The sequence below is a fragment of the Ptychodera flava genome, chromosome 22, assembly GCF_041260155.1.
Source record: "Ptychodera flava strain L36383 chromosome 22, AS_Pfla_20210202, whole genome shotgun sequence".
Taxonomy (NCBI): Eukaryota; Metazoa; Hemichordata; class Enteropneusta; family Ptychoderidae; genus Ptychodera; species Ptychodera flava.
In genome coordinates, this window is record NC_091949.1 from 34,716,888 (window position 1) to 34,829,432 (window position 112,545).

Here is a 112,545-nt window from a genome sequence, read left to right on the forward strand (position 1 = left end):
TGTGTAATTTAATAAAGCACACGTCATATCTGTATATGATGTGTTACAACGTGTTAGTTGCTAATTGTGATGAAATGCATGATAACACTAGAGCTAGAGCGGTTTGATATTTATGTTTGGATGATATAGTTCTTCATCTGCATACATTGCAACTCATTTTGTTTCAAATGTCATGATCATGTTCCTGGTATAAACCTTTTTTGCGGGACACAGTAGCTGTAACTTTTTATGATTTTTTAAAGGGAGACAGTCGTCCGAAGTGCGCCTGTGCGAGTTTCTTGTTTACAAACTCACAATGTATTTCGTGCATGATATCTAGACGCACCTTATCATCATAGCTGCAACATTTAAATTATACTATCATGACAGACATGTTTTAACTTTTATCAATCACCATTGTACCTTGGCTACATTGTGTGCATTGGTCGTATGGGTCCCATACGGTCTTTGAGCGCAGTTCCGATGACTTTATCCCTTTAAAAATATTTTTGTTTTGTATGTCAATTGTGAGCCTTTATCTGAGCATGTTGAAAGTAGTTGTAGCTTGCCAACACAGAGTATATACATGTATGTATAAAATGCACTGCTATCGTTTACACTTGAATTGTAGTCCGGACCAGAATTCACTTGTCAACAAAAACAACGCAGTCTGCACCTATATAGGCTGAGCTGACAAGTTGAATATTGTATATCTACACATGCTTTTGGGGTAGAAGAAGAAACTACAGTTTTCAAAGTTTTTGTTTTTAATGTAAACTAAAATTTAGAAGAAGAAACATTGGTTTACATTAAAAACAAAAAAGTTTGAAAAATTCATTGCAAGTTGCACCTATACTAGCCCTTTAATTCCTCTGTCAGCGGGCTTGACTGTACACAACTTTAAGATGGCCGGTCTGTATCCTTCGATACACGATGCATCTTAACCATCATATTGCCTCCTATATATAAATATTGGACCTTCATTTTGCAGAAGGTCTATGTTGGTGTTGTGATGTTGTGTCATTGTCCGCGTACCCTATCACAGTCCGTTTCGACGGGTCTTATCCGTGCTACAGACAATGCTATTCAAACCGAATACAGTGCTACAACCGTATTACTTTGTCATATAGAGTGTTTAGTCATGGCCACACTGCATAATCTATAACTGATAAAAAAGCTAGACAGAAAGAGAAAAGGAGTTATTCTTTCTCACTCCCCTCGCGTCGACCTTGTCTGACCCCGTCAGCATTTCTATACACGTTCCGTTAATTGGCGGTGTTCAACAGTCTGCAGAAAATGTCAGTGTATATTATAACTTCTATACATACTGCGGAGTTCTCGATGGTGAACTTATATCAAAATGACCGTTGCGTGTTAACTTTCCGGTCCTATTTTGTCAAAATTCGCGTTCGGTTTTCATGGCGATAGCTGATGTTGTCAACTCCAAAGTTCAAATAAGATAGGAAACTCGTCGCCGTATCATTTTTCCAAGAGATTTTAGATAAAACACAAACACATGGTTTTTATGTATAGATGACTTTTTTACGTCTTGAATTATTAAATTTATCAACATCCATCTCTCTCTTTCTCTCTCTCTCTCTCTCTCTCTCTCTCTCTCTCTCTCTCTGAAATAATTGCCGATATAGGACGGAGTCTGTTGGGTTCATACGATAGAAATGCCACCATATATACCTGTCCTAATTCACATACTAAAAACACTTACAGGAATTCAGTTGAAAAACGATAGCGGGTTTGTAATACACTTTTGTAGTTATGAACCATCTAATGATGTTTGCATTGATCAGTATATCAAATGTTCTTTTATTTCAAAGTTTAATGTTTCGAGTGTTTTTCACAGGCTAGGGGTTGGATTTAGACAATGAAACCTTCTCTGAGCATGCAAAGTATACGCAGTATCGGCAGACACGTTCGTCTGTTCTGCCGCCAAAGTGTTAACCCTAATGGCTTTGTACTGCACACGTTTTCCCGTAAAACTTTGAGTAAAATGTTAATCCCCGCCGAGCTGAAAAGACATAAGCTTCTTAACTACAATATCAACATAAATATTGCCGACAAAATGTTTTTAGAAAGTTTAACTGCTTCCAAGCTCATTTATTACGATGAATTAAAAACGTCTCATAGTTCATACCAGCATGTTGCAGTTTATCCAATAATTTGTTAGCAGCACCCATCAGACTATCTTTTTCACTTTATCCCCCTCCCCCGCCCACTCTCTCCCTAATATCTATCTACCCTTCTGTCTGTCTATCTACTTGTCTGTCTATCTATCTATCTATCTATCTATCTATCTATCTATCTATCTATCTATCTATCTATCTATCTATCAATCTATACGTCTGTCTGTCTGCCTGTGTCTAACCTATCTATAGCTGTCTATCTATCTCTCTATCTACTTGTCTGACCGCTGTCTACCTGTCAATCCATGGTATAAACATCGCTATACCTGTTGTATCTGCCTCTGTCTGTCTCTGTAAGTCTCTCTTTCTCTCTCTCTCTCTCTCTCTCTCTCTCTCTCTCTCTCTCTCTCTCTATCTATCTATCTATCTATCATTCTATCTATCTATCTCTCTGTGTGCGCGTGCGTTTTTATATTTAAGTCTGTCGAGCTGTAGTATCTCCTTTATCTGTTGTATATCTCTATCTATATGTCTACGTATTTATGTCTATCTATCAATATATACTGTATGTCTATTGCTTTCCGTCCGTCTGTTACAATATCAATCTGACTATTAGGGCGAGAATGTGTTGCGCCATTAAAGCACGTTTACGTCATTGTGTGGACGCCTGACTAGTACACGACTAATTTATGTTAGTTGGGATTTCATTCGTAACAATAAATTATGAATATAATAAGTCTGTGATTTGTATTCAAATGTTACCGTTTCCATACGTTCTTCGTACATATTTTATATTGATGCGCCCATAAATGTACTATTCTCATTTGATATTGTGTGAGATTGCACGCTTGTTGCGTTTGTCTGTCTCGATGTATGGACATGAGCAGGGCATGCATCTGATACATGTATATTTCAAACACTCACTTTATCTGTGCCAATGTACAAATTGCATAGTCAAATTGTGCTGGGGATGACGCATATAAGGTAGATATCGTATGTTTGTGATGACGTGTAAACTTGTATAGTACCGTCTTCGGCATTGTTCGGATTGAACCTTCGACATTACACGTACTTTTCATGAAGATAATAAATATGGTAGTGTGTTACCTTACCTGTACATTGTTTCTGCATGTGTATCTGGTTTCCTTCAAAGTTTATGAAACAATAGCTTATTGCCCTCAATCACCTTAACAGTCAGAATTTCCAATCTTCGTTTCTACGACGCGCGCGTCTTGTGGTTCATATGGCTTCTTTAAGACAGGGAAAAGTTTTTTTGATTCTCAGCTAGCCACTCGTCGTTGTTATCTGGCATGTATCTGTTGGACTTCGAGGTATTTGACTGCGATTTACAAAAACCCTGCTGCTTAAAAAAATGTGTCAGGTTGTCGCTGTTGGAGGCAAGTTGGCATTTGATAAATACTGTGATTTATGAAATCACGAATTAAAACCATTTCTGGCTCTCATGGTGGTACACATCTAGAGATTGAATGGATGCTTCTTTTGCTCAAACTTTCTGTAAGAAAACTTCAAATCGCCCCTTCATTCGAAATGAAGAATAAAATTTAAGGGTCACAGTGCAGAAATTTGGCAATAGAGACACAATGTTTACCGATCTTGAAACCAAAAATGGCCGCCATCCACTTGTTACGGGGGGGGGGGGTCATAAATTTTCCGTGTCACAGAAATAAGACGATAAAAGATTTAGTTACCCAATGAACATCAAAATTAGCCATAACAAGTAATATACCAAAACCATGCAGCATTGCAAAATATTTGAGGTCCGCTTATCTGTTCCCGAGACGCATTATTCCCTATTAGTGACTCACAGTCTACCTGGCAAAGGTAAAGGGACAAAGTCGGCCATTTTTCATGAATTTTGTTTGATGCAAGATACTACTTAAATTGTTTGACGTGTTGAAAGATACTGAATAAATGGGTAACCATGCATATATTCGACCCCAGGTTAAGACACAATACATGAAACCATCGCGAAAATGAATTAATGGTCATGACCGTTAATTCATTTTCGCTATGGTTTCATTTAATTTGTCTAAAACCGGGGTCGATTTTATGCATGGTTACCCATTAATTCAGTATCTTTCAACATGTCAAACAATTTAAGTAGTATCTTGCATCAAACAAAGTTCATGAAAAATGGCCAACTTTGTCCATTTAATACTACATCTGAAGATCTATTTTGGTCACAGTGTTTGCTTATTAAGGCTAGAAATTTCAAATGATGACAAGTCAATCCTGATAACCACGATAATTCAGGATTACGAGATGCTGCGTAGCACAACCCCTGCACTATCTACTTTACTCATAAAATAATAGAAACCAATAAATAGTCACAAAACTATCACTTAATCGATTAACAGAATATGATCAGATTAGTTCAGATTATAAATGATAAACGGATTGACATTTTCGGTTCACCTGAGTTCAGACACATTCACATAAGCCCTATTCCTTTTAGGGTCTTTCGTAATATTAATTTAGAGGGTGTAAGATTAAAGCACTGCTATTTTGTTTTCATAAAAATCCAGACAAAAGCATTTCCCAACGCGCCAGTAGCTAAACTATCTATCACATAAAAATTCGTATACGTCCCTAAAGTTAACGTTGATAAACTTTTGCCAGTATTTTACATGTAATCGATGGAATTTTACAATATTATCTGTACTAATAACAAATAAAAATCAGCGGTTATCGTTCACAATTTGGATCAGAGGATTAGTCACCTCAAATTTACCTTTACCGAATTCAAAATGACAATCATTGTCTCTGTTATTCTTTTGATCCCTTGGATGGGTAGTCGGCGTAGCTGAGTTGTCAGAAACCACCACCGGCCACACAGGAAACTTTAAGGTTCCTCAAATAAAAACCCACTTTTACTCAGAATATTGGCGACTGTTCTTAACCTAACCACAAGCAAACACCAAAATCAAAAAGGCAGACAATCACCTCTTGTTAATTTGTCAGGCGGTGAACAAACAAACAAACAGCCGACATTCTTCAAAAGCAACTGTTTCTTCCAGTTGTCTCTAACAACGGTCTTCGAGGTAGGTTTGTATCTCAGTAGGCAACACAATCGACCGGATATGATATCATGCCGGCTATGTCCACGACAACCAATCTATTACTCAGTCTACGGAAAACCGAAATTGCAAAAATGACCGTGACGTCGACGTTTCCCGGCGCGTCCTGGACAGTTTCTTCACACTGTTCCCTTTTGAGGTATAGGCGCGCGCCTCGAAAGACTTTTGCTTAAATATTCCGCAATGAAATTTTCGACCATATCACGGGCTCATATCAAACCAAGAATAAAAATCGGGGATCACTGTGCAAATTTTGGTGCTAAGAAAACAAATTAGCGACATGTCAAATTCAAAATGGCCGTCATCCATGCATGTGTAAACTCTGCGAGGAAAAATAAAATTTTCGAAATTAGGAAAACTACTGACGTTTTTCTTACTCCAAGAGCTTCAAAATTAGTGCCCATAAGTGGTAGATCAGAAATGTCTGTCCCCGAGGCGCATTCTACCTTAATAATGAACAAATAATTTCTCATTTTTATAAAGTTTTTTTTCTAAAGCAGTAGGCCTACTAGTGTTTCCTATACTCATTGACAGAAATTGCCCCTGCGTCGCATTTTAATCAAATCAACGGTTTTGTGAAGTTAGATAACATTTGAACCGGAAGGAGAGTCTGGAGACACATATTCTAGTTGTACTATGTAGAATATTTTTTTCCAGTTTACCATGCTGTAACCAAATCGAACTGTCAAACTTAGAAGTGCGCAATACTATCCAAACATTCGCAGGTAGCATGATGCACACAAATTAGCATACATGTGAATGGGGACGATACACATCTTGTTATACAAATGCTCTGGACAAGGTTTCAGAAAAGCTAGCATAATTACAGAATCGAATTTTGTGGCAGTTTCAATACAAGTATATTTAGCTTAAAGTCAAATACTTAACACAAAAACATATTGACAAACGTGTTGCCATGTGAGTGTTGACGAATCTTTGACGTCCTCTGGAAGGCCTAACACTATAGTTTAGCGGTATGAGATCAGCCGCGACCACAGTATGAGTTGTTTAGACTTTTATCTTCCTGTGGCAGGACGTCGACAAATGATGTAAGACTCTGTAATTGTAATGATAAACATAACAGGACATCAATTAACAAGCATTTGTTAGGGCCCGATTCTTTCATTGGATGTAATTTATCATATACTTGCAATACTGTAACTGTCACCAATTTAATGAGGTGGTTGTACACTGTACCAAGCATCGCCGAAAGTAAACGTGGACTATCTTTTCACCAAAGGCTCCTACGATGTGCTCGTGTCATACAGCAACTGAGGCGCCCATGTTCGCAATGTCTACGTCAACAAAGACTTTTTAACGCGGTCATTGAACCCATTGCTTAATATAATTTGTCGACTGCCTGGCGGGCCGCTCGTAAAGTTTACACCGGTTTCTATGGTGATTGCCGTGGGTCGACATGTCGTTCATTCGCCACGCATAGCGGTGACGATCGCGACAACCTCTTCTGTCGCTTTGCATCGTTTGCACGGCATCAGATAACTGTTATTGAAACTGAATTGCAGGTTGTCAGCTGGACGTTACATGCGCTATTTTCTATATCAGCCACTTTTACGTCGGCCGTTAAAGAGTATGAATGTGTTCAGTGAGAGATTTACGAAGCTCCCAATGACACTGCAAACGGAGTTCGCCAATTGGTGAACCCGGAAGTGAGAAATAATAACAAATTAGCATAATAAATGTAAGTGAGTAATGTCAGGCACGTGTGCGGAGCAATCGATCTCCATATATGGTAATATAAAGGGTTTTTGCCGCTGAGGTTGCAACATCAAAGGCGCCGACTGCTCCACCTCCAAACAGGCCCCACCTCCCAGCACTTCGAAAGTCGTGTATTTCAGGTCTCGCCAGGGTCCAGTGCATTGATACTTTGCGAATGAAACGCTTTGAAAATATGCGCAAGACACCGAAGCATTCTGGTATCCACTTCTGCCGACAAAACAGACAGCCCTGAAGAACGTTAAGTGACATGGAAAGCTCATGCCAACGAACAGAATAAATCTAATAAACAACGGCGGCGAGATCAAAGGCAGTGAATGTAAACAAGAAAACAATAGTCGTTCTGTGTTTCACTGACGAAGCCATTCAAAATTGGGACAACCCGAATCGTTTAGGTATGGCTACATCTTAACCGTGAGCTTTAGCACACTTTCTGATGACAAGAGTGCGAATTTTAACACTTTTAATCATCGCGATCAAACGATAGGAAAAGATGAGAAAACGAATGGGCCGAAGGCGGGGCTGGCATTCAGCGAATTCTTTAAGACTTGACACTTTTCAATAACGGTTCGAAATTTGAATGGTGTAGTTTCCCTCTGGGACTGACGGCTTCTCGGTAAACTTGCAGTCTCCTTCAATGTGCAACCACGCTTCTCCAGTCGTAATGATTTGTCGAAAATCTGTAGCTCCCATGACCACGAAATGTCGGGCACGCAGATGTCTTGCTTTGCGCCCTTAACACAGTCGGAAGGTTGTGCCGGTATAAAGGAGCTTACCTTCTAAGCTCTAAACAAATTTGTCGGAACGGCATTTGACGATCGGAGGGTCCTGAAAACATGTTCGGCACTGTTTCAGCGCGTCTGGCGCAAAGCCAAATGACACTGACATTTTGGGTAGCAGTGACACTTGAACACTCTGAGGTTCCGAGGGGGCGGAAACATCTTCCAAAAGCGTTTTCCGAAGCGGTAGTCCGCCAATTTATTTTTTTTCTTAACCGGCTTTGGATAATGAGAGGTACGGTCGCATGATGTACAGCAACGGGAATGTTGACTGGCTGGACTTTGTAGTGAGTGCGGGAAAGCTTGATGCACTGAGCGCAGATAAACTGAGTGATCGGTTCGGTTGGTTTGAGAGAAGAAAATACGAACTTTCCGGAAAAAAGCAAAACACGAGAGAGAGAGAGAGAGAGAGAGAGAGAGAGAGAGAGAGAGAGAGGTGATGATGATGATGATGATGATGATGAACCTTTGACAGTGAAGGAAAATAGCGCTCAAATTTCATAGTATAATTTGTCAACTAATGTGATGACAACTGGAAGCGGTAGAAAGATTTCAGGGGACAAGAGTTGTTATCTGTGTTCCAATGCATTTATATCATAAATTTACGATGGATCAATCTCCCAAACTTTCTCGGTCTTCCTGTTTGTGAATGTACCGTGACACAAACCAGGTGGGTTAGACTATACATGCATTCAAACGCCAAGACAAAGTAAACTTTTGCTTATATTTGAGACATAAAACGTCTTGCCAAACATATTCAGCTTCTCAGATACCCTTCATTTTCGATATATATATTATACATAATAAAGATGACAAAACATCACGTATGTTTGGATGTGTTCTTATCGATATTATAACATTGTATGTATATATATATAATATATATATAGTCAATGTCCAATGTCTGGCAAGTCCTACAAGACTTGTGAATCGTACTTGTACACATCTAAAATCCCAGCTGACGGAGAAATTGAGATGAAATTTATACTTGTTACAGTACATTATCCCGGGTAACATCATTCCCACTATGCCCTTTCGCACATTGCACCCTCGGGACACAAACAATAATTTTCACCGCGACAATTTTTATCCCGAAAGTATAGAGACTTGTGTCAGTGAAACCAATACAATAGTATAATTTATGGGTTTAGGATCTTGCTAGCTCCTCCTCAAGTGAAAAATTCATATTTAACGAGTTTTACAGACTTTCTTCTTCGCTTTCTGCACGTATACGTCACACATGTATTTGTTATATTGAACGTTTGTACTGCACTGTGACGTATACATATACAGCAAGTATACATTACAAATGTATTCACTGAAGCCGCGATGACGAGTATCAGTCAAGATTGCTTGCGCCACTGCACCAGTAGCATCCCCAACTTATCGATGAGTCACAATATGGCTGAACGGTTGCCACGAAAAAAGGAGTAAACTTTTGAGTAACATACCTGTCATGAGGCATCAACAAACGCTTCAAAATCGTAACATACATCTGCCTGTTTAACATAATGAAGTACAGAGCAAGGAGTTATGCAGTTTACCATACGTTTACCGTAGGCCAGTACATAAGGCCATGATGTTGCCATATGTCTGTACATTCGAACAAATATGTATACCGTCTACAGTTTGAAAGTAATCATGTGTTTATTTGTTTTTTTGAAGACAACCATCCAAACTCGTGATCTGTTTATTTATGGTGCATGGTACATTCATCATTTGGCGGGGGTACCATTATGGCTATGCAATATGAGTATATAGTATTGATATATCTAATTGAAATTGTTCCATCCGGGGTGGGGTGTTGGTTTAACTATTTCTAATTCCACGACAAAACACAAAGAAAAATAATCACAGGCGAAACTGATGCAAATGCTGAAAGTAACCTTTAAACGAAGATGTAAAGAAAATGCAAAGGAAAGAGCATATTGGCAGTGTGGTCCTGCCAACTGATTAATATGATAGTACTTGTCTGTGTTTTGTAAAACGAAAATTTGTGGAAACCAGTAAACGTGCCTTTGTGGTTTGCTTGGAGTAAATTGTTGTCACAGTTGGTATTGTTGATATGTATGGGAGAGAGAGAGAGGGAGACAGAGAGACAGAGAGAGACAGAGAGAAAGGGGGGCGGTCAGTGTAGCATAACCATATGACATTCCACATAAAGTACTATTGCTGTGAACAATGGAAGTACCGATTTTTATATTTTCTGTTACTGTTTTAGATTTTCACTTTATGCGGTGTTGAGAGAGTTGTAATACACCATCTGGTTTACTGCAAATAGCACATGATGATATTGCCCGTTCACCTTCATAAACTTACTGTGGTGACAGTTCAAAATTGCCTGTGTTCACCCGATGCGAGTCCTCGTACAGTGCCCGTACCACTCGTGTTGAAATTCTTGGTATTTCAGAGACGTTACACAACATCTCATCTGCACAAGAAAGTTTATGAAACATTGCTTTCTACAAGTCTGCTGATGTAAAAAATGTTCCATTGAAGAAAGGAAAAACGATAGCAAAAGGTCACCAGTAGTTTGAAAGTAGAATATTTCTGTCCAATTTTCGACATCCAACGTCAGAGGAAGCGAACGACTTGGAGACGGCCACTTTGAGTGGGCTTGTCAAACTTTAAAATCTCGAACCACACGACACCTCGCTGTTCATCGAGAATGACAAAATACTCAACGATAAGCTTTGATTTTTGTAGAGATACATGTAAATCAGACGACCTTGAGACGGACACGCATTATTCGACCATTTTCGGTCCGTCTTCTTAGGTTAATCCCGTCTAAAGTGCACTCATTTAACAATGTCGGTAGGAAGAAAATTCGATATGTGAACCAAAGGCCTTATCACGTGCATACTATTATTACAAGGGTCAATGGTATACAGATATGTCGCGAAATAAAGACGAAAGAACAAACAAACAAACACACCGTCTCTTCGGTCTCTTGACGTTCAATATACCTGTCGTTCATTATCAAAGATACGACAGACCTCACTACATTTAAAAACAAACAAACAAACAAACAAACAAATAAATAAACGGCTAAAATAGTCTTTCAGCAAAGACCCAGAGAATTTTTCTTTTGCATCATTTTAAACGTTCTATATTTGTTGATCGACAGACATAAATAAATGAAATTGTATTTTGTGGGTAAAATTTTCCTGTAAAGATTCATAAGTTTGAGAAAGTACATGTCATGTGTTTATAAAAATGTATTTATTGTCGACATTTTTGTATATCAAATCATAAGTCATAATGAACATATTCGAACTCATGGCTAACATAGTACCAACTCATGGTAACACATGATCTGGTTAGTAAGGAATAGATTTTCACGTCGATTCGGATGACAACAACCGTGGTCGCGAAACATTTACCCGTTCCCAGATATTTGATGCACGTACTCAAATTTGTATGGCTCATTTGACAATACGAGGGAGTCTTAGAAGAATAATAAAGTTCTTACACTGATTCTGCTGACCAGGACCATTCCGGCCAACGCACAAGATACCAACCTATACTTGGTTTTCTAAAACCAAGCTACAAATTGTACTATCAAGGCGCTTTATAATCGAGATGTTTACATTCAGTCTGAGAGCCTTGCTAAAGCAATTTATCAGAGCTAATGTCGACTTCCGGGCCCCAGTGTGGTATTTGAATATTTTCACAAGTTCTCATTATCTCCAGCAAAAAAACATTGTTGAACAAAGCAGAGCCTTCCTGGTAAGCTGACGACAAACTTACCACGTCTTTATTAGTTATGATCAGTATCTGAGAATAATGTGAAAATTATTGCGATGGTAAATCAGCAACCTGCTACAGCTTCATCAAAAACTTGCATAGATTACACAGATAATATTGTACGGTTCGATTGATATTGGTTTACTCTTTGTTTGTGGCATGTTTTTTAAAAACTTAAAATGATAAAATTTAAAATAAAGAGGCAGCCCATCAACAGAAACAAGATAACTTGGTATACACGTTTATTTGGAGAATCGCATCATAAAATGCGTAAGAGAACTTTTCATGGTTTACTTTTACCAAATTACAATGATATTTTACACCTCATGCAGTGATATACCTCTAATTAGACCAATTACAAGTTCCGTTCATGATACCATAGTTCCTATTAATTACAGGTACTATGACGTTTTTGTTTCTATAGGGGCACAACAGTTCCGCAACTTTGATTTGACCGAACATAATCATGCCCATTATAGCCCGGGCTATTTGGCGTAGATCCAAACAACAGAACAGTGAGCAAATTAAAGCAGTGTGACGTCATTCTCATTAAATATTCATGGTATTGCTCATGAGTGAGGCTTTTCGGTAAAGGTACACAATCGACATCCGTATCTTTTTCTCAATATTTCTGTATCAAGTACGCTGTCGTTATTCATTTCTGAAACATTTTGAAGTAGCTATATCCTTGCCTGACGCAATGAAATTCTTAATGAACATTACATCTTAAACCGAATTAGGGCGCCCACATCCCCTGATTATCTTTATAATTGATGTTACGAGTCCGGATGTCTGTTGTCTGAACTGTGTGATTCGTCGTGAGCGTTCAAGGTTATGTGCATTTCCAGAAAGATCTATAGAACCGCGGTAATTTCACCTTTTAAAACTAAGATGTTTATTGAGACCTTTAAGCTGTCATAAATTGGTTAAAAAATAAAGGTAAAATAAACAAATCAGTTTATCTTATATCCCATTTGGTTATTTGTTGTCTCCACGTGTCTGTGTTTCTGTATGAAAGTTTACAGCATTTGTTAGTTTCAACGAGTCCACAATATTTTGAATTTATGTTGATTATTATTGAAAGTTTCTTCGAACTTTATTATAAGGGTCGCTATTTTATTTTCAATGTTTCTGGGGTGTTGGAGAATTTCTTCAGCATCCCCGAGAATAACATTCTGAACAGATGTATTTTCGATGTCATCTTCCTATGTTTAACTCTGACCCAAAAGAAGTTATGACACGTGCACTCTACAGAATTTAAATTATCGTCAAAGTTTTGTAACTTTCGGTTTCATCTAATTCTATTATAACTCCAACACGAACTATTAAACTATATGATAGTCATTTCTTCAAGTTCATTATCATGGTCCCAGGTCTGTGTGGGACCAGATTAACAAATTATATGCTGTCCGTGCTTCCTGGACCGAAAGTCTATCGCTGTCAATCCTCTTGAGTCTTTGTTTAAAGTATATATTATGTGGTGATAATCTTCTGTAGAAAGCTGATACGTAAATACCCCTGTATACTGCGCAATAATAAATTTATCATTGATTGCTTATGATACTTTTGTCTTTTCTGAGCTGTTTATTTTTTAACAGAATCAAAACAAAACAAAACAAAATAACAAATAACAAAGATGACAAGTGCATATGCAAAGCGTGTAAAAACATATGTACCATTCGCTGTTTACAAGTCAAATCTATCTGCCAAAGTAATTGGACCAAAAACACTTCTCTGCATCGCCAAAGACACCAGACTATGATAGTCCATTCTAACAATGTTCGTGGGTACTGTTATATACCAAGATTCCCTTCAACAATATTCATTATTGTATGCTAAAGCTCTAGAGCTTTTCAGTCACAGGATTGCAAACGATTACTGCATTTTAACGCACACATCATCTACAACAGCCTGGAAACCGAGTTAAATATTTTATCCAACACTTTTAACGTGTAACAACTTACGCACTAAGGTACTTTGATTCCAGAAAAAATCTCTTTTCCCCCAAAGTCAATGTCAATTTTAATTAGTAAATTAGCACTCTGACAGTTTAAACAGATCTTGCATTCGTAAAGTAACTGCACCGTAGCATTTATGTAGAAGGAAAATCGAGGCCTGTACCTAACTTTGGTGAGCCCTGTAAGCTGTATATAACTGTGTTAGCTAAAGATAACGATTACAGCGAAAAACAACGTCCCACTGGAGTTCCGATATCGAAAGTATTCCTACAGATTGATATTCGCGATTATAACAAGAATCAAAAGTATGTGATATCGACGTTTGGTAATCATTAGAATACTGGCCTAAAATGCCTCAAACATCGGATATATATATATATATATATATATATATATATATATATATATATATATATATATATATATATGATATATACACATATATGTGTCTGTGTCTGTGTCTGTGTGTGTGTGTGTGTCTGTGACATAGCCAATATCAGTATACTATTTCGATTATTTCCTTTTTGTGTGTAACTTATACCCGTTGTCCTGTTATTGTTTCGACTATGATATATATATATATATATATATATATATATATATATATATATATAATATATATATATATATATATATATATATATATATATATATATATATTATATATATATATATATATATATATATATATATATATATATATATATATATATATATATATGGCTCGAAATTAACTTTTTTTCCCTGGTAGTCCACTTAGGCTACCATTATCTGAAATTGGTAGCCCAGTAACAATGGCTGGTAGCCCATGCATATTTTAATTTAGGATTATTGTTTTTCATTACCAAGACAAGAAAAAGCATTTTGTCAAGATTCTGCCCATGAAGTGGATTTGTCAGACATTTATTGTAATTCTTCCACACCTTTGTTCCCAAAAGGAAACTGGTATAATTGACGACAGTGACACTAAAAAGTTTGGTGACCTATCATTGTATTGACAACCCTTTCCATTCTCAGAGTTGCGTGCCAATTCTGATAGTCTTCATGGCAATGACCACCACCTTCTCAGCAAGGCTAAAACAGACCATGGGCTTTCTGTAGCAGGGACGAGTTTCTGATTGATAACTTTTGATCAAAATGCAATGAGAATACGTTTTCATTGGCTATCATTTTCTGTGCCTGTCATCCAAGTACATCGCATCGATTGAGATATTGAAACTTTCTTGCAAAGTTCCATCGCAAGGTCGTCTTTGTAATTTGCAAAACACAGTGTCATGGTCTGGCTTTACTGTGTCCAGCTGGGTTCTACTGCATTTAGCTCTTCCAAAAGTGAAAGACCGCGGACATGGCACGCCAAGTACTGACTGAATTTCATGTCCCAGACTCTGGTAGTCCATGTGGGCTACCATTTCATGGACTTGGTAGCCCCAGGGAAAAGTTGGTAGTCTGTGGACGCGGGACTACCGCTTATTTCGAGCCCTGAACATATGTGTATATATATATATATATATATATATATATATATATATATATATATATATATATATATATATATATATATATATACACCACTGGGCCTAGCCAATAATAACTGACTCAGGCAATGGCATCGATAAAAATTAACATAATATAAATATAACATTGTCTATTTAGCACTCCAACAGGCTCTTTTGTGGCGGATCTATGTTATTTCAAATAAGGAGACAGTAATGTTACGATTTTTATCCCCTCTTTCTCATCTTCAGAGGGAATATATATATATATATATATATATATATATATATATATATATATATATATATATATATATATACACACACACCTTGGTCTGTGCTGATATGTGATGTCCTGGAGGCAATATTCCGGCTGTGCATTGGCAATATACGGTCATATGTAGCTCGAACATCGACAACTAGATTCTTAAAAACCTGGCGCACAGACACAGTGATGTCGTGGCCGTAGACGTATAGGCCCATAAAGTGTCGATAGTGCAATCAGAAAGTACATATAGGCCTATATGTATACGCACTCGAACCACTGTATAGGTAGACCGCTACCTGAAGCAATATAGACCTGTATTAGACAACAGCAGTACAGCGTGGCTCATAACCAACTTGATCATGGCCGGGATCAAGTTGCGGAAAGTTATTTCGTATAACTTTTTATCACATCAGGTCGGTTAAGCAAATTGAAGGCGAGAGAGACGGGATGGGTGGAGTAACCCGGTAATCCTCGGGGAATTCTGTGGTTCTTTAGCCGGCACCTTTCTCTTCCCACAGATCGCTATTTTGAGGGGTTTTTTTTTTGGTCTCGGGCGTTGTTTTCAATAAACCGGCGTGTGATCAATGCATGACGGCGCCTTCACACTATAGCTGACACGGTAATGAATGTCAGACTGGTTAAATGAAACTCGTAAATTTGACAGAACTGTTACGTAAATGTACATGCTGGTGTAATTCTGTCTTTGATTACGTTCACAGAGCGAGGGTAACTTAACTGACAGCGGAACGGCTGCGAAACAGACAGACAGATATATTGACAGATAGACAGACACTGAATAGATCGCTTGCTCAAGGTCGCGTAGGCGAAAGATAGAACAGTAAGATAGACACTATAGACCCAGTGATGTTATCAAACCTATGCTTTCTAACTTTGCGTTTGGTATGAAATCACGGTCCCTCAACGGACCGTGATTGAACTGAAGGGTCCTAGACTGTCATGCCCACATCTGACGTCGACTTGGGCATGACTGATTCTGATCCGAGTCCCCATGGCGTTCGATTAAATAAATGTAATAAGTGTCATTGTTAACGGATACCGCCCGCACTTTAGTATTAGCACTTCCATAATTACATTTTTCTCAAGAAAGAAAACACTCTCTTAATCCTCTCGTTTTCTTGTCTTCTAGGGTAACTGAAATCATACAATTGCTGGATGGCACAATCGTCCATCTTCAATGGCTGGCACCCCGTCGCACTCTCATTTACCAAGTAGGTGTGAATCGCCCGCACGCGTCACAGGTTGCAAATCTCGCAGTGAAAAAAACGCGTCCCTGTATGGTCGTACCTGAGCCTTGGCGTATACGCACGTATAGTTGCGAAACTCTCACAGAAGGAAAAAAATCCACCTGCTGTATGGAAAGATACTATGCCATTATAATTTATATAGAGGAAACATCGAACCCAAAAACACATGTAAAACGGAGGTCAGACGACACAGATCTGACATAGCATTAAAAATTTTTCATCAAAATAGGGATGGATGCCCCTTTCTCAGGCCTAGGCTTTCTGTGCGTCAGTGTGTCCAGGTGAATGAGGTATATACGGTAGCGATTTCGAGAGACAGTCGTGAACACGGCTTTTCTAATTTATGATAGTTGTGAAGTCGTTTCAATCCCGTTTTTTTTTTTGCAATGTCAAAAAGGGTATCCGATATTACAGTAAAGTAGTTTAGTATTACTAGACACCGGCGTTTGCATGCCACACTGCTCTCGCGGCAGCCCGGGAAATGTACGCTGAACACCCGATAAGGCCTTTTGCGTCGGCTTCGACTTCAAAGCGGAAATATCGCCATAGCCGTTGCCATGGCGATTTGACACATCTGTGGGAATGAACTACCGTCGTTACTTGTAGGACTCTTGTCTTTCCAGTATACCAGTCAATCGTGGTCTGTAACATGTCTTTCCCCTGTGTCCGTTGGTAGTTCACTCTCGACAAAAAGTACATTCAGTGCCTAAAACAAAGTCTAGGCCCACAAACAAACAATATATTTTAATGGTCATTTAACTCCCATAGTTTTCGCCATGCCTATAATATTCCAACAATATTGTTCTGTACAGTATATTTTATGATTTCATGAAGACCATTTCACATTTTGTAAGATCAATTACATGTTGCAAAATAAGTACACCTTTTATTATCATCACACGGTCTTGCGCGGGATATATAAGCTTACCCAACAAGAGGCATATTAGAATAACTTATGACGGTCCATAGCCTCATAGGTATCGATTTTGATCTTCTTCTACACCGTGACAACACATCTGATAATTTACTTACAAATACCTTATCAAAGTATCGTACGAAACCTTGAACTTCCAGATTTTTTGAACACAAGTGCACAGACCGTCGGCTCTCAGTAGAGTGACGCGGTGTTCTGCGTATCCTAAATGCACTGTCCCTCAACACGCAGTATTCGCAGAACCTTATACAAACCCCTCTCCCGCATTAACGTACAGGGGGCCAGGCTTCATGACACGTCATCTAAGGCGTCATAACAATGCGGACCCCTATGACGAAAGGAAATAGTGGCGTACAGTTGTGATAGACAAAAGCGCCAAAAAAAACTGATAATGCACAATCAGATAACGATAACTTCCGTTACGATTTCAAAAATATTGAGGTCGCCGGTGATTGGACAGCTCACCTGGTAGTCTGCAAATTTAAAAATGACAATAATAATTGATGCGAATGAATCGCTTTCCCTCTCAGTTGACGATAGATAGTGACCATCGTAGTAGTCTGGCATGTCTCTGAAATCTATAGCTCAAAAAGTCGCAAAATATTATTATGTTGGTATTTGTATGGTTTCTGAGTCATTCACGTTGCAATGTCATAATATGTGAAAAACCATACTATTAAAACGGTGTGTTTTAGTAGGCATATTGCGCATTCTGAATATCCTTAAATAACGGAAAATATACTTCACACAGTCATATTTTCGTGACAAAATACAGTGGACCACGGTCCCCCATAGTTGTCCGGATGGGCACACAGTGGCATACTTCAACTTGAGCATTTGTCCTTATTTTGGTTTTGCTCACGTAAAGGTATATGTGTTTAAAGTCGTGATATTTTTCGTAATCGTAAGATATCAGGATTCTTATTTTTCTTATTTATCTTAATTAAATCATTTGCATTACTGAAAACTTTTGGTATGTTCTTATAAGTCGCGCTCACATAATGCAATATGTTCATTTTCCACCCCGGGAATATCGAATTTGCCTTCGCCTAAATTGACTGTGTCGATTTATCGGTAATTAAATAACGTTGTGATGACGACATATTCTCACTTCTAAACCCAGCTTAATTCTGTTTTATACTTCTGTGTATTTGCTTTCAAAATTGTGATATTTGTTGTTGACGAGAATGCCGTGAATGTACACAATTAAATAAAATGAATACTTAATTATTACATCACTGCCCATTTCTTAACGCTGATTGGCTAAGCGGTTGATACGTTGTCGTTTGAGCTGTCAATCAAGGGCGCGGTGTAGGCTTTGATGTCATCCAGTCGCCGCCGAGTCTGTACACAAGTTATGCTAGAACTGAAGTCGGTTTCAACGTGCTGAAGTAGTCACTGGAAATATATACCGAGTTTTTGCCGGATAACGGAGGCCCAACCACGGCTAGATCGCACGGTGTGACAATGCCTCAGCAGCCCAGCGATGGCGGGGATGATCTAGGGGCAAACGATGAAATAATACCGTTCAAAGACGAGGGAGAGCAGGAAGAGAAGTCAAGTGAGAGCGTATCGGGCTCAGCCGACCAACTAAATGACATCAAGTCAAGTCTCGTGAATGAAGGGGAAAGTTCCCAGTCAAACACTAATTCCGAGGTTCGTGATATTCATGCTGACATCGCCATTTGGTCTTTTTCGAGCTTACCAGAGGCTGATTTTTGTGTGTTCTTTCATCTATATAGGGAAATAAACAGCTTGTACCGGGACAGAACTATGGAGGTTCATCGAAGGACCGTGGCTCGAAGAAAGTTTCGTCGACGGTAGCAGGTAACGTAATAATAGTTTGTTAGGTTTTCAAACTTTCCTCAAGGATTTCACCCAAACAGTGCATTCGCATGGGAAGCTTTGCTCCAGTCTGATACTGAAGGTCACAGCAATACTGGGAATTTTGGCGTGATCCCCCATTTACACACAAATATGGCGTTTACAAGTACGACCGCGGAGCTGACCCGAATTTTTCACTTCAAAATGCAGGCAGCAAGAGCAACCACCACACCACAAAGGCCGCGGGCTTTGGTCCGATACCTCTACTGCACGGAGATTTGCACGTTCCGTACCCTCCAAATGGCTCCATGGTGCCGTCAAGTATGGTAGGTGAACGTACTAGATTGTGGCTGCTTCGATTATTGTAGTATTATCGCCCAATTTGCCGGTAACTTTGGTGTTTTTGTGTTGTGTTTTCACTGACGTTGCCCCCATTGTACACAGCATGTACGTTACAAGTGTGGGTCTGTACATTCAAAACCAGCCCCGAGCACCGATCGTTGGGAAATTTTCCCCGGGTAGGCTTTCTGAGGAAACGTTTACCACCGGTTCTTGTTTCAGTGGGTCATGAAAGGGTTAAATCTACTATCTATGGAAACAGTGAACGTCATGCTTTGGTCTCAGACCCGACTATAAGCCACCACGGAACAGCAATGGAAACTGAACTTGACCTGTGTATGAAGCCAACTGTGTTCAAATTTTTTGTTTGTTCAGTGAATCGGTCCGTTGCAGTCTAACATATCTCTCCCGGACCTCAGAATACTCAGCAATAGTGTCATTAATGCTGGACCCTTGCTGTTTATTTCTGTTCGTTTATACTGGATATAGAGCAAGAACAAAAATGGTGTGTAATCTGAGAGTGGAGTAAAAATTGTGAGGCCGTAAAATGGGGGTATCCCCGGCGATTGTCACAACCAATGGAGGTCATTGTTATATTTTTACCGCCGTTCCTACAATCGCTCCTAGCTCAGGCTCCTAGAGATCTCCGTCAGTCGAGCCGCGAAATTTGTTTTGGAAACATTAGCCGTCGTCGGTTGTTTTCACGCCACGGCCTGTATTTGCAAACGTCGCAGCGTAAGCAAGAGGTTTGTCAAGTTTGCGGGTCAGGGCGTTTCAAAATCGGCCGACAGGAAGCAAAGACTCGTTGCGCCGATGCTGAGTAAAAGAACGCGTCTGAGCTGAGTAGTAGCTCGCTATTTGGATTTTATGTTCATCCTGTATATCACGTCATTGTGTGAGGTGCATATAATACATCGCATTCGCGTTCAGCTTGAGTAAAGGACGTTTTCCTGTCAAAATTATTGTCTTTATGGAGCAAGTAAATAATTGTCAGTAGTGTTTATATCTCAACTGAAGGACCATAAGATCTGGAGTACTGATGTCTGTTGTAAACCCAAGGAATAGAATAGAATAGAATTGATCTTTATTGAACTGTATGCCACTCTGGCATATTAGCACATACAAGGAAATACCAAGGAAATAAAACGTCCTACCCACTAGCTCGTTTGGGTTGTGTCTGCCCAGTCACTAGTAAATTAAAGATGTACCAGGGTTTTTCGATAGCTTCAAAACATTGCCCATATAATCCCTCCGTTAAGTAATTAAAAATACTCTGATTTTTTGGGCCTGTTCATTTGATTATAAACTGAAATATGATGACTATATCACTGTCTGATAACCGTGAATTTGTGAAATAGCAGTATCTTTCATATAGCTTGTGAATTAAATGCATAGCTAGTTAGAGTAAAACGTGTTTTATTTTTCAAGCAAGGAGTTTCATTTATCACTTTATTAATGGAGACAATTATTCAGATAATGTCAACCAGTTAGATGTCTATATTTATGCATGATATGTATTTGCAGAAATACTGAACAGTTGGTCAAGGATATTTCAAGCAGTTCTATTTGCCTAGAATGTTTTTCTGTTTGTACACGTAAAAAGCATTAGTAGAATGTATGCTATACTTGCCTCCATGTAGTGTCCTTGACTGGAAATGTGTCACTGCCCTCACAAATTTTCAAACAGGAAACACTCTTTTTATCTTTCCAGTGATTTATTATCAGTGCAAATTTTCCCCAACCACTGATGGATTTAAAAAAATGGCATTTTTCACAAATTTAACAGACTCGTTGAGTTTTTGGCTCTCTCATAAGCATTCCAAATTAAAATGTTGTGCTTAAAAAATTGGAACTTTGTTCATCAGCATTACGGGGAATGTCCTAAAATTCACTGTAAGAACACTTAATATTAAAATTTATCAAATTTTTGCGTAAATATGATTGGTTTATCCCTGTAGGTGTAACAGAATCACTTCCATTGATTAGATAAATGAATTACCTGCAGCTCCAATTAGTAAACCGTGTACTTTTGATGTCCATATACTTGACACTTTCTTAAATTGAGTTGTTTTTCAGAACATGAAGCTAAACCCATCTCAAATATATCAGTGTTGCTTTAGACAAACTTAGGTAGTATTCTGCAACTATGATATTATATCAATGATGGTGATATATATAATATATATATATATATATATATATATATATATATATATATATATATATCATATATTAAGTACATGTATAAATGCACACACAGGCTTACACACACACACACACACACACACACACACACACACACACACACATTATAAATATATGTTATACACATGCACTGCCATATAAGTTGAATTATGTGTACTTAAAATTTTCAGTTAATAATTCCATAATATTTGTCTCTTTGTAGGAAGTTAAATTGTGTACTTTTACTTATTTTTAACCATATGTTCTCTTTGGATCAAAGGGCCAAGATTGGCCGAGTAGTTGATTTATGTAGCTGTCATACATTTAAAAAAAAATATGTGTAAAAAGTTGGTACACAGTGTTGTAAATCAGAATATTGCAAAATAATTTAGTTGCTCCCAATGCCAAATATTTTGTTTCATTTTTAGTTCCAGAAACCTTCATCAGACTTTAGATATGATTGTAATTTTTCTTGAACCAACAAATAATAGGGAGTTGTGTTGGACTCACAGTTGTTATCTATACCTGATCATTACTCTTTGCCATTTATTTATAATATGTCAGGGATGTAAAATAATTTTGTGAATGGCTAATTGTCAGCGCAAAGTTCTGACATGCTTTTAAAAGTTTAATAATCTTCTATTAAAATCTGATCGCATTGGATGCCAAAAATTTTGTAAATTTCTGATCGTTTCTATTCTGACAGACTTGTAACAGGTGATATTATAGTGTGTCTTATTATGGCATCAGGTAGGTGTCAGACACATGTGTCAGACGGATGGAACATTTAAGCAGTTTGGCATTACATTCAGATATTTGATGATTGACTCCCCAGCAGTGAAGGTACGATGACAAGGCTTACATGATACAGACATTGTTTGTAAATCTTGTGGTATGAGCTCACAAGACAAATCAGACATCTCACCCTGTTCAACATTTTAGTATTTTATGCAAAAACAAAAGTATCAACACTCAAATACCATCTTTAATACCAGTCAACCTCTTTTTCGGTCCGAACATCATTGATGAAACATTGCAGAAATTAAAAAAAAAAAATTAAAAAAGAAGGAAATTGAAGATACAAAAGTGAAAGGCAAAAACAATCAGGTGTGATGTTGTGGGAAAAGTGTCAACATTAGTATAGAGATATCTGTTCCATAACAGACAAAATTTATGTTTTTTAATTTTAGAGTTTTTCCAGTATATTAATGAAATGGATTGTGAGCTGTGGTAAATAAGTGAAATATGTGTTGTATTTTTTCATTAACATGTACAACGAATTATGTTCAAAAGGGTTTGATTGAGCTTCACTGGAATATTTGATTCTTGTTTGATCAGCTTTCTGTCATAGTACTTGTGTTAGTCAAATAGAAGTACATGTATATATGGTTTGGAAAAGTTATTGAAATCAAAATTTTTCTGTGAAAAGCTGTTTCATTCTTTGTGTACCAAGCATCAACCAAGCATTTGATACAGTTGTAACGGATCAGTATTCAGTTTTTAGGTTTTCTTTTTTCCACAAATCAGATTTTCCTACCCAGCAGCTGTGGTGGTGTCTCAAAGAAATTAAACTTCAGAGAATGTGTATGTAGTTCACCGTAACTGTTGAAACATTTTTAATGGGGCGAAATGACGAGTCAAATGGCACAATTATTCGAATCTTTCCAAGCTTCGTACTAGGTTGCTATATCCTTTGTGTAATCTTGGCACCTGCCCAGATAGCCACGAGAAACCTCATTCTATAATTTGTAAAAAGAAATAATGAGAGTGGGACAAGTGCCCTGTAAACTGTAATTCTATCTCGGATTATGTCATAATCACTGATGTTATTTCTGTTGGTTTTTCCCCCAGTGTTTTATAAAACATTCAAACTGATTTTAAATTTCAAGAAATCAGTTTTTTTTTAGTTCAATTAGAGGGTAGTCTCATTTCATTCTCTAGATGAAGTGTTCATATCGCTCATAACGTCAAGAAGACAGTGATGTTATTGTAGTATGTAAATATGACATTGTGCTTGATTGTCAGGGTGAAGGTATTTGATGCTTTTACTCAATATCGCTAGCATGATATTTAAATAAAAACACCCAACTATTTTTGTAACCCCTTAAATGGTGGAAACTAAAACCCTAATTGTTCTTTCTCGTAGCACTGTATTGTCCACACTACCTCTAAACAGGGTTATTGTCTTTCCAAACAATGCAGAAGACACCACACTCATTGTTTCAAGCTCATTTGAAGGAATTATGATGGTTTTCAGTAAATGTGGATATGTTGATGTAACTAACAGAGGCATTGTCAGTGACTTGAGTTTAAATCTGGGTTAATGCTTCTCTGTTGTGCAGGTGATAATTACCTGTCTCTTCTGAAAAAAGTTCGCAGTACCCTGGCCAGTGAAGTATTGTCATCAGTGTCCGAAACGTGCGCCGCGAAGGTCGGCACATGTTTGATGCTGCCAAAGCAGGGCATAATGAACGAGGTGTCCCTTCCGTTGACCTTGACACAGCTGCAACTGTACGAAGAGTCATCCGTGTAGGCCTGTCTCGCTATATTGCACAGGAAGCGGCCTTCAGTGGGAAAATCTCCCAACATAGTACCCTGATTTATGAATGTTGTTTTAAAACTCAAGGACATGTTGTGATATTTCAGAATATCATAGCGAGGGGAACTGGCTGCCCAGTGTAAGGGAACATGTATGAAAGGTTATTCCAGGTCAGATGTGTCAGCCCTTTTCAGACTGTAAGGCTCAGAGTAAACATTAGACATTTTATGGCCACGAGAACTAAAGGAAGGTATTTTATACCTCCTTGCTGATCTATACATGGCTTTACAAGCCACAATTGTCCAATTATTCAATTTGATCTTTAAAAAGACAAAAAAGCAGACTTTGGTTCTGTTCTGCTTTGGCACTATGACTCAGAAATTTAGGAGCCATGGTTTACTGTGTGTGAAATTGACCACCAAAGAACACTTATAAATTTCAGTGTGTACATAAATATTTTGAATTTCTCTCCAATACACAGTGCATCAGAATGTTACTTAAAGATACTGTTTATCCGTTACAAAAACACTGAGTCAGTTTGGCTTTCATGCTGGTTTGTATCTGTGGAGTAATTTTCCTAAACCCCCAAAGAATTGAATTTATATTGCTTGAACATATTAGGAATGTTGTACTTAGAATTGGCAATGTTTGTGATCCTGGTAAGAATTTAAAGAGTTTATGATGATAATATCACTCTAAACTGTCATATTTTGTGTAGGGTGGTGCTTTAAAGAATAAACTTTCGTCTTTTTTTAGCATTTCTGATTCGTGAACAAGGAATAAAAAACACACCATCATCTTGTTTACTCGCTTGTTTACAATCTGTTGTTTTGAAAAGTAACATGAGACAATAGCCAGAAGAATGATGTGGCCAGACTTGGTGTTTTATGCAGTAGTTACGTAAGTTTTGGCAGACTTGGCGTTTTACCAAGGTGAACAGGCCATAAAAAATTTGGTTGCCATGGATTCCCATGATTTATACATGACATTTTATGAGCTGTGGTAAAGCACGGTCATTAAATCCACCACAGATGTATTGTTATTGCTGGCAGCCACAGTGCTGTGAAAATGTATGTCACTTTCAGTTATGGTGGGGAGCCCGTTCAGTTGCTGACCTATTTGCTTGAAATGTTTGTGTTTTGGACTGAAATTTGAGGATATCGGTTTACTCAGTCCATAACCCCTGTAGCTTTTTTTGTGCCCGTAGGACTGCATCACCAGTTAAGCAGAAGCCTGCTTGAAAGTGTTTTTGCCTTGTTTATGGCTACAAATACAGCAATACAGCCTCTCTTGGCCACTATTTCCAAATCTCCGAAGTCTAAAGACTTTGATATGTCATATTCTGAAATTAGCCTTGGGGTTTGAATGGCACTGCAGTAGTGAAGTATGAACTCTCGCTGTACGCTCAGGTAATCACTTTGCCACATGACCCTCGTATCTGCCCATTCATTTGCAAGACTTTGATGGAACCATTATGAAAGATGAGGGGGGGGGGGGAGACCCAGTCTGCAAAACTTTTATTTTCATGGGTCTGCGAAACTTTTATTTTCAGTACCTGTTGTCAGTATTTGATCACCATCTCTGTCTAGTGTTCCATTCCTGACACGCCTTAATATGATGCACACAGTACGGTTTGTTTGTTTTTGTCAAAGAATCTTCCAGAATGACCTTCTTAGATCACAAATTACACACATCATATTTTTCTCATGGAAAAGGCCGTTTTCAAGCTGTTAGGTTTGTAGTGTCTTTAGATTGCTATATACTGTTGATCTGTATCATGTGCAGATGAAGCTTAACGTCACACAGTGACATCAGGTCAAGACAAACTGTGACTGGAATGGAAAGTATTATTTACAAATGAACACATCGGCGCAATCTGTAAACTCCTCTCGAAGGAAAACCCATGTGCATCAGATACTACATATTCTCAGCATCCTACTGTAAATATAGGTTTGCCCGATCATGGCATATCCAAACCACTTTCAGGGAAGTTTGATCTTGGTTGTCCAGATACTGGAGATGTCTGACTGACCAAAGCCCATGAAACCCTCTACCTTTATAAGCTGTTCAATATTTTTAAAAATCAAAGTGCTCTCTTAAAAATGGTAGAGATGGTCAACTTTAAATTACTAAACAGGCTGTTTTGTAGAAGTCTGTTTTTGTAGTCCATGTATCATTGTAACAAAGAGCCTGGAAATACATCTTATCTTTTCGTCCTGCATGCTGCAGACAATAACAAGATACAGTATGTGACACTTTCTCAAATCAGGCAATACTTGGAAACAAGTAGACATTTTTCCAGCATGTCCACAACATGATGACCTCTGACCCTGATTCAGTACAACTACATCAGATAAGCCCAGGTAAACCTGTCCATTCCTATTTGCATATACACTGGTCCTAATTTCCCTCTAAACCCTGAATTTTACCAAATATTGTTTTGCAATGATTCTACAAATAATCTGAAAAACATCTGATATTGCAATTTGTTGCCCATAATTTGCACAAGAATGTTTTTATCCATTCTTTTAAAAGATACCATTTATCTTCCGAATTTTGTAGACATGAAAGATAGCAAGTATTTGACTTTCAATATGGCTGCCTAACTATACAAACTATTGTCAGTTCAGGTATCCATGAGAAATATTTAACAGTGGTAATGTTTGTTCTCAGTTTTGTGCAGGATTGTTCTTGAAAAATATCAAGCAATACAATTGTCCGTCCTTGTTTGATTGACTGTACTGCATGTGACTTCAGTCCATAGAGGCTTGTGTTTCCTATTAAAAACAGTTGTGAGGTATCAAAGCAGTGTGGTGAAAGAGTAACAAATAATTTAACATGGTAACAACTTGGCCCTTCACCTTATTTCCGGACATCAAGACCAGACTGTACAGACAACAATGGGGGTTAGACAAATCTCAAGTATTTAGGTTAGAGGGAACTGACGATGGCTGTTGCCAGAGCATTATACCCTTTAGGTTTGTCGTTTGTTATGAAAAAAATGTCTGAAAATTAGGCATAGCGAACAAGAGGGTTTGTGGTTCTCCACTTATGCTTGGTTTGTGTCTCCTTCATCTTGCCTCTTGGTCTCAGGCTGTAGTTTGCTAGCTTCAGAATACAGAGTAACCAGCGTTGTGTAGCTTCATTGATGATACCTTCCTCTCTGCTGCCACCAGAGTTATCAAATCGCACACATCTCTCTTCCACTCATCAATGCATTAGAAGTGCTGCATTGCAAACTGTTCTATCTTTGTATCTGTCGCTGCCGCAACTTTTTCATGATAAATCAGTCAGCTTGAGCAAGTTGACCCACATACCATTGTCATAATCCCTGTTCAGTGTTGGTGTTGTTACAGAATCCAAAATTAGCACTCACAGGAAATGATCTCTTCATTGCATTTCAAGTAAGATATTGATCAGTTGTGCGATTCTTTTGAAATCCCAGATGTCAACTCATCACTTTCAAAAAACTTATATCATTGAGGGAATCAGTATGTTCGGTATTTAACTGATAGAAATGGAATTTTCGTGTGTTTACCCATTTCCATAGTGATAGGATTAATATTTGCAGTGGACTAGAAGCATCTTAATTTAATATGTATTTTAGAACAAACTTCATATTCTTCAAATCTGCGGTGTTCTTATTAATTTCAAAATTGTAAGAAAAATAGATTTATTATTTATGTCAGAGTGATGTGATGTGATATTACCTGTCTCCATTTTGTACCAGAATCAATGGCCTCTGTCTATTTAACGTTTGACGCCAGTGGCAAATAAATCACATATTTCAATTTCACGCTGTGTCTATTACCCATCATTCCTCAAGATTCGTGCAAGGACAGATGGTTGACCTGTGACAATTTCATTGCGGAATGGGTATCGGGAGGAATTTTTCTTCTGAATCAAATTGGTGAATTTGTTACTAGTTACTTGTTTCAAACAGGGAGGCAAAACTCATCATGAATTTCATTCATTGCTGGTTCATTTGTGTGACAGAACAAGCGTGATGACAGTGTACGAACAAGAAAACCAGGCTATATCTGTACACATTTCAAGTCCTCTGTCCATGGGTCTCGCGTTAGTCATCATTGACACTCAGTATTGACTTTCCACATAGTGTTTGTAGTCCTGTGATTTCCTTTTCAAAATTTCATCAAGTCATTCCCTGTTCCTAGATAACAGCAGATAAACAACCCATTATACTGAAGATTGGCACTGTAAAATTTAATGTGTTTTAGTAACACTGTTATCTGTTGAGTTTTTTCAGTTTTCTGTCAATTCTGTAAAAAAAAAACAACTGCAGATTTCTGTCTGTTGTTGGGCTGTGTCCTATTTTCCAATGGAAAACAACTACATATTGTTAGAAGAATTAAATACACTGTTGTGGACAAAGTTTATACTCAGGCTGAAAAAAGGTAAATGGTGCAGAAATATGAAAAAAAATTCTGGTTGGTACCGTTTACAATAATTTTAATGGCCCTTTTGCTGTAACTTTTTAGAATTTTTTAATGTTCACCAAAATTTCTTGTTTTGCTCCGCAAGGCATTACTTTCTACCAGTGTTGAGCTTGTCAACTCGGCCTGTTCACATGTAAACTGCATTGTTATGGTTGACAAGATAATTCTGGTCAAGACTAGAATTCACGTGTGAAAAATGACAGTGCATTTTACACATATATAGGATATGTCAATGACGAGCTAAATAGTTAGTGTTTTAACATGCTTTTGGGGGCAGGAAAAGAAATTGCAATCAATATATAAATAGTATTTGGTGATAATGATACATAAAACAAAAAATGTGAAAAAATCAAAAGTTCCTGGCCGTTTAAGATAGGGTAGCGCATATAAATTCATAGTAATGCCTGTCTTATAATGCATATAGTCATTATTATAAAATACATATTGAACTTAAAGATATTTTTTAATGTTGACAGAAGGGTTGTATTTTTAGAATTTAACAGCACAATTATGACGATGATACTGTGTAACGAGCAAATGTTGCTGATGTTCTTAGCAACTTTCAGGGTTTTAGCTTTAATGTCCCTTTCGAAAAAACACCTGGATTGGGTGTAAAACACAAGTGTTGCATCATGGGTAATCAGTGGCCATTCCGATGATCATGAGAAATGGCCGCAGTTAGTTGGGATTCACAGTGTAGGCGTTTATATCCAATGCTTTATTGTGTAGTCATGTATCTGCCCCGACACCCAAGAGCCTACCTTATGGCAAACAATGTGTGGCGTATTGTCTGCTTCTCTTTGAGAAGGCTGGAGGATGACTTAATTTATGGCCTAATTTACTGAAATAAGGTGTTGGTAATCAGTACCTTTGTTAGGTTCGTCATGAAGTGCTGAACTTTTGCAACAAGAATCTGTGCTTTGCTTGTTTTTTCCCCTGAAGCGCAGAAACTCTTTCGAACGTAATTGTTTCACTTTTAAGATAGCCCCTGTCAAAAATCTGTCACTTTAAATTAAACGTTTTTTGGACCAAAGGTTTAAGTTTGTGAACATTTTGTCCAATTTGCGATTTCCTGTTCTTTGTTTAACAAGCTCATTTGTTCTTCCTTTATTGTACGGATGTCATAAACAATTCAGATCTGAGATGCAATGTATGATGTCAATATTCCAAGCAGTAAAAGAGCCGCTAGCTGTAACTTTTGATTTTTTTTTTGGAACTATTTTTGTTTTTAGTGTCAAATACAGTTTCTTGTTTTTAATCCCCAAAGCATTTTGAGATACACAGTATTCAGCTTGTCAACTCAGCCTGTACATGTGTAGACTGTATTGTTATTATTTACAAATGAATTCTGGTCCTGAGTAGAATTCAAATGTAAACAGCATGCATTTTACACATGCAGATGCTGAGTTTACAAGCTGAAGAATGTTTATGTCAACCTGCTTTGTGGAGTAGAACAAGAAACCGCAGCTGACAGCACTGAAGTCTATTTTTGTCCCCTTTATTAAATAAACCGCTTTCAATTTTTCTCAGATTTTTGCCAAAATTTTGAGAAAAAACTGTAGCCAATGGAATGTGATGACCTTTTGGTCCTTAATTATAAAAAAAATTACAGAAAAATTCATAAAAATTGGTAAAATGTTGCGCTGAAATTTTGGCGGGAAAAAATTACAGCGCTCAATGGATTAAAAAACAAATATAGTGAAAAAAATCATCAAAAGTTACAACTAGTGGCTCTTTATAATGCACACATATTCAATATTCCAAGTGGATTGAAGCAAAATGGCCAGATGGATATCAGATATCTTTGACCGATGGAATTTTTCTTTCACGAGGGAGTGCATTCATCATCATTAAGTTACATTACAGAGCTTTGGCGTCGAATCAATGATTTATCTTGGCAATCGATGTAAATTGTTGGTCAGGATTTCTTGTTCCAGGTGAGAATGATGAGTATCGGTGAAAAATGATTTGTAAAGGTTATAGATAACAATCCCAAAGTCACATCTGTGTATCTCACGTGAGCCGTCTTTCACAGGAATTGGACAGAAAGCTGACCATCATACTTCCATGTAAACTTACCCTGTAATTCCCTGTCATTGTGAGACTATAAATTGGATGTCTTTTCCGGATAAATGAGGGAAAAATGTCAAGGCAGGTAGCGAAGAAAATTTCAGACTAGAAATTTGAGAATGAGTCTCGTTCTTGAAAGAGTGCATTGAATGAGCTAGATGTGTGTCATTTGACTGAAATGTGATCTACAGATCAGAGTATACTGTCATATCACCACTTTTTACACGGGAATGTACAGAAAATCTGTTTTGAGTATCTGAAATTCTCACACAGTTGAAAGCGAAACCTGTCATGTTATATGCAGACAGGGCATTCACCTTGACATGTTTTCTTACCTTCTACCCCTGTAATATTTCAAATGGTGTAACTTTGAAATGGAAAATCTGTGGAGGGGTCAGACCAAAACCCAGTCGTGGTGGGGGAGTACTGCTGAACACAGTCAGTTCCTTGATTTGATATGAGTAGATTAGACAGGTCTTCTCTGTCAGAAAGTTAATGCCTACAACCAAAGAAATGACAAACTGGTGAATCTTCAATGAGATATCTTCTTCAACTAGTCAGGTATAAATTGTTTCTTATCTAAACGCTATCTCATGATTGATACTAACCTATCTGGGAAGCTATCATATGAAATGTACTTCTGTATATACAGTGCAAACGTGCAATAGATGAATATTCCACATATACCCTTAGAGTGCCAAAGTCAATTTTTGTTGTCTGTACAAAATGTAACCCGTATTATTTTTTTCAGATCCATTCATTCTTTTCCAGATTTTACCCAAAATTTTGATCAAAAACTGTAGCCAATAAAACTTTGAGTCCATTTGGTCTGAAAGTATAAAGAAATGACAGAAAAATCCATAAAGATCAGTAAATGTTAAACTTTTGGTGGGGAAAATTACAGAACTCAAAGGGTTAAGAATTATTTGCATAAAATTTGAGTACCAATACAAAGCTCATTAACATAGTTTGGTTAACTGAATATTCATCTACCTTGCACCTTGCACCAATTTGCAACAGTAAATTGTAGATCTGAAATAGTTAAAATGTCATAAGGTCTGCTTTGGTGTTTCTGATGTGAAAAAAGGAATGCTTGAGTGTATATAAAGTCATGGCTACAGGAACACAGGCCTTGGTGAATCCAGACTCTACATCAGTGTCTCCTGTTTTCTCACTCCAGTTCATTGAACATAACAGTTGTCGTAAAAGTAAAAGAAATGGGAGTTTTTGAAAGTAGCACAGTGGTGTCCCCTTCCCCTGCATGAAGACTGGATTAAAAGATTGAAACAAAAAATTTGAATCGAGTTTTCTGAAACAGGAGGGAGAAGTCCGGTAAACTCAATTTGAATAGATGCAGGCGAGGATGAGAGCTACAACTGCCAGTTTTAGCCTGTAAGACGAGTGGATAAAAACAAACTTGGAGATCTTCTTTCAGATGATGTAATTGTATGCCAGATATTGAAACCGGAGACATTGTCGCAAATTCCCCAGGAAATCTGTTATGAAGCATCTCTGTACCTTTGTTATGACTAGCAATTTTGGCAACGTGCCAATGATAAATCTCTTATCAGACAACTTCTCTCTATAGAAACAAGTATATAAAAAAAGCAAGAATCCTCATTTTTGAAAGTGGAAAGGGCTATCAAAACTGGCTTTTGAACTCTCCATGATCGTCTGCCATTTATCTCATAAATAAAAATTGATAGGGGTGAGATTTGGTGAAGTATTTCAACACCATGGATGTTTACTGCCTGCAATAAGTATTGCCTGCACATGATCAAATCTGTCGGTTTATCGGTGAAGTGTGCCAGAGACCATTTTCTTCTCCACTTCCTGTTTGACTTTTTCAAAAATCCAGCAGTATGTAGTTTGAACAGTGTAGGCTAAACCAGATTAGAATTGGCTTGGGTCTCAGACACTCAACGTATAGTCAGAAAAACTGTCTTACTAAGCCTTTGTGTCTGTGCATGTATTTCTCAAAGTGATGGATTCAAACCCGTCGACAGATAATCGGACAGTGAGTTAGTGTTTTGAGTTTGATTGTGTACTTGCATTTTTAAATACCACTTCTTTGAGTTATCTGTATATCAACAAATATCGCCATGAAAATTGTCTTATCATGCTGTCTCTTGTGAAGTTTTCAGCGATTTGGCTGTGAATCTCCACCTTGCAGCACCTGATCGTCAAGTTGACATATTTTACATTACCATGCTAGACTTTTTGGACAGATTGGCTAATTGCACAGTCTTGTAGAGTACGTGGGAATGTCTGTAAAGTTACATTGCAGTAAATTAGCACAAACTTGAAGAAACAAGTTGAAACTGCTCACAAACAGCTTGTCTATGACATTCAGTGAGAAATCCTTTTTCAAAATATGTGTACACACATATGTCAGCGCCAAATTAGTAGTGTACATGTACACCAGCAAGTTACATGTTTTGTTATGGTGTAATGATCAGGTGAATTGGCACGTGGAAAGTAATTTTAATTATGACCATTTTTCGCAAATGTGTGAGATTTCAGAAATATGAACATTTGGCAGCTAGAGGAGGAAGTGCTGTGCGTTCAGCCCTTTATTGTGTGTCAATCTAGTCAAGGTACATCCACATAAGTTGCTGAGGTACACAGAAAAAAAAGGTAGTTTCTGGCGGCATTTACTGTTTTTTTTTAGAAAAGTCTGAACAGCTTTTTCACCAGTAGTGCAGACACATGTCAATATGATTACATAAATTCATACGTGAATGTCTTTCATGTGGTCCTTTTTAGTCTGGTATGATTTTCCTCTGTTTGTTGAATGTTTCCTCCAGGGCTGGTCCTGCCATTTTATTTTTTGCACTATATTATCACAGAAGATTTGTTTTAAATATGTTGCGTGAGGCTGGCAGAGCTCGTGTCGTAAAAATTTTGAAGATGACTGTCGGATGATTTATGGGACCTGCTAGATCGTGTCGTTATAGCGACCAATTCAATGGATTGTACCCTCACATAAACTTTTGGTAACCTATCTTTTAATGGTTTCAACAGTAAATGTGTTGCTAGGTTGTGTTCCTAAAGCATATGTAGATACTTCAATGGTCGGAAAAGGTCAGAACTCATTCCCTGTGCCACACACAATTCAATTATCTTTTCTCTACCCCGAGTGAGGAACAGGTGAATGACCCCTCTCAAAGGATTTCTTTGTTATTTCGTTATCGTTTTCATCTCAGGAAAAATCTACCATGAAGGTATTTTGCTGAAATTTCTGAAGTACCGTTGCTTGATTGATGCTGGTTTAGGTTCTCTGTGAAGATTTTTTTTAGAACATCATCTATCATGTGGGTTTCATTGGATCATTTGAGTCCCATTTTTTGTTTTCAAAATTGTTTGATTTTTTTTAAGATTCCAATTGTAAGGTCACTTTTGGGATCTTAATTTTGGTCTGAAAAGAAAGTCCTCACACAATATTGTCTGCATTGTACTACTTGTGTGGAATCATGCTTTAAAAAATTGCAAAAATAGGATGTCAACCTTAAATTGTCAGCTAATTTGAACAGTTCAATGTTTTACATTACTGTATATTGTCAGATTATTTAATCACAGTTATTGGCAAAATTAAGATAATCTGTTTGGTAATCAGAATATTGGGGGGTGTGGAGAGAGAGAGAGAGAGAGAGAGAGAGAGAGAGAGAGAGAGAGAGAGAGAGAGAGAGAGACAGACAGACAGACAGACAGACAGACAGACAGACAAAGTGATTGAAAATTCAGACAGACTGACAGACAGACAAAGTGATGGAAAATTCTTATAAGCATTTCTTCTTAATGAAGTCCAATCAATCTATCACTTCCTGACCAGTTTCTCCGTTCATTTCCTGAATAATTACTGATCAATTGTAAAACGATTGACAGTGAAGACAAATTTTCATTTGAATCAAGTTTCATCAGCACAAAATCTGACGAAGCTACTCAAAAGGGGTTGATAGAGGTCCTTGCAATATCCATTTGCAATGAAAAATTTGTGAAGAAATATTAAGTAGATTGAATGAAAGGTGGTAGTTTGGTGTGATTGGAATTATAATCTGTGTCAAAATTTGGTTTTCAAGTAAACTGCATAATTTTAGTGACTCGATGACTGGCCTGATGTGAAGTTTGAAAGCAAGCAACCTTGCTTTTGTTTCATTCAGCTTCTTCTGTCGTCTTGTGTAGAATTCGTATTTGTGTCTTGATTGTACATCCTCAATGATATCTGTTGGAAATTTTACAAGATGAAGATAAACTGTCTTCCTGCCCAGTCAGTGTTTCGCCATATGTGCCAGGCTTCAACATGTAGTGCCATCTTCTACAACATGGTTGTACATTTTGTTGAATATCCCAGTATTTTTCAGATTTTCATATGTCATGTAATATTCACTCTGCCTTGGGTATTAAAATCTACAACGGTATATTCAAAGTAAACAAACCTATTTCCCTTGCTTACTAATCAGTGTGCAATAGTGTAAACGTCAAACTCTAAGAAGAATAAGATTTAGTGTGGAGATCAAGGATAGTTTACTTGAAAAGCTGAAAAAGATCAAAACTAAAATTTATAACGCTAAGTTTTGTCTACTTGAAAAAAAATATGTATAGAGGAATTTTTTGTGCAGTCTGTACTTCCATACTGTAGATGGGTATTCGACTTTCACTTTCCTGTCAGATTTTTGTTCTGAGGAGGAGAGGCAGACAGTGATACAGTGATCAAGGATCTTTTGTATGGTGTGGGGTTCTCCATCCGAACAGCTATGATGGGTTAGACAGTACTGATCAAATGGATCATGTCTGGGTTATGGGAGGGTGAAAGGGGGTTATTTGAGGGTGGACACGGGGGAGTTATGGGAGGGTGGACAGTGGAGAGTAGGAAGGTTTGAGTCAGTGTTCATCCTGCCAGTTGTCATATGCGTGGGGCTTCTGACTTGTAGCTGGTATGCAGTCGAGTTGTCCATACCACTCAGCTCTGTCATCTGTGCACTTAGTCTGTATGTGCAGAGGGGGCTTTGTGATACCCACTTCTCTGAAATCAAGTGTCTCTCTGCCTCTCCAGAGAGACTTTCCAGTTTAAATAGTGACCCCAGCAATGTAGAGTGTCTCTCAGAGTACCAAAGAGCCTCTTTTTCAACTCTGTAGTCTTGATGAAAGAGGCTACGATAACAGACTCCTCTTATGAGAGATGCATCATGTCAGAGTAATTAATCCGGAGAGGTTGGTCTGACCTAGTAGATGAAAATCAAAGTATTGTCATTATGTTAAAAAAATATGATCCACATTTGTTTTGGCATGTCTCAGTGAATATCTAGTGATGTTTTATTGGTGTGATAAGTTGATCCTCATTTGAAAATCAATGATAACTGAAGTTTGAGTTTCTTGATTTTATTTTAAAATATGACAGCGTGTACTATCAATGTGAGATGAAATTTTGCTTCGAGCCAAAAATTTTACATACCTCACTTGATTGTGGGTACTCTTTCTTAAAATATGAGGAAGTTACTGCAAATAGTGCCGGCTTGTGGCAAAGACATGAATAGCAAATACATATGTGGTATTGTGTACTTATTGTATCTGTCAAAATGACCATAACCCCTGAAAGATTTCAGAAATAAGACTATGCACATACAACTGCTGTACAGGTATTTCAAGTGGTGTTGCCTTTCCAATTTTCCCTTTTTGAAGATCTGATTCCAGCAGGCAAAAATATAAGCATGTACTTGGAAAATAATGTTTAAAATTTAAATTTGTGATCGGGCAAGGTATTTATGTATTTGATTGTCAACTTTATGCACAAATTTTCTGCCGGAATATTTCCCTCTTTTAGGTTGCCTGAAGGAACAAAACAGTAACCACACACACGCAGGCATCTATTCAAATATCAAGGTGTTCATCAGTCTCACTGTCAGGCAAATTCTTATCACTTTGAAAAAAACTAATAAGCCAAAGTAAATATTGATATTGCTTTCTTGACAAAAGCATATCTGCTATTGTATCATCTTATATTTGGGAGCTTTCATTTCAGACGATTAGTTCAAGAGCAGTGCCACAGTTGTATGGCTGCGTGGTGCGAGAGCTCTGATTTGTCGACTAGATTTGATCGTTTTCATTATTATTTTGGTACATGGTTTTAGCTACAGTAGCCTCTGGATGAGATACTTGGCAGGTCTCTGTTGTGTCTTTACTCTAATGAATTTGACCCCACCCCTTCCCCCCCCAAAAAAAGTTATAAAAATGATTGGTTGAAAAAGTTATAATTGTAATTAGTCTTACACTGACAGACTGTGAAAACTTGTCATCTCATTGCAAAGTTTAATGGTCCAACTAAACCATTGAAATAGATGGGTCATACCACAGCTAATTGACAAATAGGTCAACCGTGTTATGCTGCACATCTTCCTGGTTCTCTTGTCAAGTGTTTTAGCAGGTGTCAGACAAAAATAAGTGTTCAACCAATAACTCTGAAACCTTGCCTCCCAAAAAGCACAACAAAACAAAAACAATTGAGTAGACATTGGTTAGGAACTGATGGTTCTGTGAGATTGCCAAATGTTGTAGTGGATGGTGTGAAAGAATCGCTGCGGAAATTTAAGTGCTATGGCAACCAAACGCCGGCTTTAGGTTTGCAGTGTAATGATTCAACATGCATGATTAAGAAAACAAGTGTTTAAAGTGTTTATCTGTAGAGACTTTACCAATGATGTGCATTTTAATGTATAAAACTGTGGAATTTTCGCTATATTTAGTATTTGTTCATCGGTAATGACATGTCTTTCCAGCATCTGCTGTGATTTCTGACTCCACTGTGTCATCAGTTCCGTATTTTCATTCCTCTGTTGAGATGCGATACGCCGACACTGCTGCCTGAACTGGAAGACGACAGTGTCAAGCTAGAAATTTGCTAGCAGACTTGAAACAGGATCCATCGGCAACTCTCGCGAAAAATAGGTACTCGTGTTGCGAAATGCGTATCGGTGAAAATGTATACTGTCAAATAGAGAATTTGTAACTGCCATGTCAAATTACAATTAAAGTTTCTGAGCATGACAATGTTGCTTGAAATGTAGCTGTTCTGTCCATTTTATTTATAACTGCACGGTTTCAGTGAACGCTAAGATTGGAACTAACCGAATAGATCAGTTCTGACAGATCACACATTCCATTTCAATCATCTTCTTTTCCAGTTTTTTGTTCCTCCGTGGACACATTATTTTCAATGGAAAAAAATCAACTTTCAGTTTTGAATTTGAGATTTTGAGAATCTGAGATCCCCTTTAGCAATAATGGAAGTGGTGAAAAGTCATTGTGATTTGAAAAAGAAATGTAGGATACTTAGGGTTGCAGATTTTGTAGTAGATCAGTGTTTGACTTGTTCTTTTCATTTCATATGACTAAAATTATCCATACAGTGTATTTATCGCAGAAATACATCACCAATTACGAACAAGCTTGCCGGTGATTTTAAATGGTCTTTGATAACTTATTTCAATCAATTAAAGCTGAATTTCTGGTGTCACTTACTAATAAAGAACAGAGTCAATTGAATTTTAGAATTGACTTAAAACTACCGAGCTATAAGATTCATGTAGATGGTACATTCTGTGCTACTCTCCTGGATACATAAATCATTTCTATCCTTGTTACTGGATTTTCCCATGTTCTGAGAGGAGTAAAAACACCATTTTACAGAAACCCTGCATTATTGGCAGAGAATTAGGTCACTAGTCTCATTAAATGCTGCGTGTTAAATTGTCCATCACTGTACAGGATGATGAAATATGCGCGAAAGTATTGTTGTGGTGATTAGGAAAAAACCTGTCAAAGCTGCGATACTTACGTCCAAGGTGTTATTTTCTACATCAGTAATAGATGTTGCCAGATCAGCTGGTAAATTATGGTTCCAATTTTCAATTTCTCTGTAACATGTTCTTGCTGTTCGGCAATATGTCAGCGGTTGACTGGTATTGATACAATGTAGTAGAATGCAAAGCGGCAAATACATGTACAAGGCATGTCACCTTCCCGCTACTGCGGTTAGGGTTGGGGTTATTTTTACACTTTTTTGTCTGTGGGAATTTAAATGGTGTATCTGTGAGAAGACGACAGACCCGGCGGTCCAAATCTCCACAGTTCTAAAAAAAAATTGAATTTCTATGTTCAAACCCAGTCTAATTAATTCTACCATTTTGTTTTCCTTTTAGTTGACTGCACCATATTTTTTTCAAGTAAAGTGGGAGCTTCTTGTCACTAACTAAATGTCATTGTGTAACCTGATTTGAAAATACGCATTCGCCAAATATGAGAGTATGATAGAGCTCAAACTTACAAATTTTGATGCGGTAAATTTTCGACCGTAATTGTTTTCATCCAGACGGATGCATTTTCAATCTGTTGGGACAAAACGCAGACAGTTTTGTGCTCTTCGAGTTATATTTGTGTAACCCTGTTAACCCATGTCTGTGTTTGGGAGTCCATTGTTTTCAGTGGTGAGGCAGGGATCCGTTTGTAGGAAATTAGGTTGGCAGGGTTAACTAGTTTCCACTGCACTGTTTTTTTAACCTGAAGTCTGACTGTGTCCGAGTGAGAAAAAAAAATTGAAATTTGCTGCAAACGTTGTAGAGTGTGTTACTGGGCAGGTATTATGATTACACTTAAAGGGGAAGTTCACCAAGGATGATTTTTACATATGTTGTAGCTCTGTTGTCATTTACCCAGGAAAAACTATTTTCACCATTTATAACTCGCAAGATTTTTCACAAAAACCGATAGAAATAGTACAGGAAGTTACCCATGTAATTTGAATCATGGGGAAAAAAGCTCCAAACTTGGAGCTTGCATAATGTGATATGGAAGGGACCATCTTGGGACGGGTATGGCCCCCACATTGTCCACTCACAGTAACACAGTAGTAAACAGCAACACAAAATCTGACAGTGGACAGTTTATTATGAGTGAATCATCGTTTATGCAAGGATACTCAGTATAAACAAAAGTTACGTAAATACGCACAGCCTGGTTTAAGCATGGGTGAGTGGACAATGCTATACCCATGAGAAAATGGTCCCTTCCATATCACATTATGCAAGCTCAAAGCTTGGCGCTTTTTTCCCATGATTCAAATTACATGGGCAACTTCCTGTACTATTTCTATCGGTTTTTGTAAAAAATCTTGCGAGTTATAAATGGCGAAAATAGCTTTTCCGGGGTAAGTGACCACAAAGCTAGCACATATGTAAAAATCATCCTTGGTGAACTTCCCCTTTAACCTCCCTCTTTCAAGATGCAGTTGCATGAAGGATAATTTTGCTCATGGATTATATAATTTCCACAAATCATGGATGGATATGATATGGATTGGGATAGAACAAACTAGGGAATATTATCCGCAGATTGAAAGCCTGAACTGTCTTCCCAAGGCAGTTTTAAATTAGTTAGGTCTTTTCCTAGTCTGTTTGTGAATGGAATAATCATTCAATGTCAGGTTTCAGATGTAGTGATAACTAGTAGGTGTGTACATTGCAGCATACGAGTTATTTTAGCCAAAAGTTGTAAATATCTAAACATATTGAAGAGGTGTTCAATACTGGATAGCCGGAAATGGTCAGTGATTTTGTCATTGATCCATGCTCAATCGTAAGAGTGGAGGTTTCATCTTTGTCGTTCTCAAAGCTCTGTAAAATTTCTGAAACCGAATCTGAAGATAATTACCCCGTAATGTATCAGTGGCAGATGCTCTGCTCTTTCCTGCTCTTTTTGTTTGAATTCAAGAAGTTCAAGAGTGGTGCATTCAGCTTGTTCATTGCTTGGAGGGCATTTGAATTCATCAGACGCTCTTTATGTTAGATGTTCCATATGGTGCGACATTACAGCCTTATGAATCGATAGTCTCCGTAAGATGTAATACAGTGTGAGGAATCTGGATGAAAATAAGAGAAAAAGACAATCATATGCTGTAGTTGGCATTTCTTGGCAGACTAAGTGTGATGGATGTCATGGCGAGAACGGCCAAGCTTTCTGAGTTTAGTTGTTCTTTTCTTTTCGTTTTAAGAGAGACATAGTTTATTGCTGAAAGTCAGAGTGATTGACGTCTGCTCTTAAGACAGTGAGCTTCGAAATCCTATTTGAAATCCCAGACCACCGGTCTGTTTTGTGCTACAATGTGTTTGTATTGTGTTGTTTGAAGAGGGACGTGGAGCCACTGAGCATGCTCAGTTTCCATCCCAGAATACTTTTCCTCGTAACGAGAGTTCATTACTGAGCTGTGTGTGAAGTGTAGCTGTAATGCCCCTCAACAGGAGAGTGCTAAATTATCCTGGACTGGTTCACGGTAATAAAAATGACAACCTGAATTGTATTTCATCCCTAATTATTATGCAAGCAAGTGACACGGTCAAATCTCTTTGGGTTCTGTTTTATGGCTAAATAGCAATTGTAAAAATTGAACTGTAGCCAGTCAGTCATTCCGGGTTCTGCTATGGCTTCAGGGGCTTCCAGGGAGCTGTTAACCTTTTCACCATCTTGTCAACTTTTTTCCAATTTTCAGGGAATATGTTTTGTCATTTCTTATAGTGTCATTCGAGCGAACAAAGAATGTATTTTAGTGGTGAACTTGAAGGTTGTAAAAGGATACAGAGACGTACTTGTTAATATTATTCAATAAAAAAAAATTTGTCATAAAATTCTAGCTCCAGAAAAGTTGCCTTCAGTTTATTATTGAAAAAGTCTTTTATTTTATACAGAAAATCTGTCTTTATATATTGCCATGATTTGCAATTTAACTTTTCTTGCGATAAGTTTCATTTGATATGAGGCTGGATGGTTTCCAATTGAAGATTAGAAATCTATGATGAAATTTGACATGAAAATGTTCTTTCAAAGGTTTGGTTCTAGTGTATTTTTAGGAAAGCTAGTTGCATTTCCAAATAAAGATTTAGCTAATGTGGATGGAATTACAGACAAATATTTAGTTTCCAACACGTCCACTGAAGCATTAATGAGGACGATTCGCACTTCAGAATGGCGCCTCAGTTCAAAGTTGGATTGACCATACACACAACACTGCATGGAAGGTGTCATCCAGATGACATTTAAAAAAAACTCTCACTTCAAGATGATAGAAGAAGCAGTAGGAGAAAGAAAAAAAAAATACCCGGACAGTGTATTAGTGAGAAATGGCAAATTGATGATAAATCCAGATTAAACTGGCAAGTGTAACCAACATGATATATTGTGTTGTCATACTATGTGTTAAATCCGAATAAATACAGTGAATAGCAGTGGAGGAATATATGAGAAAAAAACACATTTATTGGGAGATATTGGCAGACATCCTTGTCAAAAATTGAGCAGAATTTACTCGCGAAGCAAATTAATGTTGTTAATTTTGTGATTTACGATTTTGTTGTATTTAAATAACAAAGTGAGACATATCCAAGATTTGCTGTTACAAGTTTGCTTGAACTTTTTGTGAATATATTGTTGATATCATTTCGGAATATATCAGCTCAGCTTTTGAGAAAGAAAGTTTTTTGTAGAACTAAGGTTGAAAATACAAACCTGAAAAGTTTGGACAGTGTCCCATGGATGACCGTGTCAGTAGATGTTCTAGATAACAGGAGCAGAATAAATATTTTATGTGGCGCTGTTTTTTTGTTTGGAAAATATACAGTTTAGGCTGCAGAAATTCCATTTATTGAAAAACAGACTGACTGATATGGTTGTATTATGGCTGCAAAATTGGAAAAACATGTGTTCGGCCGTGATATGTGTAGACTTCAGAACTAAAACGGCAGCATGATCATGAACGTAGATATTATTCTGTAGATATTGTTCAAAGAATAGTTAGAGGTAAAAACTTACAAGAAAAATATAACTTGGTTTGAACTGCTATTGCAATAAGCTTGTGTGGCACTAAGATGCAGTGTGAATGTTTCGGGGTCTTACGTTGTGTTTGCCCTCAAATATGTTGTTAGTTGTTTTTTTCAGCACAATAGATGACAAAAACTGAATAAAAAAACATGCACATCGTTATGATATTTTATGATCATAAAGATGTGAGTAATATCACACAGATTTTGTGGTTGACGGATTTCAATCCATGCCTGGGCACGAAAGGTGTCTCCCTGCGTCATACTCCAAGTCAGTGTTGTGTTTAACAAGTTGAAGTAGTGCCTGAGGGGAGTTTGTTTGACCAACAAACACTGTTTTGTGGAATATACTAAATGTTCATTGAAATCTGATAGAAAATGTAAACAGGTTGTGTTTTTGCCGCTTACCACTTTGGAACGTTTGAGTAGCAAAAGACGCCATTGAAGTTTGGTATTTTTCAGCAGTTCCTGTGTTTCAGTCCACTTGCAGGTGAAATTCAGAAGAAAAGGATTTTAAAATAATCCATTACATGTACGTACAAAGTCCTGTCTTTGTTGCAATAGGGCTGTTAGCAAATAATGTCATTGTTCTCTCATTAGTATGCAAAAATAAATATTTGTCTGCAAAGTTAAATTATATTTTTTTCGAAAATTATTCAAAAAGGAAGAAAATAAGTTCATAAGTGACTGCCGATGTTACAATGAACACTAGAAGGACATTTAAACGGCTCAGACTACAAAGCTCCAACTAAGCAATGCATGCAACACAGATAAAATTTGTCCTAATTTCTGGCAGCAGTATCCCATGTGGCATACGTGTATATGTAGCTGAATTTAGTAACACACCTACTACCATGAACAGCGCTATTTAGTTTTGCATAATGTTACTCTGTTTCTAGACAAGATGTTTGTAAAGTTTTACTTGCCCTGTTAAAAATCCTTGGAAAAACATTTCAGGACGTTTAAACGCATAAAATAATATCAATGAAAAAGATATCAAATTGATTGATTGTTAATGTTTGATGAAACTGTTCACTTTAATTCAGTTTAGTTTTTCTCATATTTCATATTTCTTCATTAACCCTTTATTCTGCCCAAGTTCATACATCATCGTCGGGTCAAGTTGGTTAAAACCAGTGAGGTATAACATGTCCAATATGTTGCAATTTACAAAGACTTGAACATATGAAGACAGCTGAAAACAGAGATCCTATGATTTAAATGACTAAACCTTCCATAGGTACATGTATAACATACCATGCCAAATAATAGTAGGTAGAAATATGTACAGGTTTCGGCTCAATACTGCTAGTCTTTTGTAATAACTTGGTAGATAGGGCATTGATAAGCCTGGCAGGATAAGACATGAGTATGTAAATTTTTCCTCTAGAATTTGAAAAAAATATAAACTTTTGCCCGATGTTTGACATGTGCTGAAAGTTCAATGACCTTCATCCCTGGTAAAGTTTTCACTTACATTGATGTATTCGAATTAATAACAAAGGATGGATACAAAGTATCAAATTACAACTCTACTATACCATGATGTTATGAAACTTTCCGGTTTGTTTGGCTGTTTTGTCTTTCCGTATAATCCGCATCAATAATTTATCACAGCGTGAAAGTTTTCTGTAAGAAGTAACAGATCGTGTGAAATTATTCTTTGATATATCATTTCAGCAGTGCATATATTTTCAAAGCTCTTATTATTCATCTATGCTTTGTCTGAATAGAGCACTGTTGAGAAGATCCCGGTGAATATTTTGGTTGGAGGTCAATCATATCCGTTATACTTTCCCCCTGCTGTTACTGTTGAAGGTTAACTACATCAAGATCAGATGCAACTGTGTTTTGTACATGCTGGTTTTTGAAATCCCAATCCAACTTGGCTTGCATACTTGTACCAAAATTTTAGGAAATATTTTTGTGATTACAAGCCTTATTGAAAGGACTAGGTAATTTCTTTACACATGGTTTTGACATCAATGTAATTACCATATGCACAAAATTTTGGTAAATTTAGTTGTGTTGGAGCCAAAAGCCAAAGTTCATAGAAATTGCTGATTCGTGAAAAGGCTCCAAATTTAAGCTGAAAAAGTATGCCACTTTGGTTGCACTCTATGTCTTCACCATCTATAAAAGCTGTTACATGATTTTGTAGGCAAGCATTGAAAATTTATGAAGTCAACGCTTCCAGAAAAACAGACAGAAAAATGTTTGTAAAACCTGAAATCTGAGTTAAACAGAAAACTGATCACGAGCCATTTTATTTCTGATCACGGCAGAAGAAAAACAATCGTCAACACTGGTGGTAGAGGGTCACTGAAATGTTTTTTTAGAGAAATCGTAAAAATGTTTCATAGTGTTGCTGAGAGGGGAGTTTTTTTCGGGCAAATGGATGTTGAAATATGATGATTCTAGTGAAGGGTTTGCTTTTGAAATGGCCAGGGGGGGTGCGTGGAGTAGTCTGGTGTAGTGTTACAGAGACAATGTCGCTGGAGACACGGACTGAACAAGGCGATGAAAAGAGGGCTGTTGACACTGTTGTCCTGTTCTATGTTGTTGGCCAAGCAGAGGTCAGAGCACTTGAGACCCAGGGGAGACTGTTTTGATTTGGTCCTGCTAGGAAAGCTGTCAATCTTGACTGCGAGCAAGTGGTTAATGTATGATAGTCCAGAGCCTACGGATAAAAAAAAACTGTTACTTCTATTCAGTGGCAGGGGGCACTGTGCGAGTCTAAAGAATGAAGTGTATAGTGGTGGCCGTACTTTGTTAGCGGCCATGTTGCCTAATTACTCTGCTCGTTGGACTGTGAGAATGTATGGCTAGTACGTCTTTTCTTTGGCAGAGTGTTTTATGTACATTACTAAAAAGCATGGCAAGTTTTTCTTTAAAATGTCCCCAGTGAGTGAATACCGTGAATTTTTCTAAGGCTCTACCCTGTCAAACATTGGTAATCATTCCAGCTGGACCTCTTGTCTGTAGTTTTTTGACCATCATGTGATGGCAGGATTCAGTGTCTGAGTCGACAAAATACTGTTTTCATGTCTCTTTAGTGTGTATTACAAAGGAAGTTTAAATGTTCATTTATGTGCTTGTCATTGCCAGAAAGGCTGGCAATTACAGAACAGCAAGCACAATGATTTTATTGAAAGATCATACATATAAGTAGTTTGACACCATTTACCCAGGGACTGTCAATGGATAATTAAAACACACACATGGCAAATGAAATTGCTTGTGTTTTATATCAAAATCCCTCCCCTGGATGAAGATTATGAAGTACCAAAATCCAATAACGAAATTATGATGTTATATTCCCCAAAGCAGCTAAATTATGAGTTAAGGTTGTCGATGATTTAAACTGCAAATCATTGAAACAAAAATTGGGAACAGTGATGTACAGTTAGGATTGAGTTACCGTGGCATCATGTAGTTAGTGTGAATTTGCACATGACAATCAAAATCCTGTCGCTTTAGGTACAGCGTGTCTCGTTAAATGTTATGTGCGTGTTTTAAAATTATCCACAACCCCTACATCAATGAGACTTGTCATATTTCAGTCCTTATTACACTGGTTTTAATAGATAAAAAAGGCAGAATGTGTCCAATCGTCAAAGTCAGTCCCAAGAATTCATTTATAGAGGGTCAGGAATAGAAAGACTTTCTTCATCAGAGTGCACCAGACAAGCTTTATTTTTGCCAAAAAGAGAGAAGTTTGCTCACATGCTTTGAAGACATAAGTATAGTGTTCAGTGTTAAAACGTCAGACACCATTGAGCTGAGCAATTAGGGTTAGGGATCTCCATGACCTGTGAAACACTTGGCACCATTCTTGAACTTTATTTACAAGCGAAAGAGAATCAGCATATTCTTTCACACGTATTATCGTAAACACTGAAGAAAAACTACTGGAATGTTCTGATGTATTTTAAAATGACAATTCATAGGAAGAGCTTTTTTGGCCGATGCACGGGATTAATAGTATTAATATTAGAATGTTCAATTTTGTTGTTATCATTGTTCTAGAGCAAGATTACCGAAGGAAAAAACCTGCTTGGATTGATGTCTCAGAGAGACACAAAAGGCATAATGAATGGTACAATGTACACTGTGATAATAATCACCATGTTAGTCGGCACTCTGTCTCGTCCTTCTGATCTTCCACTACAGATGAGCTATTCAGCTACCTATCTACTGAATAGCAAAACTATTATACTCAATTTCCAGACATATCTGTCAAACAAAACAGCTCGCCGACAAAAGCTCTAAATGACTGAATGTATTAAAGGCCAAAATTGAAATTTTAATTTTGGTCTTGAGATAACATTCTCTCAGTGGAATATATATGGCATTGTGCATCGTAGTCATTTACTTAGAAACAAAAAGTTATTGCCGATACACAAATTACGACATCATATATTTTCATTTTAAAATGACCTGCATTTAGTGGTATCAATGCCAGACACCAATGGTTGGTGATCTAGGTATTGTACATTTTCCTAGTTGTTTGATTGGATATCTTCCTCAATCATTGTCAAAAGTTCATCCCATTTGCATCGTCCACATATTTGTTTATACTATAAACTGTGATGTAAATTTATCATGGCTTACATGTCAAATAAAGATGTGCATTCCATGACGTTTTCCCCCAACCATATTTTCATACAATTTTTTTTAATCGACTGTTATAAATGAGATTGACCTTTTTGATGATATGTTTTTGCATGATTTTTATACATTAATCAAAAAATCTGGGCATTATCATGCTATTTCCTGCCAACCCCGTATTTGTGTCACAGTAACCTCTTGGCAGTAATATTGACACCATGAAATAAACAGTTGAATTCTTGTCAATTTCAGTGGTATGTCTTCTCATACACTGCATATCATGAACATTAGTTGTGAAATAAAAAAAAATCATCTTGCTTTGGTTGCCATTGCCAAATTTTTTCTTAACGAAGACCGCAAAATGTCAACATTTACACAAGTTAAAACCCTCTTACAACAACCCTTCACCCCCTCGGTTTCATTATACAGCCCCTATCATACAGTGTAGACAATACAGAAGATACCATATGGCCACAGTGAAAGGGGTGGGTTAGGGTGTTTGTTGAGATGGGGTGTTTCATGATTTTATGGTTAGCAGGTAGATACAGATGTATCATCCTTTGATAAAAATCAGTAATTCTGGTTGTAGTTCTGTTTTTTTGTATAACAGAATGAAGAAATTTTTTTTTATGCCAGAATCATCTGAAATTTATACCAAACCTTGCTACTCTTTGAGCATCTGAGTGTCACTCCTGCCAGTTTATACAGCAACATGCATTTCAAAGATTGCAGTCTATCATATCACAGACTTGCTCAGTCTCTCTCCCACATCATGAGTGTTTCCATACTTCAGTCACAGGAAGATGCATGGAGTACTAGCACGTGACATGTCATTCTCTTCTACCAATCTGACACCAATTTTGAACCTTCCAGCCAATTTCACACCTGCTTTTGAAACCCCTTGCCCGATCTCACACCTTTTTTCTCATCAGTGATTGTTTCAACTTCATCTGTGATGTCTCAAACAAAACCAGGTATGTTTCCTGTGAGGTGTGATTTATCTACCATCCATTGATTGTATATTGATCTGTCACTGACGCTGCTAACCTCTTATCTGTTATTAGTCTGGCCTTGCACCTGTCAAATCTACCTTGGTAACACAATTTGACCTTTGACCGCGTATTGGTGCCCTTTCTGATCATCGTACCATAGACCCAGCAAACTGTCGACTCCATGGTGGCGGTACAGGTCCGGGTGGGAAACTTTCCACATCTTGTACACTTCAGCTGTTCAGAAGTTGCATTTTGTGATTTTGCTCTGCAGATCAGCCTAGTGCCATTCCCCAAAATTTGCCTTTCTTTGCTCAAACTGTAAATGTCCGTACCAAAGAGAGCTGTAGTGTTGGTGTGCAAATTGAGTAAGAAAAAACGTTCAGGATGACCGCGCTGCTTTTGTAATTCAGAAATGTATCATAGGGAGTGAAGTTAAATCTTTCTGAGGACACAGATTTGCCGGAGATATTGCAGAAATTTTCTTATGTTTTGTTCCGTTAGAGTCAGTCAAATAATTCTGTTTCCCAGTTTTGTTTGGAGTAGAAAACGACTTTGCAGAATTAAGTACTTGTTTTGGATATGTCTATGGTTAAGATATCAAAAAGATGTTAAAATTCACTTTCAAGCAATTTCTCAAAGTTTTACTGCAATGTTGATGATTCAAAATGAACTTACACATTTGTACTACTGTACTTACATTGTAACTAAACTAAACTTACCTTAGAGGATGAGTGAAATCTTTTCAGTTTCTTCACTGAATCTTTGGCCAAATTCAGGTGTTTACTATGAATTAGAACTCTGGGAGAGAAAAAAGGCAAATATTTTGCATGGTTTCAAGAGGTAGGCGATTCTGCTTACTTTGGTTGAATTTATGAAATTTTCAAGAATATTTTAGTTACCGTAATTGACATTGTCCAAAATATCGCAGATGTATGTTACCCACTTATGGTTTGTTTTGGCAAGACTTGCAATTTGTGCAATGTGGTCTAGTTGGTAGGTACTTTGTTCAAGCGGTATTGTGCTATTACCATGCAGCTATCCCAGAAATGTCCTGATTTTTATGTTTTTCAGAAATTTCAAAACATTAAAATTCTCTCTTTTTCTCTAGGTTTACTTAAAAATTAAAATTCAGTACTTTTCAGTAAATTCCAGACAGTGTTCAAAACTTGAAGATGTTCTAATCCAGGAATTAGAGTGATTTTAAGTTGATGATATTCAATAAAACGAAGGAGACTAGGTTTGCACTCAGGTGTGCAAAGCGTCATCCAGAGAGAGCGAGGAAGAAATCTTAACAGCAAGTCTAGGAGAAAGTAGCGTCTGTGAATCAGCTTACAGTGATGGGATCACAGATGCCTGTATTTGGATATGCAAGACGGTATCTTATCAGAGAGCAGCATCATGTTGAGTGTGGAGCAACTTACAGCGGTTGTCATGGTGAAGTTGGGTTATAGGAGCACAAATTACAACAATGCAAATTGAGGAAATTCAACATGAAATCTGAAAATAACCATAATCGCTTTCTTTCACGGTCATTTCACTGGCTTCAACTTCAGCTACGGTTGTACTTTTCATGAAAGGTGGGATGTGAATGAAATCTTGGTGAAATTTTTTCTTGCTTAGACTGATTCCTCTGTTCCACTGTAGTGCAGTGTTTTTGAATTTGCTCACATATTTGGTGCAAGAGTTCAATACATATCTATATATCTATCCATGTATTGTAATTTTTCAAAATGATATGTGCAGTGCATTACGTGTCATGAGCATTTGTACATTTTAGAAATTTAGTTTTGTTTGGTTTTATCTGCACCTTTCAAGAATTGATGAGTGTTTAATTTCTAATGTGCAGAACATTACAACTGCTGGCGAAGAGTTTCCCATTATGTTTGAAATCAGATTGTATTTTGAATAAAAGGGGAGAATTTAAGATTCAAAATAATTAGAGGATATGAAAGAAAGACTTGGATCTTACTTTTGACAGTAAAATTGTCATGAAGACAATGAACATTAGATTGGTGGAATTTTCCAGGGGGAAGTAAAGGATATTGAAGTCCGGTGACATTTTTTATTTGCTACTTCATTACCTACATGACTTGAACTACATGGCAAGGTGTGATTGGTCGTAAATCAAGTCAAAAGTAGCAATTTGTGCAATATTGCAACAGCGCACAGGCTTTACCCATCAGCCTTTGGGTGAACTGCACTGAGCATGAGCAGTAGTTATTGATGCATAGGCAGAAATTATCTGAGCGTGCCCAAGGAAGTTGTAATGCAAATGAATATTAGAAATTTTTTCCAGGAAATTAAGCACTAAAACACAAACAGAATCATATATTAGATCTTACTGAGTTGCGAGGTGTCAGTAAAACTCTGCATTAAGTGCATTTACATGAGTTAAAAAAGATAAACTCGTATATCATCAATGCAGAAAATATTTGATCTTTGATATCATTTGAGCAAATTCCCTTATGGAAAAGGGGAAAACCTGCCTTGGTTATGACTTTGCACCAAGTAGCATTTGCATATATGTTGAAATGAAATAGAAGACAAATGAGAATGGCAAGCTGCTTGCATTTTAGGCTCTCTGAATTCTGTGCAAACATTTCGCCAAAATATGCATTGGAGAGGGCACATGAAATGCTTTTGTCGTGTAGGAAAAGCTGGTGTCATCATAAAGTTTATGGAACTTGCATTAGAGATTGAAATCATAGCAAGACCCCAATCAAGGCCGATATTCTGAGTTTAACCTTTTCGTTGAAAATGTCATTTCGGTTAGTTTGAGACCTGCCAATCAAGGTCTGTGTAGACCTGACAGGTTTATTGGCTTCCGCTGTAATATCCTTGCATTTCTAGAGTCTACCGTGACATATCCATCGCATCAGTATTTTATTATATGATTCACTTTATGGAGAATTTGTCATATTTCAGCGATTGGAAATGAGGTAATTACCCTGTTATTATTGTTCAGAAAACGCGCGAAAAAAAAAATTTCTCAGAAACCTCCAATCCATTACATGGATAACAATACAGTAACCTGGGTAAAGAAAACTAAACTGTTGTCATTATCATTGAAATATCAGTAGGTAAGTGACACCTTGCTCAGAATTTTGAGATACTTAAGTAAAAGGCCAATGACATCATCACGAAAAGATAGCTAACTTGATAATGGTGATGGTTTCATTTCATATCAATTTCATCAGGTGCATTATAGAAGAATCGTTGGCGGTTCAAATCTATAGATTTTACTCAACCCAGCGACTTTGACTATGTTTGAACATTAAATGTTGCACTGAACGTTAGGTTTTATAGGAGCATTATTGCAGAGCACTCGTCACATCTCTGTTGCCAAGGGCAACCACTTTGTGCACAGCATCTCTTGAGTTGTGAAATTTAGATAGGCAGTTCCACCCGGCAATAAATCACGATTTAGGATTTTAATGATAATGTCTCGCCAGTTAGTTTTTGCGAGTTGATGATCAGCGTCATCTTAGGCGTTATCTTGGCTACCCTCCAGTCCACATTCCGATTAGCCTTTATAAAGTCCTTTAACGAGCTGATCACGTCTCGGCTCCGATAAGCATTATCAGTATGTGTGCCTCTGTCAACAGTTTGATTATACACGTCTTGAAAACTGATTGTGGATTCTTGGATCTGTGTTTCCACAGATGGTACAGGTGTTCTCGTTTTTTCTACAAATTTTGGATGCTTTTTTCCCTGTCTGAATGAGATGTCAGATCCATAGAAAGCAATTATATGAACATGCAGTCAAGAGTATTCAGTTTCAGGTATTATGTTTCTGGCAAAAGTCAAATGACAGCGAAAAAAATGATATTTCACTGGAATGTAATTCTTGTTGTCTGGAAATGACGTTATCTTTGATAAAATATAAAGTTTCCCTTTTTGTGTCAAATATTCGTATAAATTTTTGGCTTTAAAGCTTTTCTGTCTGAATGTGAAATCTTTTTTTGTGTATGCTCTTCTGTCTTGAGGGCAAATAACTGTATTTTTTAATGATTTTTCTTCAAGATTCTTGTTTGCCTTCCCAGAGTATGTTTGGATGCTCTGGGTGGTTTGTCAAGTCAGGCTGTACATGTGCAGATTGCATTGTTTTATTGTTGACAAGTGAATCTATACTAGCTTTCAAATGTAAACAATAACAGTGCTTTTCACAATCATTCACAGTGTGTTGACAAGCTATATTTGGTGTTTCTGTATGCTTTTGGAAGTAGAACAAGAACTTGCAAATTGTCTTACAAAAAAATTAGAAAAAACTCATCAAAATATTACAGCTTACTGTCTGTTTAAAATGTGTATGTATTTTGACTTCTTTCATGCAAATAATGTTTTATAGGAATACAAGTACACCATGTATAAACAAAATTACTTCCGCAGTACAGATGTAATGGCAATAGACCTTTACAACAATTGAAGATTGCTGATCAAGTAACTGCCAAATAAACCAACCAACCAACCTACCTACCTACAGATAACCAGGCATGTTGCGCAGCCAATCAAGCAGTTGAACCAACTAAATGGGCTATGAAAATTGACCTTATAAACAGTACTACATGCACTGTAAAACAAAGTTACAATACTTTGCTGGATCTTAACTTGCCAGACACACTATGATGACAAAAACTCCTCAATTGTTGAGGGACAGGTACCGACATTGAAAGGGCAAGTATGGAAATCAGTAGATTTTCGATCGGATTCAAATCCACAATGTACGACAGCCCATCACCTAGTGAAAACATCACAGTCAAAACCCCTCGGCCAAATCCATACCCTTACAAAGAGTGGTTGAATAAAGTGAAAGTACAGAATTACTGATTATCAGATTTTTTTTTGTCATAACGTCATACCTAAAGTTTTTCTCAAAATCTTGTGCGCAATACCTTTGAACTGTGAAAATGACGGTTAGTGTTAACATTAAATGTGCCATTTCTCTGAACTGTGCAGAGGTTTGATATTTTATTCGAATATAAACTTTTTGCACTCTGTTCAGAGGCAAATCTCCCGTCGTTATGTCATGGGTTACCTGGGGTTCAGAGGTTAAAGAGTTAAAGAGTTTATGGAAATTCAGAGTTGTTGATGTCTGAGTGAGGAATATGACAGGTTAAGTCACATCGGAGGTTAACTAAGTAGGCCTAGAGATCAGATTACTATAAATGCAAATCTTGTCACCAGAGAGGGCTGTTGATTTTACTTAACTTTGTCATTACTCTATTCTGAACTCAACAGGCATGTCATCAATGGATGCAAAACAGCAACAGAATGAAAATTCCAGAGAGAGGGAATTCAAAAAAAATTGGGGGAGCAATAAAATAAGGGTTTGAAGTTGGTTTCAAGTAAAAGGTCCCATGATCTGTGTTCGTAAAGATTGTTTTCGTCATTGTCACCTGTTTTGACAAGTTGCCAGTTTTGAAGTCTGAAGGGTTTATAAAGAACTAAGCTTTGTACAGAGCTGGAAAATGATGAGATGACTGAATAACAGAATTTGGTGGCTTGTTCTGCGATTGATCAGAAATTGACAGTGTATTACTGCACAGGGTATCTGACAGTCGTTGTTCCAATGCTAAAGCATGTTGAATAGGCCTTCAAGCCTGATAGCACAGCTTCTTGGTCCAAAAGCCAAACATTCTCAGCTACAGTTGATTGTTGGCTAGAAAAGTAGTCGTGTATTTATGAAAGAAAAAATAAACTGCACACGTGGACAAGCCCTCTGAAATCCATAGCCATCTAAATTCTCAAATTTGAGAAAACTTGGTGGGTAATAATGCAAAGAATATCAGAAGAAACTTTTAACAAGTTTTTAATATCAGTTGTGTCCTTCTTACATTTTTGTAATTGTCCCTTACCCTAACAGATATCATAATAGTCATTTGATAGAAATCTTGCCCTTTCTTCCAAGACAATGGCAGGATTGTCTGGAATCCTAAAGACCATACCTTCTGATTGATCACTCAAAACTAGGTTAAGCTGGAAAAAAAAATTATTTGGTGATTTCACACAGCCCTTGTCAAACAGGTACAACTCAAATTGCAATGTTTATCATGGGGAGAGAGTGGTTTAAATGGAGAGTTGAATATCGGAAAGTTAACCCGATGGATATTCAGACTTGGTACATTCCTAGCAGTTACTATGGTAATATCAAAGTCGTAGTTATATTTATTTTCCCTCTTCCCTTCCCTCTCCAATAACTGTTACAGTACCTTTATAGTGGGAGTCGTTTGTCAATGCACTTGCTCAAAACAATTTGAACACTCAAGATAACTGTCTGTGTCTGAGCTGAGGTCGAAGGTCAAAACATGTTATTGGCATGCTTCCTTGTGAGAGTCCATGATGAACATTGACCAACTATGTGATCTCAGAATATCAAAAGTGAATTTTTTTTACAGAAATGTGATTGAGCTCAAGGTACATAACAAAGATCTTGCACAGCTGGTAACCTCTGTCTTCTCTAAGTCTTTCAGAGAATCCTGTTGTTTTCTGTGACAATTGATTATTTTCAAACAAACCCAGAGGAGGAGTTATGTATGAACAATTCACTTTTTTGTGTTGCAAATTTCAACAGAGCTCAAGATTCTTGTTTCATTGTCTCTTGAAAACAGTTTTGCAGAATAAACATGCAATATTCAGCTTATGCTAATTGTTTGATATTTTCACCATAGGATAGACAAAGAAAGGTTTTGTTCAAATCCACATCAAGTGATTCTTAAGGATGTACTTTGATAGTTATTATGAATTATTTATGAAAGCACATGATTTGATGAAAAACATTACTGTATATAATTAAATTATTATGCAAAAGTCAAGCATTAATGACAAATTCTCGAAATGAGTGTGATCTTCTTGATGTTCCTCTTCAGAAAACATGCAACAGTGTACTCCACAGCTTGGAAAAAACAGAGGGGTGGCAAATTTACATAACAATATATAATTTGCCTATTCTTTTGTTGTGAAAATGACTTCTTTTGTGTGGCTATTAACATATGAATAGATTGCTCCAAAAACATATATTTTGTTGGTTTTAAGGACAGTAGCTATAACTTTTGATAACATTTTCTGTATTTTTTCCCTAAAAACAAGTATATTTTCTTCTTTCTATGAGTTCAATCATACTTTGTGCATTGTTGCAGTTGAAAATAGAAATCTCTTCCAGACTAAAATTCATTTTTCTGCGATAACAATGAAGTTATACACATACAGGCTGTGTCAACATAGTACACACAAGGTATTTTGACATTTCAGCCACAAAGAAGAAACTGTTCGACAAACAGAATTATAAAATCCTGAAAAATATGTGAAGAGCCCGAGCTTTGATTATTTTGAAATGCAAAGGTCCAGAAGCTGTTATTATTGATTTTTTCACAACTTTTGTTTTGTATGTCAATCACAAGTTTTTCATCAACTGCCCAAAGCATGTTGAAACATTCACTATTTAGCTTGGATTTAAAGTGCACCGTTATTTTGTGTATTTGAAGTACATTTGTATGGTCTTGACCAGAATTCATATGTCAATAATAACAATACCAATGCAATTATCACAAGTACAGTCGAGTTAACAAGCCTGAATGTGCTATATCACAACACGTTCCGCAGAATAGAACAAAAAACTGTTTTTGACATTAAAAACAAAAATTGTGATAAAAATCATCAAAGGCTGCAGGTACTGGTTCTTTTGAAAGACAGAGTGCCAGGATTAATGTTCAAATGAGCAAGTGATCCACTGCGTAGCAATGATTTGAAGCATGGAAAGGTGCTTTTTTTTCACTCTTTGATATCCTGAAGCAAGTTCCATCTTGGATATCAGGAATTCACATATGAGTAGACACCCTTACAACACAAGCGATACTCTTCTTGCCCCGGGAAGTGTTTAAAAGCGAAAAGGTGCTCTTCATTAGTGACAAGGATTTACCAATCCTGTGAGTCAGAGACGATTTTTTTTCTCGGGGTCGATCAGTCACGTTTGCAAGCGCTAGATATCATGCGCTGCTGTGCTGAGATGACTTTCTATGAGAATGCTTGTTAGCAATGTTGCGCTGAAACTGATCGCTCGACACATAAGTGGCAACGATTGCCAGCCATCACTGCCCACGTTTGCTTGTTCCTGCGGAAGAAACACCAAATTAAAATTGTGTTTTGGTGACGTCTGAGGTGTCAGGAATGATTTGCAGTCGAATAAGATAGCGGAAGACAGCGTTTTGATATGTCGTAAATTTCAGGCAAGAAACCAGCAGGGTGGAAGCATTTCCTCTGTATCATATAGTCAAGCCTTATTGCTAAAACTTTATCATTTTGTTGGAGGACAAAAGCTAACATCATTGTATTGCAGTTTTATAAATCTCCTAAGTCATGCAATTATGTGAACTCTCGCTTGGGAAATGCGGTAAATCAAACAATGACGTGTTTGAAGTTTGGTGCTTCATTCCAAGATTGTGGATTTATATGGTAGTTACGGGTGTGATTTGTACACATCATCATGCAGCGAGTTATTTTTATTTGTATTAGTTACGAAAACACAAATTGTTGTGCTGGTTTTAATGTACTGGAAGAAGACTGCAGCGCATTCTTTTCACATGAAATTATTATTTGCCAGGGCTCGTTGCAGTCATGTAAAAGGGACCACCTAATGTCACTATGATCACTGACAAAAGATAAGTAGTTGATTTGGTTAATACATCCTGGTTTATGACGTCATTGTGATTGACAGTTCGAAAGAAAGAAGATCCGCTGTCGGGATGTACTCGAGACTGAAGTATCAAGCCACTTTGTTGGACACACACACTTGACGATTGCAGAACACTTCTTCGGAAAGGGAGATGAGAAATGCCCGGTTTACATCGGGCGATCTCAATGTAGAGATCGGTTTCCGTGTGAAATGAACGCATTGAGTGATAAGCGAGGCATTGCAACTGTAGCATTCAGTGCCAATGCCTTGCTGCTTCCGGATAGGTGAAGCGTTGTCTGATTACGCCTAGATGAATACGAAAAAAGGGGACTCTGTCAAGATTATTTAAGAATTTATTTCTTATTCATTCTCGGGGTGTTGGCTCGTGTGGGAAAAGTGATGGTAATACGCCAGTGTGGCTGTGTGCCATAAGACTCTATTGTTCCCCCAATTGCAGTTAATACTTGGGAGAATAGCGTTGACTTTAGCCAGTGTATCCGTCATAATAACTGCGTAGATAAGTCGCCCGGCTCTTGACAGTGACAAGCAAACTGTCAGGGTGATGGTTTTGACTTGTGCTCCACGTGTGCTGACCCTCCCATTCAAATGATAATAAGCAGGGAAATCACATAATTTGTTGCCAGTCAAAGACGAAGTCCATTATCTCGGGGTATTAGGTAATATCAATGTGTCTTTTGCATCAATAGGAGCTTGTGTCAGTCCTCTGTTTCCCTAAGATTTCAGTTTTGACTTCCACAAAGGAGGAATTACCTACTAGAACAATCCTGCAATTGTCATCTTCGTGTAAGCTGAGAAAATTACCCGAGTTTCCCAAGCATGCGATATCAGTCACCGCCCACTAAAGTATTGTTACGTATTCATTGCCACAAACATTTTTGAAGTCACTGTAGACTGAAAATCGTTGAAATCAGTAGATCCTTGATGGTAGCATGTTACCACAATTTGTTCCAGTTTCAACCAAGTGCCATGTGTGTGCTTATGAAATTTGAAGAAAGATCCAGCTGCAAAATATGTATTTTCTACATGATGGTGGGGATTCAGTGAGGGGTGGGGGATTACAATACGCAAGTACAGGAGGGCAGAGGAAAAGATTGAATATTTTCCTAAAAGCAATTTATAATTCACCATGTATCATTCATTGCCAGTCACGGACAAACATGCCTGAACATGTATTCTGGACATGGCTTCTGATAAGCAAACCCAGTGAGATATCTTACGAGATATGTCATTGACTTCTATAAGGAGACCAACAGATTACTTTCCTCGGTGTTTAAATATTTACAACTCGTCAGTGAATGAGTTCAACTTCTTAATGAACAAATATTTGGAGAGCGTCTATTAAGGTATCCGTCAGTACAAGAAACAGGGAAAGTAAACGTACGGTAGTACCCATGGAATTTTCCAATGATAATATTCCATGTTGACTGTGTACAATGTCCCTTATCAGAGGATATGTCTGATGTACCTAGGTACTTCAGGCTTATATTCAGTTAAGGTAGTATGGGCCTCAAAAGTGAAAGATTTAACTTTTGCTCAAACTTTCCTGAATGAAACTTTCAAACATTCTCTTACCAAATTAAAAAAGAAAATCGGAAGTCTCCTTTTAGAACCAACGAAACAAATTACCCAATATTTTGTGATATTTGAAGTTCAAATTGGCTGCCATTCCTGTTTTAACCCTTTGAGGGAAAAATTAAATTTTAGATTTTTGAAAAACAAAGAGGGCGAAAGTTTTTCTTTCTGCAAGAGCTTTAGAATGAGCCCCCCAGAAAAGATCAGAAAAGAATTTTAGAAATTTGAAGACCCGAATGTCCGTCCCCAAGGCGCGTTTTACCTTAATAGTCATCAAAATTTCTGTAACTTTTTCAAATTACCATACTTTTGCTTTACCCCATGATCATATCATTGTCCTGAGAATACTTCACTGGCAGGTATGACTTCTTCAACTCAGATGAGCTAACAAGACACATTGTACTGGCTATTTGGTTGACCTTTGACCTCCCATCCACCAAGGTTGTGCCCCTAATCAGTCGGCAGTGGAGGTATCATGATAAGGGATACACCATCATGTTTTGAGTGGAAGTGATCAAAATGACGACTGGACCTGCTAATATTTTTAGCCTGCCTTAATGTGGGCATTGTTTAGATTGTTGTTTTGGATTTGAATTTCACATTTCATGCAGTTTCTGAAATTGGAAATCACTTTTGTAAAAAGTAACAAGGCTATTTTCACACCTTTAGGATATTTTTAGTTTGGTCTAGACATACCCCCTCTCTCAATATAATTGTCCATCCTTCGAGAAACCTGTACAACAAGTAGTAAAACCATAAGTGATTGGTGGGAAAGGGGTGTTGAGTCATTGGCAGTGATTTTTGCAAATGTGGCCATCTTTTTTGGAGTGACACAAAAAAGCATGTGAACAGACGAAAAAGCAAACAGGAAAAAAAGCAACACCATAAGAAGACACGATTGAGACACACATGCTATGGCATGATCTAGATTATGTCTTTGATATGTGTGGTTTGTGGTATCACAGATTCAAAGCTTTGTAGAGGCCACGGTTTTTAATGTAGAACAATATATACCCTTCATTTAAAATTAAAAAAACCCAAAAAACTATTTCTTATTGAAACTGAAATTTCATATCCAGGGAGCTTGTTCATTGTTATGCTATAGAAAACAAGTGTGTTTATGTCATCAGAGTTGAGCCATTGATATTAGTTGGAGGGAAAACATTTTCACAGGAAATTTATCATAGGAAAATAAGAACTTAATCTTCGATATGTTGTAGAGTAAGCAATAAGCCTGTGAATTATCTCTGTTTTGATTCATTAGCTGTTTGAGTGTATCTCTGTGAGAAGTGGATTAAAGCTGGGGTTGCTTTGTCAGTGAGAGCTTTATTGATAGACTGAGGTCGGAGGTCAAAGAACCACTTCAGGTTAAGCTACAGATAGGAATGCCGTCTCACACCACAAGGTTGTTATACTGTATCTCTATTCCCAAAACCAATTGTAGCCAGACACATTAGCAAGTAGGTGTCACAGTCAGAGAAGGGTTTCATGGCCGGCGGTGATGTGATGACTTGAGAAAAAGCAAGGGGATGTAGGTTCATTGTATAACATCGTGTTGTTTATGTCATGGCCTGCAGTTAAAAGATGACATTAAAAGCAAAAAAGGTCTTAAGGCATGCGAAATGCATATGGGCGATAATGACATTCAAAATAGATATGAGCATTTATTGTTTGGCATAGCTTTGGTACTTTACGATGAGCGGTTACAAAATTACCCCACCAAAACAAAAGATCTGTTTTCACCTTGTTAGCAAGCAGGTACAATATATCATTCAATCAAGAAACCTATTGACAGTCAAAAATAGAAGATCTTTGTTCACTTTTTGACCCCTCAGTTATATTTTGCAAACAACACTTGTGAAATGTCACGAAAAACAAAGATATATAAATAATAAATAATAATAATTCATAACTATATACATTCACTTAAAATATGCATATCTGTTATGCATCATCGTTAGCAGTTATGGCATGACAAAAAGTCCAATGTAGTACATGTTTAGTATATTTCTGGCCTGTGAGTTTTCCTTGACAGTGATGCTAATCTGGTTTAGTATTTACTGGACACATCTCATTCTCAAGATCTGTGCATAAAATCAAGCAGAACTTTAAATTTTGCTTACCCAGAGCACCAGTACCTCCTGTACCCTATGACAGCTGTCTTCAATATATATTTTTGTTTCTTGTATCGACTTGTATTTTTTTGGTCCGTCGCCCGCAGCATGTGGCAACACCTAGGTCGTCTAGTGTGTCAATAATGGCCTGTAGATGTACAGCCAACGTAGCTATTGTTGATAATTTCATGTGTGTCTGGACACAAATTCAACAATAACAATGCATTTTAAGCACATGTAGACAATGCTGTGCTGTGTTTATCAGCCAGTATAGGGCTGTTTCAATTTTCAAAAGAGAAAAGACCAAGAAACTACTATAAAACATCATTTTTTGCTAAATCTGTTATTTTGCTATACTGTGATCTGGCTAATTTAAAATTATTCATATACTTACCCTGGCTATGATATCTTTTTAGCTAAATTAAAAACATGCTGATTGCAATGAAAATATGAAAACGCTGAAAAATCATGCAGCTTACTCAAAGTATTTGCAGTATTGTTGACAAACTATGGAACAAAAATACTGAGAAAAATTAGTAGTTCAAAGTCATGATAGATTTGATTACGCAGACAAGTGCTCCGTCCTGTTAGTGTTTTGAGTTAAATTTCAGGGTCATTATTGTCTTTGTGCAACTTCATTGGAAATAACAGGGATGACGTGTCCTGTCAGGCTTTATGCCATTCCTTGTCACATAATTTTCAGCAACACTAATTTCAATACTGCCTGTGTGCACGCTCATGTCGCGTCACCTCTGACCTTAACCTTTGACCTCAACAGCTTTTGGTCTTTAAAGTTTTGGAAAGAGCCATACACAAAACACATGCGGACATTGTAGAGTCTTTTCATAACTCCTCCCTAGTTGTGACTCAGTGTAGACACAGAGAGAAATAAATTTGAAGAGTGTGTGTACAAAACATATTTTTAACAGCAGACGTGTGTACTGTAATTTGAATCTGTTTGCGGGCAAGTGTGAGGCATTGAAGGTATCGGCTGAGCTGTCAAGTGGAAAATAAAAATGAAATAATACAAGTTTTAAAATCATAATTTAGGCATCTGTGACCTGACTGTTTCTCTCAGCTATTGCTTATTCCAGATCAGCTGATAATTTAACAACCCTGAATTCACGGAGCATTCTCTGAAGACCTGTGAACTTATCAAGCAGAGTGAATCATCGCAAAGTGTAAGGTCTCCCTCAGAGCTTCTCCAGTTTAAAAGAAGGGTTCTTCACAAATGCAATTGTCAAGAAGTACATTTCACACCTCAGGTACAGAAAAAAAATCAGTTTTGGAAAGGTAAAACAGTTTGTCATTCATGATATGTGGTAATGGACAGTAAAAAGTATATGACGACTAACTGCTGAGAGGGAAATAATAGAGTCACCATCCGTCCAGGATAGGACAAGTTTCAGCTTTCAGGTGAAATTTTACAGTAACCTGCCTGATGGAAAAGTTGAAATAATTTCCTACTTTTTATTTCGAGATCTGAAGTGAGCTACATGTATACTGGCTTACAATATCCACATTACAAAATAATTATCAGGGCAGGTACTTTTTACATAAGGCCAGGCACATTTTGAAGTTTAACTGCTTGGATGTTTGGTGGTTCTATTCTCCAAATTTCCCACAGTGCAAATTATATGTTTTCGCCGCTGTGACTAGTACCATACAAGGTGTAGCACATTATATCTCACCATGCTACATGTTTGCCGTCCAATCTAATACACTAATCAATGGATGCTACATGTATGCAGATCCACTGATACTGAAAGATGTTTTGCAATTTTACTCTGAAAATTTAGAGATAAAATTTTTTTGATATTGAAGTCTCATGTATAAACCTTGATGATGCACATTATGAGTGGTTTAGAAGCATTTGTCTGAAAGACATGGACACTTTAGGACTATTTTTTGAAAAAAATCATCAATTTTGTCATAATCTTATGGCAATCTGAATCACTGTTTATGTCTTTGCGATGCATGAAAATTGTAATATTTACTGATTTTGATGACTGTCTCTTGTAATATACTTTGCAGCTATTCTGTATTTGATTAGTTAGGGGGACCTATAAATCGGGCTCTGTGCGTGCGTGCGTGCTTGCATGCATGCATGCATGCATGCAGATATCTCACACATGCCAGGGTCAATATCTTTAAAACTTGGTATGAGGATAATCCACACTGGCATACATATGCAGGTCAATGATAAATATGTAACATAAACATAGCTGTTAGTCACTCATTTACGTCTGATCAGCCAACAAACACACAATTTGACTATATGGGGACTGTGCCGTCAACGATGACTTGTTCATTTAAGTGGAGTTTAAGTTAAGTAGAAGTAATTGTTGCGGGAGCATTTACTTCGTGACCCTTCTCACATACGGAGTCTTCCTAGAATTTAATATTAATTGATGTGTCCTCTCTATGGAACAATTAAGTCTAAAAATGAGTACAAATAAACAAGTATTAACGAGCCTGTAAGACATAAATGACTTGCAAAGGAGAAGAAAATTCTGGTAAGTTTTTGCAGTGTATTCATAAAAACTTGCAGTCATTTGGAGTATTAAAGGTGAAATTTTACCCAATTCATTATGTTCGTCACTGCAGAGTGCTGTGTAAAAGAACTGATGGTACATGTAGAACGTGGACTTGTCGAGACAGGAAGGCTGCCATCTTGGATTGCATGATAGACCCTGATCTAACAAGTGTTACCCTTCTGATGTGAAGGCATATACTAGTACTTGGATGTTGATTGATTATCTTTCGTTGTCACGGATGAGCAGAAGAAAACTTGACGTGCGATGCTTTATTTTCAAGTTCAACTGCAAAAAAGAGAGAGACAAAAAAAATTTCAATATCTGAATCACGGAATCTTTCAGAACCCTGATAGATCTGTATGGAAGATTTTATCAATTTTTTTCCTTCTGAAATGCTTAGTTCTGTACATTAAGACATAAAAGGGCATAGTATCATAATGGATATTGAGTGGAGGGGAGACTCGCTGTCTGGAATCTCATTTGGAATGAAATTTCCTATGAGTTTTTGTAGGGTCTTTCTGATGCCACAACGCTGTTAAAATAGATTAAGCAAATCTCAGAAAAGTCTGACTTCTTCCTGATCCCGTCAGAGGTGAATTGATCCGGAGCAACCGAAATTCCCAGGACACCGTCTCAAATACTGTAATATCTGTAATTTGATTCCAAAATTTATCATGTGTATCATTGCTCATATATCAGCTGCGACATCTCATTGATATTTGGTGAGGAAAACAACGCCAGAAAAATCAAGCTCGGTATCATGGTGCTGGATTCTTGATCGGGGAAAAAAGTATGAAATTTGATATCGGAAATCCGTAATAATACCCACGTTTGTAAGATCTTATAATCCTTAACAAAAAAATGTATATTCTCACTACCTTGTCAGAAATGTGAATCTTACCTTTCACAACGAGTCATAAATTGTGAAAAGTTTTGTACACTTGTGTTCTGAAATTTTTGAAATTAAGATTTTCAAATTTTGTCCACTTTTTCGTGAGTGATAATGTTCAAAAAGTTGGTACAAGATACCTTATGCTTGAAGTTAACGTGTGTTGTCTATGTTTGTTCGGGATCGACTCAAACTGTTATCTCATTTGCAGTGAGTTCAATTTACTCCACAAAACAAAGGTTGTTCAGATCTTGTCATGCAAATCGTTCTGTGGATATATACAATGTATCTCTAATGCTTCTGCTTATCACGAATGTACTTAGACGTGCCTGAAAATCCCCTCCCTGGTTCACATAATGGTTTGGCCCCTTACCGCTGTGATCTTTTGATCTGTATTGGGTCTGATGACTTGTTAGAGGATCAAGTGAGATTAAATTTAGCACTGATATTAGAATCTGATTAATCCGGGAGTTCAGTTGTTAGCCAGTTAGTCAATGTCTTATTAAGTTTATTAGTGGGCTGATTTGATTTGTAATTTGCCATTTGATATCGTGGTGTTGAAAATTGAGTTTTTTTGAAAAAGCAGGAAGTCAGACCAGCAATAAAATGGTTAATTTTTTTTAGATTTTCCTGATTTAAAAAAAATTTCTGCTGTTTTTTCATTTTTTTATAATGAGAATGGGAAGAGGTTGTTGAAACATTGTTAAAGTTGTTGCAAAAGAACTTTGAAATGACAGGAAGGGAAATTGTGAATATCATCCAATGTGGTCAAACTGATCTTTCCAAGTTTGCTGTTGTAGGTAGACTTTCAAAAAAATTTGTGCGCAAGACATTTCAGGCATTCTTATCGAGCGTTTATCAATAAACTTATTGTTAATTTTATTCAGTTGAAATCATGATTATAGAAAATATCAGGATCACTGAAGTAGATTTTGGTTAATGTAACTGGAGTTTGATAAATTTAGCTGTGTTTCAAATTCATAGTTGGAAATTTTTAAAGCCTTTTTTGGGAAGTTTTTGTTGTTTCTAAAATGAGTCTATGCTGGTCACTTCTGTGTCTTTCTTGTGTCCGTCTTTATTTTGTTTTCTGTCCTGTTTTAGCTTAGAGCATATGTTAGTGTTTCCTAACATTTCTCTGAGCATTTCCTAACGTTTCTGTGCAACGCTGTACAGCATTATCATTCAGAGAGCATAGACAATCCTGCCAGATGGGTTTGCAACAATCACCTGTTTCTTACCTTGTGAATCACAGTGGAATTGTATCGCGACATGACACTGTTTCTCCACAGCAACATTCTGAACTCCATCCCATCCACATTTACGCTTGTAATGGCAGCAAATCAGACCAATTTATCTGTCATATTGGTAATGCTAGACACATCCATGACAAATCGTGAAGTTCCTGCCAAATGGTGCTCTCAATATAATTTTGTAGTTTCAAATTTAAAACCAGGGCTGGATCTTTGACAATATTTGACATTCTCAAGACATTCACGTTCTGCGATCTTTTTTCCGGGTGTCCTGAACATTTGCAATTTCAAATGGATCTAGGACGCCATTGTATATTGCTTTTGTAACCTACATTGATGCCGAGTGATGTCCAGATTATAAACAAATGTCAAAGGGATGTTTTACGAGGATTGTGCTGTATGTCTGTCATGTGGATCTGTGTAAAGTTGTGAGTCCCAAACAGAGGTTGAAATCATCTGTGCCGCTATCTACATAAAACAATGTCGGTATGGAGTAAATGTTTTCACATATATGTCAGTTTGAGCCAGGCCAGTCTGGTAATGTACAGTCTGTTTACATGTAGACCCACAATTCAGACTTTTAGGCAGGATGCAGTGTTACAGTTATGATCAAACTTAGAAAACTACTGGTCACAGATCTAGCCCTGGTTTTAAATTTAAAATTACAGAAATGAGGGCCAGATCTTGCTTTGAAAAAAATACTACTTAGCCCATAAACAATGGCTTCATCAAAGGACATATTGACAGCCTACAGATAGATGTAAAATTTTATTATAACCAGTTGGTAAACTGATCCAGAAATGGGAACTTGTTATTTTTGTCTTTATTATTGCAATATTTTATCACTATGCCAGTTGCTAGGCGCAGGAAAACTGACCGTTTAGAAAACTGATTTTCTGAGCTGATTCAAGGCTTGCGCATGATAGAGTTGCAAGAACTTGTGATAGTGTAGCTGACTTTGGTAGCTTTTTAGCAGCCCAGGTAGACGCTGGCGATAGTTCAGATGATTTGTAAATATTTGAAGGTTTGATTGAGAAGATCCGGTGTCGACTTTTATCCACAGCTGGTCAACAGCTCATCACAATTTATTCTGTTGGAATCGCAATAGTTTTAACAAGTGTTGATGTATTGATGTGAGTATAAACACAGGCATGTGGAAATAGACAGACTTTTTATGCTCATGAACCAGCTGATGACTGTACAACAAAAAACCTGATTCTTTAAGTCACCTGTCTCATGGCAGAAGTGACGTCAACTGCATTCAACAACCACCATGAAGCAAACCTTGGGGCAGTATGCACCTCGAAAGTGAAACACTTAAATTTTTGCTCAAACTTGCCAAAATGAAACTTTCAACCATTCTCTTACCAAATTCAACAATAAAAATCAGGGGTCACGGTGCAAAGTTTGGAACTAGAAAAAAGAAATTACTCAACATTTTGTGATATTTGAAATTCAAAATGGCCGCCATCCCTGTGTTTATAACTCTATGGGGTTAAAATGAAGTTTTGGAGTTTCAAAAAACTAAGACAGTGAAAGTTTTTATTTGTCCAAGAGCTTTAAAATGAGCCTCCACAAGTGGTAGATCAGAAAAGAATTGTAGAAATTTGAGAGTTGGAATATCTGTCCCCAAGGCGCACTCTACCTTAAGCAGTTTGTTCAGATTGGAGAAGTACTAAGATGGACGTATGTTGCCACAGTCCATGTGCTGCTCTTGGATTAAAGCTATTTGTTTCTGTTTGATTGGTAAATGAGATGGTTTAATAGACCTGGTAGACATGTCGTTTGGTGGTCGGGTCACACAATTTGGATGTCTCCATCAATTGATATACAATCGGCTGCATCAAAGGGGTAACAGATGCCGTGGTCCTCTGCGGCTCAATTGACATTTAACACAGCGGTCATGATTCAAGGTTTCATGGTGGAAAATTGGCAGCCTTCAAAGGATGGCAGGCCAGTCCATTGAAAGGCCCATGCAAGGGAATGCTTTGTTATAGTCAGCGTTTGTGGAATTAGGGGGTCGTCCGAAAGATTAACATTAATTAAGGTGTCGTCTTCTATTCTTCTAGAAAATCTTTCCTTGAAGTGGAATCGTGCATTTCTTCCGTTTGGCATAAATAGCTATCTATTTTACAAACAAATAGATACCATAAAAGCTTGGTTGCTGTGTTCACAAGCATGTGGCCACGGGACGTCTGATGTTGTACGTATATATCTGGTGCCTAGCATCCTGTATAGGGATATGTATACTGTTGTTCATTGAATCTCGGGATATTATCATTCCAGTATCTTTTCTGTGATATTGATAAATTACTGTCGTTGGTAACACGTCTAGGATATATATGTGCCTTTGTGGTTAAATCAAAGACATACTTGTACAACGACATGCTACCTATGTTAGACGACAACCCACATACATGCAGTCTCTCCACAGTGGATGGATACCACCAGTATAAAGTGGGTCTGCCCCCGCTTGATCATAGAAGAAATGAAGATGAGACTAAATCTTGGCAATAGCTAGATAATCTGTCCATTCCAAACTGCAATCTCAGACCTTAATTTTAACCTGTCCACCCCTGACTGTGTGTATACAGGTCCACACTCACCATTGATAACAATAGGGGTGGGCCAAACCATGGTGATGAAAGGGCTTATATACAAACCTCATTGACAAACACATGTATCATAATTTAAAATAATGTCTCAAGTGAGTGTTGCGTTCTGTAAATAGCCAATCACAGCATTTCTTACAGGAATGTGGTCAAATGACTCCTCCACATGCCGCGTGATTGGGTCACTTATGTGGGAGCTGCACAGGTTGCTTCAGAAATCACTTAGAAAAGTGTATAGATAAACGATAATAATAGTTTCATGAATTTGGAATGGGAAAGGCCCAGAAGGGACCAATAATGTTTATGTTAAATAATACAATGATTATGTGGTAAAAATGACTTTTTTTGTTGGACGGGGAAGGGACAAACATTGTTTACAATAATGATAAAATATATGAAAATGATATTCAATAATGCTTTTGGTTGATTTAAACATCTTGAAATGGAACAGATATTGCAGCATCAGTGAATCCGTTTTGCAAAATCGTCTGTAACGTTGAAATTTACGAGGATTGATTTGCACGGATGTAGAGAGAAATGATTGCAGTGGAACTATGTTGTCTTTTATGTTTCAATTCCTGGCCGCGTATGGATTGCAATCTGGTAGACCCTATCTTACATATAGGTTTTTTTATGAATACAAAAACAAACATTGAAGTTGATTCAGTGTGTACTTTCATAGCAGTAAATACCAGCGTACCTGTTTTTGGACTGTGCCTTCTGCATTTCACATTTTTGCCGTTTTCCATCGTGTGTATCCCATGAGATTTTGGCAGATGCAATAATGAAGTGTGCATTGATGTCGACAGATTTCCGATCAATTTCCCTCGCATTCGACTGTCACTGCTCGGTAATTACGGCTTGACCTCAAACTCCGCTGGATCGGATACTTGTAACTGAAACTGCGTCTCTCTGTAAATGTTGACGGATTATGAAAGTATGGATCCAAAACATTGCTATTTTCATAGTCGTAGATAAATACAGAGTAACAAAGGGAAAGATGATTTCAAATTTATCAAATTCGTAGTTTTCTTTCACATTATTTATTGAAGAACACTTACTGTACAGTATAAAAATTCATGACAGGAATGTATGCATCAGCATGATTGAGGTCGTAGGTCAGAGAGCTGAAGGTAGCAAGGTCCCAAAACTTTGGCTTTATTGGAATACTTTTCTGTACAGGGAAAGTGTAAAAGCTTTACCAAATGGATGGAGATAGTGATAGAGTTGTATCCATCTTCACAAATTAGAAATATTTTAGGCAAAGTAGGAGTTCACTGAGAGTGGAGGATAGCTCATTAAAAAAAAAAAATAAAAAAAAATAAATTTAAAAAAAGAAATACGTAGTGCTCTGCTATTGAACATGATGATCACTGTGTTTTAAGATTTTGAGAATATGAAAAAAAAATTGTTCGTAGCTGTTCAGTTCTTGTGATATGGCCTTCATCAGCCTGTTTCAGGCCCTAGCCGTGTAGTTGTTTGGTTGTTTTACATTTATTTCCTCCATTGGTTCATCAGTAGGTCATGTATTGTTGCATCTTGGTCAGAGACTAGTGTCTTGTTTTTGGAGATGAACATAAACGAACATTCAAATACAAGAACAGAGAAATAAATTGAAAAATGCAACGAAGTGAAAGATAGAAGAATGCTATTTAGGATTTGACAAGTAGCATTTAGGTAAAAGTTTACCAGATTGCCACAACCAATCATGTGTTTGCTACATTTTGAAATTTGCAACACAGATCTACCCACTCAGAAGCTGTATCAACTTTCATCCATCTCCCCCAGAGAGATTCCATCATTGAAATGAATGCCATTTGGTACTTTTAATTAAATAGCATTTGCTGTTATCCTCCTGCCTTTCCGAGCCTCCGGAGGAGGAGGGAAAGTCCCCGGAGTGGGAGGACATGCATGAGGCATGATGTTGCTGGTTGAACCAGGGGGGGGTTAAGAATTGAATTAATCCTGAAAACTTAGTCTGCTGTTCTAAATAGCCGACAAAGTCTCGGCAGAAGAGTGTAATAGCTCAGTGGCAGAGATCAAAGACTTTGTAATGGGTGTGCATATATGAAAACAATATCAGGCACCAGTGAGTCAGAAACATCAATTTCTTAGACTGTTCCCGTGGATTCTGAGTTCTGATATTTTTGCTGGGGGGCTTTGAGAACTGTGCCAAGAGAGTGGAAACTAGCTTGTGTAGGAAGGTAAACGGGGAGAGAACTCCAGGCCGGAGGCAGGAGAGGGGACAGCCATCAATGTGTTAAAAGTTTATAGAGGTTGACTGAACAATCTACATGAGGGATGAGCAACTTTATTGAATTATCCTGAAGGAAAGAATCTCCGTTGAAAAAAACCGTCTCTGCAGACCCTTGCGTTGGACTGGAAAAGGGTTCCAGCGTCTGACATGAATTGGTCAGATGTGGTGATGGTAGTATTCAAGGCTAGTGGTGTTCCCAGCAAAGAACAGTCCTGAGTCAATATAGTGACACTTGTTTGAGAATCAACACAGAAGCTGACTTTTGCAGACTGCTACTTTCTACTTACATTATTGATTGACTTTGCAATTTATCAAAGGTGGGTATCGGGTCCTTGTCTCTCTTACAGTTTCTTTGTGATGGCATTGAATATATCTTGAAGTAAGAAATTGCCATAAAACTGTTTAGTCAGAGTGATCTTTCTGATTCACACCGCCTGTGCGACAGAAGTTTTGTTCAGAACAAAAGTGAATCCAGATTTACAGGAAAAAATGAAACTTTAATGTCTGTTTTGCTCATATATTTGAAAAGTACAAGATTTTAATTTTAAAAAAAATTATGGGATATCATGACTGAATTTTTCTCAGAAGCAAACTAGAATATGTCATCCATCCTTTGTTGCGTTCTTTTATTGTTCTTGACTCATCAGTTTTATAATAGGATAATGTGATTTGAATTAAAAACAGAGGCAGTGGGACAGGAAGTGTCAGGTATTGTCGTCTGACAATTTATATTCTCTGCAGATCCTTGCCATTGTCATTCAGAGTGGTTCAGCTATGTCTCGGGAGATAAGATAAGCGTCAGTGATTCCATGCAAAGTATCTTGAAGTTTATGTCAGTTAATGTTACTCATGGTGCAACTGTATTACCTATCTAAGTGTTTTACAGGTTTTATGCCGTTAGAAGGAGAGTTCTGACATCTTTTGTCACGTATTCTGAAATCAATGTTTGATATCTCATCATATACTACTATAAATCTTTGCAAGTGAGACATCCATGGGTTTTTCTTGGAAAATGAAACCCCTTCGGCGTGTTTTCTTGAACACTGTGACCAATTCGTAAATAACTGAACTTTCAGTAATGTGTCTCTCCCTTATTTGTGCTGGCACGGAATATTGCCGCCTGTAATTGCGGCAAATACAGTCCAGTAATTTGAAAATCAACTTTTTTCATAAAGTCACTCACTTTATCGCAAAAAGGCTCAGTCTGAAAAATTTTAACTCATGGTCGCAAATTTTCTGATACATTTGTTCATCTTTCTCAAATTTATCCGGGAATAAGTGACATTCAAGATTCAGTGCTCTGCACTTTCATGGATCTCAGCACTGTAAAGATTGTCGATCCGATGTGATAGAAAAATTATGATATTTGAGTCTTGCAAAGGGATGAATTACAACCGAAGTCTTGTTATCCGCTGATGTTTCCTGGTCATTAGAATTTACCAGAATAACATCATTTCGGAACAATGTGTATCCGTGCCTTTCCTTTACATTCAGGGATCACGTTATGGATAAAATACAAATGCAATAGCTCAATTCAAGTGTGAATGTACAGCACTGTTCAGATATTTTTTCCCATTTATGTACACGTCTGATATGATTCTGTTATATGAACAGGATTTTGAACCCCGTTTCTTTATGTATTCGTTCTCTGCTCGTTTTCTCGGTGATGATTTTTCATCGGATTTTAAGTTCTTTTAGCTTTTTGAGTGAACACAAGATCACAGAACTTCAGAACATGAAAATTAGGAAGTGTAGTAACCATTGAAAGCTTTAAGGAAGGTGCTGTACGTTAGCTTTAGGGGAAAGTTTATGCTATGAATTGTTCGAAAATATATATCTCACCATAAATAGAAACTGTTTTGATTTGTGATGAATTCTTACTGTCTAGACTCTCACACAAGTATGTTTCTTTGTTTTGAGGTAATGTGGCCGTTTTCATATGATATCCGTTTCATCTCAGAAAAGCAATTTATGAGAGTCTGAATTTTCAAACAAGACACGCGACACATGATATTGCAGTTTGCATTTTCAGAAGTATGTTAAGAATGATTTCTTATAATATTTCTTCATCGAAAATGTCACTTTGAAAAGAAACATTTAGTGGTCAATAGATTAGCAATCTGTTGGTCATTGACCTGTTGTATATATATAGCGTAGGTTACACTTTCAACATTTGCAGTTTATAAGCTGTAGCAAAGTCATGAGAGTCCCATCAATTTTAGGGGAGGGAGGGAGGGAGGGAGGGAGGGAGAGAGTGAGAGAGAGGTCTTTGTAAAATTTCTTGAGAAATTTAACGGAAAGATGTGTGGAGGTTATGCATTCTGGTTTCTATAATTTTTTGCAGATGTTATTCTTAAACTTTAGTTCTGAAAACTCTGTGTTAGATTGCGGATTGTTGGGAAAGGTCTAACATCAAACCCACTGTTACAACCGATAACGTAGTAACTAACCGATAACGTAGCAAACCCGATAACGTAGTAAAAAATTACCGATAACGTAGTAAATCAACCGATAACGTAGTAACGAACCGATAACGTAGTAAATTTTTCTAACCGATAACGTAGTAAAAATTTACCGATAACGTAGTAATTTTTCTTAACCGATAACGTATCAACAAATTTACCGATAACGTATCAATGAACCAATAACGGATTAAATCAACTGATAACGTAGAAAAGTCAACAATACCGCATCAAAACAACCAATAACATATCAATTAACTGATAATATCTGATTAAGCAATTCATTAGGAGCGATAGATTGATTGATTTATAGATAAATAAGTATTAGATAGATAGATAGATAGATAGATAGATAGATAGATAGATAGATAGATAGATAGATAGATAGAGGAATACGTCGAGCAATATATCGATAAATAGATCGATCACTCGATCGATAGATCGATGGATCTATCTATTGATGTTTAATAGATGGTCGATCAATCGATCGATAGATAAATTAATCGGCAGATCGATCGATAGATCAAAGGATTCATCAATTCGATAGCAAGATAGATGAATTAATCGATAGATCGGTCGATCGGTTCGATAAATTGGTCAATAGATAGATATATCGATTTGTTATCACATTGTCTCGTACGCAATTTTCTTTACTTCTAAAAATTTTTTTACGTTTAGCATTAATGGTCACAAATTTCTGCAGCAAATTGCGTTTCGACTGTTTTCATGGTAGTACGAACGACTAAGGTGATCTAAATGTTGTTAAACTACTGGAATAGGTTCGGGAAGTTGTTTCTAGTCTTTAGTCTTTACAGTTTAGTTCTAGTTGGGTAAAATTCAAAAAGATAGTATAAGTACCGCAATCACCGACAGCCAACATCGCAAATTTCGCATACATATTGTATACGTCTACGATACAAGTAACTGCATATTAGTGATTGACTAAAGAACATTAATGAGTCATTCGTACAATCGACGATTCTTCGTGTTATTGAACATCTCCATCGGATGTATTTGAAAATGGTAACCATATCAGTGATTAATATGCAGGAATCTGCAATATAAATGTATAAGTTAACTCTGGTAAGGCCAAGAAAAATAAAAAGCTCGTTTCTCATCATCTTACTCATATTGCAAAAATGATGCGGTGACGCGGGTTTCTTTTCTCCTCAATTTTTTTATTCTTCAACCAACAAGAACGCGCAAAAAACATGAAAACGACACAGGAATGCACGCAGAAATATACGCACAGCTATGTTGCTTTAGTATTTTTGTATAGCAACAGTTCAATCTGTTGACTTTTAGTGCAGCAGTGCACAGTTTTGTCAATTTAATATAAAAGTGACGCATGTGTACAGTTCTGAATGGAATGTTATAGTGTCAGTTATTTTGTTTACAGTTCTGTTTTATACAGCACTGTGTTATGCATCGCGTATTATTGCGGGGTTTTAAAATTTTATTTCCTCATGAGCAGAAAAAAGGTTGACGTGGGGGTCTGAATTGACGCGCGCGAGGGTGAGAAACAAACTTTTTATTTTAATTGGTCTATGCGTTTTTTCTATCAGCTCTATAATATAATACTCAATAATTTTGCAATGTCTTCGTAATCCTAATTCAAATAAGATATGACTTGACGTGAATCACGACAGAAAGGATAAAAAGGAATTAAAAAGCAACATGTTGTCTACAAAATCTGTTGACTTGGCTTGCTTACATGAGTAACTTGAAAAATTAATCAATACTGATTATAAGGAATTCCATTGAACAATGAATATAGATTAACCTGTAATTCAGTCCCAGAATGAGAGTGACATTGTAAGCTAATTGTCATTTTGATATACTGACGTTGTAAATAACGAAATTTCATAATCGGTCATGTTGAAAACTTTTTTCCAAATCCTACCAACTTAGAAAGTGTGTCGATAAAGACACTCACATGTGTGTTGTATCTTGAATTCATCCTGCAGGAATATTTATTAATTAGTTCGCGTTTCCCCAATTGATGAAATTCGATTCGTCATGTCTGAGTTATATCACGATTGTAACGCTGAAGGTGTAACTGATTGACTATATATAAAAACGAAAGATACAACACTCATTAATATTCAATTATTTTCCATTTATTAATACATTATCAGTCGATTGATAATTTATTTGTTTACTTGGTGCATTTTCAGTTGATTGGAATCTTTACTCTTTGATTTGGCTAGGTTATTGGTTGGTTTGATGCATAATTGGTTGATTTAATACGTCATCAGTTGCTTTGATAAGTTATTGTTCTCTTGGGTACATTATTGGTTGATTTGATAAACTATCAATCAATCGATCTATCTATCCATCGAGATATATATATATATATATATATATATATATATATATATATATATATATATATATATATATATATATATATATATACACCAATTGTTCTATTGGTCAAGCAATCGATCAATTCATTCAATCATTCAGTCGATAGAAAGATCGATCGATTGATATATCAGTACATCGATATATCAATCAGTCGATCTATCGATTTATCAATGGATTGATCGATCGATCGAGGGTACATCTATCCCTACTAATATATTCCAATGATTCATTTCATCCAATACATTGTCAGTTGATTTGATACGTTATCGGTAAATTTGTTGATACGTTATCCGTTAGGAAAAATTACTACGTTATCGGTAAATTTTTACTACGTTATCGGTTAGAAAAAATTACTACGTTATCGGTCCGTTACTACGTTATCGGTTGATTTACTACGTTATCGGTAAATTTTTACTACGTTATCGGGTTTGCTACGTTATCGGTTAGTTACTACGTTATTGGTTGTAACACCCACTGTCACCCTTCTATCATTTGAGCTATAGGCCTTGCTATAGTGTTTTTATGCACTGCGTCACACCATTTGAAAGTACTTGATGGGAATTTCTTGATGTTACTGATGTCACAGAGGTATCTGTGAAACGTTTTTACAGTAAACTTTATTCATGCAAAAGTAGTGAAGTTAATCAAACTGATAACAGGGCCTTTTTATGTGTTTTTTGTTACTATTAATGAATTTCAGTCTCTGATAATCCCATGATGCATCAGGGTAATTTCATCAGTTGCTTGACTCTCATTGTTGTTTCATTTCCTGGGTTTTCCGGAGTTTTCTTCCACAGAGATAGGCTTTAAGCTTTCCACAGCTGGCACCACCAAATTTCCAATTTCTAGTGGGCAAGTTATTGCCCGGAGCAAAAAGTCATAGGCATTATAGTTTGCCCGTGCTATGGAGTAATCAAATTGATGCTGGTAAGATGTTACCTTTTTGACTTGATGTGCCGATCTCTCATGGGGCTCAAGTCAGTGTTCTTCTGAAGATGTAACCTCTAAAAAAATCTTATAAGATTAAGTTTCAGCTCACTGACAAGGGGTTTTAACCCGTTCACCCCCAGGGCTGTGGTTTAACCCCAGTGTGTTGATGGCAAAGGAAGGAGCCATTATTCTGTTGGGGGGGATTTGTTAAGAATAACAGAATTACTTTCAGGCGTAGTCTTCTTGTTGCCCAAACTTCATCATCAAAATTAGATGGCAAAGAACTTGACGATTTAAATGATACAGTTTCAAGGTTTTGACTGGATATAAAAACTTACAGTAGTTGGACAGCACAGAGACGCTTTGCCTGCAACTCCACTTTATACATCCACTATTTCATCCCTGAAACTTCACGTGATGCTTTTCTTTGAGGATAAGGAACACACATACCTGTGAGATTTAGAGGTTTTGACACATGCCTCCCAGATCGAACTGTCATGTACGGCTCTCTACAAATCATTGGTAAACGCTGTGGTATAAACCAAATGCAGATGAAGGTACATTATGCCTGTGGATTACTTGATGATGATGGCACCAACAAAGGATAAACTAATGAAAAAAATTATGTATTCTGATCAAGAGTAATAATCAGTCATTTAATCCGAGCTTCCCAATATTTGCTCTTTTCATGTGGGTGATAAAGATGATAAACCTCAGACTTGGCAACAACTTGCGTTTTCAGTAATCCATCAAGTCTGCTCGGTTGTCTGCGATGGTGAATAGTATTCCCTGAGTGTACAAATATTTCACAACCCAAATACGCTGAAGATGTCAAACATCAATGGCCAGGAGGCCGTCTGTTTTGAGAGTCGAACAACCTCAAGCATTGCTAAAAATAAGGGGACGTCTTACTGTGTTTCAAAACATGTGCTATAATTGGCAGATGAAATGAACTCCTCGGGATGGCTTGTCACTCAAATGAAGGAGTGTGTATGTACAGCATACTTGAATTTCAACAGGGACGTCAGACAACTGTTAAAACACAACTGTACTGCTGGGCTGGGGAAGGCAACAGTAGAATTGTCCAGTACTTATTTGAGGTTGTACAAAAATGAACTATGATAGTCAAGCATTTGATATACTGGTATCCATAATGATTGTTCACTTTAAATTTCACAGACTCTGAACACCCAACAAGGATCAAACGAAGAAAGAGCCTGACTTAAAATTAAACAAAATAATCACACCTGTCTAGATCGTTGAAACCATGACTGCTGCAAGTGTTTTGCTTTCACACATCATCACTTAGATTCATCTTTTGATGTTTTTTTTCAAGTTTTTGTCTCTTCTGTGGGTAAAATATGCTTTCTTGCACTTCTTCCAAATCCAATACATCTAGTAATTGAGTTGTCAAGGTAACCTGCATGTGTGTAATGTACGACGTTATTGTTTACAGCTGAATTTCAGTTCTGACTAGCTTTGTCACAGATAACGTTGCATATTGTACAAGTGCACTCTGTTGGCAAGGCTGCTACTGTTCATCTCACATGGTACTGTATTTCGGAATCCTGATCGGAAAAAAATTTAAGAACATTTATTCGTTTCTTAGAATAAAAATACTGCATATGTTATCAAATGCTGCAGCAATCGACCCTTTGATAAAAATTTCTCATCGCAGGCAAGCAACAATTATAAAGAAATGTACCCTTTTGGTGAAAGATTACATATGGTGTATTGATTGTTGTATTGACAGAGATGTGTGTAACAGCGAAAAGGGAAACACAACCGATCACGGAGGTGATTCATCCAATGGTTAAATAAGTTATCTTATTAGTTCAAGGCAGTTTACTCAAAATATTGTCAGCAAATACCCAAATACAGAGCATTTTTGGAAGCTTTTGAAAACTGAAGGTAGACAGTTGTGATTGGTCGTGAAACTGTCTGTGTCATGAAATTCTTCAAAGTACATGGTGAGGATTTTTATAATCATTGGGATGTATGTTGTCAGGAAATATCGTCATTAAATGCAGTTCAGGAGAAAGATTTAGTGGATCTTGAATGTAGTTGACACAAGAGCTAAATTTTCAGGGTAAGAAGATATTAGAGCAGTGTTGTATGGTTCATGGGATTGTGTCAGTAACGTTTAACTTACTGATATTATAGAAGTAAGAAATAGTAACTTGTTTCATTTCTGTAGGCAGTCTTGCTTTGAAGAAATTTATGAAAAGCTATAAATATCAATCTACTGACAAATATATTGTGTGTGAGTTTGGCTGATTAACCACTGTTTCTACTTGTTCAAACGGTTAACAGACATCGTAGTAAAACTTTTTTATTGTGTCATGAAAATTCTGGCAAACTGACATGGGTGTTTTATCACAGGTCATAAAATTGGGTGTGATACTTGCATGCACAGATATTGTCTCTCTTCTCTGTGAACTTGGTTATGAACAATGCCATTCTTGTTGTCCTTGGTGAACTTGACACGTGTGTGAACATTTGCATAGTCATCATCATTATCACTATCATTATTATCATATTCATCTTCATCATCTTCATCATCATCTTCATCTTCATCATCATTACATGTATCATCATCATCGTTATCACCACTACTATCACTATCACTGTAGTGAGCACCATTGTCACCTTAATCAATGTCAGTGTCGATATTCTGATTTCAACAACCATCAATATAATCATTTTGATATCAACATTGAAAGTACTGACCGAGTCAATAATACTGCTTGTCACTTGTGAAGTATGAAAAACTTGATCCCAACTTATCAAGGGGTACTTTGCGAAATTTTCTGTTAGAGTAATGACACCAGACTTTTGCTTTGAGCTTGATTTAAAAAGGAAAGTTTGTCCGATAAAAAACTTAAAAATGCTTCTTCAAATGCCTATTGTCAATTCAACAGCTGTTTTTTGACCCATTTTGCAAGCCTGACAGAGACAAGACTAAATTTTTGTCTGACGAGGCTACAGCTGGTAATGGATTTCTAGAAGCAGGGTTGTCTCCTCTCATTATGGAGAGCATTTGTGTAGGCCGTAACTGCTCTACTTTTAATAGGAAACAGGAAATCATATTCAGCCGGGATCGATTTCGATTGTTGTAAATTCATCTGAGCCATTTGTCGGTGCTGCCGTTGCCGTTGAGGTGGCTGTTTGCTTTTACCTGTCCAATATCACAAGCTCTGCAGCATACGGCAGAGCGCCCTCTAGAGTTAATGGTACTGTTTTACGCAGAACACAAAGAAGACAGCCATGTTTTATTGATTTGGCAGACACTCAACTGTCACGTTGTATCAGTTGAGCAGAATACTATGCTACAATAAATATTGCAAGCAACTCTTCATTTTTACACAGGAAATTATGGAAGGATATCTGCATATAAGCTTTTCAGAACGGTATTTTGTTTTTTGATAACTTTTTCTGTCATTATCGCGACTGGTTACTAAATATAAGGCTTGAATGTCATTTGTTGCTCATCAAATTTGATAAGAACAACAGATGGGTCGTTTCTAATGGTGATTCTGAAAAAAGCAGTGTTTAAAAAGTAATGCCCGAGGCTGATAGATTTCATGGGCTGTAAGATTTCCACCAAGATGTGTTGAGGCTGTACAAACTGAGTGGGTTGTACCAGTTTTTCACTTCCGAACCCCTTCAGTGCTCTCATCAAATATACAGCCCCGTAACTTCAATAACTGTGCACAGACACATCAAAACAATTTGACAGGTGAAGACGTGTGGACATTTTTGAAATCAATGTTACAAATTATCTCGGTGGCACAATGAAGTAAATATACACACACACACACCGGTATACACACACACACACACACACACACACACACACACACTCTGTAGAAACACTAAACATGAAAGAATGAATTTTTTCAAATGACATATCTTGACATCGCTGCAGATTTTTCATATTAGTGTGTTTGGTAATAGTGTCTGTTGTGACACTTTAATAAAAACATTCAAAAATGTAATTTTTGCTTCAAGATTGTTTAAGAAAAGTGTTTAGCTTTGGGCTTTAAGTTGAATAAAATAATAGTATTAAATTGAGATTATTATTTTTTTTGCTCTGTAAAAGACCAAAACTTGCTTTGATAGTTGCTTTCAATCATTGCATTGTGTTTTTTCCTTCTCAGTTGCAAAGGAACTGACATTAATATTTCAGTCATTACAGACTGTACTAGCATCGCCGCGTTCTCATCAGCAGATCCAGTAATCTATAATGCAAGTTATTTGGTTGCTAAGCAACTTACTGTTCGTTGGTTTGTGGTGACGCCATGAAGGTACTGTTATCACGTTTAGTGAACGACTACTTATAAAGGATTATGAAATGTATACACGCGAAAAACCCACAAATTTAATGGCCAGGGAAATGTTTTGTGCAAAAATGTCAAATTAATTCCTCATTATGTATACGGGTTGGTCTCTGACCAACATCGAGCAAAATCAAACATACCATCCTCAGCTTTTCTCTCCCATTTTAGCTGAGCATTTATCAGTTGCCTTCTGCAGGCCATTTCATTCTTCTTTTCCCAGACAATCTACAAATGTAGTGATTATATCAATTCTTGAGGTAAACATGCAGACTTTCAGTGGATGTTTGGAGAGCCTTGTAAGTGGAGAAATATGAGAATTCCTCATGAGCTTGCCTCACAGATGCCCTACCATTTTCATCTGTCCTTTCTGTATGTATATTTTACTTGGGAACTCCGCAATCTGCGTGACCTGTATTTTAGAATGTCGATAAAGGACGCTCAAGAAACTATAATTATGAACCAGAACAAGAACAAGAACATGAATGGTTGTCTTTGCGTGTGGACACATTTTGGAAAGGAGACAACAGAATTTCACAATGAATTCTTTGCATGGAAAGCAGGCAATAATGGACAAATTGCATGGTAAATCTACAATATTCAGAAATTATATCTGAGGAAAATAATCTTAATCTATTTTTTCATGAACGATTTTTGTTGACTTCAAGCTAAGGTTAAGGAGGTCAAGGGTCATCAAATAGGGTCAAGGGTAATGAACATGAAGGATATAAATGTAATATTTTCTTTCGCCACATATTCTGAAAATGTAATTATGACGAAAATCATGACAATAGGAGGTATTTGTGAAAGAAAAATAAAATAGCCATGTTGGTCTGATTTAACGAGGGGGATTATGGTTTTACAGGTATTTTTATTTGTCTTTAAAATATAGGCTGGCCTGCAATAAAAAATATGTGTAAAAACGGAACTTGGAGAAATCAAAAAAAAAATTGATGTCAAAAATTTGCTATAGTCTGCTCCCTGAAATTTGTAAATTTCTGTGGAAGAATGTGTGCATGTGACGGAATAGTAATTAGCAACTGGAATACAGGGTGTTGTCATGGCGAAGTTGATTTAACCTAATCTGTCTGCGGATCCTAAGCTTAATTTATTGTGCGCGGGTTGGATTTGCTTTCCAGCCACAGTCGTAAATCATGGCAGAATGTTCAGAGGGAAACTAGGGGGTCAGCTGCCCAGGGGGAGGATAATGCCCAGCGAGTTAAGCAGGTCAGTGTGACAATATGTCAGTTTGTGTCATCTCACTACTGGTTTCAGAAAGTGATAACCAACTTTCCTATGTCATGCTGATGGCTCCATGACTTTGCTGGATCTGAGCAGATGGCTGTTGTGTCTTCAACTTTCCCAATGATCGATTTTCCGGCAAATACTGTTGATTGAAGCTCTGGAAGGCAACATTTAATATTACATGGCTACAAAACTGAAATGCGGAATGGAGAGATTTGTATGGATGGACATACAGGAGAGTACATAGTGTTTCAATGTGGGGAGAGATTTAGAGACTGGTGTAGCTGAGCACACGGTGTGTTACTGTTAGTATCAGCTAGAAATGTGAAGTGTTGATGGGGCTCGGAAAGGGTACAGACATGACCGACAAGATGGGTGACTCTGGCGTTCCGGTGTGCAGTTGTGAATGCTTGGTGCAAGAAGATGGAGTCTCAGAGATGAAAGAAGTGTTACGCTTCAGTGTGGCATGGAGGTGTTTCATTAAACGCAATGTGAGTTAACGCTGTTTGTTTGAACCCACCTCACCCCCGTGCTCAATGGTTTCAACCCCATTACTTTCAGCTGTCGGATATGAACCATTAACAGAGCGAGAGGGGTACAAGGTTTCACCCTCTGATGAAAATTGAAAGAAATCTTCTCTTTAGCTGATAAACTGATGTGCTCTTTTATGGAGATTTCTCTGCCATGTGTTAACAGAGTAAGTGAATCCATATCCATGGCAACCATGAGATGCAGGGAGATGGGTAATACAGTGTAATTAAAAAAAATACGACCAATTTGTGTTCAATTCACAGCAACTATTTCAACTGCTAGTGCAGCAATATGGTACATTGTGGTGGCTTCACAGTGTGGCCTGTCTTAATTGAGGCTGTCTGCTCTACTTGTGTCAATTCCAGAGCATACGACTGGTTTTAATGGCTTTATTAATCATTAACACTATAAAGATGATGGTAACTATTTGGGTGGGAATATTTCTAAGGGAAGTTTATTTCTCAAATTATGGACAGATGCTGCACTTTTTATGATTGACATATAATGATTGAGGTCATTTAACTGATCATTGTTTTGCTCAACATCATAAAGGAATATATATATATATATATATATATATATATATATATATATATATATATATATATATATATATATATATATATATATACACATATACATATATATATATTTTATAGACATACAGACACAGACACACACACATGTACATACATTTCACCATGTATTTTCAATGACTTTATAGAACTAAAAATTGTGCAAGTCCTCTGGAGAGCTTAAAAACAAAAAGACACTGAAAATGTCATCCAGGTGTTGAAAGTGGACAGTAACTAATTAATTAATGCAGGACACTGGACTAACTGTCGTGTTACTGGTATCATTGTTTCGAGAAAATTTACATTGAATAATTAATGTTGGTCAGAAATATTGTGGTGTTAGTTTTCAGTCTGTACTCGCAGACAACCATATGACGTATGGATTACTGTGTGTTTAAGCTGGGATGAAGTTTATGTGACAACATTATCAAATTAACAGGGAACTAAATTTTCACCAGTTTTTGATGAGCTTGTCAGAAGGTATCAAAAATTGATAATCTCTGTTGAAGGGTAGATATTCCATTGTCAAAATCACAAGCCATCCGTGTGAATGTTCATATGACCCTATTGAAATTAGAACTGACTGTGTTAAGTTTCTAAAACTGCAGTAAACTGGTTCAAAACCCTCAAAATTACGCTATATTTGGGGGTAAAACCGTGTTTTCACTCTCAGGGTAATGACATTTTATTCTGCTTGCAGCAGAGTCTGTGAAATCTTTTCTGTGCTTTGCAGCGAAGTGTCAACAAGCATCTATCAGTGTCCATCCCATTCTACATTTGAAATTCTTGCTGAAAAGATTTACCAAATAATTCATTCTGTTTGTGGGCATCTCACATTTGTAGTTTTACATAGTGTGATGGGGAAGCTCCCATGATGCATTTGGGTGATTGACAGATATCCCCAGCATCAATGCTCATCGTTTTTTTTCCCATGTTAAGTCTCTTCACAGACTAGTGCTTAACTGAATAATACTTCCTTTAGGCACTTTAAGAATAAAGCTTTACAGAGATTGTAATCATGCTTAAATATGTTCCAAAAAACCCCAAAAACCAAAGAATATTTTTGTTGAAAATTTGCGACTAAATTTTATGACAACGTTTTAAAATGTTAAGCGAAATGTGACGATAGTGTAAGGCAACTGTCAGTGTGCTGTGTTTTGTGAAATACATTATATTGGGACAAAATGCATGCATTTATAGCGTGTCATTGAGGCGTATGTAATGTGTCCATAGGTTGGATTTTTGGGATTGAAATAGGAAAATGACAATTATCAGTAGAAATGCTATCGTTACTGGATAGGAGATGGCATACTGTTCAAAATGAGACATTTAATATTATTATTGTATTCTGTATAGAAATCTTCACAAGATACGTCTATAATAATAGATTCTGGCATACATGATAACAGTAGCATGACATCTTATCTCGTTGGAGACCCTGTGAATGAGACCAGCCTCTGTATCTCAAACAACGTTTTCATGACAGGTTTGTATGTGGTTTTGCTTGGAGTAAAAGATAGAGTTATGAACTTCTTATCTGAGTTGAACCGTCTGAAAAGAAGTGAACAAAAGATGAAGATCCCTGCCGGGAGGAAAGTACCTCCGAAAGGAATCAGACGCAAATCGTTTTCAAATTATCATGACTGCCTTGTTGTGGTTCAGAGCTCTGTATTTAGTTAGCTTCTGATTGTGGTTCAGATTGCGTTGATGTCATTGCTTGGGGCAGTGGTTGTCCTCTCCTACTCCCTCCCTCCTCGATGCTCGTCTTATCAACATTTTCTTGAAGTCTACGAACTCCATTGTTGCCCTCATTACAAATATTGAACAAAGTCTGCCAGACAAGATCTGCTTCAAGTTTTCAGTCACAGAGACTGTAATTCACCCATTACAGACAGATCATAATTCTTCCAAGAAGACAACGAAATCACTGTTATTTAGGAACATTCTCAACTTGTGTTAGGAAAACCGGATTACCTTCCATTGACTTAACATAAGTATAGGATCTTTTATACACTAGAAATTATCACATTTCTGCTACATGCTTCAGTCATGGAAATAAAATTTTCAAGTATTGTCACTTTTTTGAATTTTGCAAGTATTAACCCTTTAAGTGCGAAAGTCAATTTTTGTCACTTTCTAAAATATATCCCAGTCAATTTTTTTTCTTCAGATTTTTGCCAAATTTGGATGAAAACCTGTAGCAAATGAAATTTTATGTCCATTTGGTCCAAAACTATGAAAAAATTACAGAAAAAATTCTTGAAAACTGGTAAACTCCTGTTGCCGTAAAATTTTGGTTGGAAAAATTAAAACACTGAAAGGGTTAATCGTGGTTGATACTGTATCAAATCTGTAGTACACAATGCCTGTGTATTCACAATGGTGAATTGTTTTAATGTTCTTGTATGAATGCCCCGTAGTATTGCAATTCAAAGGAAGTAATGTCAGTCTAGAAATGACAAAAAAAAGAGTATTTTGTTCGATAATATAGCAGTCTCAGTAACAGACATTTAGTTGAAGCACTAAACCTTTTGTACTGAATTTCTCTATAAACTTTAATCTGTGTATCTGTTTGGTCGATCAATTAACCTGAACTGAAAAGCACGATATCTGACTGATGGCGTTGGATCTGTGGTTTGTGTAAACATTTACTCAGTGTTTTCCTTAAGGTGAAACTGCTTTTAGCGGTGGCAACAGTTGCCATAGACTTTGCTTTTGGGCTGTTCCATTAAGTGTTTAACCCCTCCAGTCAAACTTTATGTCCATAGCTATTGTCAAGCTGTGGGCTCACGTGACAGAATGGTGTGTATCACACTATGACAGAACAGATAATACATAGAGAATCAGACAGTACTATTTCTTCCACAAAGCATTTTTTTTTTGCTCGTGTTAATATTAGTACTGTTACCAAATGCAAATTTTGGTTGACATGCAAAATTTATATTTAGGGGTTATTGAAGGTTTGGAGTGATGCGGTATCTTCATTGCCTAAATACATCAGCAGGTGTCCATATGGTGTACCTATGTCAGATATAAACCTAGAACAACAGAGAACTTCATCATTTCAGTTTCAGAAAAAATATTTAAGTGGACGGTATTACAAAAAATTCATTGAGGTACCATGGTATACGCCATAAGGTGCTTCGTTGATAAGAAGTGTTGCAAAGTGTTGTGATGTATGAAGCGTCATTCAGGATTTTATCCATCGTTAGCATCTTGTTTGTAAAGTGTCCAACCTAAAACCCGGGGAGATGGATTTTCATTTTTTTTTGTCACAAGTAGATCAAGCTGTTCAACATTTGCAATGGTGATTCCAATATGAGCCTAAACAATCTGCCGCTATGCTGCCGCTGTTGTCGGGACAGCTTTTTAATTATTTGTGGATTATCCAAAGAGCGTGTTACTAAAGGATCATCGCTTAGTTTCCGTCTTCCTGCCTGGTATGAAAGTCTTTTCTCAACTTAGCTCGAAGAGAACATTATTTGTTAAATCAGAAATTATTAAATTACTGAACCCAATCTGTTGATAATCTTTCATAGATGATTCTAAAATTTGATTTGGTTTGAGTGTCTGATTGCCTCCTGGACGTCCTCTCCGTAGTGACAACGATATTATGTATGATAGTCCACTTCAGTTCTGGAAAGTTGTTGCCAGTTTAAAGGTGCAAGTGGTTTCAAATTCCTGTACCACGGAAGAATTATCCGTACGCTGAAGTTATCCCATATTGTTCACTGTTAGCACAAAGGATGAATGCTTAACAAAACATAACCAGTCACCAAAAATTCCTCAATCAATATTTGAAGTATAAAAATTTGAAACAAACATATCAAACGGATTATTTAAAAGCTGCAAATTGTTTTTCAGTAAATCTCATATTGTGATTATAAAAATGATAGGTCTGACATTAATGAGCCCATATTCTGTGTATTGAACTATGATTGGGCCAGGGTAGTCAGCTTGCTCTGAAATGCATGTTCTGTAACGGCTCAATGATCGGTGCATTGGACAGCAATTTTGAAATTGGACAGCAGATTGTGACCTGAAAACATGGAGGCTCTGTATTGTTGAAGTCTTTCATGGGATATCAGTCAGACATACATACTCTCTTGGATAAATGCGTCACTTGTTAAACAAAAATAAAAATAAAAAATTTAAGTTGAAAGCTATGTCATCTTATATGACAAAGCACCCACATAGCCATGATATGTAATGGTGAATGTTATGCATACATAAGTGTTTTCTACCGTTGTATATCTATATGTGTGTGTATGTGTGTGTGTGTGTGTGTGTGTGTGTATCATATTCCTGATGTAACATTTGCAAAGACCAGTGAATGTTGACATATTAAATATTAAAATCAGAGTTCAAACAAAATTGTTTTTCCCTGCTGCCAGGGTTTGGTTTACACGCTTGTGGTTGAACCAGCTTTTGTAACATGAGGCAGTTTTATCAAGAGAAACTAAGTTGTTAAAATTAATTATTAAACAAAGCACATGCAGTGACTGTAAGGTGATAGCAGTTTTGTAAAATTAACGATCTGTACTTATTATAGATTTTATTTGCAGCTGTTTTAAACATTGCGCCATGAAAATGTTTTATTTCCAAGCCAGCTACATTTCAAACCTAAACTTCGCAACATCCGTGCACAAAATGTTAATTTGGAGATGCAAGCATCAAACACGCATTTCCTTGATTTGTCTACGGCAGTGTGTAGGCTGTAGTTTACAGATCAAAATCTTTCAACAATAGGCCAAACCCGGAATTCGAATCGACCACGGTACAAACAAAGCCATGTGCGCAAACGCGCACAGACGTACTTGTATTTCCATACGCGTTCAGTACACATGTGGGTTTGTTTGTACCGGCATCACGTGATTATTTGGGCGTACTGAGTATGTAGAACGCGACGGCGTACGTACGCATCGCGTCCTTTTTATTCCGGAGTAGAACCATTGATAAGAGAAACAACTTTCAATCTTGTCCTTTGTTTGTTTGTTTGTTTGTGTTTCTATGTGATGTCATCCACTGTTGTGCAACAATCATATGTAATTTTGTGTATTGATTTTAGAAATAATATTTTCATTTAAAGATGTTTCCTCAAACCAGAGAGCTATCCATTCAAACAAACAGAAACGTTATGATAGCTTGACCATCATATAATGCCTGATTTCCTACATAAGCGTATTCATTCGTGTATTCAAAGCAACTGATCATGAGTTCTTGTCAATGGACAGTATTCATCCGATGAAATTCATGCACTATAGAGCTGATCATGCTATTGAGCTTATCATGTTATTGGAACCAAAGTTTTTGCGGCTGTCAAAGTCTGACTAGCTGTAAAACTAGTTCAGATTACATGAAAATCACAAGTGGTTTCTTGAATGTTTTTAAATCAAGCACTCTTGGCAGCCTCTCCTTGTACGGTGATCAACAAAAAATCCCAAACGAGCATGCATAACATGTTATTTGCTTCACTGATGCCTGTATCTAAATGTTTTTTCCTTTTTTTTCAATCCCCTGTAGGCAAATAAAGTTTCGGTGGTACACCCACCAGGGGCACATCCAAATCCCCTAGCACAGCTAACCCTAATGTATAATAATGATCATTTTCCACATGGGACGACACCGCCTCCTCATTTGGCTCCTCCGGGGTCACCCATGGAGCTTGACCCCAAAGCAAGTAAGTGGCCATCATCATCTCTACTACAATCGTAATTATCATTTCTTCCATTCTGATAGACACATAAATAAATACACAAGAGGACAAAAGAATGTGGATGTGGACTCAACAATAGCGAAGTCTGTCTGTAATGTTAGTCTCATGAAAGCACATTCCATGGCAAAACGTTATGATTACACATGTTACCATGGTAACACACAAAAAAGAGAGGTAATCCTGGGCATAGCCTGGCTTTCTCTGTTAAGTTTACAAAAGTGATAAACAAGCTGTTGTAACAAAGTGGCTCGTTTGAAAATTTCAGAAAAATAGAGATTTGCAGAGATTTATGGGACAGTGATCGGTGACAAATTTTATGGAGGTGACAGATTTTCCGTATCAATCTAGCACTTTGTTTGGTTTGATACAAAGATAAGTACTAAGATTCCAGAAATTGCCTCTTTGTTGAAGTAAAAGGAAAAAAAACCTGAAATTCTTCCACTTGGTTTGTTGTTTCCGAGCACTGTTTCTGTTATGTTCATATCAGCTGCGTACAACCCTGTGAAATAGACGCCTCTTGCTGGGTGGGACTTTTACAGTCTTGTGTTGGTATTGTGCTTGTTAGACATTACTTAATCGTACAAGACATATTTTTACATCATCTACAGGGTTGAAAACTCTGCAAAAATCACCAACATTAGTTTAACGTAAGATACCATATTGTTATGCACAACTTCACTTGTTATACATGGCTGATAACCTTTCCTATTTTGCATTGAAACACTCAGTTGCTCAAGATCTGACGAAAAAGAGAAAATCATTTGTTAAATATCAGAATCAAACATCCGTCACCTTGTGATATTTCAGTAATATTGGGTTAATATTTTTTCCCAAAGTAGATAAATTTTTTTTTTAATGAATTTCCTTATTGATTTTAATTAGTCTTCTGAAAAATTATAATTTGCTGAAAAAAAAATGAATATGTAATGGTATGTCCAGGTAGCTACAGACTTTCAGAGGATAGAGGGCTGATGGTGACAAATGTAGACCAAATAGGGTCATGAAGTGTTCACCCCCATATGTAACATGGAACACTCACAAACACAAGGAATCAACCAAATTGTTAGGGTATGTAGGTAGGATCACCCCTCCACAAACATTGTTGTTGACAAGGCTGCTACACAGCAGCATTAACTCAGTGGGTTCTCTTTCATTTCTAGGCATGCCTAGGCCGAGGCATCCGGGCGAGATGCCTCCTCTTTATCCGCCACTCCCAGGGCAAATGGGCCAGCTTCCGCATCATATGGAAGTTTACACACAAGTGCAATGGTAAGAGTAATCTCTTCACCCCCCAATTCCCTGTCAACTGGTCCACAGTCACCTTTGATAATAATGGGTTTGGGCCAAACCATGGTGGTGAAAGGGTTAAAGTACAATTTCAATATCTCTTGATGCTGATATTTTGAATCCATATGCAAAAAAAAGTGTTTAATATTTTTGATGTACTTTTTTTTAGGTGTTGTTCTCTTGAATGCCAGTCAGAGCTCTACTCATGAAGCCTTTGCATCAATTTAGGAATTTGATCAAAATTTCTTAGCATCAGCCCCATACTGATACGTGTAACATGTAAAACGTTTGTTTGTCGGAGAGAAATTCCTCGAGTCAGCAGCATTTCAATTTAGCGTACAGGGCGTACTAATCTCAATGCCTCAGATACATGCTTGTAAGGATAACATACAGTGTTTTGTAAGGTTTTTAGAAAACTTACAGCGATTGCCGGTAGCCATTGGTAGAGTTGAGTGTGAGGTCCCATGGCAAAGAAAGAGAGAGAGAAAACTACAGCATTTGTATTTGCCTAAGAAATTGGACTCCTTTGTGTAAAAAAAGGACAGTGTCCTTTCAAAAACAGAGTTCATACAGAACATGGAGTTAATACAGTCCCTGAAACTTGATAAATGATATTTTAAGACGAGAAAATAATTCTTCTGCCCTGTTTTCCTGTCACACCGTTGGGAGCTCAGAGTGATTGACAAGGGACACATGGGCTTGATATGACGTGTTTCTATGATTTTCTTTCAAACAAATGACTATGTGTGCTCGCACACACACACATACATACAGAATTGCACACAGACACATACACAAATGCACATACGCGCACGTTCATGCACGCACGCACACAGACACACACACACTGTGTTCATAACTCCAAGTACAACATATCCAATGTATGAAGACAAATGTGGATGTTCGTGTAGGAAATAAAAGGCTTTATAGTGATAATGAAAAATATATCATTTTGATGCAGAACCGATCTGAAATAATGTCAGATTCTGCCATTAATGTGTAATAAAATCTTTGACGAGAACTTTGGAAATCATGTCTACACCAGTTAGAAAAATGATAGACAGTAACCACCCGAGGTTTTAACGGAAGCAGTGAAAATCGCATGATAAGAAATCAGGCATGAACAGATATTTCACCAAATTTCTGTCAGCTGCAGATAATATTGCTAATGTGACACCATATTTCGTGGCAGTCATGAACATTTTTTTTCACCTCATTTTCAAATAAATGGAAATAGAAAGCTTTTCAGTGCCTACTTTCAGCATCCTTTCTTCACTTTCTTGACGTTTGCTATTTTTAAAATGATTTACACAGTAAATTGTACCGAAAAAAATTATTGTGATTTGCTAACATACCCAAACAAAATTCACATTTGTTATTGAAGCTCAAATAAACATTAAATTCACTGAAAGGGAAGTAATTTGTATTTTACCTGGCCTGTAAATAAGGAGGAGTATTTTTGGTGGTTGCTATTGACAACTCTTGAAGTTACCATGGTTATGTGTTTTTTAATGAGGATTATCAGCCATGCCCAGAAAATTTCAAAAAGAGAAATTTCATCCAGATCACGGATGTAACTTTTACTGTCGACATCTGTAGGCAACCTGGTAGTCCCGTGTATCCCATGACAACTGCAGCATTCCGAGGGCCCTATCCGACGGCACTCACAGTCAATACAGCAAATATGCCAAGGTTTAGTCATCCCGGAATGCCCCCTCATCCGGGTCTGTCCGTCACAGGCATTCCGCATCCAGCCATAGTTACTCCAGGGGCAAAACAAGATTTACAGCAACAGAGCAACGACAGGTGAGAGTTTCACTAATATGCAAATTGAACATACTAATTATGAAAAAAATGTTATTCAGCATGAATGCAGATTATACTATTGGCGAACATCTCTTTGCCTTGCACTTTGTTATGTACTTTCACTGAGAGAACTGTGATTTCATAGTATCCATAAGTCATTATGTTTTAAACAAGTTTTAGCCAATATTTGACTTGAATGACATAATCCAACAACTCTTCATTTTGCATACTCAGGGCTTGTCCCATTCTCAGGCCAATGACCAAAACTCACTTACTCAAAGTCGCTGAGGTGAACAGAGTTTGAGTGCGAAGTCACATTTTATCACATTTGTGTGTCAGTTTTTGTGATCTTCACAAACACTATGACAAGAACGAACCCGCCTCGCCAAGATCAGTTACTTTTACCGCTGCTCATTGCTATGACGACCACACCATTGAGGCATGCGTGTTGTGGGAAGTTACTTGTTAAGTTGTCATGGAATTTCAGTTCCTTTGTCGATTGGAAGTAGTTTACACAGCTGCCCTTGTTCTGTTCCAGACAAAAAGGAAAGAAACAACAAAAACCACCTCACGTCAAGAAACCTTTGAACGCATTTATGCTGTACATGAAAGAAATGAGAGCCAAAGTTGTGGCCGAGTGCACGTTAAAGGAGTCTGCTGCAATTAATCAAATTTTAGGAAGGAGGGTAAGTCCCCATCTTGATCTTGTTTTCTTCTTTCATATCTATAGCATAATTCTGCCAGGTTTAAGTCCTTTTTGATGTGATCTAATTGGTTTTCATAGGGACCTTCTCAGTGCATTCTGACCCAATGACCTCATCCCCAACGAATTTGCCCCTTAGAATAGTGTTGAATCTTAATATGGCATAGTAGGGTCAGAATACAGGAAGCGTGTTTATTTTGACCATAGCAACCATTCCAGTGTGTTTAACAACTGGCAGAATTTCTAAATTCTAAACTAAATTTTGCATTTGGTTAAAATTTCATTTGAATCAGACCCTTATGAATACATGCAGTGTGTGAAATTTTCTAAGGTGTGAGAACACAGGGTACACTGGCTTGTTGTTTATTTGTGTTTGTTTGTTTGTGTGTGTTTGTGTTTGTTTATTTGTTATTTTTAATAAAATAACAGCGAAAAGCTGTTTTGTTAATATTTGTCAATAAAGAGCAGTTTATTTGTTTATTTATTTGTTTGTTTGTTTGTTTGTTTGTTGATACGTATTTCCGATGGTTAGGGTTAGGGTTAGGGTTAGGGTTAAGTTAGGGTTAGGGTTAGGGTTAGGGTTAGGGTTAAGTTAGGGTTAGGGTTAGGGTTAGGCTTATTCACTCCCTCTATATATTGAGACAAGGGGAGCAAGTGGGATTCCAACATCTGTATTTTCAAGTCAAGAAAAACACACCAAATAAATGCCGGACAATTGAAATATTGGGTTTGTGGCAGCATCATGTCCTGTACTTACCACACCTATCCTTTAATTCGATGGAAAGGGCAAAAATCGGCGATATTTAGCATCTTTCTCCTTTGATTCGTACAGTTTGTACGGCAAAACGTAAGTGTCACACTTTGGCGGGTTAGTACGTCAGTGAAATTCAAATCTGACCAATCAGATAGCTTGTTAGCCCTGCCTTGGCCCGAACTGGAGACGTTACCGTTGCGGGGCTCGAACCAGGATGATTTTACTTTGGCGCATTTTGCCATATTCATTTTCCCTTTACGAATCGTCGACAACTTTGTATGCCGCAACATTCACTTTGGTCTTATGGGAAGAAGGTTCCACTAGAGTACTTCAACTATACATCTATGCGAAACGCACTCATTTCCAATCAGTTCGTGAGATATACTGGAAAAAAAAACATGAGTGTAAACCCGGAAGTAAACAAATACAGAGAGACCGTCGCCACGCCACGGTTGAATTTCCGCGGCTGGAAAAGTTGTTCTTGGTATTGGTTCAATTCTAATAGTTTTCTAGCTGTCGAAAGTAAACTACGGGCAGTAACCTTCCAACTACGAACAATACTGTACTCGTCCGAGTATACTATAAGCCCCCCGGTTCGGCAACACTGAACGGTGGTAAAAACTGTGGAGGGGCTCGAGCATCCCATTTTTTTCTGCCACGGTCGCTTAACTTATGCTAATTTTATGCACGATTTTTTGAACTCCTCTGGATGTGTCTATCGCTTTCCAAATCAACTTTATCCAAAGGTATTGATTACACAATCTCTGAATACAGAAGTGACATTTTGGTAAAATTTCAGCGTCGGAAAAAACCTCAAATTTGAAACAAAGACGTCATGTACATGTATGCTGCTGATCTGAGTGTATGTGAACTGGCATGGCATGCATATTGCCTACACGGAAAGGCAAACTCAATATTCCTGTATCAAACCGTATACATCTTGTGAAAACAACAACATAGCAGTGATTGTAATAGTCACCAGGAAAAAAAGCTTCACAAATGAAAGTATAATTGCTTCAAACAAAAGCAACTGCATGTTCACATGAAAACAGACATCGTGGCCGTCAATGAAAATAAACCATGGCAGACGTGTGTGAGACTATTCTATTTAGGCGACGGGGGTGAGCAGGGTCAAAGAATCAAGAAAGTACTGGAAAACGTGTCATTTTCCTTACGTTGCTGTCAAGGGAACTCGAGTTTCCCATTGTTTTTACATCTTTTAATGGTTAAAGTATGATCCGTTGTCATGAACAGTGAATCAACGACTTTTTTGTTGCATTCTCGATATCTGCGAACACGTATTAGTCACAGGCACGACTGCATCTTGCTGTGGTATAGTCGCTTGAGAACTGGCGTTCGCGTATACTGCTGTGAGTCTAACAAGCTGCCTGATTGGTCAGATTTGAATTTCTCTGACGTACTAACCCGCCAAAGTGTGACACTTACGTTTTGCCGTACAAACTGTACGAATCAAAGGAGAAAGATGCTAAATATCGCCGATTTTTGCCCTTTCCATCGAATTAAAGGTTAGGTGTGGTAAGTACAGGACATGATGCTGCCACAAACCCAATATTTCAATTGTCCGGCATTTATTTGGTGTGTTTTTCTTGACTTGAAAATACAGATGTTGGAATCCCACTTGCTCCCCTTGTCTCAATATATAGAGGGAGTGAATAAGCCTAACCCTAACCCTAACCCTAACTTAAGCCTAACCCTAACCCTAACCCTAACCCTAACTTAACCCTAACCCTAACCCTAACCATCGGAAATACGTATCAACAAACAAACAAACAAACAAATAAATAAATAAACAAACAAATAAACAAATAAACTGCTCTTTATTGACAAATATTAACAAAACAGCTTTTCGCTGTTATTTTATTAAAAATAACAAATAAACAAACACAAATAAACAACAAGCCAGTGTACCCTGTGGTGAGAAGTGCACCTATATGTAATCGGCATGCTGAAATTGATGTAGGTGACGCAGATCACTTTATTTTGATACAGCTATATCTTACCAGATTTCTGAGCGTTTTCATCCTCTACACTGTGTAGGTAAATTAAAAGTGTTTTTCTACGGAGCTCCAGCAACAGTCAACTTGAAAATAGGCTGAAATAGTTTGTACAGTATCAAATTTCTTTGATCCATATATTTGGTTGAAGTCAGAATAATCAAAGCCTGATACGCGAAACTTTTTTCCAGAAATAGAAGTATTTCATTTTGATTTAAATTTTCTCTAAATGTCAGTTCAAGCTAATCCTGACCCCCATCTGATGTTTCATAAAGCTTCAGTGACACTTGAAATGTTTTTATAATCTCACTAGTGGCACGCGTTAAGTCGTGAAGAACAAGCCAAGTACTATGAGTTAGCCAGAAAGGAGAGGCAGCTACATATGCAGCTATACCCCGGCTGGAGTGCCAGGGATAACTATGCCATTGGAGGAAAGAAAAAGAAGAGGAAACGAGACAAAGCTCAGGGAGATAACTCAGGTATAGTAAAAATCAAGCATCAAGATTTGTTATTAGATGGTTAGTGGTTGGAAGTTTTGAAGATTTCCTTTAATTTTGTTTTCTGTGTCGACTACAGTGTTATGCCCCTCAAGCATGTTGAGATATATAGTAATCAGCTCGTCAACTCAGCCTGTACATGTGGAGACTGCATTGTTATAATTGACAAATGAATTCTGGTCCCGACTAGAGTTCAAATGTGACCAATAACAGTGCATCTTATGTGTACACATGCTTTGCATACAAGCGAGACAGAGTGTGTGTTTGAACACGGGTTGGTGAATAGAACAAGAACTTGCATTGGATGTACAAAACAAAAATTGTGAAAAAAAATCGTCAAAAGATACAGCTACTTGCTTCTTTAGTTCTCAATTCTAGCATTTAATTGGCAGTTGGCACCTAAGTTCTTGTGATGCATGATGGGAATTTTGAACTTTTCACCGTTTAACCTCTCCTTTCAAAGTCATTGTACTTGTGTTGGCTGCCGCAGACAGTTGTTGCAGTTCTAATGAAGTAATCACTCATTGACATCTGATACCCTGAGCCTTGTGCTTTACCTACTTAGGCACCAAAACTTCAAAAGGACAGAAAATTTATGCTCTATACCGGAGTAAAATCTAGTAAGCTGTATTATACTGTGTGCAAAATCTGTGATAGGGATAAAATTTTCTATCTTTTGTATGCAAGGTTTTTGATGCATGAGTTACAAACCAAAGCACGTGCACCTATGAAGACAAGTATTTTGTTGTGAATGAATCCTTTATCTGATAAGATGTTAGTATGTGTATTTAGATCACATACAGTGTGAATATACATAGATTGTAAAAGGTGTAACTCTATTCTGCCAGACAGGATCACTTCCCCATTGGCCAAGTCAGTCAAAAGCAGCACTGAGCCAAAATTGCATGCATTTTCAACTGCTTGGCTTGGTCTGTTATAGCAGCTTTGGTTTGTAAAACTCATCTTTTACTGTATCCATGTTTTCAGGGACCTTCAAATATTCAAGTTTTTGTGAAAAATGCCCCATATGGGCCGTGTTGGGCTTCACAAGTTTTAACCAAATTGACCTGAGGGTGAAATATGAACTTGACAGGATAAGGTAGAAAGAGAAAGTTCAAATCCAAAGTTTCTCAATTAAATCTTCTCATCCTCTGTTGTTGACAAAATCACCAAGCATTGCCCACATGTTTAGTCAATTGCTATTGAATCTTTCTTTTTTTTCAACGAAATCATAACCTTTGATATCTTTTCCAATTCAACAGTCAGGTACCATCACAAGAGAAAATGAAAACCTTTTTACCTTGACAATACCAAGCAAGATTTTTTTCTTGTCTCTTAACTCTTTGTATTAAGCGGTTTTTGTTTCAGGATTTTAATTTTTGTTCAATGCATTGTTTTTGTGCATGGTCAGTGTATCAGTTTTGTGCAGTTTCAGTTAATCCTTTTCGTTCATTTCTTTGTACCGCGCTTTCATCAATGCCAAATGCGTATGGTTGACATAAACAGATGAATCATTTTCCTTCATGGGTTTTCAAGACAGTGTATGCCTGACAAGCAAGTCACAAATTTGATATCAATTATTCACTAAACTTTTCTTGCAAATCTGAAAGTGAGTCCGTAGTCAGAGGAAAAAATACAAAGAAGTGTTCTATGCCTGAAATGCAGCGAAAAGATTTCAGTCATTGACACCTTTTTTGTGAAAAACTGGATCATTTGACATAAATCAATTTTGATCAGTTTTTAAAATGATAAATGCCATTGTTGCGATATTTTCTTTTGATACACAATTCTCATCAGTAAGTCTCCAGCCCTCTCAATCAAAGTTAGTCATGAAATATGAACATCGCGAAAAAAATTGTCTGATCTGGGTGGGCTGTGGGTTTATGTATAGTTTAAAGTACTTTACCAAACGACCAATGTGCTAGAAACCAGGGGTTAAAAAGGGTCAAAAGTTGGGAAAATGGAACTTTAGTCATTTAAATTGCTTTCCAAAACATTTTGAAATGACCCTTTGTTTCCATAATCTGCAACAGGTGTGCTTGAATGTATGAAGGAAACACCACTTTTTTCACCATTCCGTGCACATGTGCCCCTTTGAAAAGCAAAAGATATATGATTGATACCCCTCTACATGAATGAAAACACCCGTAAGAAAATGAAATAACAAATGACTTGAATTAACAAATCATAAAAAGAGGGGGTGTGACATGTCTGTTAACATCATTTAACATCACCAGATGGTCTGTCACCTCTGTAAGGAAAAACAGATTATGAAACAAAGATGCCAGTGACATCCTTGTTGAAAATCATGGAGTTCATTTATCCATTGCCCCGGCAGCTTTCCTTGGCCTGTACAGAATATGTTCCCTCACCTTATCTCTCTGGAATAGGTGAAAGTTGTTTCTAATATTCAAGGTATAAAATTTCAGTGGATGATATTTCAGAAGCCAAAGTAGATGTTGTTTTTGCGGCGTGCCTTGATCTGTGGTTGTCGTCCAAATCTAGGTTTTGGAGCTCCATTTATCTTGGCTCATGCAGCGGCTTTACACTTGATGAGATTATCAGAAAAACAGATGTTTAGAATATTTATTTAGGTTATCCATTTAATATGATCCATGTATCACTAGAACTTCATGAGTTTAAACCAATGCACAAGTTTGCTGCTGTGGTTTTCCGTTTGTGTGTAGATTTGTTTGTGATAGCATTTGTAAAATCTATTTGTTTTGTCGTTGTTTTATACAAAATCTCATACAGGAAATTTCTAAAAATTAGAAAACTTCGAACAGAAGTCAATTGTGGCATATAAAATCTTTAGATAGGGTCATTCAGATTATTTTTTCTTGTGAAATGGGATTTTCCATTTCATATAGTTTTGGAAAAGACGGCAAATCAAAGGTGGAAAAAAGAAGTGTCTTGTTATGTTGAGCAACCGCCGTACTACAATCGTAATCATTATTCATGCATGTATGCAACAAATTTTGCAGAACAATATCTTGTCGGACTGAAAATGATGAAATATTTTCATTCCAGCAGTTCTATCATCTTGTATTCTCTTTAGTATTGATGTTTTTGTGGGCAATATGTTGTGTAATTATTGAATCCCAGCACTACGGTAGTTTGCATCATTGATCTGAAGTTATAAGCACCACCCACACATGTGAAGTTTGGAGTTGATTTTGTTCTGCGTCAGAGCGAGTTTTCACAAAGAGAGCAGCCCAGCAGTCAATGTCAACAGACACAAAGTGCAAACTGACATAACAAAAGACAACCAGGTGCATATGTCGTTGGGTTTTTTTAAGTTCTAGCTTTCCTCAACATTCTCCAGCTGATGAAATCGGTGTTTAATTCAGGGATTTGCATCTTTTTTCAACATGTAAAACGTCGCCTGTTTTCCCAAAACAATCCTGCCCAAGTTATTTTCTAAACATACGGTTTTCTTCGTCGAACCTTTCTACCCTCTATTCCCTATAAACAGGTCCACTATTACCATTGATAACAGTAGGTTTTGGTCAAAACCACTTGGTGCATGGGGTTGAATTTGAATTTTGGTGTTGTTTCAAGTTGATATTATCCCAGGATTGCTAGAAAATGAGTTCAACTTTCAGAAATGCCACAGTTAACAAAAAGCAGAAGAGATAGATAATCTTGGAAAAATGGAAAAAGGATACATTACCCTGTAAATCTGTTCCTATTTGACAATCTCTAAGAAATTATCGTACATTTACTGTAAGTTTACCAAATTACTCCTGAAACATTTTGTGTGACCGCAACCATTTTGTAATTTTAGGTGTCCTCACGCAACGTTGTCCGTTTTATTACACTGATATGTGTAGGTTACTTGTGAACGCAATTACTGGCGTGAATTTTTCATGATGAAATTTTCATTACAATGTCTCGGTTTCACGTTTGTGATCTCATCTCATCAAAAATTCATCACAAATTACCCAGGCCGTCATGATTCTGCAGCAGCCAGGGACGAAATGAAAAGAGATACCCGTGATACAGGCCCAATCTTGATCAAACCCATTAGTGTCCGACAAATGCCGTTGTTATTAGAAGCGCAACAGAGGAAAAAACGTCGGCGGTTTTTTTGAAGCTGTGATGAGATAGAAAGAACCCAGAGTCAGTTCTGTGTAACTGGGTCATGTCAGAGTCTGCAGTCGGCAAGACGATAATGAGCACAAAGCCCTGTAGTCAGTGTCACCCACAGGAGTCATTACTTAACATTACCATAACGGCTCTAATTGAAACCGATATGCAAGTAAAATATTGAACACAGGGGAGAAAAATATACAGTAGATCGGAACTTGGCGGCACAGGGAGAGCTACTGTTCTGAAAGAGGCTTGTGCACACAAAGAATGGAAACACGGCCTCTGACATTGTTAGGATGTAGTGTTAAATAAACGGCAGGTAGCTTTTGTTCCGGTGTCATACGGAGGTGATAGGTTCTCCATAATGCCCAATAACTTCTCTGATATATTGAATTTGTCAATCAATATGTCCCATGATGGGTAATTAAGTCTGACTCCGACAAAAAGGTAAAAGGAAAAAGAAATTGATTATGAATACAGAAATGGAGTTGTATTTGCTGCTTTTGATGTGATCACAGCCACGGAAATATGTAAATTTTTGTTGTTTTTTTCCCCCATTTGGTATAAAGTAACATAAAGTAATTGAATCTTAAGTAACAAAAATTATCAGCTGCATTTACTTTGCAGCAGGTTTTGTTTAATCAGGTGTTGCAAAATATATTTCTGCTGGTTTTGTCGTTGCCCTTTTTCTAGTATTATGCCAATATAGAATCATGTCAATCTTATGTAACAGTACCAGTATAATGAATTTTCTGATGGAAAGTAGTGTGGATACAACTTTCGGTGTTTCCGGAGACTCCATAGGCCCACTTCAGAGAGTTGTCAGAGGGGCACTCGGATGATATTTTGCCATGGAGATATAACATTGTATGATCAGAATTTTGAATAAAAGTTCTGAACTGAGAATGTTGAACCTGGCTACTACAGAAAACAGGTGCTAGACATGTAGTGCTGTTTGAAATAATTTCAAGTTTGATATGTACCACAACTCATCTTATTATAGATGCCTTATATATTGATCGTTGTGCACCCCACAGGCTGCAATGGTAAATTGTTCATGACATCGCAGGTGACATGGTCATTATTTGACTGAAAGTGAACAGGAACTATTTTCAACGTGACAGCTTCGGGATTTAAAAATTATCAAATTACAAGTCTTACATAGAAAATTTGATCATACGAAATGTTGAATAAAATTTTAACAAGCCACATAATAACGATTTAAAAATACGAAGAAAATTGTTCTATTTTTTAACGGATATTCATCTAACATGGAAGTAAAGCATATGATCGTCATGGAAATTCTATGGTGAAACAGGGACGGAAGCCTCAAAGGCTTACATAATCATCCTTTATATTCATATGCCTCTCAAGTCTATTTTTAAAGTTACAGAGTAACATATTTATGTTTGCCCTTGAAATGTTTTGTGTTTTGTGGTTTTAAGGATCTGAATTACATGTATGTCTGGTCTGCTGTTTGCATATTTGATTGCCTTGCCAAATGAAATCATGGGTTATGACACAACTCTGGTCATTATACATTTAATGGTACTTTTTTAAATCGCTTTTTCAGTAACTGAATGTTAATGGGATGTGCCTCTTAAGCATGCAAGTAGTCACTAAAGAGAAATAAAAGTGGTTAATCACAGAATAAGTGCATCTAAAAATGATATATGGAAATTAAATGATGAGTCATTTCCCCATACTTGCCCTTAACCCAACCTCCCTTTGCCCCTCACTGAGGAAGCAAATTCCGTACACAATGGATGAGTCAAAAACATGTAGTATGTTTTTGTTCAGTTGCCTGTGCAACTTTTCCATCTTTCGCACATACTTCAGTTTGTATTTGCAGTTTAATATTGTTCTAAATTGTCTTATGTTGATTCTTAATGACAGACATTGTAATCATTTTCTAAAACCACCATGCTACTGGTTGTGTTGTTCCTAGGCTTTGTTGACGTTAGGTGGTCGTTGAGAACTGAGATCATTTCAAAATTGTTGTCATGGAAACAATTTGATGTCTCTTGACCTGCAACCATATTGTTTCAACCTTTCCTCTGGTACAGAGCCGTGCTTGGCACATTCCTGTATTGATGTCCTTCAAACATTATGCTAGGATATTGCACTGTGACATAACGCATACATACATCACCGTGTTCAGTGATGTATGGACGTATGGGTTGTCAGTTGTTCCTGCCTGTTGTCAACAAGTTTTTCCAGTGCCCACAGCCAGAATTTGGTAGCACGTTTTAGACGAAGGCTCTCAAACTTCACATGCGCAAAGACACCCTGATGATAGATGCTGCAGATTGCTCAGTGCATGATAGACCAAATTTGACTTCTAGTTTTTAAGCTTTTTTCTCCAACTTCCATCCATGATTGGAAAGACCTCATTTGCTTCAAGCTGGCCTCTGCCGGGCAGTGATCATGCAATATATTCATGTCCAGTCAGTGTTTATATTTGGAAATTTTACAGTCCTCTCTCTCAGTGAAAACCAAATCAAAAGCATTTCAGTCACATCTCATGTTTCCAAGTCATTGATATGCATCTTCAATATCGTATTGAAAGTCTTATGTTAAGATATGTGTCTTAGTCATTTTTAAAGATTTGTTCAATATGTTTGTCTCTGGTAGGAGATGACCACCAAATATTATATGTTGAGTAATCCTACTTGAATATTTATACTGATATTGATTAGAAGGACATCTTAATTTGGTCATCTATGTGCAATGATAAAAATTTGCTTGAAATAATGGACCAGACTGCAGCAGATTACTTTATACAAGTCATGAAAATATCGTTTTTTTCCCTTGAAGTGTCAAGTTGAAGACCGTTGACATTGCCTGCTCAGTGTCTGTCACAAGCTGTAGCAATAAACTCACGCATGGCTGACAAATCTAGTCTGACCTCTGTCAGCCAGTGTCACACATCATGCGATGCTTTATTTGGTGACAAAATTTGCAAGCATGGTCAGCAGTATTGATTTAGAAAAACTAAAACACAAATATGGAAACGTTGACGGTATTTTCATTATGATGCATTCTTGGCTCTGTACAAAGACCATATGATAAAAAATTTTAATGATCGTCTTTACATGTTGGTACGTATCGGTGACAGTCTTTAGCATATGGTGGTCTAATAATGATGCGTGTTAATGTTGATTTGTAGTGGCATTTTATTTTACGGCACAAGTTAACAAAGCCAGCTACGGATTCCTATGACATATGCCCATTGCCGGCGACCATCTTGGTATTTTTGTCATTGGGAGGGGTTTAGCAGCAGAGTATTACATGAACTGATTTTTGTGACTGGTACGTACTACAGCCAAGGTCAAGTGAAATTGGCTGTGTGCAGAGATAAATGACACAATTTGATGCAAAGACTCCATGGTTAAGAATTGTTGAAAATATCCGTCTACGTTTGTTCAAAGTGCAGGTCATGTTTTCATTACAGAAATGTCTGCCTGTATGGTAAATTTAGTTGCTCTCTGAATGATCAGATGAAAGGGTCGTCTTATTGATCTGCTAAGATACTCATAATACTTGTTGTTGTACAAGGGAATACGTTTTGATGGACTTCAACCTGCAGAGTATTTCTATAAGATAATCACATTTCATAAAGTTTTCTAGGGTGTGAATATGCAATGCATCAGATAACTTCAGGAAAAAAATAATTTATTTGATTTTTGAAAAAATTAAACAGTACATGTATATGTCTTCTGTTCAGTTGTTAGAAACAACTTTTTGGATGCTTTGAGATAGGATCAGTGATTTCTATGATTTTTGTCTCTCTGGAAGAAATTGTCATTGATCTATAGTGAACGCAAGCTTATTCACAAAGATTTTTATCTGATTTTTACGCTTCAGAAGCATCAAATCCGAAGAAGTGTCGTGCAAGGTTTGGTCTGGATCAGCAACATCACTGGTGTAAACCGTGCAGGTATGTGTGTCTTACTTCCATTCTCACACCAGCCTGAACTTCCCCCCTGCTGTTTGCTTTGTTTTACTTTGGCAATTTATGAACATTATATCTACCTGTGCAGTGACCATTTATAACTGTTAGCGATCACGACTGTCATATGAAAATGTTGTAATGTAGTTTTGTGTCAATTTCTCATGTTGTTTCTCTGTATTTTCATCTTTGTTTTCTCTGATACGAGGATAAATTTAAAATATTAAGGATATTACAAATTTGATAAATGGATTCACATTTCCTGCAGGTTTTAAGGCACTTTCCTACAATGACATCTCTCTAGGGAGAGTCATAATGAAATGAAAACATCAAGTCTATTCGTTGGCAACTATCCTGTAAACAAACAGTATATCTTCAACAAACTATGTTTCAACCATGCAAAAATTGCAAAGTTTCAGTGTGTATTGTAGGGAAAACAACTTATTATGCTTGTGTATCTGCTCTTGTGTAAATTTGCATCTTGATTCTTGATGTTTCATAGGATCTGTAGGACATTGATTAAAACACAAGGGAAGATCAGTGTTTAAATTTATCAATAATTGAATTCAGAGTCCGGTACAGAAAAAGCATGCAAATTTGTGAAGGAGTATTGATAAAGACCACAATGGCTTCCATTGTTTCATTTAAAACTTCAGATGTTTAATTTGTAGATTTATGATGATAGGTTCTTAAAATAAGCCATGTATCCGTGATGTCAAGATGTTAAGGTCTAGTAACTGTAGTTTCTTATCATTTTTTCCACTATTTTTGTTTAAATGTTGCATACAGTTTCTTGTTACGCTCTCCAAAGTATGTGAAAACACCCACTATTTAGCTTGCCAACACAGTATCTATAGGTGTAAAAGGCACTGGTATTGTTTACGTTTGAATTCTAGTCCGGACGAGAATTCGCTTGTCAAGAAAATATATTGCAGTTTACACATTTAAAAGCTGAGTTGATGAGCTAAATACTGTGTATCTCCATATGCTTTGGGGAAAAGAACAAGGAACTGCAGTTGACATTAAAAAACAAAAATAGTGAAAAATCATCGAACGTTACAGCTACTGGCCCTTAAAGAACTTGTAATAATCATAATTATATTTGATCTAACACAGGAGGAAGAAGAAGTGCATAAGGTACATTTGTGGAAATGATGGAACGACAGAAAACCATGATGACGACCCCAATTCACCGTCAATGTCACTTTCACCAGGCAGTGAAGAAGCAAAGTCACCCAGTATGGACGATTCACCGTCTGGCCCGGTGTCACCCACACACAGTAATTCATCAAATCCGCCGTCACAAGCCAAAAAATCCTTAGATTTAACATCCACAACTCCAAAGATATCCCATGACTCAACTCAAAGTACTGTTTCAACGTCATCTCAAACGTTACCGCAAGACCTTTCCACAACAAGTAGAGCAGACACACGAACCACCACGTAGTAGATCGTTCATGACCAAAAAAATATTTCCTCTTTTATCAGATTTTTTTGTTTGTTGGGCAAGTGTCGTTTTACTCTAGAAAATCAATTTTAGAAATTGAGAAGAATATACAAAGTATTGGTGATGACCTTTGACCATTCACCTATGAACTCTTACCCATGGCAGGTCATGTTATAGACCAGAGAATATTACTATAGTTTGGGGGGGCTGAATACTCTTTGTGGTAAGAATTGTGTATATTGAAAAAATCATATATGTAGTATTTGTTCTTTGAAGCGATGGTAACGTCATAATTATGTTTTTTCACTTATTATTGCATTTTTTTAAAAATTTTAACCGGTGATCCATGTACAGTACAATGTGAAGGGAAGATGGTGATCTTTAAACAAACATTTCTTACTTCCTGTTAATTCTGAGCACTTTTTTAAAACTGACACAGCAAAAGTTTATAATTGCATAAGACATTATTTCTGGTCCTTGCCCTTGTGTTTTCTGTAGAGTTCTCATTGTGCACGGATGTAGCAAGTCTCATACATATGCCATTTTGACACGTCAGTTTTTGTGGCGATGATTTGATTTCTTGTTAGATTTCAAAAGCAATTGTTTCTTTTCTTGAATCATAAGGTATTTCTGAATTTGATCTCTGTACATGTCAGTGTAGATTTAGTCCCTGTGCCTACTTTCCCTTGTTTTTTTATTTTTAATGAAAGATAGATCACTTGTCTACCTAACAAATTGGTATTTAATTTCCTTTTAGATTCTAAATTACAGTCGTACTGATATTGGCACTGTCTGTGCCAATGTCTTGTAGACAGTCTTAAAAACATGAAAACATAAAAACATGAGAAGCTCGAACCTGGTTGATGTAATTTGGCAGATGTCGGGGGTGAAAGGATGGCACAAGTTCATCATGGCCTGGAACATTGTTTTCAGATGCTCATTCAGTCTCTTGCACCACTGATTCCTTTCAACGTTGCTACTGCCCATGTTGTGAATGCAGTTCTGAAAATAAGTCAGTTTGTATTCACAGGTGACAAGTATCATTTATTTTTTGATAAAGTACTGCATTTTTATGTCAAAACTTTATCACAGAGTGTTGTGCTTGCGAAGTCCTCTAATGTAATGGTTCAGGCTGATAAGTTCTTGTCTGCTTATTTTGAAATGATGAGTGAAGCTCTTTATATCTGTGTTGGAGATAGATAGAGCGCCACCCAGTGGTGGGAAATGAAAGTACATTTCTGATGCAGCATGACCTATGAGGCTTGTACAAAGAGAAACAGAGGAAATTTTGTGAGGCATCTGATTTTCCTGTCCTTGTAACCTAACTGACAAGTATCTTCAGTATAGTTAAATGATATCCTTTCTGGCTGGACGGTCTTTCTGTGTAAAAGTTATACTTGTCCGCAGGATAAGGTATACACAAACAGTGAAATTCAGATAATGCTTAAGGTAGAATGCGCCTTTGGGGACAGATATTCAGACTCTCAAACTTTTACAATATTTGCTGGCCTACCATTTGTGGAGGCTCATTATGAAGCTCACTAAAAGTTTTCACTGGCTTATTTTTGTGAAAATCGAAAATTTAATTTCCCCCATAGAGTTTTAACCCAGGTATGATGGCAGCCATTTTGAATTTCAAGTGTCTGAAAATGTTGGGTAATTTGTTTCTCCAGTACCAAATTTTTATATGGTGACCCCTGATTTTTATGCTTGATTTCAAAAAGAGAATGATGTAAAGTTTTCTTATGGAAAATTGAGCAAAATTGTAAGTCTTTGAACTTTGAGGCGCATACTTCCTTAAATTCACAAACCACACTTGTAGCCCAAATCTCTGTCACAAGAAGGCTATTTGCATCCTCTCCAGTAACTTTTTCTCAGATATGTTTTTAAATTCAATCTTTATGTTAGTCATATAAAAAACTTATTCAGGTGATACTTTGTTGCTGTTTTGTATTTTAGTGTACACTTTATTGTCCATCTTGGTTCTTGACTTTTCTCAACGGTGTTGTGTTTGACAGTGACCGGGGACAGTGTTGCTAGCTGTTGCTAAATTTGATATGAAAAAATATAACATTGAACTGTCTCTGTTTTTGCTATGCAAAAGCATATATCACATGGGTAGTGTAGAGATATAAAGATAAGTATATGTTTCTACAGTTAAAAAGGAAAAAATAAAGTCTACATGGGATATAGTTTTGTTCTCCCAAACACACTTTGTGTACAGCTGTAAGATTGGAGACAGTATAACTCTCAATTATTTATTTTGTTGGAAAGTCACTTGTTCCTCAAACACAGTCCCTCCACCACATGAATGCACTTTCAGCACCCAAATCTACTTAAAAGTTTCATTTCTTTCATTATGTTCTCTGTATAGAAGTCTATATAGTTTATCAAAAACAGTGAAAAAGCTATGAAAGGGAAAAATGAGGGATATGGTTATTTAAAGCTTAAAATCACGTGTGTGTATATGAATTGAAATTATATGAATGCAGTTGGTGGATATTGCAGTGCAGTCTGGAAAAGACTCTGTTTATAGTATTTCTTTTGTGAGTGGACTCTGAAATCACAACTTGAAGAATCAACAGAGATGTGGATGCCAATTTTTGTGGACTAGTCTTGAATCCTTGTCCAAGATCAAGGAGAGAAATGCAGAAATATTCAAGTGGCCAATCATCACCAGTACTTGAGATCACATGTCAAGAACACCTGCATTGATTGGACATTGATACCACAGCCTCCCTAGCTTAATACTGCATTATCAAGGACACGTCAGAGACTCCCTAAGTCTCCGTTCACTGAGATGGTATGGATGAATGTCCTACTTTGAAGGTCTTTATGAAGTTCTTTCAGAATATCTAAAGTGGTTGAAGCAATAGCAGTCTACAAGTGAGATCCAAGTTCATTGAGGCCGACATCGATAGAAGTGAATAAACATTTTCCGCAGAGAATAAATGTTTACCTCAGTAGTCATGTACATTACAAATTATAGTTTCATTCCAATTTTGACTCTTGAACTGTATAATTTCTGTCTTTTTTTTGGTAGATGCTTTTGTGTCAGATCGCCATGAACAGACAAGAAATTTGTACTTGCAAAACAAGCTAAAAATTTAAATCACTCTTGTAAGCTGGGAAAAAAATACTTTCTTAAAACTGGAAATAATTTGGCTGATGTGATGACTGGTATTACCAAAAGAACTGATGGAGAAAAATCACAAAATACCAAAGAATGTTATAATATAAGTTCAGTGAATATCCATCAGTATGAAGAATGCTTGTGACGTCATGGTATCGCTAATTTTTCAATAATGATAGTTGCATATGGGAACAAAACAATGTGTTCTAGAATTCTGAATTGGTCAGTCTTAGTGAATGATAGTTTCAAAGGTGGTGTGATTCCATTTAAAGAAAACACAAATTTATAAGAGGCATCATCACAAAACTCTTTAGCAAATGTTTCATAGTGCAGGTTCCTTCTGTTTGTTTCTTTTCATAATGAAACTTCTGCTTAGGTTATTGAAAAAAATTTAAAATTTTTTACTCTAAAGGGGAATTTCTTGTTTCAAATATATGAGAAAAAATCCATAGTCCACTGCCCAAGGATTCGAAAATTAAGAAACATTTGATGATGTTGTGTTTCTATTGTGTTGTCATCTCATGGTCAATTCTTTTCCAGCCAGTGTAGTTTTAAGTTGCTCTGTCGTAAGACACACAAGTTTTACCTTATCAATGTCAGTGCAGCTGTTTTGTAACTCAATGTAGCAGAAGTGTAGTTAAAAAAACAGTATTTCAACAGCTACCGTGGTTGGTTTGAGTGCCCCGATAGGCTGTTGCTGTAGCAGTGAAGTATGGCTTGAGCCAATGGCAGATGAAGATCAGCTGATTTGCATAACTGTCAATCATTGACTTTCAAAAGTGCTATTTATGATTGTGAATTATCATGAAAACATGAAGATGAACTAGTATCTGTCCTTGCAATGGATAACATCATCCACTGTGTGCTTTTCTCAGTAAATTCTCAACTTTTTTGTCGTCAATAATATGGAAATGTGCTTCTCATTGTATTACCGTTGTTTATTCATTTTTGACTCACCTTCCACTTTCCACCCCAATGAAATGGAATGGCCACCCTCCTGAAGTCAGAACAGTTGGGGTTGATAGAAATTTTAGCGCTGTGAGGCGTTAAAAAACAGTTTTTGTTCGTACAACAACTGGACAGTGCTTTGGCATTCTCAGGTTCAAAATTTGTCTGAAGTGTCCCAGACTCCCTCACAGCCCCTCATTGGCTACGCAGCTCTGATTTTCTACCAGATGATGGTCACACCCTCGATGGTCTTCGAAGCCAGAAGGCTCAAAGAGCCAGCCGTGCCAATGTGTTGCCAGCTTTCTGTGCTCTGCTCAACTGTTGAGGGCGCTTGCACGGTCTGAGTTGGCGTAACTGTCAAGGGTGCTGTGAGAGTGTCTTGTAATGTACACAACATTAGCCATCTGATTTCTGCTTCATGCCGGTCGCACACAGACTCAACATTGTTTTTCTTGCTGAATGGTACAAATAATGGCAAATATGACAGTTGTGTCCCACGTATAGGAAATAGCATTACTTGACAGTGTTGTGGCATAAATTTGAAATAGCCATAACATTTTTCTAACTTGCAACTATGTTAATCTGTGACAATGAAAGTTTTGTTATGATGGTAGCTCTGGAGAAAAAAAAAGTTATCGATAGAACGCAATGAAAGAAGTACATGTAATGTGTTTTTTTATGCGAAAATGAGCTTTAGATTTTTGAAGGGGTTGTTTTTGTTTCGTATTGAAAACAAAAACAAAAGTAGATGCGGTCTGCTTACCTTAAAGTTGTAAATTTTGAAAAATGAAAGTCCACTTTTAAGTCATGTATCTGACCATTTATATTCCCAGCATTCAGTATTGACAATTTTATCTCGGTCACTGTTTAACTGCTCTGTGCCTGTATCTACTCCGAGCTTTTTGTAGTAGAGAGATTTTTGAAGTTTTTAACTCTGCATTTTCAGTTTACTTTTAAAAACATTTGTCTCTGAAATATGTAGATTTCAGTCAGATCATTGTAAATAAGTTGATTACGTGATTGGAGGAGAGAAATGCCCCACACACAAACGTGAAGTATTAAATGGTAATATCCCTATTGAAACGATGGAATGTCTGTTTTGTTGTCATTTAAGAGGAAAACTTCAAATGAATGAAAGAAATACTGGTAGAGAAACTGATAGAATCATAGTACAATCCAATGAAATCAAAATCCAATGCACAAATGGAAACCCTTCCACCTTTGCATAATCTTTGCTGTTCTCATTGGCTGAAAATGAGGCAACCATCAGCCAATGACAACAGCAAAGAACAAGCACAGGGAAGAACATGAACAATGTAGAAACGTCTTTATCCCCATATCAGATTTTACCCTGGAGACCTAAACATAAGATATACAGGCTGATGTCCCGGGCTGATGTGCAGCATCTTGGAAGCTGTTATTCAATTTGGTGGCTGAATCTTATCGTTATAGACTCCCTAAGTTGCTGTGAATAGTGACAATCGACCAATCAGCTATAACCTTCTGAGCACACTGCACATCAGCACCTAGTTCTAGCCAAACAGAAGGATTCTTGTTTAACCTATGTAAAGAGCACTGCATGAGACCAAGAGGAAACTGACCGTTGGTGGCGCTGTAACGGCTACCAATACCACCACTATCACAATTTACCAGAGCTTGCGTTCAATGGAATGTTTTATCATGATTCTGTAAGACAAAGACCAGGATGCAAATACCAAATGGATCTTCAGTTGATAGGTGTCAGGATAATAGAGCACACCATCCCTGCATTCTGATTGGTTCTACCCTGGTCTAACTTTTTCAATTTCTGATATCACTTTGATTGATAATTTCCCCTAGCCTATGATGGTGTTCATGTTTGTCCTCAGAGTTTGAAATGTTCACGTCTTTGTCACAGATATTTACATTCCAAAATCAATCCATTCTTCTATGCCTCTGTCTGTGACATCTTCAGGCAGTTCCTAAATTTGATTAAAATCCGAAGTAGAGATGGTGACATTTCCACCTTTGCTTGTTTACAAGGAACCACTTGGCATTGTGACCTTTGAACTTTGGTATGAAGGTTCCTTTGAAAGGTTGTACTGAAATTTACTCAGATGATGTGAAAATGAGCAAATTCTTTTTATCTTATTTCCTTATGTTCTTATTTTTGGTGATATCAGAAGTGTGCTTAGTATTTATGCTGTGCCTACATGGACTTGGAGTATATAAGATGTTAATTCAAGAAGCTTTAGATATGATAAACGTGTTGTATTTGATGTGAAAGTACAGGAACAAGTTCATTTGAAAGCAATGCTGAATTTGATTTTCATAGGGTTTCAGCATCAAAAATATTTCATAAGTTTATCAATGTCAAGCAGCATCAAGGTTATGAACTAGTTCACATATTATACATTGTCTGCTGGCTGGCTGTTGTGTCTCATTGAATTAGCATGGCATTTGACCCTGATGATTTTTAATCAGTGAAGCCATACAAGTGTCTCACCGTGGCACCACAACACACAATTATCAAAGCACTTCAGTTGAAGATGCTAAATTTGATCAAGAGACTAGAAAAGTTACCAAGGGTAGTTCACATCTCAAAAAACGAAAGAATTGAATGTGTGCTCAAACTTTCCTCAAGCAAACTTTAAACCATTCTCCTTCAAAATAGGGAATAAAGACTGGAGGTCACTGTGTAAATTTGGTCAAGAGAAACAAATAACCCAATATTCACCGATAGTTTAAATTCAAAATGGCCATCATCCCTGCGTTACGTCTATTGGGTAAATAAAATCCTAGATTTTCACAAAACTAAGCAAGTGAAAATTCTCTTCAGTCTATAAGCTTTAAAATGAGCCTTCACAAGTGGTAGACCAAAAGAATATTGTAAAAGTCTGATGAGAGTTCGAATATCTGTCCCTGAGGTGCATTCTACCTTAAGAATGATTCTGACAGGGAGTTCAACAATATGAGATGGTTGCATATTTTGTCTACAGATTCTTATAGAAGACTCGTGCATCAGAAATGTAGTATGAGTGGAAAGAGTGTGTGACCCAGTATGAAATTTTACCATACATGTATTTGAGATATTTCACAGACTTAAAAAATAATTTCTAATATTAAATTACCACCAAAAACATTATTGGACCAAATTAATTTTCAGTCCAGAAGCATTTCAAATCATGTGTACAAACTTTTCAAATTCTACATGGCAGAACAGCAACAAGCTTGGCCAAACTTTTCCATTTTTGACATATTTGCCTAGGGATAATCAATCATAAAAGCTGACATGCTAGAAACGTAATTTCTTAATTTAGGTGTCAACCCCCTTCTCCTTCTCCCCCTAAAAACTTGGTCCTTAATGCGAAATCAGTTTCAGGAAAACTGTGTGGTTTATGTATGGAGAATACCAACCTGTCTTCAATGAACTTGTTGTGTAAAATTTACACATGAACAAAGATAAACAAATTTTATGATTGATGGCCCCTTGTATCTCCCCTTAATCACCATTGGCTGAAAGATTTGATTTCCATGGAAATTTCCCCATAAATTTTTGAATTATCCCATCTTATG

The 112,545-nt window shown here is 37.0% G+C and overlaps 1 protein-coding gene across 3 annotated transcripts; it reads left to right on the plus strand.

Moving 5' to 3' along the window:
* The first annotated feature begins 18,674 nt into the window (after window positions 1-18,674).
* Window positions 18,675-110,076, plus strand: LOC139123280 (transcription factor 7-like 2). Of its 3 annotated transcripts, none has more exons than XM_070689410.1 (10): window positions 18,675-19,049; window positions 19,136-19,220; window positions 19,428-19,543; window positions 88,164-88,320; window positions 89,496-89,625; window positions 91,243-91,449; window positions 91,988-92,135; window positions 95,235-95,400; window positions 103,378-103,450; window positions 104,579-110,076. In XM_070689410.1, exons 1-10 carry the CDS (start codon window positions 18,861-18,863, stop codon window positions 104,907-104,909), a joined length of 1,602 nt encoding a protein of 533 aa, XP_070545511.1. In that variant the 5' UTR covers window positions 18,675-18,860; the 3' UTR covers window positions 104,910-110,076. The 3 variants fall into 3 exon arrangements, with proteins under 3 accessions (XP_070545511.1, XP_070545512.1, XP_070545513.1); XM_070689411.1 differs by having other exon boundaries at window positions 18,718-19,049; window positions 89,517-89,625; XM_070689412.1 differs by lacking the exons at window positions 18,675-19,049; window positions 19,136-19,220; window positions 19,428-19,543 and adding an exon at window positions 81,519-82,025.
* Window positions 110,077-112,545: the final 2,469 nt, after the last annotated feature.

Excerpts from the sequence above, each read along its gene's own strand:
- LOC139123280 (XM_070689410.1), top strand. The coding sequence starts at position 18,861 with ATGCCTCAGCAGCCCAGCGATGGCGGGGATGATCTAGGGGCAAACGAT. Across the intron at positions 91,450-91,987 it reads CAGCAACAGAGCAACGACAG|ACAAAAAGGAAAGAAACAAC; the intron begins GTGAGAGTTTCA and ends GTTCTGTTCCAG. Across the intron at positions 95,401-103,377 it reads AGCTCAGGGAGATAACTCAG|AAGCATCAAATCCGAAGAAG; the intron begins GTATAGTAAAAA and ends TTTACGCTTCAG.